Source organism: Leptodactylus fuscus, chromosome 1 (genome assembly GCF_031893055.1).
Source record: "Leptodactylus fuscus isolate aLepFus1 chromosome 1, aLepFus1.hap2, whole genome shotgun sequence".
In the NCBI taxonomy this organism is placed as follows: Eukaryota; Metazoa; Chordata; class Amphibia; order Anura; family Leptodactylidae; genus Leptodactylus; species Leptodactylus fuscus.
In genome coordinates, this window is record NC_134265.1 from 291,532,137 (window position 1) to 291,676,315 (window position 144,179).

General features: G+C 43.1%; 1 protein-coding gene and 1 non-coding gene across 2 annotated transcripts; one reads left to right on the forward strand and one right to left on the reverse strand.

Annotated features, from left to right (window-relative positions):
- The first annotated feature begins 48,649 nt into the window (after positions 1–48,649).
- TMA16 (translation machinery associated 16 homolog) lies at positions 48,650–104,921 on the forward strand. The gene is made up of 7 exons (XM_075265766.1): positions 48,650–48,748; positions 74,876–74,982; positions 78,877–78,914; positions 83,751–83,835; positions 85,446–85,594; positions 95,702–95,744; positions 102,515–104,921. Exons 1-7 carry the CDS (start codon positions 48,746–48,748, stop codon positions 102,690–102,692), a joined length of 603 nt encoding a protein of 200 aa, XP_075121867.1. The 5' UTR covers positions 48,650–48,745; the 3' UTR covers positions 102,693–104,921.
- A 12,929-nt stretch (positions 104,922–117,850) lies between these two features.
- Positions 117,851–117,932, reverse strand: TRNAS-CGA (transfer RNA serine (anticodon CGA)). Its single transcript has one exon. It is a non-coding gene; the product is annotated as a tRNA-Ser (tRNA).
- Positions 117,933–144,179: the final 26,247 nt, after the last annotated feature.

Sequence of the window (144,179 nt, forward strand, 5' to 3'; positions counted from 1 at the left end):
TCTACTAAAACTAGTTAACAATAATTTATTTTTCACAAGGAATATCATTTGTGTTTTACAGTGACATGGTACATGGTAATATAATAATATAAATCTTGAGTATCCTTGACCCTTGTCTTACTAATTGAATGGGTTAGTAGAAATCAAGTTAATCAAATGACGTTTTCGATAATAAATCTTGATGTTTAATGGCAGGTGGTGGTTTGGGTCAAGGAAGGCATTTATCAAGCTTGCCCGTGGAGTGTATTGAGGAGTATTGCACACGTGCATACCAATTTAGTACAGCTTTCCAGAGAGTATTTGCTATGCCAGTGCATGATATTTTATGTGCGCAAATAAATGTCAGATTTCATAATGTATTGTGGCATTACCACCATAGTTCTGTACGACAGCTTAATGTGTTAAGCACTATATGACAAAAAAAAACATTGTTAGTAGGTCAAAACATACAGCAGCTATTACAGAGGTTGTTCTTCAATGCTCTGCACTAATTATGTTACACTATAATTAAGCCTGTTTAGTAGCTTTCTAGTAAAATAATTAAAGAGAACTGGAGTCAATAGAGCTAATGTAACTGGTTAGTGCTTAAAGAGGACCCATCATGTTCTCATGCACATGAGGCTTTATATACCGCTAGAAAGCCGACAGTGCGCTGAATTCAGCACACTGTCAGCTTTCCATTATGTGCCAATGGGCTGGCGATATTGGTGCCATTAGTTCTGGCACCGCTCTCTCCCCACTGTCAGAAGGGCATTCCTGACAGTCTAGCTGGGCTATGAATAATGTCCCCCTTGACATTACTTGTCCATAGACTTTGACTGGCAGGGGCGTTCCTAAGAGCTCACTGTCATCGCTGGGAGGTAGGGAACGCCTCCTTTGACAGTACAGGGCCATGGACGAGTATTGTCGGGGGAACGGGGGGGGGTCCTCACAGCCCAGCTAGACTGTCAGGAACATCCTTCTGACAGTGGGAAGAGATTAGTGGCAAAACTAATGGCACCGATATCTCCAGCCCAGGGGCAAATTATGGGAAAGCCAACAATGTGCTGAATTCAGCGCACTGTAGTCTTTCTAGCGGTATTTAAAACGACATGTACAGGACATAAAAGGTTCTTTTTCAGTTCCATGAATATTGATTTGGATTATATCTATTAATTCATGTCCATGTGTTAAGTGAAATATTATCCAGGTCTGTAAGGCTAAGGCCCCATGTGGCATCCCGCAGCAAAAATCACGGCAGCAACGCATCGCTGTTATTTCTGCAGTACTTTGCCCAGAAAATTTGCAGATGTGACCTTTCTGTTTCAATTATACCTATAGGGAAACTGCCAGTGTTTTGTAGTGATAAGATAAAACAATCCTTTATTAGTCCCACCATGGGGAAATTCAGTGTGATACAGCATCATGGATAGTACAGGAGTAAATAACAAGAGAGAAACACATACAAGCTCATAGCACATGGAGAGATAATAGGAGTTATAGCAACTAAAAAAGAAAGAAAAAGCTACAGGATCATTTAGTTCTCTGTGTGAAGTGATGTTGATAATACAGCCCAACCTCGGTTGGACACGAGGAAGGGGGCACAGCATGTAGGCATAACAGGCAGAATCAGCTTTTTTTTGCAGAGGTGAGGGACATATGCAGCTATTACAATAACATGTGGGAATTCCTTTGGTAGGTAGTAAGATCTCCTGCTCACAGCTGATAGTTCGATATCTTGCATCAGCACTATTGTTCCTTAACCACAAAAATGTCCCCCCCAAAAATGCACCATCTTTCATTGCAAGCCCTCCTCCTTTCTTCTTACCGCTGTCACGTGTTCCATATGCCCAAAGAAGTCTGAAGCCATCCAGGGAGACAGAGTGCTGATTATTCTCCATACTATCTGCTTCTCCTGCCATGCTTCCGTAACTCATGGGAGGATGATGGTAACAAAGGCTGTAATAGAACCTCCATGTATCTACAGCCAGCCGACCGCAGGCATCTTCCAAGTATAAACAATGACAACAAAAACATTTCCTTGAAAGAAGGAGTCTGCAATTTCATGAAAGTTTCTCCTCCTTGCTTTGTCTGCCGTTCATTGTCCATGCTTCCCTTAGCTCGTGGGGGGATGGTAACAAGGGGATAACAAAGCCACCACATGTACACAGGAAATTCCATTCATCCAACTGCAGGCATCTTCCAAGCATAAACAATAGACACAAAGAAAATAGTCTGAAGGTTTTTTCCATTCCAAATAGTTAGCTATTCATAGTGTAAGGGTAATTGAGTAGAGGATTCTTAAAGAAACAGACAGAAAGAGTGAAAAAGGAAAGATAAGAATACAGCTTGGAGTCTCTGTATCAGGCTGTCACTCATGTGACGCCATCTTAGAAAAAAAATTGACATGCTGCGATTTTGTGTCCTCTGTGTGTATTTTACTGCAAAGTGGGGATGAGATTAGTTACAATCCCATCTACTTTGCTTTGTCTGTAAAACGCCACATTTTTTTTCCACAGCGTTTCTACCACGGGCAAACTGCAGCGTTTACACATCATGGGCCCTGGCCTAAGAAGGGATTCATGTCATTAGAATCTTTAACAACCTTTCCATATCTTTTTGCTCTCTGTGTGAGGAGTGCTGGAGAATGGGGGTGAAGTTTATTTAGAGACAGTGATTTTTTTTTAATAGATATAGCTCTGTGCGTATTTCTAAAATAAGAACAGTGCTACTTCCAGCCCCATCCATCGCAGTACCCTCCAGTTCCTGGTGGCGGACGAGACAACTGTTTGGTGAATGACCCAGGCATTGAACTCCTACTGATTAGAGATGAGCGAACAGTGTTCTATCGAACTCATGTTCGATCGGATATTAGGCTGTTCGGCATGTTCGAATCGAATCGAACACCGCGTGGTAAAGTGCGCCATTACTCGATTCCCCTCCCACCTTCCCTGGCGCCTTTTTTGCTCCAATAACAGCGCAGGGTAGGTGGGACAGGAACTACGACACCGGTGACGTTGAAAAAAGTAGGCAAAACCCATTGGCTGCCGAAAACATGTGACCTCTAATTTAAAAGAACAGCGCCGCCCAGGTTCGCGTCATTCTGAGCTTGCAATTCACCGGGGACGGAGGTTTCCGTCCAGTTAGCTAGGGGTTAGATTCTGGGTAGGCAGGGACAGGCTAGGATAGGAAGGAGAAGACAACCACAACAGCTCTTGTAAGAGCTAAATTCCAGGGAGAAGCTTGTCAGTGTAACATGGCACTGACGGGCTCAATTGCCGCAACCCAGCTTTCCCAGGATCCTGAATGGAATACACTGTCAGTGTATTCCCGTATACCCGATATATACCCCCGATACTCGTTCCAACGGTGTGCCCCCCCACCTTCACCCCAGAAATACCCTGCAAGTCCCCTAGCAATAGGATTGGGGCTATATACACCCACTATTTTTGCTACTGCCATATGGTGCCATTGTCTGACTGGGAATTCCAAGAATATATTGGGCTTACACATAACTTCAATTCCAGGGAGAAGCTTGTCAGTGTAACGTGGCACTGACGGGCTCAATCGCCGCAACCCAGCTTTCCCAGGATCCTGAATGAAACACACTGACAGTGTATTCCCGTATACCCCATATATACACCCCAAATCCCCGTTCCAACGGTGTGCCCCCCCACCTTCACCTCAGAAATACCCTGCAAGTCCCCTAGCAATAGAATTGGGGCTATATACACCCACAATTTTTGCTACTGGTATATAGTGCCATTGTCTGACTGGGAATTCAAAGAATATATTGGGGTGACGTGCACCCACAATTTTTGCTACTGCTATACAGTGCCATTGTCTCACTGGGAATTCAAAGAATATATTGGGGTTATGTGCACCCACAATTTTTACTACTGGTATACAGTGCCATTGTCTGACTGGGAATTCAAAGAATATATGGGGGTTATGTGCACCCACAATTTTTACTACTGGTATATAGTGCCATTGTCTGACTGGGAATTCAAAGAATATATGGGGGTTATGTGCACCCACAATGTTTACTACTGGTATACAGTGCCATTGTCTGACTGGGAATTCAAAGAATATATGGGGGTTATGTGCACCCACAATTTTTACTACTGGTATACAGTGCCATTGTCTCACTGGGAATTCAAAGAATATATTGGGGTTATGTGCACCCACAATTTTTACTACTGGTATACAGTGCCATTGTCTGACTGGGAATTCAAAGAATATATTGGGGTTATGTGCACCCACAATTTTTAATACTGGTATACAGTGCCATTGTCTGACTGGGAATTCAAAGAATATATTGGGGTTACGTGCACCCACAATTTTTACTACTGGTATACAGTGCCATTGTCTGACTGGGAATTCAAAGAATATATGGGGGTTATGTGCACCCACAATTTTTACTACTGGTATACAGTGCCATTGTCTGACCGGGAATTCAAAGAATATATGGGGGTTATGTGCACCCACAATTTTTACTACTGGTATACAGTGCCATTGTCTGACTGGGAATTCAAAGAATATATGGGGGTTACGTGCACCCACAATTTTTACTACTGGTATACAGTGCCATTGTCTGACTGGGAATTCAAAGAATATATTGGGGTTATGTGCACCCACAATTTTTACTACTGGTATACAGTGCCATTGTCTGACTGGGAATTCAAAGAATATATTGGGGTTACGTGCACCCACAATTTTTAATACTGGTATACAGTGCCATTGTCTGACTGGGAATTCAAAGAATATATGGGGGTTATGTGCACCCACAATTTTTACTACTGGTATACAGTGCCATTGTCTCACTGGGAATTCAAAGAATATATTGGGGTTATGTGCACCCACAATTTTTACTACTGGTATACAGTGCAATTGTCTGACTGGGAATTCAAAGAATATATGGGGGTTACGTGCACCCACAATTTTTGCTACTGCTATACAGTTCCATTGTCTCACTGGGAATTCAAAGAATATATGGGGCTTATGTGCACCCACAATTTTTACTACTGGTATACAGTGCCATTGTCTGACTGGGAATTCAAAGAATATATGGGGGTTACGTGCACCCACAATTTTTGCTACTGCTATACAGTTCCATTGTCTCACTGGGAATTCAAAGAATATATGGGGGTTATGTGCACCCACAATTTTTACTACTGGTATACAGTGCCATTGTCTGACTGGGAATTCAAAGAATATATGGGGGTTATGTGCACCCACAATTTTTAATACTGGTATACAGTGCCATTGTCTGACTGGGAATTCAAAGAATATATTGGGGTTATGTGCACCCACAATTTTTACTACTGGTATACAGTGCCATTGTCTCACTGGGAATTCAAAGAATATATTGGGGTTATGTGCACCCACAATTTTTAATACTGGTATACAGTGCCATTGTCTGACTGGGAATTCAAAGAATATATTGGGGTTATGTGCACCCACAATTTTTACTACTGGTATACAGTGCCATTGTCTGACTGGGAATTCAAAGAATATATGGGGGTTATGTGCACCCACAATTTTTACTACTGGTATACAGTGCCATTGTCTGACTGGGAATTCAAAGAATATATGGGGGTTATGTGCACCCACAATTTTTACTACTGGTATACAGTGCCATTGTCTGACTGGGAATTCAAAGAATATATTGGGGTTATGTGCACCCACAATTTTTACTACTGGTATACAGTGCCATTGTCTGACTGGGAATTCAAAGAATATATTGGGGTTACGTGCACCCACAATTTTTAATACTGGTATACAGTGCCATTGTCTGACTGGGAATTCAAAGAATATATGGGGGTTACGTGCACCCACAATTTTTACTACTGGTATACAGTGCCATTGTCTCACTGGGAATTCAAAGAATATATTGGGGTTATGTGCACCCACAATTTTTACTACTGGTATACAGTGCCATTGTCTGACTGGGAATTCAAAGAATATATGGGGGTTACGTGCACCCACAATTTTTGCTACTGCTATACAGTTCCATTGTCTCACTGGGAATTCAAAGAATATATGGGGGTTATGTGCACCCACAATTTTTACTACTGGTATACAGTGCCATTGTCTGACTGGGAATTCAAAGAATATATGGGGGTTACGTGCACCCACAATTTTTGCTACTGCTATACAGTTCCATTGTCTCACTGGGAATTCAAAGAATATATGGGGGTTACGTGCACCCACAATTTTTACTACTGGTATACAGTGCCATTGTCTGACTGGGAATTCAAAGAATATATGGGGGTTATGTGCACCCACAATTTTTAATACTGGTATACAGTGCCATTGTCTGACTGGGAATTCAAAGAATATATTGGGGTTATGTGCACCCACAATTTTTACTACTGGTATACAGTGCCATTGTCTGACTGGGAATTCAAAGAATATATGGGGGTTATGTGCACCCACAATTTTTACTACTGGTATACAGTGCCATTGTCTCACTGGGAATTCAAAGAATATATTGGGGTTATGTGCACCCACAATTTTTACTACTGGTATACAGTGCCATTGTCTGACTGGGAATTCAAAGAATATATTGGGGTTACGTGCACCCACAATTTTTAATACTGGTATACAGTGCCATTGTCTGACTGGGAATTCAAAGAATATATGGGGGTTAGGTGCACCCACAATTTTTACTACTGGTATACAGTGCCATTGTCTCACTGGGAATTCAAAGAATATATTGGGGTTATGTGCACCCACAATTTTTACTACTGGTATACAGTGCCATTGTCTGACTGGGAATTCAAAGAATATATGGGGGTTACGTGCACCCACAATTTTTGCTACTGCTATACAGTTCCATTGTCTCACTGGGAATTCAAAGAATATATGGGGGTTACGTGCACCCACAATTTTTACTACTGGTATACAGTGCCATTGTCTGACTGGGAATTCAAAGAATATATGGGGGTTATGTGCACCCACAATTTTTACTACTGGTATACAGTGCCATTGTCTCACTGGGAATTCAAAGAATATATGGGGGTTATGTGCACCCACAATTTTTACTACTGGTATACAGTGCCATTGTCTGACTGGGAATTCAAAGAATATATTGGGGTTACGTGCACCCACAATTTTTAATACTGGTATACAGTGCCATTGTCTGACTGGGAATTCAAAGAATATATGGGGGTTACGTGCACCCACAATTTTTACTACTGGTATACAGTGCCATTGTCTGACTGGGAATTCAAAGAATATATGGGGGTTACGTGCACCCACAATTTTTGCTACTGCTATACAGTTCCATTGTCTCACTGGGAATTCAAAGAATATATGGGGGTTACGTGCACCCACAATTTTTACTACTGGTATACAGTGCCATTGTCTGACTGGGAATTCAAAGAATATATGGGGGTTATGTGCACCCACAATTTTTAATACTGGTATACAGTGCCATTGTCTGACTGGGAATTCAAAGAATATATTGGGGTTATGTGCACCCACAATTTTTACTACTGGTATACAGTGCCATTGTCTGACTGGGAATTCAAAGAATATATTGGGGTTATGTGCACCCACAATTTTTAATACTGGTATACAGTGCCATTGTCTGACTGGGAATTCAAAGAATATATTGGGGTTATGTGCACCCACAATTTTTACTACTGGTATACAGTGCCATTGTCTGACTGGGAATTCAAAGAATATATGGGGGTTATGTGCACCCACAATTTTTACTACTGGTATACAGTGCCATTGTCTGACTGGGAATTCAAAGAATATATGGGGGTTATGTGCACCCACAATTTTTACTACTGGTATACAGTGCCATTGTCTGACTGGGAATTCAAAGAATATATGGGGGTTATGTGCACCCACAATTTTTACTACTGGTATACAGTGCCATTGTCTCACTGGGAATTCAAAGAATATATTGGGGTTACGTGCACCCACAATTTTTAATACTGGTATACAGTGCCATTGTCTGACTGGGAATTCAAAGAATATATGGGGGTTATGTGCACCCACAATTTTTACTACTGGTATACAGTGCCATTGTCTCACTGGGAATTCAAAGAATATATTGGGGTTATGTGCACCCACAATTTTTACTACTGGTATACAGTGCCATTGTCTGATTGGGTATTCAAAGAATATATGGGGGTTACGTGCACCCACAATTTTTGCTACTGCTATACAGTTCCATTGTCTCACTGGGAATTCAAAGAATATATGGGGGTTATGTGCACCCAAAATTTTTACTACTGGTATACAGTGCCATTGTCTGACTGGGAATTCAAAGAATATATGGGGGTTACGTGCACCCACAATTTTTGCTACTGCTATACAGTTCCATTGTCTCACTGGGAATTCAAAGAATATATGGGGGTTATGTGCACCCACAATTTTTACTACTGGTATACAGTGCCATTGTCTGACTGGGAATTCAAAGAATATATGGGGGTTATGTGCACCCACAATTTTTAATACTGGTATACAGTGCCATTGTCTCACTGGGAATTCCACAAATAATTTGGGGATTCATTCACCCTACATCTCAGGCTCTTGCCATATTCACCCAGGTTGTCAGTGCTGCACCAGCTCGTTCCCAGACAGCTCGGCCCGAAAAACACGTTACCTATATAGAGGATTTGGACAATGAAGACAACATGTTCTAAATCTAATGTCTGCACCTTCTCCAGAATTAAAATAAAGGCAGCGTTTAACTTTCAAATAGCACTGCACAAAGGAAGAGCTTATCAGCTTGTCTCATGACATGCTACTGAAAAGTTTCATTTGTGTATCTTAATGTAAATATAGTTGTATAAGCTTTTTGGGTTTTAGGCACTGCCAAGTTATTTATTACCACCCGCTCCCTTATAATGATGATGACGCCAAAGTCACTGTGGGTGTTCAGAGCTCACAGCTTTGGGTGACATTTGTCTTGCTCTCTGTCGGTACCAGCTGTCTTTTTGGATACCGTAAAGTTATGTTGACTTTATTAACAGCTATAGAAGCTTTAGCCAGGTTGTGAGTGACGGTGTGTAACCCTAACAACACTAAGTGGGATACACATTAATAGTCAGTCTATGTACGCTAAACGTATCACTGAAGTAATTTTTTTTCCCTCTCCCCTAATATAAGAAAGGAACAGACATTAGACCTAGACCGGGGTTCGAGGCTTGAAAAAATCCAGTATTATTTGTTCTTCATGATGTGAAATATGTGTTGAAAAGCAACCCAAGATGAAGTCAGCCATGTGTGCCAGTGTGTTACTTGGCATGCCTTTGCTGGCCCCAACTGTAAGGGTCACTCTCCATTTCCTCCATTTTCCACTCCCCTTCAAACCATTTGTGGTGAAGCAATGGGATGCACTGAAGTGCACCCTCTAGCCTCGTGTGGGATAGGGACATCAGATGCCACTCCAACCCCCTCGTCTTCCTCCGCCAGCCAACGGTGCGAAGATGAGAGGAGTGTGCTCTGAATGTTTTCTGCCTAGCAGAGGCTAGTTCTCACTTACGAAAATGGCCCCACTTTGACCTGTATATCAGGCACAATGGTGTAGGTTTCAAAGAAACATGGCACCAACAAGTTGGAAAACGTGGGCCATGCGTGGACCGTGTTTGAGTCTGGCAAGCTCCAGATCTGCTACCAGGTTCCAGCCATTATCACAGGCGCAAAAATGCCAGGCCCCAGGTGTAGCAGGGAAAAAAAAATGCCATCTCAGCCAGGATGGCATCCCTGACCTCGGAGGCACTGTGCTGTCTGTCCCCCAAGCTGATCAGTTTCAGCACGGCCTGCTGACATCTCCCCATGCCAGTGTTACAGTGTTTTCCGCTAGTAGCTGGGGTGGAGGTTGCAGCTTCGTAGGGTTTCAGTCTACTCCTGCCATGAATTTTGGCCTGGGAGAGGAGATAGGCCACCCCAGTTTGCACCCGGGGAACAGACTCCACCACATTCACCCTGCCTGTCATTAAAGATAAGCACTGCAGCATCCCTGACCACAGGCGCTTGTCCATGTGTCGGTGGTCAAGTGGACCTTGCAGCAAAGCGCAGAGCTCTGGGCCCGACTGATGTTATGGGACACATGCAGGCGCAAGGCAGAGACAGCACACCAAGAGAAGTAGTAACGGCTAGGCCCAGCATAGGGAGGTGCCCCAGCTGCCATCTGCTGACGGAAGGCCTGGGTCTCCAGAAGCATAAACAAACACCAACATCTCCAGGGCCAGCAGTTCATCGATGAGGCTGTTACAGGCTTGGGCATGAGGGTGGGTTGTATTGTACTTCTGCCTGCAATGAAAAGCTTGGGAAATGTGGAGTGGCTGGGAAGAGGCGCATGATGGTGCAGGCCAAAAGGGCGCATGAGGGTGAACTCCCCAATGTGTCAGAGATAGGTGTGTAGGTGTCCTTGCATCATATACTTGCACCATATTTGGCTTTGGAAGTTAATTTTGTGCCAAAAAGTGGTTAAGACAGCGATCCCTCAGCTACTCCCGTTACACTGTCTATTGAAGTTACCATCTGTGGAAGTGGACCACCATTTCTAAGATCCCAAAGGAAGCAGGCAAGAGATGTGCAGTTCAGAAAAAAAGATGAGAAAATAAGTTTAGGCTGTAGAGCACAGAGGGATCGGAGAGGACAGAGCTGGTGTCGGCCAGGTATTCCCACAACATGCGCCTATACTTGTCCCTCCTGGTGACACTAGGCCCCTGAGTGGCAGTAATTTGTCCAGGGGGGCCATTAACGTGTTCCAGACCTAGGAATAAGTCTTCCAACAGGGTAGAGTTTTGCATGCCTTTGCTTCTACCCACTGTTTTTGCTGCTTAGCTTCCCTCCACATCTACTCTGCTTTCACCCCTAAACATCACCCCAGTTTATGCCTTTGCTTCTACCCAGGTTTTTTGTTGATTTAGCTTCCCTCTACATCTACACTGCTTTAGCCCCTAGACATCACCCCTGTCCATGTGGGGTCGGTGGCCTCGTCATCCACCAACTCCTCTTCCAATTGCGCACTGCCCCCTTACTGCAAACCGCACATGACCACAGCTTGCCTTGATGGCAACTGTGTCTCATGATCCCCACTTAGGTCCAGACAAGTCGGTGGCGGGTCCAAAACCCCAAAATTGGAAGGAAATGGCAGATGCTGCAGTATTTCTAACACCTGTTCCTGGTGCTCGGGCCTGGTCTGTGTTGTACCCTGCACCCTGCTTAACGCATCTGCCATATCCGAAGTTGTGCTGAGCGCATGCTAATGTTTCGTGTCCAGTGCAATGGATGGGATGGGATTTCCCATAAGTCTGCCACCCATGGCCACTCATGGTTGAGCAACTGAGGGAGTTGACTTTGATGAACCCGAGGGTTTTGGAGTTGGAACTACATCAAAGGTCTGTGCTGCTCACACACTCTGCTCAACACATGATATGTTTAGTGCCAGCAGTGTGGAGACGTCGCACAACAGCCGTTGTTCCAGCAGGTACAGGCGTTGTAGGAGTGCATAGAGGCTAGCAGCGGCAACTATACACTTTAAAAACTATCCGCACAAGCGCCACACTTTCACCAGTAGCTCAGGAACATTGGGGTACCTTTTTCAAAAGATTAGCAGCAATGAGTTAAAAACGTGGCCCAGGCATGGAATATGTTGCAGGCTGCCAAGCTACAGAGCCAATCCCAGGTTACGGCCATTATCACACATGACAACATGCCTGGGCCCAGGTGCAGTGGCAAAAACCACATTGCCGTCTCATCGAGGATGGCATGACTCACTTTGTAGGCAGTGTGCTGTCTGGCCCCCAAGCTGATGAGCTTCAGCACGGCCCGCTGACGTCTCCCCACACCAGTGTTGCAGCGTTTCCAGCTCGTAGCTGGGGTCAATTTAACAGCGGAGGAGGGTGGTGTTTCAGCCCTCCTCCCAGGAATGTTGTGTGGGGAGACAAGTCAGGCCACCACATTTTGCGACCCGGTCCACGCCTCAACTACATTCAACCACTGTGCCCAAATTGAAAGGTAGCGTCCCTGTCCGCATGCACTTGTCCATTCGTAACTGGTCACATGGAACTTTAGGGCTAAGCGCTGAATTTAGGGACCGCCTCATGTTTGGGGGAAAGTGCTGGTGTGGACGGCACAGTGCGGTGGCGCAGTAGACACTCTGCCCAAAAAGGGCAGAGTGTCCCCCAGCCGGGATTCCAACATCTCCTGGGCCAGATTTCTTGAGATGAGGCCATTGAAGCCTTGGGCATGTGGGTGGGTTGCGCTGTACTTTAGCATGAAATGAAAGGCTTGGGAGATGGGGAGTTGCTGGGAAGAGGCGCATGATGGCGCGGGCAAAAGGAGAAATGGCAGGAAAAGGTGAGGATAAGGGTGAACTCCCCAAAGTGTCAGAGGCAGATGTGGAGGTGTCCTGGCTCCTGGTCTGGACTGCAGCGCCAGCCCTGTCAACAGTGGAAGAGGCAGTGGCCGCCAGGCCAAACGACGATTATCCTGCGCTTGCTCTCACCCACTGAGCCCAGGGCTTGCCTTCCAAATGATGGCACCCGCAAGAGGTGGTGAGATTCCTCTCCGCAGATCTCCAAACCATCTTGGACTTGCAAATTGCACTAAATTTGTCATGTAACTGACATGTATATGATGAGTCTATCCATTGTCTGTTCATTTTGGTGAAAGTCAGCCTGTCAGCTGACAGACAGCTGTGCTTGTCAGTGATGATGTCACCGGCTGCTTGTACCCCCAGTTTTTGCTGCTTAGCTTGCCTCCACATCCACACTGCTTTTGCCCCTACACATCACCCCTATCCATGCCTGTGCCTCTAGCCATAAGTCTGCCACCCATGGAAACTCATGGTGCAGAAAGTGAGGGAGCTGATTCTGAGGAACCCTTGGGTTTTGTAGCTGGTACTCCATCAAAGGTCTCTGCTGCTCACACACCCTGCTGAACATACGGTATCTAGGGTTAGAGCGTGTGGTGACCTCGCACAACAGTAGGTGCTTCAGGCAGATGTAGGCCTTGCTGGAGTGTATTGCGGCTAGCTCCAGGTACTGTAGACTTGGGAAAGTGGGTGTCCAAGTGCCGCACTTTCACCCTTAGCTCAGCTAATTTGGGGTATGTTTTTAAAAATCATTGCACCACTACATTGAACATGTGGGCCAGGCATGGAACGTGTTGGAGGCTGGCAAGCTCCAGAGCCCTCCAACAAGCTAAAAAACCTGGCCCCAGGGGCAGCGGGGATAAACAAATTGCCATCTCATCCAGGATGGCATCCCTGACCTCAGAGGCAGTGTGCTGTCCGTCTCCCAAGCTGATGAGCTTCAGCCCAGCCTGCTGACGTCTCCCCACACCAGTGTTGCAGCGTTTTCAGCTCGTAGCTGGGGTCAATCTAACAGCGGAGGAGGAGGAGGGTGGTGTTTCAGCCCTCCTCCCAGGAATGTTTTGTGGGGAAACAAGTCAGGAAAATTCTTGAAACGGGAGAGTTTTGCATCTTTGCCCTTGCTGCCTATGGACATCCCTTTGTCTCTAGCCACCATTTTCCCTGCTTTGCTTGCCTCCACATCCACACTGCTTTTGCCCCTAGACATCACCCCAGTCCATGCCTTAGCTTGTACCCCCAGTTTTTCCTGCTTAGCTTGCCTCCACATCCACACTGCTTTTGCCCCTAGACATCACCCCAGTCCATGCCTTAGCTTGTACCCCCAGTTTTTCCTGCTTAGCTTGCCTCCACATCCACACTGCTTTTGCCCCTAGACATCATCCCTATCCATGCCTCTTCCCCTAGCCATAACTCTGCCACCCCTGGAAACTCATGGTGCAGAAACTTTGGTTGCTGACTTTGAGGAACCCTTGGGTTTTGTAGATGGAACTCCATCAAAGGTCTGTGCAGCTCACACACCCTGCTCAAGATATGGTATTGTAGGGTTTCAGCGTGTGTGAATGACGGACAACAGCCTGTGTTTGGACAGATGTAGGCCTTGCTAGAGTGTTTTTAGGCTAGCAGCGACTCCTGTGCACTTGCAAAAGTGGGCGCACAAGCGCCGCATTTTCAACAGTAGCTTCGGTACATTTGGGTATGTTTTTAAAAAACTTTGCACCACTAGGTTAGACGTGGGCCAAACATGGAACGTGTTGGAGGCTGGCAAGCTCCAGAGCCGCTACCAGGTTCCAGCCATTATCACAGGCGTAAAAATGCCAGGCCCCAGGTGTAGCAGGGAAAAAAAAATGCCATCTCAGCCAGGATGGCATCCCTGACCTCGGAGGCACTGTGCTGTCTGTCCCCCAAGCTGATGAGCTTCAGCACCGCCTGCTGACGTCTCCCCACACCAGTGTTTTAGCGTTTGCCGCTAGTAGCTGTGGTGGAGGTTGCAGCGTCGTAGGGTTTCAGTCTACTCCTGCCATGAATTTTGGCCTGGGAGAGGAGATAGGCCACCCCAGTTTGCACCCGGGGAACAGACTCCACCACATTCACCCTGCCTGTCATTAAAGATAAGCACTGCAGCATCCCTGACCACAGGCGCTTGTCCAAGTGTCGGTGGTCAAGTGGACCTTGCAGCAAAGCGCGGAACTAAGGGCCCACCTGATGTTGAGTGACACGTGCTGGTGCAAGGCGGGGACGCCACACCGGGAGAAGTTGAGACGGCTAGGGACGGCATAGTGAGGTGCCACAGTTGCCATCAGGTCCGGGAAGGCGGGAGTTTCAACAAGCCGGAACGCCAACCTCTCCTGGGCCAGCAGTTTAGCGATGTTGGCGTTCTAGGCTTGTGTGGGTGGGTGGTTAGCGGTGTATTTCTGCCGGCGCTCCAATGTCTGAGAGATGGTGGGTTGTTGTAAAGAAGCGCCTGATGGTGCCTTTGATGGTGCAGGAGAAGGAGATAAGACAGAAACAGGGGAGGATGAGGGAGAAGTCAACAAAGTGGCGGAGGCAGATGAAGTGATGTCCTGGCTCGTCCTCTGGAGTGCATCGCCAGCACTGTGAGCAGAGGCAGTGGCATGAACGGCGGGCGACGTTTGTCCTGCCGTTGCTGCCTGCCACTGATTCCATTGCTTGGATTCCAAATGACGGTGCATTGAAGTGGTGGACAGGTTGCTCTTCTCAGGGCCCCTACTCGATTTCGAGAGGCAAATTGTGTAGACGACACTATATCTGTCCTCGGCGCATTCCTTGAAAAAACTCTACACCTTCAAGAAACGTGCCCTCGATGGGGGAGTTTTTCTGGGCTGGGTACAAAAGGGAACATCTTCGGACATTCCGGGTCTGGCCTGGCTTCAGCAAAGCAGCTGACCTCTGCCTCTGGACATGTCTCTGCCTCTAGCTACCCTTTTTGGTGCTGCACCTGCCTCAACATCCACACTACTTTCCCAGCTTGACATCTGCCTTGTCCAGGTGGGGTCGGTGTCCTCGTCGTCCACCACCTCCTCTTCCAACTCCTGTCTCGCCTCCTCCTCCTGCACAATGCGCATGTCAACTGGCTGCCCTGACAGCAACTGCGTCTCATCGTCGTCGATGAGGGTGGGTTGCTGGTCATCCGCCACCAAATCGACCGGAGATGGAATGGAGGAGACTCTAGTGTTTGAGCATCTGGACACAGATACTCGTCTGTTAGGTCCGTGGAATCGCGAAATGGAGGTGCAGGTTGCGGTACAGTCAAAGGAAGGGAGAACAGCTCTGGGGATCAGGGACAGTTGGGGTTATTGTTCTGGGAAGATTGGGAATTTTGGGTGGAAGGAGGACAAGACTGTTGGGTAAGAGGAGGTAGAGGCTGACTGGCTGGTGGACAATGTGCTTTAAGCGTTATCCGACAGCCATTGCAAGACCTGTTCCTGGTTCTCGGGCCTACTAATCTTTGTACCATTCAGCCTAGTTAATGTGGAACTTTTGTGCAAAGCGCAGAACTTAGGGCCCGCCTGATGTTAAGGGACACACGCTGGTACAAGGCTCAACTCACCCTAAGTGCCAAAAACACTGCTGGTGCAAGGCTCTACTCATGCCAAGGGCCTCAATCTCTGCTGGTAGCTCAGCTTAAGGTCATGTAACTTTGTTTGGAAGGGCTCATGTTAAGGGCTAGAAAAGTGAATTTTGGAAGGTCTTACCACATCACACACACACACACACACACTCAAAATGACAGTTAAGGGTGAGGGCTTTTGGAATTCCCATTGCCTATTCCATTTGTGGTTGTCATGGGGAACGTGATTTAAAGGGGTGGTTGTTACTGTTTGTTGAGCTTAAATTGGGGTTTGTGTCCATCCATTTGGGGAGTAAAGAAGGTTTCCAGGTATTTTCCCACTTTGATAGAGGTTTTTTTGAATGTGGAAAGTGTGTAGTTGTTAGGCAGTGATGTTGGGGTAATAGAGGGTCTTTGGTGTGTTAGATGCCCCCAGACATGCTTCCCCTGCTGTCCCAGTGTCATTCCAGAGGTGTTGGCATCATTTCCTGGGGTGTCATAGTGGACTTGGTGACCCTCCAGACACGGATTTGGGTTTCCCCCTTAACGAGTATCTGTTCCCCATAGACTATAATGGGGTTCGAAACCCGTTCGAACACACGAACATTGAGCGGCTGTTCGAATCGAATTTCGAACCTCGAACATTTTAGTGTTCGCTCATCTCTACTACTGATCAGATAATCATGCTCTATCCTGTGAATATGTCATCAGTAAGCTAGAAAACTTTAAATGGATCAAGAAATGTGATGTTTTATCTTAAGGCTCTGGATATTTTTACACTAATTTGAAATGATACTTCTGTTCACCAATGCATGCAGTATGAATTGCATAAGAATGATAATGCACATGGAAAGCACATGAGAAGGTGATCTGTGTAAGCTGACTAATTGTATTTATATATATATATATATATATATATATATATATATATATATATATATATTTATTTTTTAGACAGGTATTATGCATTTAGAAAACCTATATTTGTAAGTATAAACAAGTCCAGGGGTCAATTCAAAATGCAGGAACTCTTATGAATCATTATAGAAAAGATTCAAATATCAACCTCAGACAGAGAGGATAGACATTTATCATTTACAAGCTATACAGATACAAGCCACAATACTTGTTTATTGTGAAAACTTATATATGGTGTCTACATTCACCTAGGACCTTATAACCCAAGTAAAAACCTGAGAGTGTGAAGATAAATGGTTGCCTAAAGACATTAGAGAGAAGATCTACAAATTGTTTCTAGTATGTAGAAGCTATGGGAAACATTTGCCATATACAAGCCCGAAAGCAATAAGGAGAGCTAGTGGGGTATATATAGTGGATTTAGTGTGAGATGAAATTGGTAAAGTAACATTTTGAAGTGTTAAGTTTATTGACATACCACCACCTTTCATGTCCTCAAGCAAATGTGGTTTTATATACTACTAGAAAGCCAACAGTGCCGGCTTTTACATTTTGTGCCCCATGGCAACAGATATCGTGCCGTTACCAATCTCTGCCTACTGTCAGAAGGGCGTTCCTGACAGTCTAGCAGGTCTGTGAGGAACGCCCCTCCTGACAGTACTCTCTCTGTACTGTCAGAGGGGTCGTTCCTTACCACTCAGCCATGACTGATCGCCTTTCTGACAAGTTGAATGAGTAAAGTTAGCAGAGGACGTTCTTAGCGTCATGGCTGAGCATTAAGGAACGCCCCCTCTGACAGTACAGAACTACAGACAGTACTGTCAGTAGGGATGTTCCTCACAGCCTAGCTAGACTGTCAGGAATGCCCTTCTGACAGTGGGCAGACATCAGTAGGGTTATAATGGCACCGATGTCTCCAGCCCCTGGGCACATAATGGGAAAGCTGACAATGCGCTGAATTCAGAGCACTTTCGACTTGCTAAAAGGTCCTCTTTAAAGGCTAAACCAGGTATAATAAAATATTAGGTAGACAAAGAGTGAAGAGTTAGATGTCAAACTCAATTTAAATTCCTCACTACAACAAAAAGTGGTGCATAATGGGAATATCAGGACATGGAGTGGGCAGTAATGGGCTGTCATTTTTTATTATGTTTAATAATCTGAGATGAATTTATCTAGATCCTAGAGAATGTGGGCACTTGATAACTAATAATGGTGCAGAAAAAGATGGAAAAGTGCTGCTGTATTGTAGAAACCTTCAGTAAGATTGAATACTACAGATGAGCACAAAAGATATTCTCTATTCATTAAACAGATACAGTCCTATGAAAAAGTTTGGGCACCCCTATTAATCTTAATCATTTTTAGTTCTAAATATTTTGGTGTTTGCAGCAGCCATTTCAGTTTGATATATCTAATAACTGATGGACACAGTAATATTTCAGGATTGAAATGAGGTTTATTGTACTAACAGAAAATGTGCAATATGCATTAAACCAAAATTTGACCGGTGCAAAAGTATGGGCACCTCAACAGAAAAGTGACATTAATATTTAGTAGATCCTCCTTTTGCAAAGATAACAGCCTCTAGTCGCTTCCTGTAGCTTTTAATCAGTTCCTGGATCCTGAATAAAGGTATTTTGGACAAACAATTCAAGTTCAGTTAAGTTAGATGGTCGCCGAGCATGGACAGCCCGCTTCAAATCATCCCACAGATGTTCAATGATATTCAGGTCTGGGGGCTGGAATGGCCATTCCAGAACATTGTCATTGTTCCTCTGCATGAATGCCTGAGGATTTGGAGCGGTGTTTTGGATCATTGTCTTGCTGAAATATCCATCCCCGGTGTAACTTCAACTTTGTCACTGATTCTTGAACATTATTCTCAAGAATCTGCTGATACTGAGTGGAATCCATGCGACCCTCAACTTTAACAAGATTCCCGGTGCCGGCATTGGCCACACAGCCCCAAAGCATGATGGAACCTCCACCAAATTTTACAGTGGGTAGCAAGTGTTTTTCTTGGAATGCTGTTTCTTTTTGGACGCCATGCATAACGCCTTTTTTATAACCAAACAACTCAATCTTTGTTTCCAAAATGAAGTTGGCTTCTCCAAATGTGCTTTTGCATACCTCAGGCAACTCTATTTGTGGCGTACGTGCAGAAACGGCTTCTTTCTCATCACTCTCCCATACAGCTTCTCCTTGTGCAAAGTGCGCTGTATTGCTGACTGATGCACAGTGACACCATCTGCAGCAAGATGATGCTGCAGCTCTTTGGAGGTGGTCTGTGGATTGTCCTTGACTGTTCTCACCATTCTTCTTCTCTGCCTTTCTGATATTTTTCTTGGCCTGCCACTTCTGGGCTTAACAAGAACTGTCCCTGTGGTCTTCCATTTCCTTACTATGTTCCTCAGTGGAAACTGACAGGTTAAATCTCTGAGACAACGTTTTGTATCCTTCCCCTGAACAACTATGTTGAACAATCTTTGTTTTCAGATCATTTGAGAGCGGGCTGTCCATGTTCGGCGACCATCAAACTTAACTGAACTTGAATTGTTTTGTAGAAAGAAATGGTCCAAAATACCTTCATCCAGGATCCAGGAACTGATTAAAAGCTACAGGAAGCAACTAGAGGCTGTTATCTTTGCAAAAGGAGGATGTACTAAATATTAATGTCACTTTTCTGTTGAGGTGCCCATATTTTTGCACTGGTCAAATTTTGGTTTAATGCATATTGCGCATTTTCTGTTAGTACAATAAACCTCATTTCAATCCTGAAATAATACTGTGTCCATCAGTTATTAGATATATCAAACTGAAATGGCTGTTGCAAACACCAAAATATTTAGAACTAAAAATGATTAAGATTAATAGGGGTGCCCAAACTTTTTCATAGGACTGTATTTACAGCTTTTAGCAAAGTACTATATACAGAATATGACAAACAATTCAAGCAATTAAATGATGTATAATTGGAAATATGTCATTATCACTTTATTTGCTTCCTGCATTGGCTGCCTGTAAAATGGAGAATATTTTTAAAAATTTTCTTTATGACCTTCAAATCTATAAACTACTTAAAGGGATTCTATCATTAGAATCCTTTTTTTCAGGCCTGCCACGTCGGAATAGCCTTAAGAAAGGCTATTCCTGCCCTACCTTTAGATGTCTTCTCCGCGCCGATGTTCCAGTGATACAGTTTTCACGGTTTTCACTGTATGAAAGTGAGTCTCCAGACAGCACTGGGGGAGGTCCCCCTGCACTCAAACAGCACTGGGGTATCCCCTTGCTGCCTACGGATTCTCCAGCGACGCCTTCCATCCTCTTCTCGCGACCGCCTCTTCTCCACATCTTCAACCGAAAGCGCCAACTGCGAATGGGCGACAGCCATTTTCCTGTGGCCTCTTACGTGATGGTTTGTTCGGCCACAGGAAAATGGCCGCGGCACATGCGCAGTTGGTGTCTTTAGTTGAAGACGCAGAGACGATAAATGGCAATTGATAACCAGTAAGGAAGTACTTTCAATAGAGATTGTGTTGGTCACACACTTGTACAAAAAGGTAGGTATTTGTCTCATTTAGAAAAAATAATTTCAACCGAAGCCACCTCAACTAGGTTTAGATTAGATGATAGGGATAGCCATATGATCAAGATTAAACACTCCATCACTCTCCTTCTTGGTCAAGTAGCTCTTATATACTTATAAACACAAATCATATAGGAAACATGTTACTGAATAATGCTGTGGTAACCGTGCTGGATAAGTGTGCTTTAAATTTTTAATAAATCACCACCAAAGCATCACCCTACCCCCTCACTATCAAATTGTAATGTTTTATGGTGGGAATCACACATATAGAATACATTAAAGGGGCTCCATCATTGGGAAATGTCATTTTTAGATAAGCATAGCCTTTACAAAGGCTATTTCACACCTACCTTTAGTATGTAAATTGCCTCAGTAGATTTTGAATAAGTCCGTTTTTATTCATATGCTAATGAGCTTAGACCGTGCACCGGAAGTGTCTGTGTGCACTGTCTGCTCTGTGTATGCACATCAGAGATCAGATATCAGCACAGCAGCCTCTGCTGAGCATACACAGAGCAGACAGTACACACAGACACTTCCGCTGCACGGTCTAAGCTCATTAGTATATGCATAAAAACTGACTTATTCAAACACTACTGAGGCAATTTACATACTAAAGGTAGGTGTGAAATAGCCTTTGTAAAAGCTATGCAAGGATGTTCTTATCTAAAAATGATATTTCCCAATGATAGAGCCACTTTAACTCACCTTTTCTGAATCTCGCAAACACATGGAGGTTAGAATTAAGAATCTCATATTTTGCTAATTTGATCAAAGTACAGATTTCAAATGTGTTTATTGGTCCAGGCAGTTCTCTTCTTTGTCTTCTTGTAATTCCTCAGTAGTTACTTCTTGGCAGCGCTTTTACTATTAAAGGGGCTCTATGTGGAGGATGTCAGCTTGTGTAGCCTCCCTTTTGTTGAGACATGTGCCCACAATCACCATTTTAGATTTCAGACCTGTGCTGGCCATGTAGCGTTTTACAACTCACAACCCCCGTCAGCCCTCAGGGGGCGTGACCTCTCTCCAGTTTCTTATCCAATAGACATGCATCAGGACTATTGTTACAACTTCTCCACCAATCATGTTATGCTAATTATCCTAGCCAAACCTGTTCCTGTGTATGCAATGTGTTATATACTGCTTCATTGTCATCATTAAAGTAGTACAACTATATACACCACAGCTGAGTGTATTGTGTGTATTCCTAGCATATGCTAACATGTCTTTAACATTTGGACTTCAATATGGTGATACTTAGAGTGGATTGCGCTCATACTCTATCATTGGGAAGAGTCATTTTAAACTAAGAACATACTTGCATAGCCTTTAGAAAGGCTATTCCACGTATACCTTTTATATGTAAATCGCATCAGTAGTTTTTGAATGAACCAGTTTTTATTTATATGCTAATTAGCTTCCACCGTGCACTCCGAAAGTCTCATCGAGCACTTTCTCTCTCTGTTATGTGTACAGCACAAGCTGCTGCTGCTGCTGCAGATGATGATGACTCATCTCCCTGCTCTCACACACAGTACACATCAGAGATGGTTCTCGCTGAGAACTTCCTGTGCTCACTGGAAGCTAATTAGCATATGAATAAAAACAGGCTCATTCAAAAACTACTGAGGTGATTTACATAAAAAGGGTATGTGTGAAATAGCCTTTCTAAAGGCTATGCAAGTACAGTATGTGCTTAATTAAAAATGACTTTTCTCAATGATAGAGCCCCTTTAAGACCAGATTCTCACAGTCCCCAATAAACAGTTGATGTTTGACAAGTGAAGCATTTATGTGGTCTTTAATCTGAGGTGCTGATAATTTGTGAAGCGGATAAGTCTAATGTGCTTATCCTCTGCAGCACGGGTAACTCTGGGTCTCTTATCTGGGGTTATTCACTTCTCTTGAGAACCAGTTTCATCAAAGCATTTGAAGATTTTCATGACTGCACTTGAGGATACTTTGAAAGTTCTTGAAATGTTCCTGACTGACTAACCTTCTTGCCTTAAAGAAATGATGGATGGTCATTATTCTTAACTGAGTTGTTCTTGCCATAATCTGGATTGGTACTTCAATAGTGCTAAACGAAGAATGGAAATGTGTACTAATCCTATGTCTGCACAACATAACTGATGGTCTTAACCTCTTCTCAGCACAGGCATTTTTTAATTTGTGTTTTTGACTCCCTGCCTTCCAAATCCCATGACTTTTTTATTTTTCCACACATTCCATTTTTTTTTTTTGTAGAGTTGCCATATTCTGATTCTCATAACTTTTTTATATTTCCTTTTTGGCGGGGCAAGCAAAAAAAAAAAAAAAAAAAAGCGATTCAGTTTGTAGATCAGGCGTTTTTGGACACAAGGATACCTAATATGTATGTGCTTCACAGTATTATTATTATATATTCATGTGTTCTAAGGAATGGGGGTGTTCCCTCCTCTCCTGTGTTCATTACAAATAACCTGTACTATGGGAGTTAGCTGAATACCCCTGTAATAGAACCTAGGGGATATAAGTACTGAAATCTTCCCTGGAAATCCCTTTAGGCCAGGGCCCCACGGGCCGTAAATGCCATGGGAAAAATCAGGGTGTTTTACAGTAACTTCAAAGTGGATGGGATTCTTGCGAATCCCATGCCCACTTTGCGGTAAAAACCACAGCGCATCACGTCAATTATATCTATGGAAATGCTGCTTCCCCGTAGATATAATTGTAACAGAAAGTTCAGAGGAAAACTCAGCGAACTTTCTGTTTACAGCACTGAGGGAAGAACCGCAATGTGCTCCTGCCGCAATTTTTCCCACAGTGCTTTATAGCTAGGGGTCGTCCCGTGGGGCCTTAGCCTTTAACAGTTTGTCCATTTCTTTTTATTGGCAACCTGTGCTTAGCATAGATCATCGATCAGTTGTTTGTATGGTTTTCCATGCTTGTGTACCATCTTCACTGCTACATTCCACCCCATCTGTTCCATATCGGCTATGTGGTGTTATTATAGCATTGTCCCATTCATTTCTATGGAATGAGGCAGGAATCACATTGTACAGCTGCTATAAAATAAATGTGTCTGTGGTAAACAGTGAAGAGGTCAAATCGATCATGCTGATCAGTGGGGGTCCTAGGTGTTAGAGCAGACCTGGGCAAAGCCCGGCCCCCGGGCCATATCCGGCCCTCTGGCTGATTCAGTCCGGCCCGCACAGCTTTGACTAGGAAGGCGTGTCTAGGGGGCGTGTCTAGGGGGCGTGTCTTAGTGCCGGCAGAAGATGGAGACATGTGAGTGTGTCATAAGGTACTGAGAGATGTAAGGTGAGATATAGGGTGGAGAGTGTGTGTGTCTGTCTGTCTATATGTGTCTGTCTGTATGTGTGTGTCTGTATGTGTGTGTCTGTATGTGTGTGTCTGTATGTATGTGTCTGTCTGTATGTGTCTGTCTGTATGTGTGTGTGTCTATATATATCTGTCTGTCTGTATGTGTGTGTGTGTCTATATGTGTCTGTCTGTCTGTATGTGTGTGTGTGTCTATATGTGTCTGTCTGCCTATATATGTGTCTGCATGTGTGTGTCTGTAGGTGTCTGTCTATATGTGTCTGTCTGTATGTGTGTCTGTATGTATGTGTGTGTCTGTATGCATGTGTGTGTCTATATGTGTCTGTCTGTATGTCTGTATGTGTGTGTGTCTATATGTGTCTGTCTGTCTATATGTGTGTCTGTATGTGTGTCTATATGTGTGTGTCTGTATGTGTGTCTGTATGTGTGTGTGTCTGTATGTGTGCCTTTATGTGTGTGTGTCTGTATGTATGTGTGTGTCTATATGTGTCTGTCTGTCTATATGTGTCTGTCTATATGTGTGTGTGTGTGTGTCTATATGTGTCTGTCTGTCTATATGTATATGTCTGTCTGTGTGTCTCAGTAACCTAGGGGCAGAGATGGAAGGGGAATGTTATACTAGGGCAGAGATGGCAGATGGAGGGGGGGACATGAAACTGGGGGAGATATGGAGGGGGGACATGAAATGGGGCAAATAAAGGGGGATATGAAACTGAGGGAGAAATGGAGGGGGGGGCATGAAACTGGGGGTAGATGAAGAGGGCACTTAGACTGGGGGGACATTAAACCGTGGAGGAAGCTATAGGGGGACCTGTCTGCCTCTAGTTGCCCCTAGTTTAATGTCACCCTCCAGCTACCCCTATGGTTTAATGTCTGCTTCCCGATTTTAATGTCCCCCTCTAGTTGCCCCCAGTTTCATGTCCTGCTCCAGCTGTCAATTTATTGCCCCCCTCCAACTACCCCCACTGTTTAATTTCCCCCTCCAGCTGCTCCAGTTTCATATCCCCTCTAGTTTCCACCAGTTTATACTGGGGCACCAGGAGAGGGACTTAATACTGTGGGGCAGTTGGAAGGGAACATTATATTGTGGGGGCATATAGTGTACGGGTGACTGTAGGAGGATTATACTGTGTGGGGGCACATGGAAAGATGATTGGGAATGGGCGGAGTCAATGTAGAAGTGGGTGGAGCTAAATTTGTCGTGGTGCGGCACTCTAGCATAGTTTCAATTTCTTATGCGGCCCCATGGGAAAATTAATTGCCCACCCCTGTGTTAGAGGATAGGCTATCAATAAAAAAAAAAACTGGACAACCCCTTTAACACTTTTTGTTTACTAATAAATCCTATATGTGTTCCTCCATAGTTTTTGTCTTCAATATGTATCTAGAAATGTAAAAAATAAAAAATAGAATTAAAAAAAACAAGAAAGGTGTATCCAAACTTTCCACTGGTACTAGAAGCCATTAAGGCACATGTTGACATGGCAAAGTTATAATGGCTGAAAGCACTAAAAATTGTTTAGCTACTATACTGACAGAAGCTATAATCTGGTTTGACATTAATGGCAGAAAAAAAGGAAAGTTTATTTGTTACTTATTTTCTCAAAGATGTGAACTTTATAGCAAGTTTTTCCTCTGCTTATTTACTTTTTGATGTGCAAACATTTCATCAAATGGCTACATATTTATCTTACTCTTCATCTATCTTACTCTTTATCTAGATACTGAAAACACAATTGTTTTTCTGTATGTAGTTTATGTCTCTCCTGATTTCCTTTAACTTTTCTCTTCCAGGCTACAATAGATCAGACACTGCTGTGAGTTCAGTGTACATCCAGGACAACCACTGGCAGAATGTAGGTAATGCCTCAGTTGCTTTTTAGTTAGCAAATATGAAACAGTGTTATATAAAACAGTCGGAAAGTGAGATTAGTAGACATTTCTTTGACTGAGTTTTCCACCATGTAATGAAGATCCCATGCATTCACTAGCTGTGTAAAATTTTAGGACAACTCATTTAAACTGTTCATACTTTGGTGCATAATCCCAGTATCCTTAAAAAGAGCTACTCCTCTGTCCTTCAGATAAACAATTCAGATGTGAGGAGTCTTCAAGCACTATTTCCCATATTTGGAACTTGTGCCCCAAGATAACCCTCTTCTGGGACCCAATGTTCATAGAGAGTAAATAGTTAGCTGTTTCTAACATTGATGGTCTATTCTTAGGATAGGCCATCAATATTAGATCTGCAGGGGTTTCCAGGTGTTAGTACCGAGACAGCGTTGGCTCGCGATAATGTTGATGTATTGGCTTCTGACTTGTCATATGAAGTGGAGCGGTGAGTATAGGTACTGCCACGCTGCCCCATAGATTTTAATTTAAACAGTAATCCGAGCGACCAGTGATCTGCGGAGGTCCCAAGTGTTGGAAATCCGCAGATATAATATTGATGACCTATCTTAAGTGTAGGCCATCAATGTTAGAAACCGAATAACCCATTTAAGTGTATCTGTAATGTCTCACTCTCTCTTTAGCCAAACAACATCCTTCTATGGCATCCCTTGGGACACCAAGCGATGTCTAATTATGTGATTAATATAGACTGAAAAACTTAAGTGGAAAGAACAGGACACGCCATCCCTTACACAATGGAGAGATAAAGTAAATGAGTACCACGATGTGGAGCATTATGGTTGGGAAACTAGAACCATGAAGAATTTTCTGGGTAGATAGTGGCTATGGATCTCTCTTTTAACACTTCATAGGTTGCCCCAGCTTGCCCCTCAGTCCCTTGAATCCTGCTAACCCTCCTTCAGCTCACTGATGTAATATTATCAGTATCCTAGAATGCAGCAGTGCTGACTCCCCTGACTTGATGGAAGATGCAGCAATACCATTGACGATGTGGATTGTCCGTTTTTGACATAAGTACATTAGGTAGTTTGACTTCCCTTATATTGATTTCTCTATCTTATACTTTATTCTATTCTTTGGTTATATTTTGACATCCTGCTGCACCAATATAAATCCTTGAGATGGCACTACAAGACTTTCTGTGTCAATGTGGATGTCTTGTTGTTTTTTTTGTTGTAATACTGCTCAACAATGAGACTGCAGCAAGAAGGAAAAAACCTGGAATTCTGAAAATCACAGGATCAATATATTTGTAACAATTCTAGTTATCAGATCTGGAGTCCAAATGGTGACGCAAATGGTACAGTACTTAAATAGTAACAAATACAGGAATAGTACCTCAGTACTACTAGTAAAAGAAACCATGGTCAGACGTTTGCAAAGTTCGGTACACAGAAGCAGTAGATCAACCGTAGCCAGATGTTTGCAGAGGTTGGTGCACAGGTACCTATATACCTTTTAGTGTGTTTTGAGTGATTTTTGGGTGTCACTGGGGGTCCCTAGTGTCTTCTACTTTCGTTTACATCCTTCTGTTTCCTGCTATGTAACTTCCTAACCCCTCTCACCTCTCTCCTCCCTCCTTCCTCCCTCCCATACACCCCCTCCCTGTCTAGCTATCCTTCCTATCCTAGCTATCCTATATGTCCTAGCCTACCTACTCAGCCCAACCGCTGACTCATATTACATACTTACCCTCCATGGCTTCTTCCTGTGAGATGGTCTCTTCTCCTCCTGTACTGTGTGCATGCTCCTTTTCCACCGACTAGTCGCCTTTACTGCACATGCGTAGACACGCAGTAGAGGTGATTTACCAGCAGCAGTGCATGCACACTGCTATGAGAAGAGTAGAAGAGCGTGCACCCTGCCAGTACAAATACAGGAACCATCTCACTGGAAGAAGCCATGGAAGGGTAAGTATGAGTGAAGTGGATGTGGGGATTAGTAGTGATGATCCATTTCCGGAAATGGGAAACGGATCTTCACCAGGTTATCAGAAAATGTCCTTGAGGCGGTCACATGAACGCCCCAGGGATATGGGTTACTATACATTGTTTATTAATAATGTTATTTAGAAAGTAGGAGGGAGGAAGGTGTTTAGATTAGTGTAGGGATTTCAAAACATCCCGGACAACCCCTTTAATGATACGTAAACAATAAAAAAGAGAGAAATTTTCAAAGCATCTAGTTTTTTAACTAAAAATGATACATTTCCCAAATTAAATAATTCAGTATATTCTTTAACTGGAGACTGGAAGAAAGGTTAAATAGGTTCACCTTTGCTAAAATAAGTTAAAGGGATTCTACCACTAAATCGCTTTTTTTTGTGCGTTAGACGTAGGAATAGCCTTTAGAAAGGCTATTCGTCTCTTACCTTTAGACGTGGTCTCCGCAGCGCCATTCCTTAGAAATACCAGTTTTAACTGGTATGCACATGAGTTCTCTCGCAGCAATGGGGGCGGGCCACAGTGCTGAAACGGGCGGGCGGGCCCCACTGCTGCCAGAGACCTGTGCAGTACGCTCCTGTAGTTCTCTGTAGAACTACAGGAGCATACTGCGTACTGAGCGGAAGAAGATGCGGTTGCTGTTAAAGATAAAGGCGTCGCTGGAGAGAGGTCTCTGGCCGTTTGAGCGCAGGGGGCCCGCCCCATTGCTGCGAGAGAACTAATTTGCATACCAGTTAAAACCGGTATTTCTAAGGAAAGGCACCGCAGAGACCACGTCTAAAGGTATGAGACGAATAGCCTTTCTTAAGGCTACTTCTACGTGGTAATTATAAAAAATGTTTGTTTTGTGGTAGAATCCCTTTAAAGTTACCGTATTTTGCGGACTATAAGGCGCACCGGACTATAAGGCGCATTACCCATGAGCGCCTTATAGTCCTGCCTAGGTCCATATATAAGGCGCACCGGACTACAAGGCGCAGCGCTGTCCGGTGCGCCTTATATGATTGAAAGCGGCGGCCGGCAAACTTTGCCGGCGGCCGCTTAACCCCCCGCGTGCCAGCCGCTTCTATTCATTTCAATGGTACGCTTCCATTGAAATGAATGGAAGCGCTCGGCACACGAGGAGTTAAAGAACTTCCTTCTTGATCACGTCGGAATAATCTCCTTACCTTTTTACCATAGCCAGCGCCGCCTTCTTCCGCAGCTCCGTCTCTGTCTTCTTTGGGCCTCATGGATGACGCATGCGCAGTCGGCTCTAACAGGCTCTCGCAGCCAGAGCCGACTGCGCATGCGTCATCCATGAGGCCCAAAGAAGACGACAAGGAAGGCGCGAACACAGCTCAGGGAGAAGGCGGCGCTGGCTATGGGAAAGGTAAGAGACGAATAGTCTTTTAAAGCTATTCCGACGTGGTTAGGGGGAAGAGGTTCTTTTAATGGTAGAATCTAGAGTTGAGCGAGTACTGTTCGGATCGGCTGATCCGAACAGTACTCGCTCATCTCTAGTAGAATCTCTTTAAGCAGCGGCCGCCGGCAAAGTCTGCATGCCGCTTCCATACATTACAATGAGAGCGCGCTATTGAAATAGTTAGAGATGAATGAATACTATTTGAATAGCGCGCTCCCATTGCAATGTATGGAAGCGGCATGCAGACTTTGCCGGCGGCCGCCGCTTGACTCCTCGCGTGCCGCCGCTTAACTCCTCGCGTGCCGCCGCTTCAAGCCTTATATAAGGCGCACCGGACTATAAGGCGCACTTTCGATTTCTGAGGAAATCAAAGTATTTTATGTGCGCCTTATAGTCCGGAAAATACGGTAGGTTACCAAGGTGTCATGCAGAATGCTATACTCTATCCTAGATGGTTATTACTTGCAAGGTCTGGTGACAATAAAGAATTCTGTATAATTTGTGTAATATACAAGGATTAGAGATGAGCAAACACTAAAATGTTCGAGGTTCGAAATTCGATTCGAACAGCCGCTCACTGTTCGAGTGTTCGAATGGGTTTCGAACCCCATTATAGTCTATGGGGAACATAAACTCGTTAAGGGGGAAACCCAAATTCGTGTCTGGAGGGTCACCAAGTCCACTATGACACCCCAGGAAATGATACCAACACCCTGGAATGACACTGGGACAGCAGGGGAAGCATGTCTGGGGGCATAAAAGTCACTTTATTTCATGGAAATCCCTGTCAGTTTGCGATTTTCGCAAGCTAACTTTTCCCCATAGAAATGCATTGGCCAGTGCTGATTGGCCAGAGTACGGAACTCGACCAATCAGCGCTGGCTCTGCTGGAGGAAGCGGAGTCTAAGATCGCTCCACACCAGTCTCCATTCAGGTCCGACCTTAGACTCCGCCTCCTCCGGCAGAGCCAGCGCTGATTGGCCGAAGGCTGGCCAATGCATTCCTATGCGAATGCAGAGACTTAGCAGTGCTGAGTCAGTTTTGCTCAACTACACATCTGATGCACACTCGGCACTGCTACATCAGATGTAGCAATCTGATGTAGCAGAGCCGAGGGTGCACTAGAACCCCTGTGCAAACTCAGTTCACGCTAATAGAATGCATTGGCCAGCGCTGATTGGCCAATGCATTCTATTAGCCCGATGAAGTAGAGCTGAATGTGTGTGCTAATCACACACATTCAGCACTGCTTCATCACGCCAATACAATGCATTAGCCAGTGCTGATTGGCCAGAGTACGGAATTCGGCCAATCAGCGCTGGCTCTGCTGGAGGAGGCGGAGTCTAAGGTCGGACCTGAATGGAGACTAGTGTGGAGCGATCTTAGACTCCGCCTCCTCCAGCAGAGCCAGCGCTGATTGGCCGAATTCCGTACTCTGGCCAATCAGCGCTGGCCAATGCATTCTATTAGCCCGATGAAGTAGAGCTGAATGTGTGTGCTTAGCACACACATTCAGCTCTACTTCATCGGGCTAATAGAATGCATTGGCCAATCAGCGCTGGCCAATGCATTCTATTAGCTTGATGAAGCAGAGTGTGCACAAGGGTTCAAGCGCACCCTCGGCTCTGATGTAGCAGAGCCGAGGGTGCACAAGGGTTCAAGTGCACCCTCGGCTCTCCTACATCAGAGCCGAGGGTGCGCTTGAACCCTTGTGCAGCCTCGGCTCTGCTACATCAGAGCCAAGGGTGCGCTTGAACCCTTGTGCACACTCTGCTTCATCAAGCTAATAGAATGCATTGGCCAGCGCTGATTGGCCAGAGTACGGAATTCGGCCAATCAGCGCTGGCCAATGCATCCCTATGGGAAAAAGTTTATCTCACAAAAATCATAATTACACACCCGATAGAGCCCCAAAAAGTTATTTTTAATAACATTCCCCCCTAAATAAAGGTTATCCCTAGCTATCCCTGCCTGTACAGCTATCCCTGTCTCATAGTCACAAAGTTCACATTCTCATATGACCCGGATTTGAAATCCACTATTTGTCTAAAATGGAGGTCACCTGATTTCGGCAGCCAATGACTTTTTCCAATTTTTTTCAATGCCCCCGGTGTCGTAGTTCCTGTCCCACCTCCCCTGCGCTGTTAATGGTGCAAAAAAGGCGCCAGGGAAGGTGGGAGGGGAATCGAATTTTGGCGCACTTTACCACGCGGTGTTCGATTCGATTCGAACATGGCGAACACCCTGATATCCGATCGAACATGTGTTCGATAGAACACTGTTCGCTCATCTCTAACAAGGATGTATAAGGTCATTTCATGCTATCCACTGCTCAATATCTCTAGTTTCCACACAAAATAATGTATTTCCTAGAGCAGCAAAGAACAAAAAGATTAAACTGCCAAAAACCACAAGCCTTCCGAAGAAAAAAAAAAATCACTCTTTCACCTTTACACATTCTTATTTAATGATCTCCAATGACATCTAGACGTTGCTACAGTATCTCAGACATTTGGCTGCAAATGACCGTCGTCAGAGTTGTTGAACAGCAGGAAGAGGAGAGCTGCAAGATAAACTTAGAAAAGAAAGTGAGACAGATTAGTGAGAAGTCGAAATACAATGTCACTGGCAAATTGAAATGTTCACGCTTCCTGCTAGAAACCTTATGTTTCTACAATATTTTTCTTCTTTTACAAAAATGAGTCAGTGACAGAAACAGAGAATTTTATACATACCTCCTTAGAAGCCCTACAACTCAGTGAATAGACTCTTATACACATAAAAGCCATAACTTAAGGTTGTCTGGGATTTTTTTTTTTCTATCATTAGGATAGGCCAGATACTATACAGTGTACAGAGTTGGAAGCAGACAGCCTTGTACATTATATAGTGACTGAGCTGTGCTATTACTGCTCAGTTTCCTTACACTTCAATGGAAGCAGACCTGCAATAATGCCACATGTCCACTATACAGAGCCATCTGCTTCTCGCTCTGTACATTATATAGTACTGGACCCTGCAGTAGCCCTGAAGAGCTGATCGAGCCATGTTTTTCATGGTTAACACACAGACCCTTTCATTTTCATAGCCCCATACATATGAATCTGTATTTTCAAGGTCCCATGTACAGTGTTGGCCAAAAGTATTGGCACCCCTGCAGTTCTGTCAGATAATACTCCGTTTCTTCCAAGCACAAACTCTTTAGTATTAATATCTTCATTTATTTTGCTTGCAATGAAAAAACACAAAAGAGAATGAAAAAAAAAGTCAAATCATTGATCATTTTACACAAAACTCTAAAAATGGGCCGGACAAAAGTATTGCCACCCTCAGCCTAATACTTGGTAGCACAACCTTTAGACAAAATAACTGTGAACAACCGCTTCCGATAACCATCAATGAGTTTCTTACAAAGCTCTGCTGGAATTTTAGACCATTCTTCTTTGGCAAACTGCTCCAGGTCCCTGAGATGTGAAGGGGGCCTTCTCCAAACTGCCATTTTGAGATCTCCCCCACAGGTGTTCTATGGGATTCAGGTCTGGACTCATTGTTGGCCACTTTAGAAGTCTCCAGTGCTTTCTCTCAAACCATTTTCTAGTGCTTTTTGAAGTGTGTTTTGGATCATTGTCCTGCTGGAAGACCCATGACCTCTGAGGGAGACCCAGTCCAGTGCCAGAGGCAGCAAAGCAACCCCAAAACATCAGGGAACCTCCGCCATGTTTGACTGTAGGGACCATGTTCTTTTCTTTGAAGGCCTTTTTTTTTCCTGTAAACTCTATGTTGATGCCTTTTCACAAAAAGCTCTACTTTTGTCTCATCTGACCAGAGAACATTCTTCCAAAACGTTTTTGGCTTTCTCAGGTAAGTTTTGGCAAGCTCCAGCCTGCCTTTTTTATGTCTCTGTGTAAGAAGTGGGGTCTTCCTGAGTATTCTACCATACAGTCCCTTCTCATTCAGACGCCGACGGATAGTACAGGGTGACACTGTTGTACCCTTGGACTGCAGGGCAGCTTGAACTTGTTTGGATGTTAGTCGAGGTTCTTTATCCACCATCCGCACAATCTTGCGTTGAAATCTCTCATCAATTTTTCTTTTCCGTCCACATCTAGGGAGGTTAGCCACAGTGCCATGAGCTTTAAACTTCTTGATGACACTGCGCACGGTAGACACAGGAACATTCAGGTCTTTGGAGATGGACTTGTAGCCTTGAGATTGCTCATGCTTCCTCACAATTTTGCTTCTCAAGTCTTCCAACAATTCTTTGGTCTTCTTTCTTTTCTCCATGCTCAATGTGGTACACACAAGGACACAGGACCGAGGTTGAGTCAACTTTAATCCATTTCAACTGGCTGCAAGTGTGATTTAGTTATTGCCACCACCTGTTAAGTGCCTCAGGTAAGTAACAGGTGCTGTTAATTACACAAATTAGATAAGTATCACATGATTTTTTTAAACAGTGCAAATACTTTTGTCCACCCCCTTTTTTATGTTTGCTGTGGAATTATATCCAATTTGGCTTTTTGACCATTCTTTTTGTGGTTTTCCATTGAAGACAAATTAAATGAGGACAATAATACCAAAGAATTTGTGATTGCAATCATTTTCTGGAAGAGAATGAGTATTATCTGACAGAATTGCAGGGGTGCCAATACTTTTACCCAACACTGTATGATTCCTTTAGCATAACACAGGACAGGTCCTATTCCTGCCTGTTTTGTGGCCTGTACTCACTGACCCACATGAATGGGGCTCTGGAGACATGGGAAACACATGGATTTAATTTATGTGCCATCTGTGCCATTTAAATCACGGAGACATGTACATGATTGTGTGCCTGTTGCATTAGGCTAAGTTCACACAGGGGGCGGGGGGGGCGGATTTTGGTACCGAGAGCTAAGCGGCGTCAAAACCCACCTGCCACGACTATCGCGGTTGTGCGTCGCCACGCCCCCCCCCCCCGAGTCGGCTCAAATGAATGAGCCGAATCCTGAGGTTTCTGCTGCCAGGAATCCACCTGAAGGAAGGGCAGCTCGCTTCTTTTTTCCAAAAAAGCAGCCTGGCAGTCTCCATAGACAACCATTGTGAGGGGGTTGATTATGACGTGGATTACCTCAGGTCAAAAAGTACAGTCCCGCATTTCGGGTGCTGTCCTGCAGTTCTTGCTGGTAGGCAGTGATTTCAACTCTATCTGTCTCCTAGGAATAAAATAGTGGAGCACACAGCTTACAACTCCACGCTCTATTATTCTGCCTTCAGCTAATGTTGTCTGCGGAAGGAAGCGCAATGAGTGCCGAGCCACAGACATTATTACAGCCAGAGTCTACAGGTCTGAGGGAACACGATTATGTAAATATGCTTTGGAGGTTTTTTGTGTGGTGGTTGAGGGGTAGGGGGCCTTATCAGAGGGTTAGTTATGGGGAAATTAAATTATGTGGTGGGCGCACTTATGAAACGTTGAACAGGGATCCCCGATGTATTAAAAAGGCCTTGTTCCAGCTCCACACATTGTCTAGTTTCGGAGCAGAAGACTAAGGCTTAGTTCACACGCAATTATACGTGTGCATATTCCGTTGCGGCTGCCGTGACGGGATGTCAGCGCAGTGCACAGCATCCCATTGCGGCTTTCTGCTCCGGATTAGGCCCAAATGAATGGGCCTAGTCCGGAGGGTGCTGTCACGAGGTGGACGCCGCAGCTGAATCCGCCTGAAGAAAGAGCAGCTTGTTTATTTTTTTCCGCTAGCAGCAACATGCATACATGAATGTGAAGGCAAAGTAAAGCACCATCACAAGCAGTTTTTGTCATCAGTAACAATAAAGCAGGTCCAGCCATCCAATTTTTTTCTTTTCATCCTACATCATAACCTTCCTGGTGCAAAATAAATAGCTTGTATTCTTTAACCATTATCTTAAAATGGATAAAATTTGTACGAATTTATGAAGATTTTTTTTACTAGTTTTTTACATAGTTTTGTTTATTTGCTCATTTGTTTGGAATTTTGCATGTCAATCTCTTCATTTAAAAAAATTGTGTAACTCTTAATAAATGTGAGTTTCATAAGTTGTTGAAATATCTAGGTTATCCGTTCTACATGAATTATAGAAAATCACATGTTTGGTTAAGATAATAAATATGCCTATAGCATGTTTAATTTGCCATATTGTAAGTATTTAATCCAATTTGATGTAGCTTAAATAAATATTTGCAGCATACAGTACAGACCATAAGTTTGGACACACCTTCTCATTCAAAGAGTTTTCTGTATTGTCATGACTATGAAAATTGTAGATTCACACTGAAGGCATCAAAACTATGAATTAACACATGTGGAATTATATACAGTTAGGGCCAGAAATATTTGGACAGTGACACAATTTTCGCTAGTTGGGCTCTGCATGCCACCACATTGGTTTTGAAATGAAACCTCTACAACGGAATTCAAGTGCAGATTGTAACGTTTAATTTGAAGGGTTGAACAAAAATATCTGATAGAAAATGTAGGAATTGTACACATTTCTTTACAAACACTCCACATTTTAGGAGCTCAAAAGTAATTGGACAAACAAACATAACCCAAACAAAATATTTTTTTTTCAATATTTTGTTGCGAATCCTTTGGAGGCAATCACTGCCTTAAGTCTGGAACCCATGAACATCACCAAACGCTGGGTTTCCTCCTTCTTAATGCTTTGCCAGGCCTTTACAGCCGCAGCCTTCAGGTCTTGCTTGTTTGTGGGTCTTTCCGCCTTAAGTCTGGATTTGAGCAAGTGAAATGCATGCTCAATTGGGTTAAGATCTGGTGATTGACTTGGCCATTGCAGAATGTTCCACTTTTTTGCACTCATGAACTCCTGGGTAGCTTTGGCTGTATGCTTGGGGTCATTGTCCATCTGTACTATGAAGCGCCGTCCGATCAACTTGGCAGCATTTGGCTGAATCTGGGCTGAAAGTATATCCCGGTACACTTCAGAATTCATCCGGCTACTCTTGTCTGCTGTTATGTCATCAATAAACACAAGTGACCCAGTGCCATTGAAAGCCATGCATGCCCATGCCATCACGTTGCCTCCACCATGTTTTACAGAGGATGTGGTGTGCCTTGGATCATGTGCCGTTCCCTTTCTTCTCCAAACTTTTTTCTTCCCATCATTCTGGTACAGGTTGATCCTTGTCTCATCTGTCCATAGAATACTTTTCCAGAACTGAGCTGGCTTCTTGAGGTGTTTTTCAGCAAATTTAACTCTGGCCTGTCTATTTTTGGAATTGATGAATGGTTTGCATTTAGATGTGAACCCTTTGTATTTACTTTCATGGAGTCTTCTCTTTACTGTTGACTTAGAGACAGATACACCTACTTCACTGAGAGTGTTCTGGACTTCAGTTGATGTTGTGAATGGGTTCTTCTTGACCAAAGAAAGTATGCGGCGATCATCCACCACTGTTGTCATCCGTGGATGCCCAGGTGCCCAGCTCACCAGTCAATTCCTTTTTTCTTAGAATGTACCCGACTGTTGATTTTGCTACTCCAAGCATGTCTGCTATCTCTCTGATGGATTTTTTCTTTTTTTTCAGCCTCAGGATGTTCTGCTTCACCTCAATTGAGAGTTCCTTTGACCGCATGTTGTCTGGTCACAGCAACAGCTTCCAAATGCAAAACCACACACCTGGAATCAACCCCAGACCTTTTAACTACTTCATTGATTACAGGTTTACGAGGGAGACGCCTTCAGAGTTAATTGCAGCCCTTAGAGTCCATTGTCCAATTACTTTTGGTCCCTTGAAAAAGAGGAGGCTATGCATTGCAGAGCTATGATTATGATTACAGATCATCCACCACTGTTGTCATCCGTGGATGCCCAGGCCTTTTTGAGTTCCCAAGCTCACCAGTCAATTCCTTTTTTCTTAGAATGTACCCGACTGTTGATTTTGCTACTCCAAGCATGTCTGCTATCTCTCTGATGGATTTTTTCTTTTTTTTCAGCCTCAGGATGTTCTGCTTCACCTCAATTGAGAGTTCCTTTGACCGCATGTTGTCTGGTCACAGCAACAGCTTCCAAATGCAAAACCACACACCTGGAATCAACCCCAGACCTTTTAACTACTTCATTGATTACAGGTTTACGAGGGAAACGCCTTCAGAGTTAATTGCAGCCCTTAGAGTCCATTGTCCAATTACTTTTGGTCCCTTGAAAAAGAGGAGACTATGCATTACAGAGCTATGATTCCTAAACCCTTTCTCCGATTTGGATGTGGAAACTCTCATATTGCAGCTGGGAGTGTGCACTTTCAGCCCATATTATATATATAATTGTATTTCTGAACATGTTTTAGTAAACAGCTAAAATAACAAAACTTGTGTCACTGTCCAAATATTTCTGGCCCTAACTGTACTTAACAAAAAAGTGTGAAACAACTGAAAATGTCTTATATTCTAGGTTTTTCAAAGTAGCCACCTTCTGCTTTGATTACTGCTTTGCACACTGTTGGCATTCTTTTGATTAGCTTCAAGAGGTAGTCACCGGAAATGGTCTTCCAACAGTCTTGAAGGAGTTCCCAGAGATGCTTAGCACTTGTTGGCCTTCACTCTGCGGTCCAGCTCACCCCAAACCATCTCGATTGGGTTCAGGTCTGGTGACTGTGGAGGCCAGGTCATCTGGCATAGCACCCCATCACTCTCCTTCTTGGTCAAATAGCCCTTACACAGCCTGGAGGTGTGTTTGGGGTCATTGTCCTGTTGAAAAATAAACGATGGTTCAACTAAACGCAAACCGGATGGAATAGCATGCCACTGCAAGATGCTGTGGTAGCCATGCTGGTTCAGTATGCCTTCAATTTTGAATAAATCCCTAACAGTGTCACCAGAAAAGCACCACCACACCATCACACCTCCTCCTCCATGCTTCACGGTGGGAACCAGGCATGTAGAGTCCATCCATTCACCTTTTCTGAGTCGCACAAAGACACGGTGGTTGAAACCAAAGATCTGAAATTTGGACTCATCAGACCAAAGCACAGATCCTCACTGGTCTAATGTCCATTCCTTGTGTTCTTTAGCCCAAACAAGTCTCTTCTGCTTGTTGCCTGTCCTTAGCAGTGGTTTTCTAGCAGCTATTTCACCATGAAGGCCTGCTGCACAAAGTCTCCTCTTAACAGTTGTTGTAGAGATGTGTCTGCTTCTAGAACCCTGTGTGGCATTGACCTGCTCTCTACTCTGAGCTGCTGTTAACCTGCGATTTCTGCGGCTGGTGATTTGGATGAACTTATCCTCCGCAGCAGAGGTGACTCTTGCTCTTCTTTTCCTGGAGTGGTCCTCATATGAGCCAGTTTCTTTGTAGCGCTTGATGGTTTTTGCAACTGCACTAGGGGACACTTTCAAAGTTTTCTCAATTTTTCGGAGTGACTGACCTTCATTTCTTAAAGTAATGATGACCACTCGTTTTTCTTTACTTAGCTGCTTTTTTCTTGCCATAATACAAATTCTAACAGTCTATTCAGTAGGACTATCAGCTGTGTATCCACCTGACTTCTGTGCAACACAACTAATGGTCCCAATCACATTTATAAGGCAAGAAATCCCACTTATTAAACCTGACAGGGCACACCTGTGAAGTGAAGACCATTTCCGGTGACTACCTCTTGAAGCTCATCAAGAGAATGAAAAAAATGCAAAAATAGTTCGGCTCACCATATAAAAGTTCTTTTTCTTCAGATATAGTCCTGGAAGCACGGCACACGGGAGGACCCAACCCGTTTGGATACAAGTACGAGAACAATAAAATGTAGCCAGCTGATCCAGATGTATGAAAAGTCCGCGATAAATAAAATATAACTTTTATTTTAAATAAAATAAAACAAGTTACATAGTAACTTTGGTGTCATATCTCTGTACAAAAAAGCTACGCGTTTCGGGACGCTAGTCCCTTCCTCATGGCTCAAACATGTAACACCAAACTGATCTTTTAAACCCATTACATCGAGATAACTCCACATCCCGCCCAATCTATTAACCCTTACATTGTAAGCACACAAAAACATTAGAATCAACAATGCATATATAACAACTCCGTATATATAACTCAATGTGTGTACAGTAAATATCCATTACAGGGCGATACATAACCATTAACAATAATATATATACCAATATAATTACCGCGGACCATATGTATGAAACTCTCAATTTGAATGTAAACCTGTCTGCTGGCCCTACTGCTCATGCACCAATCTTAAATACTAAACTGCAAGACAAATCCTACAAACTAAAGAAAAAAAGCAAAAGAAAAAGATTAGAGACCGTCCTACTCACCCTCCCCGAAGAAATATACTGTTGAACCTGTATATAATCCTCGCACTCTCATGTTGTTTCCCTATAGTGCGACCGACTTCCTGATACACCTGGTAACCATGGTATCCTATTTCTCCGGTCACATGACCTCCCTGGTCACGTAGCCCAGGGGGGCTTGGTTATACCTTGGCTGTGCATTATCCTCCGATCATGTGACGTTTCCTAGTGTATGGTGTTACATGTTTGAGCCATGAGGAAGGGACTAGCGTCCCGAAACGCGTAGCTTTTTTGTACAGAGATATGACACCAAAGTTACTATGTAACTTGTTTTATTTTATTTAAAATAAAAGTTATATTTTATTTATCGCGGACTTTTCATACATCTGGATCAGCTGGCTACATTTTATTGTTCTCGTACTCATCAAGAGAATGCCAAGAGTGTGCAAAGCAGGAATCAAAGCAAAAGGTGGCTACTTTGAAGAACCTAAAATATAAGACGTATTTGCAGTTGTTTCACACTTTTTTGTTAAGTATATAATTCCACATGTGTTAATTCATAGTTTTGATGCCTTCAGTGTGAATCTACAATTTTCATAGTTATGAAAATACAGAAAACTCTTTGAATGAGAAGGTCCAAAGTACTTTTGGTCTGTACTGTATGTATACTAATGACAAACCTTATTCAGCAGCATTCTGAACACATCCATCAATCACTACTACATCCATCAGTGATTTACAGTATTCACCTAATACTTTAAGAGCAGATATTTCTGTTTTTTATTTATTTATTTATTTATTTGGGGGGGGGGGGTTGGTTTTCATGTAGGATGACTAAGCATAGAAAGACCCAGTCGTGATAATTGAACGTGAATTACCACTGGTTGGCGGCCTGCATGTATACTTGCTGTAATGTAACTTGCCAGTGCAGATGACCCCTGGAAATTAGGCAGGTTAAGCTTCCAAATATCTTGAGCAGGTTATTTGTTATTGGTATGCCATTTATCATTTACACATTCTCAAGGTCTTCATAATTTTACAAAACTAGAACTACAGAGGTCATCAACCAGGAAAATGAATTATTAATGTGTTCATGAGAATATGTCTTTGAAATGTAAAGTAACTGATGTAACGTTGTATATTAATACTTATCCTACATAAAAACACCTCCGGCATATTTGTACACAAGAGCAAAACTCTGGTGTTTTGCTAATGAGGGAAAGGTATAAAAATGTGAGCTAATGGAAAAGTAGATCACTGCCCCACATTTACTAATAGTAAGACAATGCAAAATGAAAACGTAACTAAACTTTCAGATTTGATTTTTTTGGCAGTATTTGTGTCAATAAATTGTGCATTATACCTTATTAACAAATTTTGCCTTTTTGTGAAATCCTGGATTTTTTTTCACTTTCCCTTGCTTCTGTACTGAGAACTGTTTCTGCCTCTCACTGAATGTTACTGTGTACTGGAGTACGGGTGTAACGTCTTTGCCTGAATGTGTCTCTGTGCCACCCTCCGCTTGCACACTGCGGCGTAGGAGGCGTGTTCAGTTTGATATGTTGCTTAGTGTTTTTCGTTGTACTGTGTGAACACTGCTCTATCTCAGTAATTGAATTTCCACCACACCTATCTCCTGCACCTTGTTTTCCTCTGTTCATCAAATGGTTAATTCTAGTCTTGCCTGTGTGACTGACAGCCTGTCTTCCAATCAAGTCTAGGGCTGGTCCTGGGCTTTGTATATACAGGCCATCAACCCACACAGATTCGCTGGCTATCGAGACTCTGTGCTTAGTCCTTGTCCCTGCTAGCTCTTCTGTCTACTACTATTGTATTACTACCTCTGACCTCTGGCTTTCCTTATTGACTATTCTCTTGGATTTTGATTCTGTATTAAGTTGCTCGACTGTTACTGGACCCTTGGCTAGCTGACCTCCCTTTTGTGTTGTCTTGTTTGCGTTCTGTGATGTCGCCTATACAGGAAGGGCTTTGTCGATCAGTTTCCAGCAGCAGTGGGTTCAGCTTAGGGCTCACTGTCTTGTTGTGCCCCTCTCTTCAGGGTTTTCCAGCAGCTCCTCTAGCAATTCCCTTACAACTAGGATGCGTAAGGCTGGTCTTACACGACCGTAATGTAAGTCCGCAAATTAAGGGTTTCCAATTGCGGACCATTTGCTGACACATTATATTCAATGTGGCCTCTTACACCACCGGATATATTTAGCAATGTCAGTGAAATTTTCCTTTATCCACTTCAATACTCAGCCTGGATCGCTTCTCCGGGTCTTCTGTGCAGCCCTGTGAAGAGAGGACTGCCTGATCTCACAAGAACTGCCGAGATCACACAGCAGAAGCAGCTCGGACACTGTCCACTGCTAATTGGACAGTGTTATGCTTGGTTCATACATCAGTATGCCATCCGTCCGTTTGAATTCAGTTTGAAATTAAAAACGGACTGATGCACATACTGATTGTATACTGACGCCTTTTTCTACTGATAGCAAAAGAGGACAGATAAGGGGATTAAAAGTAGAAACTGTAAACAGAGTAGAGATAAGGACATATAATAAATGTCCTTATCTCATATAATAAATGTCCTTATCGCTACTCAGTTTACAATTTTCTACTTTTAATCCCCTTATCTGTCCTCTAGGACAGTTTGCTATCAGCATAAAAAGGTGTCAGTATACAATCAGTATGTGCATCAGTCCGTTTTAAAGTCTCAAACTGAATTCAAACGGACTGATGGCATACTGATGTGTGAACATACCCTTAGACTGATGTAGCTGCTTTCTTCATTGTCAGAAACACCCTTCTAACTGTGAAACCCTTAATTAATATACAGGGCACCAGAATTAATGGGGCTCAGAGCTCCAAAACAAGGGGGGCTACATACATAATTCAAAGTGCACCAGAGTCTGTGCAGCTGCATCTATACCATGGGGCAGAAAGCTGCACAGGCTTGGAGTGGTGAAAGGTCCTCTTTAACCTTACCCACAAGTAATCAATTGAGTTGAGGTCTGGGGAATATGGGGACCAATCCAACATCTCTTTCATTGTCATTGAGCCATTTCATGTTAATGTACATTGACTTGTCCAGTAGATAGACAAGTCAATGTACAGTAGTATCTATCTACTCGTGAACTTGCCTCGTCGTCCTCACAGCAGCGCAGCACACAGTGATTTACCGCAGCCTGCCACTCTTCTGCTTCGTCCCCGTTTTACCGTATATTCAGATGAGTATACGGTAAAACATGGATGAAGCAAAAGAGTGGCAAGCTGTGGTAAATCCATAGGAATGAATGGACATAGCCGACACGCAGGGGGTTAAGTGGCCGGCCACTTCCATTCATTCCTATGGGTGCTAAGCTTTTCCTACGATTGGCCAGTAGCCAAGCATTGTGGGAAATAACCTCCGATCTCGATCCCACCTGAAAAGATCAGGATTGGAATTCCGATCGCAATCGTGAAATTTACTCGATCGCGGATCGAAATCCGAACATTTCCGATCCTGATCGCTCAACCCTACTCTTTATCTTTCCAGGACCATTTACACCTATCACAGCCCAGTCATTTGTCTTCCGTCTCTACACTGCAAATCACCATTTCAAATCTTCTACTTTTCATTCTTTTTTTCCAAACATGAGCCAATACTTCTTATGATGATATTGAAGCTTGGGTTTTCTGCACCTTTTTTGAGCCTCCCATTCCAGACTTCGGTAACACACATGTAATGTAATTTGTAGTGTACAAGAAGAAAAAGGTTTTTCCACCACGAGGAGTAAAACAGTAACAAGGCCAGGGGCGTAACTACCGTAGAGGCAGCGGAGGCGGCTGCCACATGCATATTCTCCTGTTCATGCATATTCTCCCTTCCTGAAGAATGTTTTTATGAAAATGTCGCAACAAAGAAAAGTTTTTTTAAAGAAAAATTCATCGAATTGGTGAGTGCCCCTTTATTTTCTTATTGATTGAAGACTATTGGGGATAAGACTGTGTGCAGGGGCCACTAAGGGACATAATACTGTGTGCAGGGGCCACTAATGGACATAATACTGTGTGCAGGGGACAATAATGGACATAATACTGTGTGCAGGGCTTACTAAGGGACATAATAGAGTGCAGAGGAATGCGTAGGAGGGGGTTGGTCTAAGTCTTTGGCGTCGGTTGGGGGGGGCATGTCAAAAGTTCGCCATGGGGCCTCGCCATTCCTAGTTACGCCACTGAACAACGCAGTTACATGACAAGAATCTGCATAACTAATCATATGCTAAATAGCTGCAAATCAAATTTATGTATGAGATAGCCAAGATGATCTTATCTTACTAATATTATAAGTGTGAAAGTTTGTGTGTTTGGATGTTTGTTAGTCAATCACACAAAAATGGCTGAACGGATTTGAATGAAATTCGGCACACAGATGGTTTGTAACCTCGATTAAAACATAGGCTACTTTTTATCCCGGTAAATGACATGGCTTCACGACTTATGAATTTATGTTCACATACTATATTACACTGCTGTTATCTCAGCCAGGGCTGTTATTTTTCTGTGTGAACACACACTAACCATCAGTGCTTTTTGTTCATGCATTTGCATATTATCTGATCTGCTCCAGTGCTGACACACTGACATGGGCAAACACCTTTAATTCAATTTTCAACATGCCTGGAAAAAGAAAATCTAATTTGTCGCAAACAACGAGAGCTATGAAGGTAGCCAGAAGTCACAGAGTTCTCCTCAGGCGGAGCTGAGGAGGATCATCAACTGCAACAACACACTCATTATATGGCATCCCAGCGAGCTGCTGAGATACCGGAACAATCACAGGTACGGTGTGAGGAACAAGGTTAGCAGCAGGACAGCTTGAGAGCTGCCGAAATGCCGGAGCAGGCAAACAATTGACGGCAGCAATTTGCTGAATATAGGTGGATCATCGACGCCAACAACCCGCAGACGAAGTCGCGGGCTGAGACTAGTTGTCTATAAAATAATGGTAGTCTCACGTTTGAAGTTGTAGTGGATGGTGAGATTTGGAGCCTGAAAGTTAGAACTTCAAGATATTGTCACCCTTTTGCTTGTCAGGGTACATTGTGTAGACCTTTCTACCACACAAGGTGAGCAGCCAACTGCACAGGTTACTGAAGAGTTCACCTTGTGTATAACATGGGGAATGGAATCGGCACAGTGTTGTGAGTGACCCTCAGTATTCAGGGCTGTGTGTATGTAGTCATCACTGTACATAGCTGTGTATATATAGTCCTCACTGTGTAGGGTTGTGTAGTTATCACTGTACATGCAGCTGTGCTAAGTTTACATACCCTGGCAGATTTGTTGGCCTTTTTAGGCCATTACGATATAAAAAGAGAAAAAACAGAAGTTTGACAATAAATGGCTTCGTCCAACCACTAACCATGAGTGGAGAAAAAGTTTGTGTTATCATTCATATTCACTGAAAAAGGGCCAACCCCCCCCCCCCCCTCAAAACAAAACAAAACAAAACAAAAACCTGCAGCGGTATGTAAACTTTTTAGCACAACTGTAGCTGTGTGTATGTGTATACATAGACCTCACTGTGCAGGGCTTTATGTATGTAGTCAAGACTGTACATAGGTGTGTATATACAGTCCTATGAAAAAGTTTGGGCACCCCTATTAATCTTAATCATTTTTAGTTCTAAATATTTTGGTATTTGCAACAGCCATTTCAGTTTGATATATCTAATAACTGATGGACACAGTAATATTTCAGGATTGAAATGAGGTTTATTGTACTAACAGAAAATGTGCAATATGCATTAAACCAAAATTTGACCGGTGCAAAAGTATGGGCACCTCAACAGAAAAGTGACATTAATATTTAGTAGATCCTCCTTTTGCAAAGATAACAGCCTCTAGTCGCTTCCTGTAGCTTTTAATCAGTTCCTGGATCCTGGATAAAGGTATATTGGACAAACAATTCAAGTTCAGTTAAGTTTGATGGTCGCCGAGCATGGACAGCCCACTTCAAATCATCCCACAGATGTTCAATGATATTCAGGTCTGGGGACTGGGATGGCCATTCCAGAACATTGTAATTGTTCCTCTGCATGAATGCCTGAGGATTTGGAGCTGTGTTTTGGATCATTGTCTTGCTGAAATATCCATCCCCGGCGTAACTTCAACTTCGTCACTGATTCTTGAACATTATTCTCAAGAATCTGCTGATACTGAGTGGAATCCATGCGACCCTCAACTTTAACAAGATTCCCGGTGCCGGCATTGGCCACACAGCCCCAAAGCATAATGGAACCTCCACCAAATTTTACAGTGGGTAGCAAGTGTTTTTCTTGGAATGCTGTTTCTTTTTGGACGCCATGCATAACGCCTTTTTTTTATAACCAAACAACTCAATCTTTGCTTCCAAAATGAAGTTGGCTTCTCCAAATGTGCTTTTTCATACCTCAGGCAACTCTATTTGTGGCGTACGTGCAGAAACGGCTTCTTTCTCATCACTCTCCCATACAGCTTCTCCTTGTGCAAAGTGCGCTGTATTGCTGACTGATGCACAGTGACACCATCTGCAGCAAGATGATGCTGCAGCTCTTTGGAGGTGGTCTGTGGATTGTCCTTGACTGTTCTCACCATTCTTCTTCTCTGCCTTTCTGATATTTTTCTTGGCCTGCCACTTCTGGGCTTAACAAGAACTGTCCCTGTGGTCTTCCATTTCCTTACTATGTTCCTCACAGTGGAAACTGACAGGTTAAATCTCTGAGACAACGTTTTGTATCCTTCCCCTGAACAACTATGTTGAACAATCTTTGTTTTCAGATCATTTGAGAGCGGGCTGTCCATGTTCGGCGACCATCAAACTTAACTGAACTTGAATTGTTTTGTAGAAAGAAATGGTCCAAAATACCTTCATCCAGGATCCAGGAACTGATTAAAAGCTACAGGAAGCAACTAGAGGCTGTTATCTTTGCAAAAGGAGGATGTACTAAATATTAATGTCACTTTTCTGTTGAGGTGCCCATATTTTTGCACTGTTCAAATTTTGGTTTAATGCATATTGCGCATTTTCTGTTAGTACAATAAACCTCATTTCAATCCTGAAATATTACTGTGTCCATCAGTTATTAGATATATCAAACTGAAATGGCTGTTGCAAACACCAAAATATTTAGAACTAAAAATGATTAAGATTAATAGGGGTGCCCAAACTTTTTCATAGGACTGTATAGTCATAACTCTACATAGCTGTGTATATATAGTCTTCTCTGTGCAGGGCTGTTTATATGCAGTCCTCACTGTGTATATACAGTCCTCACTGTGCATGGCTGTTTATATGTAGTCATCACTGTGTATATATAGTCCTCACTGTGCAGGGCTGTTTATATGTAGTCATCACTGTGTATATACAGTCCTCACTGTGCATGGCTGTTTATATGCAGTCATCACTGTGTATATACAGTCCTCACTGTGCAGGGCTGTTTATATGTAGTCCTCACTGTGTATATACAGTCCTCACTGTGCAGGGCTGTTTATATGTAGTCATCACTGTGTATATACAATCACCGGCCACTTTATTAGGTACACCTGTCCAACTGCTCGTTAACACTTAATTTCTAATCAGCCAATCACATGGCGGCAACTCAGTGCATTTAGGCATGTAGACATGGTCAAGACAATCTCCTGCAGTTCAAACCGAGCATCAGTATGGGGAAGAAAGGTGATTTGAGTGCCTTTGAACGTGGCATGGTTGTTGGTGCCAGAAGGGCTGGTCTGAGTATTTCAGAAACTGCTGATCTACTGGGATTTTCACGCACAACCATCTCTAGGGTTTACAGAGAATGGTCTGAAAAAGAAAAAACATCCAGTGAGCTGCAGTTCTGTGGGCGGAAATGCGTTGTTGATGCCAGAGGTCAGAGGAGAATGGCCAGACTGGTTCGAGCTGATAGAAAGGCAACAGTGACTCAAATAGCCACCCGTTACAACCAAGGTAGCCAGAAGAGCATCTCTGAACGCACAGTACGTCGAACTTTGAGGCAGATGGGCTACAGCAGCAGAAGACCACACCGGGTGCCACTCCTTTCAGCTAAGAACAGGAAACTGAGGCTACAATTTGCACAAGCTCATCGAAATTGGACAATTGAAGATTGGAAAAACGTTGCCTGGTCTGATGAGTCTCGATTTCTGCTGCGACATTCGGATGGTAGGGTCAGAATTTGGCGTCAACAACATGAAAGCATGGATCCATCCTGCCTTGTATCAACGGTTCAGGCTGGTGGTGGTGATGTCATGGTGTGGGGAATATTTTCTTGGCACTCTTTGGGCCCCTTGGTACCAATTGAGCATCGTTGCAACGCCAAAGCCTACCTGAGTATTGTTGCTGACCATGTCCATCCCTTTATGACCACAATGTACCCAACATCTGATGGCTACTTTCAGCAGGATAATGCAATGCCATGTCATAAAGCTGGAATCATCTCAGACTGGTTTCTTGAACATGACAATGAGTTCACTGTACTCCAATGGCCTCCACAGTCACCAGATCTCAATCCAATAGAGCATCTTTGGGATGTGGTGGAACGGGAGATTCGCATCATGGATGTGCAGCCGACAAATCTGCGGCAACTGTGTGATGCCATCATGTCAATATGGACCAAAATCTCTGAGGAATGCTTCCAGCACCTTGTTGAATCTATGCCATGAAGAACTGAGGCAGTTCTGAAGGCAAAAGGGGTCCAACCCGTTAGGAAGCGTTCACACTACCGTCGGTGTCCGACATGTAGTGTCCGCTCCTAGTGTCCGCTCAAAATCTGTCACGGACACTAGGAGCGGACACTAGCTGTGTCCGTGACACCTGTCATTCACTTGAATGGGCATCGGGTGCGTTCTTTTGCACTCCGTGCCCGTCCTTCCCTGTCCGCAAGAGAAGATGTCCGACTTCTCAAGCGGACAGAGGTGCAGGGTTCCTCTGTCCGCTTGAGAAGTCGGACATCTTCTCTTGCGGACAGGGAAGGACGGGCACGGAGTGCAAAAGAACGCACCCGATGCCCATTCAAGTGAATGACAGGTGTCACGGACACAGCTAGTGTCCGCTCCTAGTGTCCGTGACAGATTTTGAGCGGACACTAGGAGCGGACACTACATGTCGGACACCGACGGTAGTGTGAACGCCCCCTTACTAGCATGGTGTACCTAATAAAGTGGCCGGTGAGTGTATAGTCTTCTCTGTGCAGGACTGTTTATATGTAGTCATCACTGTGTATATACAGTCCTCACCGTGCAGGGCTGCATAGTCACCGCTGTATACTGAGCACAAGACCTCGCACGCGCACTCACATCTCACCACTCAAGCTGCTTCTCCCCTCCCACACATGTGACCGAGCACATGGTCGTGACGTCATGAAAGGTCCTTTCGCTCACTCTTACATCTAGCGTGTATTCTGGAGAAGTTCTGTATACAAGAGTCGTGTTATAAGTGGTTGTGACGTCATCATGGTAGGTGAATTATATTCCTGTATCAGGTGCTCTTATAGCAAATGACACGTTTACTTTTGAGCTCTCTGTACACTAGTAAAGTCTAGAGCTATACAGTGTGCATGTGTGCGAGGGCAGGACATGTGCAGTACGTGTGTGCAGTCATACTGTATTATACAGGACAGTTCTCTGGGGGTGAAATACTGATATAGGAGGGATATATTGTACATGTGGTCATAGTGTAGGGTACTGTACAATATATTCCTCTAATATCAGTATTTCACCCCTGAGAAATGTCCTGTATACTACACTATGACCACAGGTACAGTAAATGTCCCGTATACTACACTATGACCACATGTACAGTAAATGTCCTGTATACTACACTATGACCACATGTACAGTAAATGTCCCGTATACTACACTATGACCACATGTACAGTAAATGTCCTGTATACTGCACTATGACCACATGTACAGTAAATGTCCTGTATACTACACTATGACCACATGTACAGTAAATGTCCCGTATACTACACTATGACCACATGTACAGTAAATGTCCCGTATACTACACTATGACCACATGTACAGTAAATGTCCCGTATACTACACTATGACCACATGTACAGTAAATGTCCTGTATACTACACTATGACCACAGGTACAGTAAATGTCCCGTATACTGCACTATGACCACATGTACAGTAAATGTCCTGTATACTGCACTATGACCACATGTACAGTAAATGTCCTGTATACTGCACTATGACCACATGTACAGTAAATGTCCCGTATACTACACTATGACCACATGTACAGTAAATGTCCTGTATACTACACTATGACCAGAGGTACAGTAAATGTCCCGTATACTACACTATGACCACATGTACAGTAAATGTCCTGTATACTACACTATGACCACATGTACAGTAAATGTCCTGTATACTACACTATGACCACATGTACAGTAAATGTCCTGTATACTACATATGACCACATGTACAGTAAATGTCCCGTATACTACACTATGACCACATGTACAGTAAATGTCCTGTATACTGCACTATGACCACATGTACAGTAAATGTCCTGTATACTGCACTATGACCACATGTACAGTAAATGTCCTGTATACTGCACTATGACCACATGTACAGTAAATGTCCCGTATACTACACTATGACCACATGTACAGTAAATGTCCTGTATACTACACTATGACCACAGGTACAGTAAATGTCCCGTATACTACACTATGACCACATGTACAGTAAATGTCCTGTATACTACACTATGACCACATGTACAGTAAATGTCCCGTATACTACACTATGACCACATGTACAGTAAATGTCCTGTATACTACACTATGACCACAGGTACAGTAAATGTCCTGTATACTACACTATGACCACAGGTACAGTAAATGTGCTGTATACTACACTATGACCACATGTACATTTCTCAGGGTGAGTTACTGATATTGAAGGGATTTACTGTACTTGTGGTCATAGTGTAGTATACAGGACATTTACTGTACATGTGGTCATAGTGTAGTATACAGGACATTTACTGTACACGTGGTCATAGTGTAGTATACAGGACATTTACTGTACCTGTAGTCATAGTGTAGTATACAGTACATTTACTGTACATGTGGTCATAATGTAATATACAGGACATTTACTGTACATGTGGTCATAGTGTAGTATACAGGACATTTACTGTACCTGTGGTCATAGTGTAGTATACAGGACATTTACTGTACATGTGGTCATAGTGTAGTATACTGGACATTTACTGTACATGTGGTCATAGTGTAGTATACAGGACATTTACTGTACATGTGGTCATAGTGTAGTATACAGTACATTTACTGTACATGTGGTCATAATGTAATATACAGGACATTTACTGTACATGTGGTCATAGTGTAATATACAGGACATTTACTGTACATGTGGTCATAGTGCAGTATACAGGACATTTACTGTACATGTGGTCATAGTGTAGTATACAGGACATTTACTGTACATGTGGTCATAGTGTAGTATACTGGACATTTACTGTACATGTGGTCATAGTGTAGTATACGGGACATTTACTGTACATATGGTCATAGTGTAGTATACGGGACATTTACTGTACCTGTAGTCATAGTGTAATATACAGGACATTTACTGTACCTGTGGTCATAGTGTAGTATACAGGACATTTACTGTACCTGTGGTCATAGTGTAGTATACAGGACATTTACTGTACATGTGGTCATAGTGTAGTATACAGGACATTTACTGTACATGTGGTCATAGTGTAGTATACAGGACATTTACTGTACATGTGGTCATAGTGTAGTATACAGGACATTTACTCTACATGTGGTCATAGTGTAGTATACAGGACATTTACTGTACATGTGGTCATAGTGTAGTATACAGGACATTTACTGTACCTGTGGTCATAGTGCAGTATACAGGACATTTACTGTACATGTGGTCATAGTGTAGTATACAGGACATTTACTGTACATGTGGTCATAGTGTAGTATACAGGACATTTACTGTACCTGTGGTCATAGTGCAGTATACAGGACATTTACTATACCTGTGGTCATAGTTTAGTATACAGTACATTTACTGTACCTGTGGTCATAGTGTAGTATACAGTACATTTACTGTACATGAGGTCATAGTGCAGTATACAGTACATTTACTGTACATGTGGTCATATTGTATTCTACAGTACATTTACTGTACATGTGGTCATAGTGCAGTATACAGTACATTTCTTGGGATGAGTTATGCTGGGTTCACACCAGCGTTCGGGTCTCTGCTTTCAGTGCCTGCAGAAGACGGAAACCTGTCATGCCGAGTCCAGCCGTGAGCGCCGGTGAGCGTTTTGTGCTCTCCATGGCGAAATTGTTTTTTTTTTTTAAACCGGACACAAAGTCCTGCATGTCCGACTCTGTGTCCGGTTAAAAAAATGGTTTCGCCGCGGAGAGCATAAAACGCTCACCGACGGCCGGACACTTTTCAAACCCATTCAAATGAATGGGTTTGAAACATGGCTGCAAGTTTCTGTCTCCTGCCCAGTTTCGGGCAGGAAACGGAAACCTGAAAACGGAGACCCCGGGCGCAGATGTGAACGAGCCCTTACTGATATTGGAGGAATATACTGTACATGTCGTCATAGTGTAAGATACAGGACATTTTTCAGGGTGAGTTACTGATATTGGAGGGATGTAATGTACATGTGGTCATAGTGTATTATACAACACATTTTTCAGGGTGCGTTACTAATATTGGACGGATATATTGTACGTGTGGTCATAGTGTATTATACAGGACATTTCTCAGGTTGTGAGTTGCTGATATTGGAGGGATATACTGTGCGTGTGGTCATAGGGTATTATACAGGACATTTCTCAGAGGATGAATTACTGATATTGGAGGGATATACTGTACCTGTGGTCATAGTGTATTATACAGGACATTTCTCAGGTTGGGAGTTGCTGATATTAGAGGGATATATTGTACATGTGATCATAGTGTATTATACAGGACATTTCTCAGAGGCAGGATTACTATAAAACTATCATATTTGCTTTGAAGGAGTTATGCGGGCAATTGTTTTTTGTACAGTATATTCACTGCCCAATATCAGTAATTCCACAAGCATACACAACTTTTGTACAAGCAGGAAAAAAATTACAAAAGAAGAAAAAATTCAAATCACCCCCTTCTCTAAAATCTATTTAATAGTACATAAATAAAGTAAAACGTATATACTGCACATACCATTAACAGCATAGCGAGAACAAAAATAAAACCGGCGATTTGATTTTCATCTGTTTTGCCTCTCAAAAATATTTGAATTAAAAGCGATCAAAGCAATAGACGTTCCTTACAGAGGCCCTTTCATGGTTTGGGTACAGGCAGTTCTATATACTGCTGGAAAGCCGACAGTGCGCTGAATTCAGTGCACTGTCGGCTTTTCCGATCTGTGTCCTGGGTAAAGAGCTATCGTTCCCACTACCGTAGCTCTTTACAGTCAGAAGGGCGTTCCTGACAGTCTGTCAGGTACGTCCTTCTTCAAAGCAGCGCCTATCGAGCTGTACAGTGTGATCGGGGAGGAACAGGAACGCCCTTCTGACTGTGAAGAGCTACGGTACCACTAGCTCTTTACCCGGGACACAGATCGGGAATGCCGACAGTGCACTGAATTCAGCACACTGTCGGATTTCCAGCAGTATATAGAACTGCCTGTGCCCCAAACCGTGAAAGGTCCTCTTTAAATGGTATAACTAAAGAGTACATTTGGTCCCGCAAAATATAAAGCGAAAGCTGGAACAAATGGTGAGGCTTGCTTTTTTTTTCTCTAATTCTACTTCATTCTGAAAGTATACTGGGTGGAAAATGGGTAGGAAACGTTCGGCACTCCAGCTGTTGTCAAACTACAACTCCCAGCCTGCACACTTGTTCTGCTGCTCTTGGAACTCCCAGGGAAGTGAATGGAGCATCTTGAGAGTTGTAGTTTCATAGTGGCAGGAGTGCCGAAGGTTGCTGACCCTTGGTGTGGAATATAAGATAATCCTTTAATAGTCCCACCATGGGGAAATTCAGTGTGTTACAGCAGTATAGATAATACAGTAATATATTACAAGAAAGAACACATACAAGCTCAGAATAGCAGATATAATAGATACTAGGATTCATAGCAACTAAGAAGAAAAAGAAAGACTTCAGGATCATTTAGTTCTCTGTGGAGTGATCTTCGCTTAACCTGATGTACATAAAGCCTGACCGTGGTTGGAGGGAAGGATCTCCGATAGCGCTCCTTCTCACACTTGGGGTGAAGCAGTCGGTCACTGACAGGACTTCCCAGTGCTGTCACAGTCTCATACATGGGATGGGAGTTCTCCAGCATGGACCTCACCATGGACAGTATCCTTCTGTCACCCACCACCTGTACTGGGTCCAATGGGGCCTTTACAAGAACAATTTGATTTTCAAAAACCAAACTCATACTGCTATGTGGGGAAAAAAAAGTTATGGCTCTTGGAATTAAAAAGCACATATATGAATAATAGCTGTTTTGGGAAGGGGTTGCATTATTATGACCACCTCCTATTTTCGACATGTGCAGCGTGTTGCTGATGAAGGAAGTGTCATGTGCTGGCTTGGAAGGTTTATAAATTTGGACCTAAAGTGGCAATATTTCTGAAACAATGCAGTTTGTGAACTGTTTGTATACTGCTGTGGTGATAGTGTATTGTGAGTGGACAGATGACACCTTTGTGAACAGCCATGTCGGCTGCAAAGGTGTGCAAGAGCCGACCTACACTCTACACTGGAGCAGCTGACGAGGCAGTGAACCAAGGACCTACCAGATGTGTGTCTAATAGTTCAGTGAATCCTATTGAGTATGGGGCTCCAAAGTAGATGGATGGTCACTGCACCTATACTAACAAAGATGCTTTGGGAAAAAAGAGGCTTCAGTTTGGTTGGCAGTATTGGAATGGTACTACTGATGATTGACATGTTGTAAGCGTTGAACAGATGGACATTGAAGTGCCAGGCAAGAAACATCAGAGAACAGTACCATGCAACCAGTGTTAGGGAGCGTTCACACTACCGTTGGTGTCCAACAGCTAGTGCCCGATGCTAATGTCCGCGCAAAATCTTGCGCGGACATTAGCATCGGACATTAGCTGTGTCTGTTACATTTTGCATTGATTTAAATGGACATTGGGTGCGTTCTTTTACAGTCCGTGTCTGTCCTTAACTGTCCGTTCACAAAGATGTCCGATTTTTCAAGCGGACAGCAAAAACCTACACATATATGTAATTACTAGAGATGAGCGAGTACTGTTCGGATCAGCCGATCCGAACAGCACGCTCCATAGAAATGAATGGATGCACCTGGTACTTCCCCTTTGACGGCGGCCGGCCGCTTAACCCCCCGCGTGCCGGCTACGTCCATTCATTTCTATGCGAGCGTGCTGTTCGGATCGGCTGATCTGAACAGTACTCGCTCATCTCTAGTAATTACATTTGTGTTGTCATTTGTTCTTTTTTGGTGGGTTAGACCTCCTTCAGTTTTTATTAACAGGGTTAGCTCCAGCTTCCTATTAAAGGTACACTTATCTCTGGCTTTACAAACCCAGATAACAGAAGCCCTACTCAAGAAACCTATCTAACCCTTATGAGGGCTGAAAGCAGAAAGTGAGATACAGAGACACTGAGAGAAGACAGTATAGAAGTCTAGGATCAGGGACTGAGTCGTTCTGACCTATTTAACAGGCCTGTAAACTAGGGAACCAGTTGTAAACACCGAGGAGAAATTTTTAGTGGTATCTGAAAAACGGAGCAAGATAGGTATTGGGTAAAATTCTGCTAGCTTAAAGGAGCTCTCTCATTGGGAAACATCATTTTTAGCTAAGCACATCCTTGCATAGCCTTTAGAAAGGCTATTTCACACATACCTGTTGCATGTAAATTGCCTCAGTAGATTTGGAATAAGTGCGTTTTTATTGATATGCTAATTAGCTTCTCAGTGCACCCGGTAGTGTCTCTGTGCACCCTCTCTGCTATTTTTTATGTGTATGTACAGCAGAGGCTGCTGTGCTGATGACTCCTCTCTGCTGTACATACACATAGAGCAGACTGTGATCACAGACACTTCCGGGTGCACGGAGAAGGCTAATTAGCATATGAATAAAAACAGACTTATTCAAAATCTACTGAGGCAATTTAAGATAGAAGTCTGCATATGATCCTTGAGATGGGAATATGCCTTTAAATCGACTTACAAAATGAATGGCACGTGAACAGAAAATTGACAAAACGTGGATTGTTTTTCCACAATATAAAAATAGACACAGACATGTGGATAAGGCCTGTAAGATGTCATTGCCATAATCTGGAATACTGGATGTACAGTATATGATTTAATGGTCTATAGCGAATGACATTTGTGGCCCTTGGCAAAGGTGAAACCACCCCGACCACTCAGCTGAATGTAAATAGTACTGCTACAATTGACCGGAACATCATGCCTGTTTTTGACCATTTGAGTAGTCTAAGAATCCTTGTGGTGCTGAAAACATATATTTAATATTCGTTGCATCTTGAGACAGTCATTTATATAAGACATGCATTAACTGTTGTGCAAGCTAATCACTAATTCTATGGTTTCTATAGAATTACCGCCTGGTGGTTTCCTTCAAGAGGCTTCAGTTGTCACAAGTAATTTCAATCTGTGTAGTCAATTCAGCATTCCTTAAAGGAGGAATAAAGCAATTGTAGGACACAGTCACATTCTTATCATCCTCTAGGCGCTCTTCTGCTTCCTGCACTTCTCTTTTCATTATAATACCACCTAAACTGTATTTGATGTTTTACTTTCAAAATTTCAGTTTCTCATGTATTATTTTAGTAACTTTGTGATATGTTATTAAAGAAATATGTTTTCTTCTCCACTTTTCAAGCAGTTACTTGCTCCATATTAGACATGAGGGGGAATAGAAAGATGCTCAAATAATTGCTACTGTTACACTTTGCTATTCCTTGTTTGTTTGTTTTTTTAACACTGCTAGGTTGTAGATAAGAGGTTGCTAGCACAAAAAAAAAATCAGGCAATAACTCAATTAACTAGTCCGCAATAGAATCCTACTCAAATCCTCCCTGCTCCATACAGTTGTATTTGGGAAGCTGTATATGGATATAATATAAACAAGCAGCCAGACTGAACAGAAGAAACAGGAGGCAACTTAATAAATGTTAAAGAAAAGCGATCTCCTTAAAGCCATAACTTTTTCATTTTAATGTTGACCTAGCTTCAGTACGCCGCCCCCACCCCGCAGTGAGGCAGAGCAAACACAAAGCAACCTCTTAGATGCTACCGTAGATATTGATGGTGGCGAACTCTGTTTTCACCACTTGCAGCCATTGGAGCAGTATGTCAGCTATATTTGTTACAGATGTCATCTTCCCACAATGACACCAGCACTGCTCCTGAGCTGGCACCATCTACAAGATGCACTATTATGTTGTGAATAGGTTCCTGCCATTGGCGTAATAGTACATCTGGGCTGAAACAAGTTAAAGGGGCTCTATCAGCAAAATCATGCTGATAGAGCCCCACATATGCGTGAATAGCCTTTAAAAAGGCTATTCAGGCACCGTAAATGTTAAATTAAACTACCCCCCAGTTTTAAAATAATAACCTAAAAAAGAATGTGCTCTACTTACGGATCGTGCACGCTGGGCGGGCATTCAGGGTGTGTCTTCTTCTTCATCCACGCCTCTTCTTCCTCCGATGTCATCCGGTCCCGTCCTCCTCCGGCGCTCGCGAATGGACTTTGATAAAAAAAAAAAAAAAATGACCTGGGCGCATGCGCAGTAGCATGCGGCTTCTACTACGGTTACTGCGCATGCACCCAGGTCATTTTTTTTTTTAATCAAAGTCCATTCGCGAGTGCCGGAGGAGGACGGGACCGGAGGACATCGGATTTTGAAGATGGTGCAACTCCCGAACCAGGACACATCCCTTAGCATCAAATAATAGGGGCATTGGGTTTCTTATATATTTTTATTTAGACAAATGCTTTTCACTAGCAAAGGTATTTGGCTTTATACAATAGATAAATTCTTTTATAAACTCTCTCTCACTGATTCATTGATTATTTGTACAGTTATAACATTGAGCTCGGCGCTTAACAATGATGGCTCCAATTCTGGCATCTGTTGTACAATGTAAGATCCATTTGCAGTTTGTTCACAACACGTTGGCCTTGTGATAAATTCCTGAGCTGTTAATGAGTTTATTCCTGTTTGACCATAAATCACACTGACAATGTGACTTTATTTATGTGTCTGGTCACAAATGGGAATTGAACAGAAAGCCATTCTGTGTATTTTAAGGAAACCATAGACTGGTAAATAACCAACACAGGTAAGGAGGAGATCGTATTGCCGCCTTCAGCTTTTTTCACGTTCTAGTCATAGACACACTTAATGAAATCCTGAAGAAAATGATGGGTTATGTAGATAACCTGTTTTCCCTAAGTCCCAACAGCGGCACAATATGGGGTATTTTCTGCCCCTGTTTGCTGGTAGGACAGGCGGAATTTTTAATTAGCCAGATTTAACACCTGGCTGGACCCTATAAGAGGGCACCACACCCCTCCCCCTGCGTGTTAATATTAAGTAACCTATAATAGGCTCTATACAATATAATATGTTTACAGTAAAGATATTGGTATTTCCCACATACATACAATCTTTACAAGTGCATACAAGCAACTTATACACATTTAGTCTGTTTTCCTCTACCAAATTATAGGGAGGGAGACTTGTGCCGCTGTTGGGACTTAGGGAAAACAGGTTATCTACATAACCCATCATTCCCCTGCGTCCCACCAGCGGCACAATATGGGGAGATAGCAAGCATAGTCCCCTTATTAGGGTGGGCGCTCTACAGAACTCAACACTGTACGGCCGAAAGCCGAAGCTTCCGCAGACTGGCTAGCCAGTCTATAATGTTTTACAAATGTGGAGTCTGAGCTCCACGCCGCCGCCGCACAGATCTGGTCAAGCGGCAAGGCGCACTTTTCTGCCCACGAGGTAGAGACTGCCCTCGTGGAGTGCGCTGTCAAGAAGGCCGGAGGAGATAAGTCCTGTATCTCAAATGAAATTTTAATGGCCTCCTTCACCCACCTAGAAATGGTGGGTTTCGAGGCCGCCAGGCCCTTTAACTTCCCGAAAAAGTTTACAAAGAGGTTCTCCGATCTTCTAAAAGAGCGCGTGTGCTCTAGATAAATTCTTAAACCCCTTGATAAATCGAGTGAATGAAGTTTTACCTCCTCCGGAGTGGAGGGTGATGGATAGAATACTGGAAGTGTGACCAGCTGGCACCTGTTGGTCACAGAGGGAACCTTGGGGGTGAATCCCGGTAGATATCTTAACTGGACTCTGTCCTCGTAGAAGCTGATATACGGTTCTTCACAGGAGAACGCCTGTAATTCTCCTACCCTCTTGGCTGATGTTATTGCCAAGAGGAATGCTACCTTGTAGGAGAGGAACTTCAGCTCTGCAGACTCCAGAGGTTCAAAGGGCTTACCACATAGCGCCGATAGGACCGTGCTGAGATCCCACTTGTGGACGGGAGCAGATACTGCTGGTCTCAACCTCCCCTCCCCTTTAAGGAAGGAACTTACTAGGGGGTCTTGAGATAACCGCCTCCCCAGACAGGCGGACAGGGCGGCCATATGCACCTTCAAGGTGGCAACCGAGAGGCCCCTGTCAAGGCCGTCCTGAAGAAAGTCCAGGATCACACCTACCGGAGGATCCACGGAGTCCACTTCGTGCTCCTGGCACCAAGTTTTAAAGATGTTACCAATCCTTTGGTAACTTCTATTTGTAGCTTCTGAGCGGGCACAGGAAATCGTCTTTAGGACGGCCTTTGAAAGTCCTCTATTCCTTAATAGGGACTGGTTAACTTCCAGGCTGTCAAGTTGAATCTCCTCAGATCCTGGCAGAGCAGCTCTCCTTGAGTTACCAGGTCTGGGAGGGGGGGAAGCCTCCAATAGATGCCTTGACTCATCCTCATGAGCTGGGCAAACCAAGTCCTTTTTGGCCAGAACGGGATTATGGCGATGCCCGAGACTTGGCCCTGTCTTATCTTCATCAATACCCTGGGTATGATGGGAACCGGAGGGAAGATGTAAAACAGCCTGAACCTCCATGGGATGGACAGGGCATCCACTGCCAAGGGGTTGTCCTCCTGATACAGGGAACAGAAGGTCTGCACCTTGGCGTTGAGTCGGGTTGCCATAAGATCGACCTCTGGGAGACCCCATCTTTGGACGATCTGCTGGAATATTCCTGGATGAAGCGACCATTCTCCGGATACGGAAATACCCCGACTCAACTGATCCGCTACTATGTTCAGGGAGCCTCTGATGTGAACAGCGGATAGATGGGACAGGTTCTTTTCTGCCCATGAGAAGATTAGGTTCGTGGTTCTTTGAAGGGCCCGGGATCTGGTACCGCCTTGTTTGTTTATATAGATGACCGTTGTCATATTGTCCGACCGGACTTTGACCGCCTTCCCTTTGAGGAGGGGGGCGAAGTGACACAAGGCAAGGTACACTGCCTGAAGTTCCTTCAGGTTGGATGACCCCTGTTCCGGATGTGCCCAAACGCCGTGTATAGTTTTGTCGTCCAAGTGGGCTCCCAATCCCTGATGGGATGCATCCGTTGTCAGCAGGACCCACTCTGGAGGGACCGTAGACCTTCCGTCTTTCAGGTGTATCCACCATCTGAGGGAAAGACGGGTAGCGGGAGAAAGGCAGATCTTCTTTTGCAGTCCCCGTGGCGACCTGTTCCAGGCGCTCAGCACTTCCCTCTGAAGGGGACACAAATGCCATAAGGCCCAAGGAACCGCCCTGGCTGAAGAAGACATCAGGCCTAGAACTCTCATGGCGGTCCGGATGGTTATTCGCCGAGTTCTGAACAGAAATCGGGCAGCTGCCTCTATCTTGAGTTTCCTTGGGCCGGAAAGGTAGATCTGCATCTTCTGGGAATCCAGAATAAATCCGAGAAACTTCCTCCGGGTGGACGGCGCTGTCTCGGATTTCTCCCAGTTGATCACCCACCCTAGTTTCTGGAGGAAGGATACAGCGATCTGAAGATGTTGGCGGAGTAGAGAAGTAGACTGAGCTTTTATGAGCCAGTCGTCTAAATACGGAACCACGAAGAGCCCTTCTAATCTTAGAGTGGCGGCGATGGGGGCGACCGTCTTGGTAAAGACGTACGGGGCTGACGATATGCCAAAGGGGAGGGCGGTAAACTGAAAATGCTCTCTGCGACCGGCTATTTGAACAGCTATTCTTAGATATTTCCTGTGTGGGCAAAAAATAGGGACATGCAGGTAGGCGTCCCTGAGATCTAGGGTCACCATTACTTCGTCCTGCTGGAGGAAGGATGTTACAGACTCTACTGTTTCCATACGGAATGGTTTTTCCTTTAGAAACCGATTGAGATATCTTAAATCTACTATCATCCTCCAGTCCCCAGATGGTTTGGGGACGAGGAACACTGGAGAGTAGATACCGAGCCCTTCCTCCAGAGGGGGGACCCTCTCCAGGGCCCCTTTTGTCCTGTATTCCAAGACGGCTGCCTCTAAGATGGACTGCTGGACAGCAGGCAGGATACGAGTGCTGGTGAAATGATCGCGGGGAGGCTGCTTGAATTCCAAGGCGTAGCCCTGGGCCACCACCCGCAAAACCCAAGGATCTTTGATGATCTGATCCCACACACAGGCAAAGTGGGCCAGACGCCCACCTACTGCAAGATTGGCCGCAGAGAGCTGCGCACCCTCAAAAGGTAGGTTTACCTTTTGAATCATCCCTGGCGCGTCCCCTGCCCATACCTCTAGGTCGTATTCTGGACCTCCTTTGAGGTTGTGCCCTAGATTGAGCTCCCCGCCCCCTACCTGGGGGAGGCCTTCTGCTTCTGGAGGCCTGCGGCAAGGTTCTGCCTTTGTCTTCGGCCAGACCCTCCATTAGATCATCGAGGCTGCGCCCGAACACCTTACCCGGCTGGAAGGGTAGACCGCACAGGGAGTATTTGGATGGTAAGTCCGCCCTCCAGGGACGGAGCCACAGTGGCCTTCTCGCGGCTGTGGTCTGAGCCATGGTCTTTGCTGACAGACGTAACTGTTGTCTGGATGACTCTCCCAGGTAATCTGCTGCTAGCTGAATAGAGGACATAGACGATAAGATCTCGTCTCTATCGACGCCGGTATCTATGTCCCGCTCCAGTTGCGTCAGCCGGGCATGTAGGAAGTCCGCCACTTTGGTGGAGGCAATGGCCACAGAGGTCTGAGCTGAAGCAAATGAATATGCTTTTTTAAGTGTGGAGTCAATTCTCCTATCCAAGAGGTCCTGTAAGTTAGAGCCGTCTTCAAGAGGCACAATGGTACGCTTGGACATCCTGGCTACCGCCAGGTCTACTTTTGGGGGTGGCCCCCAGCAAGCCAGCTGGACAGGATCCACCAGATACAAATTCTTAAATACCCTGGAGGCCACATGAGTCTTCTCAGGAAATTTCCACTCCTGCTCCATAATGGCCATTAATGCCGCATCTACCTGAAAGGCCCTCTGCCCTTCAGCGGTAGAAGCGGAGGCTTCCCCCATGTCATCCAGGCCCCTTGACCGGATGGCCTTCAGCAAATTGGTTGTTTTGTCCCATGGGAATATGGGTTTGCTGGCCACGCTCGACTGCACCATGGATGGGCAGGAGTCATCCTCCATCTGCAGTCTTTCCAGGGAGGGGGGAGAAGCAGAGCGCCCTTCTGTCCGTTGCTTCTTGGAGAGCTGGGTGATGGACATGCGGATGTCCTTTAGTGACTCCTCCTACAAAAAAGGGAGGAGGAGCTTACCAGAAGTGGGGAAACCATCTTTCCTCTTGTTCTCTGCACCGTACTCACCATATACTCCTTCATCCATATTACCATGTCCCTGGGGGAGGGCTCATCAGCAGGAGGCCCTCTGCAGGACCGACAACGTGACCAATCGTATCCTGGAACATAGAGGTTAATTAGCAACCTCCTACTGCAGAGAGCCCCTACCCCAGACTACACTTACCATCAGGTAAGGGAATATCGCAATCCCGGCAGGAAAAATGCTTTCTCTTAGCCGAGGATTTCCTCCTCTCCTGGTCCCCAGGAGGAGTGGTGGAAGAGGACATGGTAGCGGAAAATAGCGACCGCTATGTTCACCTAAATAGATTTACTGTATGAGAGGAGTAACACACATGAAACACAATAATGGTTTCTTACCGGGCGTTGGAGGAACGGCTTAGACCAAGATGTCCAAATACAAAGCTCAGCTGCAACCTGCAAACTGCACAAGCCCCACTAGTGGGAAACTAGGAAGGCAAGGACTGAGTGTCCTGCCTTCCTTTTTAAGCTGGCCGCCGAAAAAGGGGGTGGGTCCGCCCGAAACCCCGCCCCCTTCCCGCTTCCCACCCCCCTAAGACCCTGAACAAAGAATTGTTTACCTAGAGGGGGGGGGGAATGAGGCAGGGGACTGCCTTACCCTGCCCCTAAACCTAGCTCCTTCTCCGGAGCTACTGTTTGAAAAATTCCGGTCGCCGCAAGCTTTCCTCCCCGTCCAGGAACGAGGGAGCCGGCCGAAGGTTCCGGCCCCTACCCGCTCGCAGAAGCCGAAGCTTCTGCATGAAGCGCCGACTCTGCAGGTAAGTGTCAGCGGACGGGGAGAAGGGGAAGGGAAAGACCCTGCTGACCCCCTGCCTTCTCTTTCCAGGTCAGGAGCCCCAGCGAGGGACAGGACTCAGGATCAGGTAAGTGATCCAAGGAGCCCTATAGGAGGACAGCAAGTCCTCCCCACCTGTCCACACACAGGACAGGAAAAAACACGCATGGGGAGGGGTGTGGTGCCCTCTTATAGGGTCCAGCCAGGTGTTAAATCTGGCTAATTAAAAATTCCGCCTGTCCTACCAGCACACAGGGGCAGAAAATACCCCATATTGTGCCGCTGGTGGGACGCAGGGGAATACATGTTAATCTCTTGCTTGTCTGCTCCATCTTCAGAGTTTTGGGTTCTTTTTTCTCTGGTACAGACTAGAATTTTCAGGATAAGGGTTCAATAGCAATATCATGAGTCTGTTTCAATTCTCAGGTTTGCAGCTTTCATACCCAACAAAAGTGGAGTAAATTAATTCTGTGTCGCATTGTTTTTGCTCCCCACTTTCCAAAGGACATTACTTTTTTATTTTTCCATTAATAATGGGAAAAATTCAGATTAGGGTGGCATTAGAATAAATCTGAATTTGCACTATTAACTTAAAGAGAACCTTTAAGTTCCAGCAGCTCTTTATACTGCGTTCCTGACAGTCTGTCAGATATGTCCTTCTTCAAAGCAGCGCCTATCGCACTGAGCTGTGTGAGCAGGGAGGAACGCCCCCCTCCCCTCCTGATAATACTCGTCTGTGGACAAGCACTGTGAGCAGAGGGAGGGGACGTTCCTCCCCTCTCACACTGTACAGCGTGATAGGCGCTGCTTTGAAGAAGGACGTACCTGACAGAGTGTCAGGAACTCCCTTCTGACTGTAAAGAGCTACGGTACCGGTCCGAAAGCTCTTTACCCGGGGCACAGATCGGGAAAGCCGAAAGTGCGCTGAATTCAGCGCACTGTCAGCTTTCCAGCAGTATATAGAACTGCCTGTTCCCCAAACCATGAAAGGTCCTCTTTAAGGGCTTAATTTTTACAGTTTTAACCACCTCCACCTGATGGGCTTCGTTTTTACAGCATTCACTTTGCAGCCAGAATGACATGTCATCTGTATTCCATGTTTTGGTACGATTTAAAGGATACCAAAGTTTTTATGGGTTTAATTTACATTTTATGCATTTAACAAAAATCCAAAACTGCAAAAAAATTTTTTTTATAAAAGTTGCAATATTCTGTATAGGGCGTTTTTTTTTGTTTTGTTTTGTTTTTTTGGTTTTTTTTTGTGGGACCAGGTTTACTTTTTAGTTTATACCATTTTGATGAATCGCTATTGCTTTGATCACTTTTTGTTAAAATTTTTATCAGAGGCGAAACGGAGGTTTGAAAAGGTTTCCGCCATGTAAACTAGCCCTTAGCCTTTCCCTGCCAGGTGGCTTGAACCTGTGATCACCTGATTGCTTGTACCCTCAGCTGTATTGCAGTCTATGGGGTAATCACTATATGACTATTGAGTTCCCTAGCAGCTACCCAGATGCAGCAGCTGTTGCATTTGGGGGCTTAGGGCTTTAAAATGTTATGCTTAGGGTATTAAAGAGGACCTTTCACCACTCCAAGCCTGTGCAGCTTTCTGTACCATGTTATAGATGCAGCTGCACAGACTCTGGTGCACTTTGAATTATCTCCCTAGCCCCCCTCGTTTTGGAGCTCTGAGCCCTGTTAATTCTGGCGCCTTGTATGTTAATTAGCCGTTCAGTGTCAGAAGGGCGTTTCTGACTATAAAGACAAGAGCTACGTCAGTCTGACACTGTCCAATTAGCATTGGACAGTGTCGGAGCTGCTTCTGCTGTGTGCTCTCGTGAGTTCTCCTGAGATCAGGCAGTCCTCTCTACACAGGGCTGTACAGAAGACCCGGAGAAGCGATCCAGGCCGTGTATTGAAGTGGATGAAGGGGAACTTCACTGACATTGCTACAGGTAAGTAAAGAAACCCCTAAGCAATGAGCATAAGTGCCCTGTACACCCTGTGGACCTAGGTCTAGCCCCTATACAACGAGCATTAACCCCTATAGCCCCCTAGGCAATGCTAGGAAACGCCCTTCTGACACTGAACGGCTAATTAACATACAGCGCGCCAGAATTAACGGGGCTCAGAGCTCCAAAACGAGGGGGGCTAGGGAGATAATTCAAAGTGCACCAGAGTCTGTGCAGCTTTCTGCCCCATGTTATAGGCGCTGCTGCACAGACCCCATGTTGGAGTAGTGAAAGGTCCTCTTTAAAGAGGACCTTTCACCACTTTTGGGCACAGGCAGTTCTATATACTGCCAGAAAGCTGACAGTGCGCTGAATTCAGCGCACTGTCGGCTTTCCCGATCTGTTCCCGGTGTGAAGAGCTTACGGTCCGGTACCGTAGCTCTTCTATGGTCAGAAGGGCGTTTCTGACCATTAGCCAAGAACGTCCTTCTGCCTCGCGGCGCCTATCGCGCTGTACTGTGGAGCGGGGAGGAACGCCCCCTCCCTCTGCTCACACAGCTTGTCCGTAGACTAGCATTATCAGGAGAGGGAGGGGGAGTTCCTCCCTGCTCCACAGCACAGCGCGATAGGCGCCGCGAGGCAGAAGGACGTTCCTGGCTAATGGTCAGAAACGCCCTTCTGACTGTAAAGCGCTACGGTACCGGGACCGATAGCGCTTTACACCGGGCACGGATCGGGAAACCCAACAGTGCGCTGAATTCAGCGCACTGTCAGCTTTCTGGCAGTATATAACACTGCCTGTGCCCAGATATGGTGAAAGGTCCTCTTTAAGTGACAGCACGCATAACTTCAGTTCCTTTATCTTGATTCTGCAAATGTCATGTGAATCGAACTATTAAATCATTAAGAGGTTGTACAAAATTAAAATACTTATTTCTTTTTCCCAGGAAGTAACCTCATATCCATTGGTCACATGGCAATGTTACAGTCTAGTCCTGTTAAAATGAATGGGACTGAGCTGCAGCATTGCCATGTCAGCAACAGGCGTTATGTCACTTCCTCCAAAGACAAAATCAGCAGCAGTTTCTAATTCTGCACAACCCCGTTAATGGGATTTGGGTATGGTGTCCTGTGTAAGGGCCAGCAAAGGCATGAAAAACTATTTTCATAGTGTGTGCATAACGGCCTGACACTGTGCGTAAGAGCAGGAACATTCAAAACTAGCTCATACTAGGGCTGGTCGATTAAGCAAATGATTTTGATTAATTTGCACTTAGATTTTGACAATTTTGGGGGTTTTTTTTAGCCCAATCGCCAACTTGGCTCTTGTGTTTTCTGCCTCACCCCCTCTGGTGGGTCTTTCAGTATGACATTCGCTCACTAGCAGAACAAGCACTGTATTTGCCGGTACAAAAAAAATCTTATAAAATGGTGATCAAAACACCAGACTTTCCCCCAAAATTGTATGAGTTAAAACTACAACTTGTGCCACAGAAAGAAACCTAAGGGCTAGTTCACACAGAGTTTTTTGGCAGTGGATTTTGAAGCGGAATCCGCCTCAAAATCCGCTGCCGAAAAGGGCTCCCATTGACTTCAATGGGTGCTGCTCGCTTCTTTTTACCGCTAGCTAGTAGCGGAAAAAAGAAGCAACATGCCCCTTCTTCCTGCGGATTCTGCGGCTGAATCAGCCACAGCATCTGCAGCGCGAGACTCCCTCCAGAATAGGCCCATTCATTGGGGCCTAATCCGGAGCGAAATTCTGTGACGGAATGTTCACACGTCGAATTCATGTAACTCCGTGTGAACTAGCCCTTACACAACCCCGTACTTGGCTAAAAACATAAAGTTACAGGTATCGGAATTTGGTGGCTAAAATATATATTTTCTTGCATTTTTCAATAAATAAGAAAATTGAGATTCAAACTGGAAATCATCAAAAAAAAAAAAAAAAAAGGGACAGAAAGGTGTTGCCTCCAGGATTTCTCTCCACGTATTTCATGCAGAAAAAGGGAACGCAATGGCCCGAACCCAGTTGTGAATCAGGCCTAAAGGGCACTAAACCTGAAAAATTTTCAAAAGTTTTCCTATGAAGTGTTTACCGAGCACTTCCCATTTTCAACAGCAATTTTGCTATTGATGTTCCTGAACTTTCACATCTCTTACCAATGTTCTAGAAGAAGTATTTTCAATGCAAAAATAAAACCAAATAGTGTTTTCTATAAAACAGCACATTATTGTGTCCACAATTCACATTGTGGCACATTGAAAGCCAAATGGATGTTTTCCTACTGTTCTTTCTACAAGTCATTTGAGTTTAATAGAACCTTGTTTGTCCATAAACTTTTAGTTCGGCTTACTTTTTTATATTGGTTGCATTTAGGGGGTTTGTGTGCTTTCTTTTGTATGGCGTCCATTTACTTGACTTTCAGCAGGCCACGATAAATAAACCTGCCAATTGTAGGCAAATTATGGGCATTTAAGAGCAATTGTGACTCATTAAAGTCCTGTTGTGTCTGTCCATTAATCTGCTTGCTTGAACTTTAAACAAGGTTTTCCTTTTGTGCTAATATGTATTTGTGTGAAGTCGAAATGTTTTCTGCTTACTGCTTGAGAATAAAGGTGATTTCTCCCAAAGGGTAAAGAAGTTGAGAGCTTTATTTATCTTTTTTCATTTTTAACCAATAATGAACTTAGATTATTAGTATCAGTATTAATATTATTATTGTTATTATTATTATTATTATTATTATTATCATCATCTGCCTCTGGCCTGTATTAAAGACCATTATTGTACTAATTACCAGTTTTCCCATGCTACCTGGGTCATGGACCAGTAGGGTTGCATTCACACATCGAAGGTGTGGTGCTGCTGCCATAACAGTAAATATAAGTTGTTTTACAATAATGGGAGTGGAGAATAAAATAAAATGTGGCCTATAGAATATACTGTGATTAGTGAATCACTTCATGACCAGTCACATCGGGTTTTTTGGTCTATGTGGTCCTACTGAGGTTACTGAGAGATTAATTTATCTTACAATATGCAAACGAGTAATCTGAAGCACTGCTGGTGGTTTAAGGGCTAGTTCACACGTAGTTATTTGGTCCAGATTTTGACGCGGGAAACCACGCCTGAATCCGGACCAAAATGCGCCTGCTGCGGCTAGTCGCGACTGTTGCGGATTCTGACAGTCATGGCTTTCCGCTTTGGACTAGGCCCAAATGAATGGGCCTATCCCAGAGGGATTGTCATTACGCGGACGCCGCTGCGGTTTCCGACGTGAAATCTGCGTCAACATAGGGAAGGTCGCTTCTTTTTCAAGGAAATGACCAGCTCCCATTGAATTCAATGGGAGTCGGGGTTTTTTTAACCCAGATTTTGACGCGGATTCCGCGTCAAAATCTGGACCAAATAACTACGTGTGAACTAGCCCTAATGCTCCATACAATGGGTTGTCCCATTTCATTCACCCACAGTCTACATAATAGTCTGGTGTGTAAGACCATCTAAAAATAGTTTTATATGAGGTATCCTGAAGATGGACACACCTGGGCAATCCGAGAGTAATATTGTAGGCTGACAAAGATCTCTAATTCATACTTCGATCCATTATATATTAAGATATAACATTTATTATATTCCCTGAAATGGTTCAATTACATTTCTATAGTGTCTGGTATAAGCTCCTTATACTTATTGTGATTGTAGTAGTCCGCCTCCCTGCACATATGACAAGCTGGGCGAGTGTGCAGTACTCCTCAGAATTTACACCCGCTGACACCATAAGCTAAAAACTACCGCCGAAGACGCCACAATAGCGGCAAAACAAGTCGTCTTATTTTATGTTTTGGTAACTGTTGAGCTTTGGAAATTGGGTGTGGACCAGAAAAGTAGTTCACTAGCTATTTGGGATAGCAATAGTTACATAAATACTCTGGGGTTTCTTTAGGTCATGCAAGTTGAAGTATTTAGATAAGATAAGATAAGATAATCCTTTAATAGTCCCACCTTGGGGAAATTTCAGCGTGTTACAGCAGCATAGTAATACAGATACAGGATAATACAGAGTAATATGTTACAGACGTAGACACAGATAAGCTGAGAAGAGAAGATATACTAGGAGTCCATGGCAGCTAAGGAAAAACAGAAGAGAAAGAGGAAGACCTCATGGTCATCCTCATAATCATTAGTTCTCTGTGCGGAGAGCTCTTCGTTTGGTCTGATGTAGATTATACAGCCTGGTCGCGGTTGGAAGGAAGGACCTGCGATAGCGCTCCTTCTCACACTTGGGGTGAAGCAGACGGTCGCTTACAGTGCTGCCAAGTCCCATCAGGGTCCCATACATGGGGTGGGATTTGTTCTCCCGCATGGAGGTCACCACAGACAGTATCCTTCTGTCACCCACCACCTGTACTGGGTCCAAGGGGCTCCCCAGGACAGAGCTGGCCCTCCTGATCAGCCTGTCAAGTCTATTTCTGTCCCTGGTTGATATACTGCTTCCCCAGCAGGCCACACCGAAAAAGATGGCTGAGGCAACCACAGAGTTGAAGAAGGCCCTAAGAAGTGTCCCCTGGACTCCGAAGGCCCTCAGCCTCCTGAGCAGGTAGAGTCTGCTGTGGCCCTTTCTGTGCAGCGCCTCCAGGTGATCAGCCCAGTCTAGTTTATTATTGAGGAGCACGCCCAGGTACTTATAGGTCCTGACTATCTCAATACATGTTCCTTGGATCTCCACCGGGGTCGGAGCACCTCTCCGTTTACTAAAGTCCACCACCATCTCCTTGGTCTTCCCAGCATTAATCCTGAGCTGGTTCTGCTGGCACCATTCAACAAAATCCCGGTTTAAGTCTCTGTATTCCCTATCATCGCCATCAGTGATAAGGCCTACTATAGCAGAGTCATCGGACTACTTCTGTAAGTAACAGCTGGATGAGTTGTGCCTGAAGTCAGCAGTGTACAGTGTGAAGAGGAATGGGGCAAGAACTGTACCTTGAGGTGCCCCCGTACTACAGATCACAGTGTCAGACACACAGTCCTGGGCTCTCACATACTGAGGGCGGTTTGTCAGGTAGTCTAGTATCCAGTTGGACAGGTGATGGTCCACACCACCAAGGTTCAGCTTCTCCCTCAGTAGCCCTGGCTGAATGGTGTTGAACGCACTGGAGAAATCAAAGAACATTATTCTCACAGTGTTCCCGGGTTTCTCCAGGTGAGAGAGAGCTCTGTGAAGAAGGTGGATGATGGCGTCATCTACCCCAATGCCTGGCCGGTAGGCAAACTGGAGGGGGTCCAGAGCGGAGCTCACTAGGGGGCGTAGGTGTGTCAGGACCATTCTCTCTAGGACCTTCATTAGGTGTGATGCCAGTGCTACAGGTCGGTAGTCATTGTAGCCCATCGGGTTGGGTTTCTTTGGGACTGGTACCACGCAAGATGTTTTCCACAGTTGAGGTACCACCCCCAGCTTCAGGCTCATATTGTACATGTGCGTTATAATACCACACAGCTGGTCACTGCACATTTTAAGAACTCTTGCGCTTATACCATCAGGTCCCCCTGCTTTGTTCGCTCTAATGTTCTTCATTTCCTTACACACTTGAGACTCCTGCAGGATCAGATAGTCAGATTGCAGTTGACCGCAGTTCCGTGGGGGGGGGGGGGGGGGGGTTGGGTCTTGGTGTGTGAGGGGAGGGCGGTTGGCTGACATGCTGGTGGAGGGAGCATTTGCTTGGAGTCGAATCTATTGAAGAATAGATTAAGCTCGTTAAGCCACTTCCTGTCCCCTACTGTTCGGTGCCTTGTCTTTTCCTTGTGTCCTGAAATTGCCTTAAGGCTGTCCCACACCTCAGAGATTCTACCCTCCCCCATCTGTAGCTCCATCTTCCGTCTGTAGTTGGCTTTCCCTTCCCTGATCAATTGTCTCAGCTGTTTCTGAACCGCCCCCAGGCCATCTTTGTCCCCAGACCTAAAAATTCTCTTTTTTTGCTTGAGGAGAGTTTTAATCTCAGAGTTAATCCATGGTTTGTTATTGGAGAAACACCTCACCTTCCTAGTTGGTACCGTGCTGTCCACACAGAAATTAATGTAGTCCGTTATGCAATGTGTGAGTCCCTCAATGTCCTCTGGAAATGAGTCTTGAAACACTTCCCATAAAGTTATATCAAAGCAGTCCCTTAGAGACTCGACACTTCCCTCTGACCAAATCTTCACGGTACGGGTAACCGCCGGTTCTCTGCGCACCAGTGGAATGTATGTGGGTCGCAGATGTACCAGGTTGTGATCTGATCTGCCTAGGGGTGGTAGGGCAGATGAGTTATATGCATCCCTTACATTGGCAAAGAGCAAGTCCAGCGTCTTGTTGTCTCTTGTATGGCAGGTTACATACTGTGTGAAGCCTGGTAGAGTGGATGCTGAGACATGGTTGAAGTCTCCAGACACTAGGAGCAGGGCATGGGGGTGAGATGATTGCAGCTCACTCACAACAGCATGGAGGACTTCACAGGCAGCGTCAGCTTTAGCAGAGGGGGGGACATAGGCAGCTAGTACAATAACATGTGATAGTTCCCTTGGCAGGTAAAAAGGTCTCATGCCCACGGCTAGCAGTTCAATATCCTTTCCACACAATTGTTTCTTAACCACAATATGTCCTGGATTACACCATCTCTCATTGACAAATATTGCAATTCCTCCGCCTATTCGCTTACCGCTCTCCAGTGTTCTGTCCGCCCGAAGAAGTTTGAAGCCCTCCACGGAGGCAAGTATGTCCGGAGTGATTTCAGTAAGCCAAGTCTCTGTAAACAGCATCATACTGCACTCACGAAACTCCTGTTGATGTCTGGTCAGTGCTGTCAGTTCATCCATCTTATTCACAATTGATCTCACATTCCCCATAATGATGGACGGGATCACATGCTTTTTGCGTTTTCTTCCTTCGCGTCTCAGTATGCCGGCTCGTTTTCCGCGTTTTCTGAGTTTTCTAAGTCTCCTTATTAGTTCGTGGGGGATGGTAAGAGCATGCTTGTCCAGCTTGTCCTGCAGCATGCTTCTAAGGTGTAATAGTGTCTCCTTAGTGTAAACCAGTCTTCCTTGTCTGTGTGGAGGCATGCTTCAGACAAAAAGGCTCAAAAAGGATTTCTTTATAAGAGTTTCTGCATCAAATTCCAGCCCATGGTAAGTTCTTATACTAATACTCCTTATAGTAATAGAAAAAAGTGAAGAAAAAAGGACGGGATAGAGAAAGATCAGTTTAGTTTCAGCAGCTGTAAACACATGCAGCCACACTCTAGGCAGGCGCATTAGTAGTAGAGCTTAAGGTTTTTCAGACAAGGAAACTTTGAATAGCCCTGTTGGTAAATCTGCAAGTCTATGAACAGAGTGTGTTACGCTAGATCCACACTAACTTTTGGGGAATCCATCTCCCATTTCGTTTGAAGTCGGTGGAGAGAAAAGTCACGCAAACAAGACTTTTTTTCTCTTTGCCGATTTCAGTATAAAATTGATGGGTTACCACTTTTTAAGCAGATAGAGTTTCTGTTTTCGATTCCCCAAGTGGACCTGAAGAACAGAAGCCCAAAAGCTAGTGTGAACCTAGGGTTATTGTATTGGACACTCCTGGATTGAGGTGCTTATGAAGGACAACCGTAATAATTTCCTCATAGAGAAGACACCCACAGCGCTCTCCGATATGCTTAAATAGTTGCACGCTGTGTACCAGCCAAGAGTGCAGTAACACTGTGGTTCTCTGGTGTGGGGCCTTTGTGTTTTGTATGTCATACAGTGTTACCGCCCATTTGTCTAGTAGGCCATAAGTAGATCTACGTCAATACTTCAAAGACCTATCTTTAGAATGACCGAAGAGATTTGGATAATCAAAACCTCAAAACGCTCAGGATGACGTCACCTTTTAGATGATGGATGGCATTGGCCTTTCTAACTTGGTGATGGGTTCTGTTTTTGAGAACATGAAGTGGATCCCCTGCTACAACATAAATGGATACAGGTTATAGGAGCTATGCAGTAATAAGCCATAGCCTTGTAAGTCTGGAGTAGCATTAGGGTTTTTCGTAGTTGTTTAGAAACCTGACCAAGGGTTCAGGAAATGTGGTAAAATAACGTATTCCGATAACTCCAACCATTCCCATCCTCCATGCGACCGCCTCGGTAGCGGACCGCACCAGACTACCTTTGCTCCAATATTTCACTGGGAATTGATACTTTTTAAAAATCATTTTATCACTTTTTACTCATTTGTCAAGTTGTTTCATGAACCCAGAAAACTGCTGTATTTTATTGAGAATCTTAAGAGTATCAAGTACATGGCCGTGTTTGATATAGCCGTGTAACAAAATGTTCTTCTTTTAGTGTCCTACAGACCTTATTGCGATAATTTGTGGTCATAGAAACATTTTCCAACAGCTGGCCTGAAGTTTTCATGTAGTGCAGATAAAGGGTATCCATTAGAAGCCATCAGTATGTGTTGCCATGGGAATGTATCTAAGCTCTAAATTTAGCAGCCAACAAGTAAGATAAATCAAAGAAACCCATATTTTTTACTTACACATTACACACGCGAGCATTTTTGCTGCCTGAAGGGCTCACTTCCAATTTAAAACCGCAGGATCGCCGGACCTTTTCCTGTAGGTCAGAAGAATTGAAATAATAGACTTCATGACAAATGAGCAATGTGGTGTCATAGCTCTGTCCTTGTCCCTTACAGAAGAGGTAATGCTAGCAATTACTACATTTACACAAAAAATACTAATTCATTTCCAGAAGCCGCTGAAAATATTAATTAGTGGCCACTTGTGAAGTCTGCAGCCACCCACAGAATTGACATCATTGCTTTCTTTGTTCTTATTAATTTGTTCTAAAACATAAAAGGAGTGTTTTTAAAGTAGACGTCAAAGAGTTGAGCTGGAAAACTTATCAAAAAGATATCAGGTCAATGGGGGCCTTGAATGTGAGCTGAGCAGGCAGTACCCCAGCATGGCCACTACACAATGCATGGAGTAATTGGTAGGGGTGTCTGTTGACCTATTTTAGACTCCCCCTTTAAAGGGATCCTATCATTCACACACTATTTTTTCTAGGTACCACATCGGAATAGCCTTAAGAAAGGCCATTTGTTCGCTTACAATCCCGGTTCATGTCGGTATGCAAATTGGCTCTCTTGCAGCACTGGGGGCGGGCCCCAGAGACCAGACAGCACTGGGGGCGTCCCCAATGCTGCAAGAGAACTCTCTCCAGCGCCGTCTCCGTCTTCGTCAGCGGCGCTCTCTTCTTCCGGCGGTGGCTTGTAACTTCTAGGCCTCAGGCCTTGGGCAGAGCAGACTGTGCATGCCCATAGGCCACGAGAAAATGACCGCTTGCACAGTATTGTAAGCCACCGCCGGAAGAAGAGGCTGAAGATGACGCTGCTAAAGAAGATGGAGGCAGCGCTGGAGAGAGTTCTCTCGCAAATGTAAAGCACCATGGAATTAATGGTGCTATATAAATAAATAATAATAATAATTGGGGGCCGCCCTCAGTGCTGCAAGAGAGCTAATTTGCATACCGATAAGAACCGGGATCGTAGGCGAACGGCGGCACGGAGAAGACAACAAAAGGTAGGAGATAAATAGCCTTTTTTAAGGCTATTCTAACGTGGTACCTAGAAAAAATAGTGTGTGAATGATAGGATCCCTTTAAGATAACATATTTTTGGCCGAGACCAACATAATGAAAGGTGGATTTGTTATAAAATTCTATTTGAGTTCCCACATAGAAAATCGACCACTTTATTTTATATTTATTTGCCAGTCTGTTTTTCATTCTTATAAATGACTCGTCTGCCGTAATTTGTAATTTTTAGTGGAAAACTTTTAATAGTGTGTTGTTTTTTTTTATCCATTTTTTTTTTTTTTTTTTGTACATTGCAGCCTAAAGCACCACCGAATAAAAATAAGCAAGAAAAGGTCATCCATCCTTACAGTAGAAAAGCTGCTCAGTTGGCGAGAGAAGGCCACAAGCAGGACCGAAAGGAGAAGTAAGTAATATGTATTACTGATATACTAAAGGCCTGTTCAGACATCAGAAAATGAAGAAGAATATTGGGCAGGTATCCGCTTCATTTTTCACTGATGCAGAGCATTGGCATTATGTCACGGCTTTCAGCGTGGGAGTCTCAAACCTCGGACTGTGGAAACAATGGGAGGCCGTGTGAATGTGACCTTATTCTATAATTGTGTAACAGAGTCCTTTTCATCCCCAGGCTTGCCCAGGTTCTGTTCAGCACATTTATTGTCGTTTCTGATTACTATGTGTGTTCTCGAGATGATGGGTGTTAAATAGAGATGAGCGAGTACTATTTGAAACGGCTGTTTTGAATAGCACGCACCCATAGGAATGAATGGAAGCAGCTGGCACGCAGACTTTGCCGGCGGCCGGCCGCTTAAACCCCTGCGTACAGGCTGCGTCCATTCATTCCTATGGGTGCGTGCTATTCGAAACGGGAGTTTTGAAAAGTACTCGCTCATCTCTAGTGTTAAAAAGTGTTCATTGTGGGGCCACACAGTGGCTCAGTGGTTAGCACTGCAGCCTTGCAGTGCTGGGGTCCTGGTGTTCAAATCCCGCAAGGGCAAAAAAACATCTGCAAGGAGTTTGTATCTTTTCCCCATGTTTGCATGGATTTCCATCCCATATTCCATAAAAGACCTACTGATAGTGAAAAAAATGTACATTGTGAGCTCTTTGTGGGGCTCATAATCTACATTAAAAAAAACAAGTGTTCATTGAGATCAATCTGTTATCAGCTTTTGATGGTGTATATTTTTGTTCCCATGTTATACACTACTATGGCTAGCTCAATAACCTTTCGCACTTAGTCCCAGTTCACACCTGCGTTCGAATCATTCCATTCCCTTTTCTGCATGAAAAATGCACTTTTCTCTCTTCTTATTTTTCGTGCGGAAACCACACATACCCCATTATAGATTCCTAAGGTAACCACTTTTTTTATCCGGATTTGATTTCCGTTCTGGGGGGAAGGGGTCCCCAAGTGGACTCCCCAAACTGAAACCCATGCGCAGCTGTGATCCGGGCCTTAGACTATAACAGCCAGGGCTGTGGAATCAGTCTAGACCAATTTTGCTGGAGTTGGAAAAAACTTAGACTCTGCTTCAAAATTAAATGATTGTTTTCAATTATATTATAGAATTATTAATATTATATGTGCAGTTTGTTACAGATTCACGTTCATAGGAATTAACTAGCTTTTTATAAATGAGATGATCTTTGCTGCTTCTGACAATAGTGAAGTAGTCTGTCCAGGAGTTGGAGTAAGTGTTGTGGCCTACTACCTTCACAGCCCTGGTAAGAGATGTGTTGGTGATGCAAACAAACCAGAATCTATTTTTCATAATGTAAAGTATAATTTGTTGCTTTCAAGAGGTCATATTGCTCAGAGGTCAGGGGTGATATTCCCATGGTATAAGTATGTCATGCCCGATTATCTTAAGTGACGTCCCGTGAACATATATAACAATTGAGTGGATGATATAGGTGCCATAACCGAGGAGTAATGGCACGACATTTTGCAGTATGTTCTAACAGTAACTGTTAGTGAAGCACATAGGCTATAATATATATCGTCTGCAGAAAGTGTATTGAACCGCATGTTTTACTATTTTAGATGGGTTATAAGTTTGATGACCTACTGCATGTCCCCAGTGTCAGGCCTCACATGCTTGACTGATCCTATTAATGCTGAACTGTCTACCCTTACAGATTTATTGGAAGGAGATCCTTGATTTAATAGATAATGTCTTTGAGATGTGGTTGAATAGAACCCAGTTACTTTCTTTGCTGGGCTATGTTTCAGAGATTCTTTAGACCGAAAACTATAAGTTATCTATCCCAGCCCCAAAAGTAGATGGCCTTTCATTAGCGGTTCACGGAATAGCTAGCTAGATTTAGCTTGCACTTAAAGTGTATCTAACCTTTCGAGACACATTTATTTTTATTTTTTTTTGCAGTATTTGTTCCATTAATACATATTGTAATACACTTTATTAAAGGGCCTCTATCATTGGGAAAAGTCATTTTTAGCTAAGCACATCCTTGCATAGCCTTTAGAAAGGCTGTTCCACACCTACCTTTTGTATGTAAATTGCCTCAGCAGATTTGGAATAAGTCCGTTTTTATCCATATGCTACTGAGCTTAGACCGTGCACTGGAAGTGTCTGTGTGCACTGTCTGCTCTATGTGCAGAGAGGAGTCATCAACACAGCAGCCTCTGCTGTACATACACACAGAACAGACAGTGCACACAGATATTTCCAGTGCACGGTCTAAGCTCAGTAGCATATGGATAAAAACGGGCTCATTCAAACACTACTGAGGCAATTTACATACAAAAGGTAGGTGTGGAATAGCCTTTCTAAAGACCATGCAAGAACGTGCTTATGTAAAAATGACTTTTCCCAATGATAGAGCCCCTTTAACCGATTTTGGCTGCTTTCAGTGAAAAATGCTCTGAAAATGTATGTTCATTTGGTATTCTTCTCCATGTTTCTCTACGGCTCAGCAGACATTATCCTTACTTCTGATAGTGAGTATGGGAGAGTAAGCGTAAAATAGAAGAGAAGCTGAGACTGGGGGGTGGGGCACTTTATACACATATATCTATGTTTGTAGAAATTGTATCTTAAACTATTTACAATTTGGATGGATATTTGGGCTGCGTTATTCCTCCCTAATGGGTACCATGTTCCATTAAAGAGACGTTGGCTCTTTGAGGCCATCGTGAGCTGTTTGGGGACTTCTTAAACTGTGCATGTCTTGCTAAGGGAGCGTTCACACTACCGTTGGTGTCCGCTGCTAATGTCCGTGCAAAATCTTGTGCAGACATTAGCATCGGACACTACCGGTAGCTGTGTCCGTGACATTTTGCATTGACTTAAATGGATATCGGGTGTGTTCTTTTACTGTCCGTGTCTGTCCTTAACTGTCCGTTCCCAAAGATGTCCGACTTTTCAAGCGGACAGAAAAAACCTACATGTCGGGTTTTTGCTGTCCGCTTGAAAAGTCGGACATCTTTGGGAACGGGCCGTTAAGGACAGGCACGGAGTGTAAAAGAACGCACCCAATGTCCATTTAAATCAATGCAAAATGTTACGGACACAGCTAGTGTCCGATGCTAATGTCCGCACAAGATTTTGCACGGACATTAGCAGCAGGCACTAGCTGTCGGACACCGACGGTAGTGTGAACACCCCCGAAGAATTCTGTCCTCGGTGGAAAAGGAGTACTTACTCTAGGGCTATCCTTTGAAAGGTATCTCCCTAGAGATTAATGCCTGGTTTTCCTAAAACCTAGTAGCATAGTCTTTGAAAAATCCTAGACAAAATACCTCTATCCAAAAGAGGGATCCATCCAGAGACAGCTGTTTCAAGGTCATTGCCTCTCATAAGTGTGATGTTGGTTGAGAGGTCCTACAACGTGAAGAGCACTGGACTTATTATTATTATTATTTATTATTATTATTATTATTATTATGTATAGGGCTGTGGAGTCAGTAGGCCAAACCACCAACTTCAAAACAACTGTACTTTTTTCACAGCCCAAACAATGCATGCAATGAAAGATACAGCATAGTGGCTCAGTGGTTAGCATCCGACCTAGGACATCATCTGCCAGGAGTCTGCATGGGTTTCCTCCCACACTCCAAGGACATATTGATGTTGACAGCAGCTGACAATGTCTGTAAAGTTCTGTGGAATATGTTGGCGCTAAACCAGTATGATGAATAAATAATAAAATATTGCTAATTGTATAATATAGTTTTAAAAATTTGTGTTCTGATTGCTTTCCATAATTTATAACAGTAGAACATTAATGTAATTGAACATTCGTGAACTTTTATTTTCTCTTTTTTTTTAAGGATGAAAAATGAAAAAGCCTTGAAATTAGGCATTCTGCGTAAGTAAAATATAGTGTATCTTCATGGTATGTGTTGTGATGTAATTTATGCAAGTACAAGTTCAGGTTCCACTATGACCCCAAAATAACAGTGACATACACCCTAGAGAGCTGTTAGACATTTATCTTACACTTCTACCTTGACATCACATGCAAGAGATAGAGATGAATAAGCCGCTGCCAGACCAGAGCTCTGACACTGCACAAACATTTCAGGAATTGAACATATAATTTATAAAAATTGTTAGATTTCTATGATTGATAGAAGGGTCATCATAACCTGTACACTGGATGATCTGTCTAAGTTCTAGTGGTATTTTAAGACCCTAAGCTTACTTACTGTACATTCAGCTGTACCAAAGAGCAGTTGCTGACAAAGTTTCTCCTTGTTATCAATACAAGAGCAGCAATTACAGAAAAGATAGGAAAATTATTAGTAGAACACGTCATTTATGACCAAGGTTCTGTGACCTTTTAGTATGACCTGTTTGTGTATTAATACAGATTTTGTGTATATATATATCTGTTACCTATGTAGCCTTATTTTTGGAAAGATTACACATTATAAAGTAGCAATTAAAATATGGCGTATCGCGTACAACAGTGTGAGTTTTGCTAGGGGGACCAAATCCTCTAGGGAGGTATGTGACAGGAAATATCGCCGCGCCCATGTAGATGCTTTTATACTCAACAATGGAGCCTAAGGAATCTGCGGGCCAAGGTCCCTGGAGCCTCCAACATAGACTCCTCAATCTCCACCCATCTCCATTTAGCCACTCCACTCCAGCTAACCCTAAGTTGCTCAAGGGTCACCGCCGCATAATACTTTTTAACATCGGGAACTCCAGCGCCTCCAGAGGACCAGGGCCTAGACATCACCTGAAATCGGATCCTGGATTACTTACCCTCCCAAATAAACTGTGATAGTATGCGTTGAAATTTGGAGAAATAGGAGTCGGGTATAGGGATAGTCACAGTGCGGAACAAATATAAAATCAAAGGCAGTGCCATCATTTTAACGATAGCGATCCTGCTCGCCCAGGACAACATCGGTTTAACAAAGCTAGTCAGCAGGGAGGATACCTTAGATACAAGCCTGATATAATTCATCGAGAACAAACTAGAACTAGGGGCCGTCAGGGTAATGCCCAAATATGTAATGCAGTCATCATTCCATTGATAGGGGATAGTCAGAGATCTTCCTGCAGAGATGGGGGAATGATGATAGGTAGAATTTGCCGTCCGGGGCCTGCCTACCCAAGATGAACCCCACCTGGTCAGGTTTGATCAGCTGAGGGAGAAGATCTGGAGTTCTGCTAGAATTTTAGCGTATAGTTTGACATCCACGTTTAAAAGTGAAATAGGTCTAAAGTTAGCTGGGGTAGTGGGGGATTTGCCTGGTTTCGGGAGAGTAACAATAGTTGCGGAGAGCATCTCCTCCGGAAACTGCTCGTCCTCCGCTGCTCTCCGAAACACCACCACAAGATGGGGCGTCAAGATATCAGAGAATTTCTTACAATAAATTCCCCAGAAACCATCAGGGCTGGGAGATTTCAATGGTTTCAATGATGATATGGCCTCCTGTACCTCCAGCTGAAGTGATAGGCACAGCCAAAGATTGGGAGAGGTGAGGGAGAGCCACAGAGTGCAAAAATTCATCAATCTCCAGTCTAGTGGGTTGATGTGTACTTGGGTCGCTCTTAAGATTATACAGGGAGGTATAGTAAGATCAGAACTGTTCAACTGAGATGCGGGTCAATAATTTTGTCTCTGCGATCATTCATCAAATAAGCTGACTTAGGCTGAGCCTGCTTAATCTCTCTAGCCAGAAGAGCACTAGCTTTGTTGTTATGTACGTAAGCCTGACATTGAAATTTCTTAAAAGCCAAGTCTTGTTTATAGGCTAACAGACTCTGTAACTGCAATTGGCACTTCCTGATCTCCGTGGAAATAACAGGGGTAGGATTGGATTTATTGGATGCTGACAGGGAGGCTAAGGAGCGGAGTAGAGCATCCACTTTGCTAGATCGTTCCTTCTTGGCCCTAGCGCAGGCTTGGATAAGCACTCCTCGCATGTATGCCTTATGGGCATTCCAGAGGACGTGCGGATCAGTAGTGGAAGGAGCATTAAGAGAAAAATATTCAACCAGGGCTTCCCTAATGCGGTTACTGTAAGAGGGGTGGTCTAAGATATACTCATTTAGATGCCATCAGGAGGGCAGCGCCATATTAAATTTCTCCCGGAGAGTCAGAGACACTGGCGCATGGTCCGACCAGGTAATTAATCCAATGGCGGAGGATTCCGTCTGCATAAGACCAAGTTTGTCTTTCAGGAAAAAATCAATCCTGGAGGATGAGGCCGGGTTCACACGGAGTATTCTGGCTCGTTATTTGGTACGTAGACGCCGCGGGAGGATTTGCGGGCCGTATACGCTCCCATTGTTTTCAATGGGAGCTGGTACCATACACGCGGCGCTATTTTGCAGCCGTGATTTTGCGGCGGCCGCAAAAAAGCGCTGTGTGTACGGTACCGGCTCCCATTGAAAACAATGGGAGCGTATACGGCCCGCAAACCCTCCTGCGGCGTCTACGTACCAAATGACGAGCCAGAATACTCCGTGTGAACCCGGCCTGAGGGGGAGAAGAAGGTGTAATCCCTCTCACTGCCATGTTGACATCTCCACACATCATACAGCCCCTTATCTAGCAAAGAAGGTGCCAGGGTGGGGGAACGCCTGCACGGGTTGGACGTGTCTAGAGAGACATCCACCAAACAATTGAAGTCCCCTCCTATAATTAACATCCCAGTAGTAAAGGAATGAATCTTGGCAAGTACAGACTTCCAAAACAATACCTGAGAGTGATTGGGGAGGTACACTGTAACCAGAGTATATTTAACGTTGTTAACCAAGCAGTTAATACTGAGATACCGGCCTTTAGGGTCGCTCAGAACAGACTCCAGCATGAAAGCAACCTAGTCTGTAACTGCTATAAGCACTCCTTTGCGCTTAGCAGTGCAGGAGGCTTGAAATATATGGGGAAAAGAGGGGTTAGAAAATTTGGGGCTTCGGTCTCTATGGAAGTGGGTTTCTTGGAGCATGAGGACATCGCAGCGGAGGCGGCGAGCCTCTCTCCAGACCAAGCTCCTTTTGTATGGACTGTTTAAACCCCTAACATTCATAGAAGAAATGTGGAGCACCATTTTTTAAATTTAGGAGAAATAAAACTGTGTAAAGTAGCAGGTACAAACAGACCATATGAGCTCCGAAGTCATGCGGGAACATAGAATCATGTCGAGCATTAAGCCAAATAACATGTAAGAACAAACAGTACAAATAATGCAAACCAAACATGTTGGTAAGCCACACACCCCTTCCTCTGCTGATTAGGCCTAGACCAGTTCTCTGCCTCATTGAAATTAATGGGAGGTGAATTCGGTGGTTGAATCTGCCTCCAAAATTGTGGCGGATTCCTATGTGTGAATGTACCCTAAGACGACAAACTTGTTGTCAATCAGAGCTTTAACTGTAGGACTTTATCATACAAGAAGCTGGCAAAGATTAGTAATACACTAGTAAACGTAATACAATAATAGACAGTGCATACTTATCTGTCCGTTTGGCCAGGAATCCTGCAGAGAATCTCTGTTCAGGTCATTGGTCTTCCTGACATTTGTCCTGAACGCAGTGTGTCAGCCAATCAGTGGCTGAGCAGTGAAGCCATTTTTCAGCATTCAGTCACTGATTGGCTGATATGCTTGTGCACAGACAAACAAGTAAACAAAGACTAAGAAGCCAAACGGAGACATCTGCTTGGTCGCCCCAAGAGGTTAAAAAAAAAAAAAAAAAAAAAAAAAAATTAATTGAAACCCCTTCAACTGATCATTCATGTGCATCCAGTGATACATATATAATGTTTACATTTGCTTTTTGGGTCTTTTTTTTTTTTTTTGTTCTCCATTTTCCTGATCTTGTAATCAGAAAATGGGTTAAAAATGTTTATTTATTTAGTTATTTTAAACAAATTGATTAATTATTTTGATTATTTTTTTTATGTTTTAAAGGGGCTCTATCACTGGGAAAAGTCATTTTTAACTAATCACATGCTTACACAGGCTTTAGACAGTCTATTCCACACCTACCTTTAGTATGTAGATTGCCTCAGTGGTTTCTGAATAAGTCTGTTTTTATTCATATGCTAATGAGCTTCCAGCCAGCACAGGAAGTTCCCAGCAGCCTCCTCTCTGCTATTATCTTCTATGTGTGTGAAGCAAACAGGAAGCTGAGTCATCATCATCATCATCAGTCTCCCATAGAAAACAATAGGAGAGGTGTGCACCATCTATCGTGCAACAGTCTAATTAGCATACGAATAAAAACTGACTTATTCAGAAACCACTGAGGCAATCTACATACTAAAGGTAAGTGTGGAATAGACTTTCTAAAGGCTATGCAAAGATGTGATTAGTTAAAAATGACTTTTCCTAGTGATAGAGCCCCTTTAAATTTGTTTGCATCTGTTCCATCTTCCGTTCTCTTTGACCAAAAAAAACCCAAAAAAACATTCCAGTATTTTCCTTGTGGAAAAAAAATAGAAACATGATTCAATGGGTTTTTTAAAAAAACAAAACAGTCAATGAGTTTAAAAATTTAAGATTTTTATTTGTCCGGTCTGGTAGTGGATCAGAAAAACTGGAAAAACAATTCAAGTGTGAACATAATCTTAATTTCATTATGTTCAATTTTATATTTTGGGTGGAACTTTTCTAAGGCGAACGCCTGCTTTTAAGTATGCTCTTGCATAGTTACTTAATGTAATTGGTTTTATTTCATATAGGTGAAAAACTCGAGTGGTTTCAAAGTCATCTTGATCCTAACAAAACAGAGTACAATAAAAAGGAAGTATGCGAGCTAATTGAAAGGTATGAAATATATGTTATTACATATGCAATGTGAGTGACATGAAATATAGGCTGGTCTGCTTACCTCAAAAATGGAGTTTACATGGAGGGAAAATATCAAGCCAGATACTTTATAAATCAAATGTTTAAAGAAAGTCTGGGTAGAATTTTATTTAAAAGAGTTGTCCAGACTTCAGCCCCTAGACGTCGCTAATCTGCTATTTACATCACTTTATCTGATGCCCTGTACTATAGTCACATTAATTCTAATGATGGAATCCCTATAAGCTTTATTTGTCCTATAATAAACAAACAAACATGGTAACGATAGTTGAGAGATGCGAAGCCATTAAAAATATATTGCTTTGTAAAGCACTGCATATCAAAGTGCTAAATTTGGCCTGAGCATTGGGGCATCAACAACGCTTGGTCCTGAAACAGTTAACTTCTTTTTTTTTTTAATTGGGCCAGGGAGGTGAAATAAACCCCCCAAAAAACATACTCACCTGTCTCTAGTACTCCGGTGCCTTACAGTGTGGTCTGATCCTGCAGCTCCCCCCGAAGATGTGACCAGGTCCGCTCCTTAGTCACATCACAATATTACTGAGGCCAATCAGTAATCTCAGTGGAAGGAACCAGGGACCCAGTGCCTACCCTGAACTGACCTAACAGATCAGCAGAGGGTAGAGAGGGAAAGGGCTGTTACACAGCTGTCTCATTGATGCTGGAAAGCGCTTTAGCAGAGCTTTGACCCCCATCCTCAGACCCTGATACTTGTTTCGCTCCCTGTGGCAATTAGTTTTTAACTGAAGAATCTCTGCAAATTGAAAAAAAAAAAAAAAGTCTTTACGTTGTATGCTACCTTAAAGAGGACCTTTCATATCCTCGGGGCACATGCGGTGTAATACACCGCTAGAAAGCCAATTCAGCACACTATCTGCTTTCCCGTTCTGTGCCCACGCTGAAGAGCTATCAGTGCTGTTACCATAGCTCTTCACTGTCAGAAGGGCCATGACGCTGAGTGGTGAGGAACGCCTCCCCTAATCCTGATAGTACTCGTCCATAGACGAGTACTGGGGAGGTGTTCCTCACCGTTCAGCGTCATGACTGGGCGGTAAGGAATGCCCCCTCTCGCAGTACAGTGCTATAGACTCTACTGTGAGGAGGGGTGTTCCTGATTGACTGTCAGAAACGCCCTTCTGAGACTAAAGAGCTATGGTACCGGCACCAATAGCTCTTCAGTGAGGGTCAGAATGGAAACGCCAATTTGTATTACACCGTATGTGCCCCGAGGACATGAAAGGTCCTCTTTAAAGTGAATGTCTGTCTGAAGATGTCACAGCAGGCGAGCGCTTTCGCAAAGGAAGACAGCCGTGGGACAGGTGAACGTTTGTTTTTTTTGTTGTTTTTTTTTCACCTCCCCTGGCCTTATTAACAATTAAAATTTTATCCTGGGCAACCTCTTTAGTGCAGAAGCCAAACAGTATATATGATCCTTGTGAAGCTTTTTCTAAATAAGCTGTACCAAACAATAAAATGCAGTAGAATACTTTTTGCTGATAAAACTATTAGTACCGTTTAGATGAATGATATTATGGTCATCATCTTGGTAATTTTCCCTGCATTTTCAGCTATTTACATCGGTTCGATACTGAGCTGGAACAAATTGAATTGCATAACAGCATCAAAGGTAGACAAGCGAGACAGCATGGCTCCCGAGAGACTGTCATTAAACAGACCATAGAGCGCGAAAGAAGATTGTACGATGGATATGGGATGGGTAATATTTTCTTTCATTCTTTTGATTTATTTCTTTTTTTTTTTCCTTCCTTGGTAAAGCCATTATTTCCTATTACAGTATTGTGTTGTTTATGGTTTATGCTTGAACACATGCAGTTTCTAAATGGTTTCAGTTCTCATCCTACCAAACCATCAAAAACTACAGTACATAAAGCTATAAGCTGCATTTGGGAATTCACAGTCCAATTTTTTATTGCTTATTTCAAAATATACGAGACTTTATGTTTGGGCTTTTTTGTAAGCAAAGGGTAAATTTGGTAGTTACTTATATGGTTTATTAGCTGCTTAATGACCAACAATATTGTTTATGACTAGTTATTCATGTATATCAGTCCTGTCACAGAGTTTATAACTGCTTGATGGAGCATTGCCTTCAGGATTACACAATGCTTTATATGTAATAGCAGCTAAAAAAAATTAAGATTAAGGAGCATTATATTGGGTGGAGGCATTATACTGTGCCCCCACACATTTTACTGGTCCTGAGTGTCCCTCACACATTATAATGCTCTTCAGTCACCTTTACCTCTAATACTTTACAATGGCAGCATGAGGGTATTCATCCTTGCTGCCCTGTGCAAGCAGTAGGAAAGATTACTGATCCCTGCTGCTGCTATGGTAATGTAACGCCTGCCTCTTCTGTCTTCTTGTAGTGACGCCCTCTGGTTCCGTGTCTTCTTCCGTCTTCTTGTCTTCAAATCCCGCGCCTGCGTAGTAGCGCTTCCCTCTGGAGCGCTACTGCGCATGCTCACTTGCAAACTGCCATTAAGTAAAATGGCGAGTGAGCCTGCGCAGTAGCGCTCCGAAGGGAAGTGCTACTATGCAGGCGCGGGATTTGAAGAGAAGAAGCCGGAAGAAGACACCGAACTAGAGGGCGTCACTACAAGAAGACAGAAGAGGCAGGCGTGCCCGAAGCTGACGTCACATCGTGCATCCCCGCCCATGGTGCACGTTCGGTAAGATTTACATATATGTTTTAATGCTTTTATTTAAAAACGGGACGGGGGTTTAATATAACATTTACGGTGCCTGAATAGCCTTTTTAAAGGCTATTCACGCATATGTGGGGCTCTATTAGCATAATTTTGCTGATAGAGCCCCTTTAAAATGACTTGCCGAGTGTGCACATCCAAAACAAGGGAGAAATGGCTACTATTGTTGCCTACTGTATGGTTAAGAACTACCTGTTTGAAATGTGTGAGCAATATGTCCTTTTCTGTATGTGCACTTGCAGGTTGTTTTCACGTTGTTTTGCATGCTAGAGTACCCCCCTGAATCACATGGATTTACCTGTCAGCATCTTCATCCTGCAGGGGTTGGCCACTTTCAGACCAATATTGACAAACAAATGTACAATAAAAAGATATACAATTTTCCAATATACTTTCTGTATCAATTCCTCACGGTTTTCTAGATCTCTTCTTGTTGTCATTCATTCTGTTACTTCTAGAGGATAAAACTCTGACCATGGTCATGTGATTTACGGTCCATGGTCATGTGATGAGTACACAGGTGCCGCTCGTTGTAGTCACAGCACAGTAATCAGACATCTGCCTGGTAATCAGCTGTGCACCTGTGTGTCATCACATGACCATGGACCGTAAATCACATGACCATGGTCAGACTTTTATCCACTAGAAGTAACAGAATGAATGACAGCAAGCAGAGATCTAGAAAACCGTGAGGAATTGATACAGAAAGTATATTGGAAAATTGTATATCTTTCTATTGTACATTTGTATGTCAATATTGGTCTGAAAGTGGCCAACCACTTTAACCCTGGCTGTATGTCCCATGGAATAGAAAGCTGAGCTACATGACTGCTGTCCATGACCACATATTCTTCCCTCCTTTGGCGGAAATTCAATCTGACCATGCATATTAGAAACCTGCCAGCCACGTGTTTGCCCACACAACAGCCTTCGAGCCTTCCTTATATATACCCAGCTTGGCTGAGTGTGCTTGTGGTTTCAACCTGTTGAGCAGGGTAAGCAGTTACCCATCATAAAGCCAAACTGGCATTTATCCAACAGTTTCTTGTTTTTTGCCTTCCTCTGCTTCAGTATTTTTCTTACTTGCTTTCTTACTTTTCACTCATACATTTAATTTTAACCTGTAATGTGTTTTGGTTCAAAATATAACTTAGATATGATAGCTATTAAGGAAAATCATCTTATTAATAGACAAAGATCAAAGATTTTCTTTAGCAAATGTAGAAGCTTTAGCAGATTGCGGGAAATGTTTTATAAGGTCTTGTAATGTCAAATGTAAGTAATTGAGGAAAAGAAGCTTTAACCTTCCCTGACCAATATATTCGTATACTCTTGACTTTTCTTATGAACTTCTTAATACTTATTTTATCTTCTTGGTGTAAGTTAGTATTAAAATAAATAAAATAGATAGATCATTTTCTTGTGCACGCAATGGCAAATACCGCTGTTATGTGCAGGTATCCCTTCCACATCGGGGGGATGAGGGGGTTACAGATGCAGCACCCAAAATCCATCCAGGGATCTGTCTGATTGCCAGCACTGGGAAGGAAGGAATTTTTTTTCCCACTTAATAGTAAATTAGGTCACTGCCATTAACAGAGTGGTTTTTTGGTCTTCTTCTGGATCCACATGGGGTTTATAAGTATTAAACCGTGGGCCTACAGTAGGTGTTTTTCATCCCACTATGTATAATATATAGATACACAAGGTTTTTCAGTATGAATCTGTTGATGGAGCAAAATCAACATTGCATACTGTATTATGAAGGGGTCCTCCTCTAGAAACATTGGTATATAAGGCAATATATTTCCCCCTAGAACACACTATACAAAATGCCTATGGGTTTGTAATATAATCTCAAATGGGTTTAGTGTTTCATTGTAAATGCTGTTTAGTGCATACAGCACAACCATGGGCAGTATTGTAGCTTAGTGTATTTGTTACAGAAGATAGTCTGTTTCTAAAAGGTTGCTTTCTTATTTAGTGGAAACAAGTGACGCACTTAGAAAGCACATAGTCCAACTCTTCCTGTACACTATGCAGTACTGGATATGAGTCAACACTGCAGCTTGTGCCAACATGGTGAAACAGCACATCCTGCTGTCTTTGGGAGGTTTCTGCATATGTGCCAACCTCTCAGTTTAGAAGAAGGTATTCTCGTTCAGGTAGCTCAGTGCACAGCAGATATCAGGGAGAAGAGGCCAGAACTGAGCCCGTGTGAAATGCCAATGTCTAGTTTGGAGTAACTTGTCAATCATGGCTCCCTGTCCACTTTGGGACTCTTTCAGCCTCTCTAGTACCACCAGAGACTGCTGAAGGTCTGTGACTGAGCCTCAGCAGTCTCTGGTGGTACTTGGTAGACCCAAAAAGGAAGTGGAGCCCAGGGATGAGGAGTAACACTGTTATGTGTGCTCATCTTCCCTGGGCCTTCACCATTTATACTCTGAGGGTCTGAAGAGACCCGAGTGGTTAGTAGTAGTTCATGGATGGCAAACCCCCAAACTTCAGGTTCAGACAAACCTCAAAAAATTGGAGTTTGACCAAGCCTAAATTTGTTAAAAAATTTGTAACTAGAATGGCTGTCCCTTCTATGAGTGGGAGGGGAGGCCATCACATAACGGTTAATGTACGCTGTAGAGATGAGTGAGTAGTATTCGATCGAATACCTCCCCTGCATAGATATTGGTGTAAAAAAGCGCCAGGGAAGGTGGGAGGGGAATTGAATATTTACTGCGTTTACCGTGTGGTATTCGACCAATTACACTAATAACTATGCAGGGGAGGTATTCGATCGAATACTACTCGCTCATCTCTAGTAGGCTCCAAACGAAATCTTATTTTTTCTAACATTTATAACTAATGACTACTTATACGTTTTTTTCTCACTAGTTGGTACTTTACTTGATGAGGTTGAGAACCTCTGCCATAGTGGTCTTGAACTAACGTACCGCAGCATATTGTGAAGTCTATTCACTTTTATTACACGCTGCCTCTGCCAAGTAGTGTCTGTCTCTGGACATAGCTCTTGGATTTCCTTTGTGTAAAACAGCAAAGTCCGAGCGGTTTTAGCACTTGCTCAGCTCACACCGCGGCATCCTTTTTTCTCTTACAAGGTTAATGTCACAAACCTGTACATTGTAATACTTATAAATAATAGTAAAAAAGTTAAATAAATCCCAAATTCTTTAAACCAATAACTTTGAGCTTATTGTACATAATAGAGCTTTTTATGTGTTAATCTCTTCCAAGGTTTTTCTTTCCTGCTAATAACCGTCCTGCAGTTTCTGCCATAAATATCACTGAACTAGGGACCTTATTATTTTATAGATAAATCCATATCTTTTTACTCTATAAAGTACAAAACACATTCTGTTCTCCTTTAATGGAATGTCACCCAGTGTGTGAGAAGTAAAAAAAATGACTCACAAAGTATGTTATCCAATCCTGACCTTTCATGAAGTCTTGTTAATTCAGTCATCCATCTGCTTTCTGCTAAAAAAGCCAATATTACCCAGAAGAGAATCTTTTAATGTAAGCGCTCTTCTACAAAATCTCTCTTCAGGGATGCTCTGCTTCTAAGCCGTGCTTTTGTTTCATAGCTTAACTCACTAACACTGTACAATTAGTAGGCCATTTAAAACCCCAGAAAAATGTTAATCGTGGATTTTTTTTTACATTTTTTTTCTTTTTTTAAGTCATGAAAAATAGAATTATTTCAAATAATACGAACATGGATTTGAGTTCTTTCTCCTTGGTTACTTAGCAATGCGATTATGATTTATTGTATGTCCTGAATACTACTCGTCTATAATTGATTCTAAGCGTTTAACAAAAGAGCGTGATCAAAACCATCGCATTGACAAGCGAAATCACGCTACGATTGTTCATGTTTTGTCCAACGAGCCATAAAAGATCTCTGCTTATCTGTGAGCTACACTTGTTCTAAATGTGTTATTTTCAATGCCTCTAGGTTTAGAAACAATCCCTGTGTGCTATTCTGTGTTTTTCTGATGGCGCTCTTCTTCTGTACTCGGCTATCAAACCGTTCACAATCTTTTTAGTCCCAGCACTTTTCATACTTGTGTGCCATATTTTGCTTTTTTTCTTATATTTTCTGCTTTGGGCCATATTTTGCTTTGTCTTATTAGTTTAAAGTCATGGGGGCTGAGATATGCCAGTTTTTTTATGCCAGTCTTGATAATTCCTACCCTGATGTAGTTAAAGCCTACTTTTTGACATGGTGCGGGCCTTGCCATAGATTGGGCAGATACTTTAGATACTTGGGCATGATGATAAATTTGATGGAGTTCATGGCCCTGCTCCCACCAGACCCACTTTGCATTTAAGTTAAGAAAACTGACATGCAAGGCACAAAGTTTAAAAAGTTGCCATTTTTTGTGCAAAAATTCTGTGACGGACATCAATGTCACTTGTCAGCTTTGCTGTGTAGACTGAAGCATGGTCAGCAGAGGGGGGGGGGGTTAAGACATATGACTGCCCTATTGTATTGCTGATTGCCTTGATAAGGAAGATTAGAAACACTATATTATTGACACATGTAAGACTCTATATGTGTCTTTCCTATCATCCACTGGTCTCTGGGGAAAGATCTGTACTCCATCACTGCCCATATACTTTGTTTAACTTCTGACATATATTCAACTTGTTGCAAAGACTTTCCTGCTCTTTCTATACCAGACCTGGGCAATGTATGACCCGAGGTCACATCCGGCCCTCTGACTGGTTCTGTACAGCCCGCATAGCTTGTGGGATAAAAGTAGATGCTAAATTGGAAGTTCATTCAAGGGCCTGTGATGACGTCATCACAGGTCCTTAAGCTCACCAGAATAGGCTAAGACTCGTTAGTGGGTGGAGCCACACAGGTCAGCGTATTTTCCGTTTCACAGAAACAGCAAGCTGCCAGCAATGGAGGCTGCTGGAAGATAAAGAGGAGAGAAGAGACAGCTTGTGTGAGCAAGAGGGGGGAACTAGGGGCAGATGTAGGGGGCAGTTAAACTGAAGGCAGATGGAGGGGGACATTAAACTAGGGGGCAGATGGAGGATGACATTAAACTGGGGTCAACTGGAGGAAGATATTAAACCATGGGGGGTAGTTGGACATGTTTGCCTCTAGTTGCCCCCAGTTTAATGTCCCCCTCCAGCTGCCCCAGTTTAATGTCCCCTTCTAGTTTCTGCTAGTTTAAACCTGGGCACGAGAAGAGAGAACTTAATACTGTGGGACATTTGGAGGGGAACATTATAATGTGGGGACATATAATGTATGGGTGACTGTAGGAGGATTACACTTTGTGGGGGAACATGCAAAAATTATTGAGAATGGGCGGAGTCAGCGTAGAGGTGGGTGGGGCTAAATTTGCCACGGCACACATATCCCTCTAGAACCGTTTCAATTTCTCATGTGGCCCTTGGGAAAGTTTAATTGCCCACCCCTGGTCTATACTGAGCTGCAATAGCTTAACCTGTTCACAGGTATGGAGTTGTTTCAGGAAGAAAGTAGCCATGCTTTCTTAATACTGAACAACTTTTTCACCATCCACACTTTCTGAACTTTTGTCAACAGCGTGGTACCATCATCAATGGATAGCTTTCACTGTATGAATGTACATACATAGATAGCTGTCAATCACTAGATAGGACCATCCATTTCACAACTAAGCTAAGAAAGATCAGAGCTTTAACCTGATCCTATCATTTAAACATATTTTTTTCTGGTTGACACGTAGGAATAGCCTTAAGAAAGGCTATTCGTCTCCTACCTTTAGATGTCTTCTCCAGGCCGCCGTTCGCTTGCAATCCCGGTTTTCACCGGTATGCAAATGAGTTCTCTCGCAGCATTGAGGGTGGGCCCCAGCGCTCAAACAGCACTGGGGGCGTCCTCAATGCTGCGAGAGAATTCTCCAGTGATACCTCCATCTTCTTCAGGAACGACCTCTCTGTGCATCTTCTTCCGGAGCTGGGTTTCAATCTTCTAGGCCTCGGGCAGAGCCGACTGCGCATGCCCACAGCCACAAGAAAATGGCCGCTTACACAGCTTACTATGTAAAACTTTGCCTGCAGTACTTTTCTCTACGCATGATATGTGTGGAAACCACGCAGAGACCTTTATAATCACCAAGCAGACTCCCTAAACGGAATCTCAAATGCAGATGTAAGCCCGGGTTCAGGCTCCATATCTCAACATCCACTACTGCTTTGAACATGAGATTTTATGTCATTTTATAGACAACCATCTTCTTCAGTATTGTAAGTGGACATTTCCTTGTGGCCGGCAGGCATGTGCAGTCAGCTTTGCCCTAGGCCTAGAAGTTTGAAGCCAACCCCCGGATGAATACGTGTCAAGACCCCGTTCCTGAAGAAGATGGAGGCGGCGCTGGAGAGTTCTCTCGCGGAATTAGGGACGCCTCCAGTGCTTTTTGAGCGCTGGGGTCCGCCCCCAGTGCTGCGAGATAACTCTTTTTCATACCGGTGAAAACCGGAATTTCAAGCAAACGGCGGCCCGGAGAAGACATCTAAAGTAGGAAACAAATAGCCTTTCTTAAGGCTATTCCTACGTGTCAACCAGTAAAAAATGTGTTTAAATGATAGGATCCCTTTAAGTTGACAATTTGAAATCTCTTTCTAAACAATATATCTGTCTCCTTCTGCCGCACACAGATAGAATTGCATTTTCATGTCACAGGTAATTGCTCATTCTATTGGCTTAATCCCTTAAGAGAATTTCCAGGTCAAAGGTATAATAGTGCTCCATTCAACAACAATCTCCACATAAAATGGAAACGGTTCATTTGTGTTAAAGTAGTTATCTCACAAATTAGAAAAAGAATTCTGTGACTGCCAAGCGCAGCGTCTCCCAGGAGTGCAAGACAGTTATTCCACATCCCCCCTTCAAGTATAGGAAATACTTTCAGCTATGGAAAAATAGGCGAGCAAAGATATTGATTTTGCCTTATTTTTAATACTAAAGATCTGATATCAATAACTTTTTTGACGGTATATTTTGATGCATGTTTATTTTAATGTTTGTTTTAAAGTAACAAAGTGTGCTCCAATGATATCTATGTTTCGTGAATAGAATCAGAGAATGAGGGTCTGTCCTTTTTTGTGTTGCCCAAACAGCTGAAGGTTTTACACTGTAAGAAATTAGATTAATACGCTGACCCAGGAGATTGGGATACGGCAGATTTGTGCTGCTGTGTTTTCTAACAAAGGATTTCCTAGACTGATGCCTTTAATAAAAGTCACTCAGATGTGTGAATAGAAGGTTGGGAAGGATTTCTGGCCCCTACTATACAAACAACAATGAACACAAATTGTGAGTGTAAGCAGAGCTTTCTATAACCATTAGACCGTGTATGGAGCCATCTTCTTCCAGGTGCTTAGACTGCAGATCTGACAAATGTGATCACCGCCGGAGTAACAGGAATAGCAGGTATAGTGACCACTGCATCTTAGGTGTTTGTGAGTGTAAATGACAATGCCATGCCCCGCAAACTCTCTGCAGTGTGATCACTGGGTGCCAATGGGCTACTATGGCAGCTGGGGGCCTAAGAGTGGTCCCTATGGCAGCCATCGTAAGCTTTCTATTAGAAACTACCAGAGGCAAGTTCTCATAGAACATACACGTGAGTAACAGCCACATTACACTGCCGTACACATGTATTGTAATGTATTGGACAGGCGATCGAGTCCCCAATGGTAACTCACTCTAGGGGGACTTAGGGAAAAGCGTAAAAATAATAGTTCCGTGCTGGATCTAGACAGCGTGTGAAGCTGGAAGCAGAAGACTTTGTACTTTGTGTAGTGGCATTTCAGCTCCCAACGCCAATCTGGTATTGATGATCTATTCTAAGGATAGTTTGTCAATATGTTTTTTTTTTGTTTGTTTGTTTGTTTTTTTTATATTGGTTATGGTCTGGCTGTTAGATAGAATAAACTTCATCATAGAGAGAAGAAGGTATTCATTTTACTTAGACTTTCCTCTCTAAAAACTAAAGGAGGGATTACGCCATGACAAGTTCTAATTCTTGGTGGGGGATTGACTGTTTAGATCCACACCAATCTGCAGAATGGGGGGGTGTTTCCCTCCATTGCGAATTCAGCCTGATCGCACCCATTTAGCCTCATCGCAACCACTCATTTTGGATGACGCTCCCATTCAACTCATTGAAAGTGCTGGAGATAGTTGAGTGCTGTACTTTGGCTATCTCAGGCACTCCCAATGTGGAGAATTGGAGCACATCTAAATTCAGATATGCATGTATAAGCATTGCAGTATTATTGTTATTAGTAGTAGTAGTATAATTATTATTATTATTATATGTTAAAAAAAAAAACGAAAACTTGGTAATCTTCAGTAGTTGATACCTTTTTAATGGCTAACTCATAATGATGACAAATGGCTGACGTTTCGGAACGCTAGGCTCCTTCCTCAAAGCAAATTTAAAAACATTTTTGAAGGATGCATATATATATATGTGTATATATATATATATGTATATATATATATATATATATATATATATATATATATATATACAGAGCAGGCACAAAGGGTGTTAGATTTCAGGAGGGGGGGGGGTGGTTGTTAGTAATTGGTGAGACAATGTAAGCATTTGGTAGAGACAATGTGGTCTTACATTGTCTCACCAATTACTAACAACCAACCCCCCCCCTCCTGAAATCTAACGCCCTTTGTGCCTGCTCTGTGTATATATATATATATATATATATATATATATATATATATATATATATACATCCTTCAAAAATGTTTTTAAATTTGCTTTGAGGAAGGAGCCTAGCGTTCCGAAACGTCAGCCATTTGTCATCATTATGAGTTAGCCATTAAAAAGGTATCAACTACTGAAGATTACCAAGTTTTCGTTTTTTTTTTATATTTCCAACCCACTGGCTAACACGGTACAACAACGAACATTATCCTTTTATTATATGTTAGAAATTCTTGCTGAAACTGGGTGAATTGTATGTCTTGGTATTTATGGTGTGAGGAGTAAAATGTTTCCCATTTAATATTCATTGGTCACTAAACTACTCTTTTGTTTTACTATTTTTAGAAATCCCAGATATCGTGAATACAAAACACTTAAAAACATTTAGGTAAGTTTCTATCTTTTTGATAATATACACTGTATATATTCTGGTGAGATAGCATTCAGTAGCTTAGAAGGTATCAATCATATCCTTAAAGAGGACCTTTCACCACTTTGCAACCTGTGCAGCTTTCTGCCCCATGTTATAGATGCAGCTGCATAGACTGTAGTGCACTTTGAATTACCTCCCTAGCCCCCCTCGTTTTGGAGCTGTGAGCCCCGTAAATTTTGGCGCCCTGTATGGTAATTAAGGCTTTAGTGTCAGAAGGGCGTTTCTGACGATAAAAAGAAAAGCTACGTCAGTCTGACACTGTCCAATTAGCAGTGGACAGTGTCGGAGCTGCTTCTCCTGCCTAATCTCGTGAGTTCTCGTGAGATCAGGCAAACGTCTCTTCACAGGGCTGCACAGAAGACCCGGAGAAGCGATCCAGGTTGAGCACTGAAGTGGATGAAGGAGAACTTCAGTGACATCTTCACAGGTAAGTGAAGAAACCCCTAAGCAATGAGCATAACTGCCCTGTACACCCTGTGGTCCTAGGTCTAGCCCCTATACAACGAGCATTAACCCCTATAGCCCCCTGGCAATGAGCATTAACCCCCTATAGCCCCCTGGCAATGAGCATTAACCCCCTATAGCCCCTAGGCAATGAGCATTAACCCCTATAGCCCCCTAGGCAATGAGCATTAACCCCTATAGTCCCCTAGGCAATGAGCATTAACCCCTATAGTCCCCTAGGCAATGAGCATTATCCCCTATAGCCCCCTAGCAATGAGCATTAACCCCTATAGTCCCCTAGGCAATGAGCATTAACCCCTATAGCCCCCTAGGGGTTAATGCTCATTGCCTAGGGGCTATAGGGGTTAATGCTCATTGCCTAGGGGGCTATAGGGGTTAATGCTCGTTGTATAGGGGCTAGACCTAGGACCACAGGGTGTACAGGGCAGTTATGCTCATTGCTTAGGGGTTTCTTCACTTACCTGTGAAGATGTCACTGAAGTTCTCCTTCATCCACTTCAGTGCTCAGCCTGGATCGCTTCTCCGGGTCTTCTGTGCAGCCCTGTGAAGAGACGTTTGCCTGATCTCACGAGAACTCACGAGATTAGGCAGGAGAAGCAGCTCCGACACTGTCCACTGCTAATTGGACAGTGTCAGACTGACGTAGCTTTTCTTTTTATCATCAGAAACGCCCTTCTGACACTAAAGCCTTAATTACCATACAGGGCGCCAAAATTTACGGGGCTCACAGCTCCAAAACGAGGGGGGCTAGGGAGGTAATTCAAAGTGCACTACAGTCTATGCAGCTGCATCTATAACATGGGGCAGAAAGCTGCACAGGTTGCAAAGTGGTGAAAGGTCCTCTTTAAGTATAATGAGTGTAGCTCAGGGTAGAATCTTGGCTTTAAAACCAGACCAAGATCACAGCTCTGGCCTTGATCTATCCTGAGTAGGAGTTACTTAGCCTTTCAAGTCATACTTTTGCTTCTGTGACGGAGCAAAGAAGGTCCATTGGGGCGGCGAGCTAACAGCATGTATGGAAAGATCTGTAATCCTCCTCTTATACGACTTTAGGAGCAACAGGAACATTTAGATATGTTGTGACTCGCCCTTTCCGTAGCGCATACTTTTTTTGTTTGTCACATCTAAGCACTCCTTTGAGCCTAACTAGCCCACTTATGACCTGAAGATCAGAAAATTTGCTTTCATCTGAATCACCGTGTCAACTAAGCCTCAAATATCAGTACAGTTTCTGCATTTTACACTGTTCCTATTCTGTCCAAACCACTTTTTTAGCATAGAATCTTTTGACTGAGGGCCAGCTTGTGATAACTAGACAACTGGATTTGATCTCCAAAATGCAGAGAATCAGCTTTGGAAAAATATAAGCTGTAGACTCTGCATTAAAAATAAGGCTAGGCTTATATCTGTGTTGGAGACTACAGATTCTGCCTAAAATCAGTGGAGAGAAAAGTCCTGCATGGAGACACCTGACGGACCCGATTATAGTCTATGGGGTCCGCGGGTATCCATAGGTAACTGCAGGCAGGCTCTCCATCTTTTGAGTCCCCATGGACTGTATTAATGTGGTTATCCAACCCCATACAGAGCAATGTACTGTTCCTACACTGTTCGGTTGTATACAGAATTGAACTTTTTAAGCAGCCATGCTTTGGTCTTTGTCACTGTTCAGTAATGGCCACCTATATATAGGTATGACTGTAGCAGATTTCCTAACTTTCCTAAATGAAATGCGATAAGCAAGGGGAGCACTTTTGTGCACAAAACAGTATTCTAGTAAGGTAAAAGGGTAAAGTATAACAAAACCTTCATAAGTATTTGTATCATTGTAATCTTAATGCCCTCTTGTCATTTTTAGAGATAATACCGTTAGTGATACAAAAAAAGTGACAGAATTGCATTTTTTCATACAGTCTCCCATAAAAACATTAATATAGGCTAAATTAAATATATGTACTTCAAAATGATGCCATCTAAAAATGCAACTCACTAGGCAGAAAATAAGCCTTCTTTTAGCAAGTTTGATACAAAAATAACAACATTTGAATTTTGAAATGTGGGGTCGCCGGAGCCTTAAAGGGGTTGTCCCATCACAAGGATCCTATCTATACTGCTTGTTAATGTGAATGTAAGACTTTTCCTAAATACATTGCTTCAGCAAAACTGCTTTGTTTGTCCACTATCTTACTTTATTCATTTTTTTGACACATCTCTTGACTTATCTGGTCATAAGTCAAGTGATGTATCTGCTGCTCTGAGGGGGGAGGGAGGAGGGGCTAAGTGCACGGGAGCGAGCCTGGAGGGGGGGTAGTTTACCTTTTGGGGGAAGGGACCGCCAATACAGACCCGGCATCCGCCTCTCTATTACCGGTTTAGACACCAGCACAGATGCCTGCAACATCGCTATGCTCCTGCCCTGCATGAAGCCAGCAGCTGCAGGGGGCAGAGGAGCGGAATAACTGCATCGCCTCTGCCGCTGCTGGCTTCATGCAGGGCAGGAGCATAGCGATGTTGCAGTCATCTGTGCCGGCGTCTACAGTCCCCGGCATCCGCCTCTCTCTATTACAGCGGATGCCGGGTCTGTATTCACATATGCAAAGCCAAGCGGCGAGATGCTGCTGGCCCTGCGTGCACGCTCATAGATGGTGAGACCAGTCTAGCCTTCACAATGTGAATATAGACCCAGCATCCGCTGTAATAGAGAGAGGCGGATGCCGGATCTGTATTCGCATTGTGAAGGCTAGACTGGTCTATGAGCGTGCACGCAGGGCCAGCGGCATGTCGCCGCTGGCTTTGCGTATGTAACCCCACCCACCAATGACGCAACAAAGCCGGAAGAAAGAAGAATTTACAGCAACGAAGACTGATGAGTATGCAATGTGGGAATACCCCTTTAATTCCTATACAGGTGTTCCTATAGGGTTAAAGTAGTACTCTTTCAAAAAGGTTTACTCTCGGGCCTGTTTGGAAGATATACGTTCAATTGTAACAAAGATAATCTTTTTCCTGGTAGCTTTATTTGTGTTATCCACTCTCGTCTGGTCCACAGCTTTATGTGACTCTCCAATTCACCCAGCATCTAATGTCTGGACAGGGAGTTTGTCAATGTGAATAGACAGGTGACTTTCTGTTCAAACTTGAAAATCTGTATCAGTTGCAGAGTCAGAGTGTCAGGCCCTTGACACAGCCAAGGACCAGAAGAGATAGGATACTGCCACTGGTAAAAAGATTGCCTTCCTTTCTAAGGCTACGTTCACATCTGTTTTCAAGTCTTTGTTTATCACTGGATGAAAAAGTCCTGCAAGTCCTACTTTTTTGTCCAGTTGTTTCAGTTTAAAAGCCCGGACACCCAACGCATACCATCATAGTGAGTGGATTCCGTCAGGCTCCGCATGTAGCCACTGTTGTAGTGGTCTGCCTATGCATTGTTCTGGTCCTCTGACAGACCAGAACAACAGATAGGCCCACACTAGTGTGAACCTAACATAGGGCGGGTTCACATCTGTGCCCAGTTTCTGGTTTAGCCAATCTGTCCGGCTTCTGGACAGGAGACGGAAACCCGGCGGTCAGCCCATATGCGTCTTCTGCCTGTTCGCGGGGAAACATTTTTATTTTTTTTTTAACCGGACACAAAGTCCTGCATGTCCGACATCACTGGTCAGAGTATAACATTTTTCGTGCAAGTGCTAATTTAACTAGGCCAGCATAATATACTTCTAGAATCTCCACCTACTTGGACATTTACTTATTATTCAGAAGGTAGAGCGTTAGGCGCTGTTTTACTGTCTATTGTTTGCGTGTCATTTTTCAGTTGTGGTAAGCATACTTGTGAAAGGAACAGCAGGACGTTTGGCCAATAATAGTTATCATTTCTGTTATCTTCCCTGTAAACGGTCTAAATAGAATTGATAGAACAGGCTAACAAAATAATGTGCTTTTACTATGTCTTCCTAAGCAGACGATTAAATGTCCTATCCACACTAGTTGTTATATTTAAGGGATTTTCCAGAACCTAAATATTATTAAATAATAGTTTATATAGCTCCAACATATTCTGCAGCACTTTACAAATCGGACAGTTTGTGCACAGACAAAATAAGATATTAGAGTGTAATAAATCAATTCACACAAAAAGAGAGAGGGCCCTGCATGTAAGAGCTTACATTCTGAGGTAGAAGGAGGTGACACAAGGTACAAGTGCTTATACCGTGCTCCGACAGTCTTTATAAAAAGGTTACTTTATTCACACAAAAAATAAATCCTTATGAGCCAGTATCCAGCCAGTGTTCTTTTATGTGTAGATCCAAAGTGCCTGGGCGTACAGGGTTGCTCTTTATGTCCTGTGGTTTAATATGTGGGGGGCTTGAACAGAGAAGAGTTCATTTTAGGGAATCTCACTGCAGAAGTGATAGATTAGGAAATATGATAGACTTACCTGAAGAGATATGTCTTTATGTTGTGCTTGAGACCACATAAAAGTAGTAGATTAAATAAGTCACTAGCTCTTTAAAAATAATATCCCCAGAAAATGACATATTACTGTATATACTCGAGTATAAGCCATGTTTTTCAGCAGTTTTTGTGCTGAAAAAGTGTGCCTCGGCTTATACTTGAGTCAATACGGTAACTCTTGTAGCTAAGGAAAGCTATGGACCCAACCCACAGCTTGGCCCCGCCCACAGCTTGAACTCACCACGCTTTCTTTTTGGAAAGCGTCAAGGGCAAAATTGGAATTGCTTAGTCACTGACTAGATACTGCAGAGTTTGAGAGCCATATAAGGGTTGTCTCCTGTGCCGATGGAGGGTGCACCTCATTTATGCCGAAAGACCCCCGCGGCAAGATATCTGTGAGAGGCCACTGGAGCAGCGCTGCTGTCAATAGGTGAGTGGTGAGGCAGCGATGTCTCCAGGGCCGCCCCAAGATGTTTCCAAAGCGTCTTCTCTACCTTAGAAACATCTTTTGGCAGCCCTGGAGACAGCACTGCCTCACCACCCTCCTATCAGCAGCAGTTCTGCTCCATCAGCCTTCCACAGTCAGCAGCAGACCTCTGCTCCAGTCCCGGCCCCCTCCCTCAGCTACATCACATGCCGGGTGACGTGGCCACGTAAGCTCAGGCCCGCACCCGGCGTGCGTCGATGACGTCTTACTGCGTCTCAGCGCAGGCAGCGTCATCACACCCCCTACGCTGAGACGCAGCGTACTGCCGGGAGAAGAGGAGGCGGGAGCAGCAGCACGAGGTTGGTAAGTATAAGAACTTTATGTTTGTTTGTTTTATAATAGGCTGCTACCTGCTGGAGTATTCCCAGCAGCTAGCAGCCTATTTACCAACTTCTCCGGGCCTGCTCACTGCTGACCCCCGCTTCACCTTATACTATAGGCCGCGGAGGCCGGCAGTGAGTAGGCTCGAGCCCAGGCCGCGATCCCACTGCCGCTATTGTTATACTCGGGTGGGGTGGTGGTGGGGGGGTCTTTTCAGACCCCCGAGTATAATAATTGGAGCCCCAGGAGTAGGTGAGAGAACATAACAAACAGTTTTACTCACCTCTCCGGGATCCAATGTTAATCCTAGCCGGCTTTGGGCCTATATGGTAATATCCCAGACCACGTGACGTCTGGTACATTATCATACAGGCCCAAAGCCTGCTAGGATTAACATGAGCACAAACAGAATGTCATGCATTTTCCCCCCTCGGCTTATACTCGAGTCAATAAGTTTTCGCTGTTTTTGTGGTAAATTTAGGAGCTTCGGCTTATATTGGGGTGACTTATACTCGAGTATATAAGGTACTATATATTTTTTTTTAAATGTACTAAATCTTGAAACTTGCACACTGGCCTAATAAAAGATTGACTTCGTTCTGCAGGGTTTGTTTTTTCAGCCGTCACCATAATCAGAATAAACACCATAGAAGAGAATGGTATATTTGACTACTGTATATGGTTTTAACAAATAAAAAAAATCTTGGTGTTATATTCCCTTTAGGACAAAATAGAGCATAAGTTTTCTAACTCTTTTTAATTCTATTACACAAGAAATAGAGCTGCAGTAATGGATTTTCCAGCTTTGCCCTTCTGCTGCGTATGATTTGTAAAGCATTGTTCTAGTTCAGCCTACTGTACGGTCTGCAGCAATGAAGGTATATTTGATTGATGAACCATTTTCCAGCATTCCTCAGGGTAAATCTGTGCAGTTGTGATAAAGTAACACATTTTTTATTTTTTTTTAAATTTTCCCCTCTCTCTCTCTGTTCATTTTCAGAGAATGGGATTTGGATCTGAAGAAGCTGCCAAACATTAAAATGCGCAAATTTTCAGTCAGTGACTCACTGCTTAAATGTAAGAAAGACGTTTCAGCAGAAGATGCTGAAGATGACGAGAAAATGATGGAACACAGAGATGGGTCTTCTCCTGAGTCTGAAGACAATGAAAGCCAGTGACGTTTGTCAAGAGACTGTTAATTTTACCCCTGAAATCCAAAAGGAAGATAATAGTCAAGAAAGTAATTCCTTGTAAACTAAGAGACAGCAATGAAGAAACTTGTTTGCGATTTAGAACAGCTTACGTAACCGTGACTCCTAACAGAAGGAAATGCAAAAGTGAAATCTTTGCAAGTTTCATGTTAATAATTCACATTGGTGGGAGCTTTTCACGCAAGAGCTATGAAGAAAAAATATTTGATATTTGAATATGCGGAGGAATACAGCTCTATGTGTCTCAAGTGAGATTATTAAGTGAAGTGAGAAGATTTCAATAAGAATTAGCTGCACTTGATGTGCCGCAATTAATTGCTGTCTTGAGCTGGGGACTTTGCTGGAATTTTAAAAGGATTTGTGTGTAGTATTTGTTTTCTCCGACAGGCATATATTTTCTTTAAAGGTAAATGGTACCTATTTGGGTTAACCCCTATCTTCACATTTGCCTTGACGGTTGTCTTATCTCTTGAGTAACTCAGGTTCCATGCTTTCAATAAATCTTAATATTAGGACTTGCCTTTTTTTTTTTCACCCATGAATTGTTTGGAAATGTGAATCTAAAGAAAATCTGTCCGCTCTCCTATTGTGTGTTTCAAACCCCCCCCCCCCCCCTCCTCTCCTATTTTCTGTCTATATTAAATAATAATCCTGAAATCTGCAAACCTACCACTTTTATCCTGTTAAAATATGCTGTTCATTTCCTCCAAGTATTTATGCCGTTAAGCCAAATTCACACTTATCTGTATTGGTTTTGTGTTTTAGTAAATACAGATTATGGAGTTAATGTAATTAGAAGATGTGTTTACTCCAATATTTTATATGGAGCCACGGGAAAAACCGTATGGAAACGCCTTGCAGATTTTCTGCTTCAATTATACCTATAGGGAAACCACCATTTTTTCAGTAGGTATAAGTGACATGCTGTGATTTAAAAAACCACAGTGGTTTTGGAGATCTTAGAATTTCTGCTGCAATGTGTGAATAGGATTCTCTAGACAGTCACTGTGACAGGTTGCGCCATGTGGGGCCCTGGCCTTACGTAGTTTTTTTTCTCATGATACAAAACACAAGGGCATCACTAAACCATCCCTTTAAGTGTAAGTTCGGAGGTCGCCTTGGGTTCCGGACCAAAAAAGGGGCAGCCGTGACTGAATGCCAGTGCACTGGCGTCCAGTCACGCACTCCGCTCCAGATCAGGCCCAATGAATGGGCCTAGTTGGGAGTGTCTTCAGGCTGACTTGTAAGTCTCCGTACGCCTATGTAGGCACACACTCTCCCTAATGTGTATGATTATCCCCTGACCCTGCTCTATAGTCACTCTGCCAAATTAGTATCCCTGCGCTATGCTGATGAGGTCCAAAAGACCAAAACAGCGCTGTCCATAGCTGGGAGTCTGTTCCTTTTGGAATAGAAATACTAATTTGGCAATAAACCCCGCATCATATCAGTAGGCTTATTAACTGAGTTATGTATGATGTTAAGGGGGCTGCCCCTAGGGGGCAGCATACAGAGGCACTGTTCTCCTAATTACATCCTGGAGAATAGAATTGCCATATTATATGCAGTTATAAGACTAAGTAGTAACCCCGATGAGCGGTGGCTGTAGTTGCATCTGAACCCAGGAGCCTTAAGAGGCCCATGAGGTTCCAGAATTTGCATTGAGGCCCAACCTCAGATGAATGGATAGTAGGTATGTTCTTCGTCATTCTTCAGAAATTTGTACGTGTAGGACCTCCCTTATAACACATTGTACATATACCCTTGTATCAGTAAGTATGACCTTATTCTCTTCATGATAAATATGGCAAGTTTACAGTTTTTCTTTAAGAAAACCGGTTCAGTACTAGTAACAAGACAAATTATCATAGAAATATTAACCTCAGCTTAATTTGTACTGGCATGTGTGAAGGATTTGTTGGCACAGCCTTGCCAAGATGAAAATGTATGGTAATATTTGCCAAGCATGAGGATAAAATCCGAAATTTAAGGCTTTGTAAAACCAATGTACGGCTTGACTTGTTCTGACAATTTGATCCCTTGATCCCACACATCTATTACTGTGTAGTGTCTGTTCTTTAAGATTTTTTTATGTTATTAAGTATTTATGTGGAAAGGTTCTGGCAGTCCTAAAAGGAAAATTTCAGCAAAGTTTATAACAACATGAATTATACATGAAAGAACGTGGTTAATACGAAAGAGCCTGTGCTTAAGAAAGAAGCCGTTCCAATAAAGTTTTCAAGTTGTTATTCTGTTAGTAAGTTTTGAATTAATGGGATTTTCCAAGATTTAATATTAGTGACCTCAGATCTTCAGAAGGACATCCATTTGAGACTGCCGAAGGGCTCAGCATCCCTGCCAATCAGCTGTTTGAAGCGACTGTGCCTTCTTTATTGTTTAGAGTGCTTAGCACAACATGTCATACACACAGCAATGGCTGTATTGGGTACTGCAGTGATGTCCCATTCAAGTAAATAGGAAATCACTGTAATCCCCAGCGCAGCATATTCTAAATGTACAGCGTATTCAGTAGTGTATACATGGAAGTGTTATTACCAGAATGCCATAGCTTCTTTAAATGGTGAGAATCCAACTGATCTAATATTAAAGTTATCCTGCTTCCAAAAATTATATGCAAATACATCCACAGCAGTGCTAAATACTCGCTGTTCCCTTGTGCAGTCTTTGCTTGTATTTATTTTACTTGCTGCTCCTTGTATCACTGCAATGAATCTGTGGACAAACTACATTTCCAATGAGTCATCTGCCTGCTCTCGCTCTGTGTTCCCCTCCCTTTTCCACACTCCCCTGCAATGAAATCACAGATAATAAATCACTTGCATATCCAAGATCACGTGCCGCTGTGATGTTCTGTTAGCAAGCTCACTACCCCCTCCACCCTGTGAGTAGTAAACACCGTGTGTGTGTGTGTGTGTGTGTGTGTGTGTGTGTGTGTATGCGTGCAGGCAGATGACTCATGAGAAATGTAGTTTGTCCACATATTCACTGCAATCAAACAATTTCTGTAACTGTCAATGAGACTTCTGCACCTCTCAGCAGGTAATTTGGCGCACTCCTCATCAGCAAACTGCTCCAGATGTCTCAGGTTTGAAGGGTTCCTTTTCTAGACGACATGTTTCAGCTCCTTCTAAAGATGCTCAATAGGATTTAAGTCAGGGCTCATAGAAGGCCATTTCAGAATACTCCAATGTTTTCCTCTTAGCCATTCTTGGGTGTATTTAGCTGTTTGTTTTGGGTTATTATCCTGTTGCAAGACCCATGACCTGCGACTGAGACCAAGCTTTCTGACACTGGGCAGCACATTTCTCTCTAGACTCCCTTGATAGTCTTGAGATTTCATTGTACCCTGCACAGATTCAAGACACCCTGTGCCAGATGCAGCAAAGCAGCCCCAGAACATAACAGAGCCTCCTCCATGTTTCACAGTAGGGACAGTGTTCTTTTCAAGATACGATTTATGTATCCGTCTGTGAATATAGAGCTGATGTGCCTTGCCAAACAGTGTGATTTATGTCACATCTGTCCATAGGACATTTTCCCAGAAGCTTTGTGGTTTGTGAACATGTAGTTTGTCAAATTCAAGTTTCTGGCTTTTTTATGATTTGTTTTCAACAATGGTGTCCTCCTTGGTCGTCTCCCATGAAGTCCACTTTGGCTCAAACAACAACGGATGATGCGATCTGACACTGATGTTCCTTGAGCTTGAAGTTTAATCTCTGTAGAAGTTTTTCTGGGCGCTTTTATGACCATTTGTATTATCCGTCTCTTTGATTTGTTATCAATTTTTCTTCTGCGGCCACATCCAGGGAGGATGGCTACAGTCCCATGGCTCTTAAATTTCTGAATAATAGTACGTATAGTCACAGGAACATCAAGCTACTTGGAAATGGTTTTATAACCTTTAACATGCTTGTCTATATTTTTCCTTCTATGCTCCTGAGACAACTCTTTCCTTCACTTCCTCTGGTCCATGTTGAGTGAGGTACACACCATGTGACCAAACAGCACAGTGAGTATCTGTATCCCTATATACAGGCCACCAAACAGCACAGTGAGTATCTGTATCCATATATACAGACCCACTGACTGATTACAAGATTGTAGACACCTGTGATGGTAATTATTGGACACTCCTTCATTTAACATGTCCCTATGGTCACATTATTTTCAGGGAACAATCATTTCTGTCCAGGCCTGTTTCATGAGTTTTATTTTCAAAAAAAATTCTGTGTGAGCATGGTTGAAAAGCAATGTCCGACTTTCATTTGTTCATTTTCATAGAATTTTTTTTATTTATCATTACCTTTGTCAGATTCAAATTATTTCTGTGACCATTGTGGGGGGGGGGGTTTCTTTCATTAAACAAGGGGTAACAACAATTTTGTCCACGTGTGTATAAGCACAAAAAGCACAATTCCAATTTATATAATAATAGTTGTTCCCCCTAATAGAAAACCCATTTTAATACTTCAATTCTTTTTTTTCCCTAATAAGATGTTACTTGTTTGTTGGCATATTCTTATGTTACGTAAATCACATTCATCTTCCACAAACATCGCTTTTATTACTTATTACCCAGCAGCATGTCTGAGAGAAAGATAGCTTTGTGGAAATAGCTATGGTACGCACAGTAAGGGGTCAGGAGGGTCTGACAACAGCAGATCCTGCCAAATGATGATTTGCTTTTGTCTCAGTATGTCATGAAGGCAGTCTGAAGAATCTGCTTTTGTTTAATACCTTTTGATATCGGATAAACATTAGTACCCCCTTATCACAGAGCGACCTCTCAAGAGGAAAAGTCTTCTTGCCGCATATGGTAACGCTAGTAATGGCTCTCTGACATTACCTGCCCTTACTATAGGAACATCCTGGTAACTGGCATGACCTCTAGGAATTGGGAGGCTACTGGAATCTGAAGAGCTGGGCAACATCCCATCCTTTTAGTAAAAATGTATTGGGTATCATATGAAGAAAACATATCACTTGTTACTATCATCTCCACTTTATTATTAGAAAAACGGTAAGGTAGCCCTGATATAGTATGCACTAGCCATATCCACTATGCAGTAAATGGTGGGACACAACGGTACTTTCCCTTTCAAGCAATAGCAAGTACAACTGCAGCTCCCGTTGCACATTGTGGATACGACCAGGACACGCAATGTACCACACAGAGGAAGTTGGCACTGATTCTGGTGCAAAATCTGCGTGGGAATCCGCTCTGGCAAAAAAAACTCCCATTGAAATCAAGGAGGCTTTTTTCCCATTGATTTCAATGGGTTCCGCGTGGAAAACGGAACCCATTGAAGTCAATGGGCGTCTTCTTTTTCAGCGCTGATTCTGATGCGTATTCCGTGCCAACTTCCTCCGTGTGAATGGACCCTAAGAGAACCTATAAAACACGTATAATCTTTGTTGTGTTCAGTATTGTGTTTCCTCCACGATACATTTTATGGCACTTTTATTCATTTCATGAAATGTGATGTGAAACGAGCTTTATTTCAACAATTATTCTTCCATATTTTTATGTCTCAGGGCACCTGCTTTCCAATGCATACTGCCGCAGTGTTATTATTCTATAAATTCACAATATCCTCGCTATTTCAGCCCAGTATTCCAGCATAAATCCACATCAAATAAATCTTCCATTTAATTTCTTCAAATGTAATGTAATGTATGTCAGCTGTGCCTAAAAAATAATAGTTTTAACACCACCCATGGTTTATTTCTTATTAAAGTCCTTCTAATGAAAACCTTGAAAACAGGCAACAAACTATTTATTATATGTAATAAAGAATCTAGAAAAGCCCCTGGAGTGTCATTGCCCTTTTTATTGTTGTATGTGAAGAACATGTCAGAGTCAAAATCCATTTACAAACATGAGATGTCGAATCTTACAAGAAGAACTTGTGTATTATAAAAAATACTGTGATGTTTAATGCGCTTTGTACTTTTGTGTTTATTACGTTTTATAAATTCTTAAAATATTGATTCTTAGCGTAGCCCTGACCGGATGGCATCATTAAGGCGCTGAATTGATCTTAGTGTGTTAAGAATGCAGATATTGTAGACTTTTTATGTATGTCATCTGAGACAAACCCAGTTCATCATTTGAAGTAGTTATAATTCATCAAGTCTCATTTTCCAATCAATAATATAATAAATCACTTGTCTTGTGTACACCCAGGAAAAGAAGCTACATAGAAAATCAATGAGCGTCCCAAACTCAGGCTCAAGTATCGTCTCCTTCATATTTGTTGCTATTCCAAGGTGAATGTTCAGGCACAGAACAGATGATAGGCTGGTCAAACAACCATTTATATGGAGGGTAAAATCTGCATTTGTTAACTGTAGTGAGTATGATGATACAGTAAATAGACCATAATATAGCAGCAGGTTAGAAAGACTCCAGGATTTAACCCCTTCACACCCCATCCAAACGCCATAACATTTAAATTTTTCTGTTCTCAGAACCATGTGAGATCTTAAAGGGGCTCTATCAGCAAAATCATGCTGATAGAGCCCCACATATGCGTGAATAGCCTTTAAAAATGCCATTCAGGCATTGCTATTGTTATATTAAACTACCCCCCGGTTTTAAAATAATACCCTAAAAATTAATATGATAATCATACCGTATTGTGCACGCTGGGTGGGCATGGACGGTCCGACGTCCTCTTTAGCCACGCCTACATCTTCTTCTTGCAGTGATGTCCTCAGGTCCCGTCTTCCTCGTCTTCTTCTTCCGGCGTCATTGCTTGTAATCCCGCGTCGGCGCAGTAGCAGGGGAACTGAGCATACTGAGCATGCCCACACATACTTTGTCACACAATTAAGCACCTGTCCAATATGGTCTAGAAATTCTGGATCATATATTACCTACGTCTGGTCCAGAGACCTATACTCCCTCTGCATAGTAATCTGTAATGGTAGGAGTCCCATCTGGTATATGGGGCAGTAGACCCGCATGGAGTCTGGGTCTCTGAACCAGAATCTGTACAGGAAAGGTAGGCAGATACAGTCCAGATTTGACAGCTAGATGGGAGGACTGTGCATGACAGCGTCAATGTGTGTGTAAGTAGGTGATCTGCTGTCACAACACTGTTCAGGGTTTTCACATCCACCTATCACACATATATCCAGAAAGCCAGAGGAGTTTTGTGACAACACATTACACACGTGCTCTGTTACTCACACAGTCCTTCTATTCAGCTGTCACACAGATGTTCAGCTAAGTCTTCCATCCATCTGTCACATAGACATTCAGAAAACCTGATGTACTGTAACAGATCTCCGTGATTAGTTGAATATTTGTGTGGAGCTGGGTCGCACAAATGTGTGTGACATTAAGTGGTTGACAAACTATCACACATTTTAGCTGTACAACTGTGACAACTGGATAGGCGGACTGTGCTTGTCTGTGTGTGAGTGGATGAAATGCTGTCACAGAGTTTTGGAGCTTGTGGATGTTCCTCATGTCCCTGTCACACATGTCCAGGAAAGCTGAACGGCTAAGTGACAACAAGTCACACACTTAACCTCTGTCACACACTCATGTCTCATGTCCATCTGTCACATGGAGGTATAATTTTGAAGCTCCTGGGCCACAGTGCAAAATCTGTGAAGTGGCCCCTATTACCATTACCCCTATTACCAAGTCTATTACGGTCTTTGTATACAGTCCTATGAAAAAGTTTGGGCACCCCTATTAATCTTAATCATTTTTAGTTCTAAATATTTTGGTATTTGCAATAGCCATTTCAGTTTGATATATCTAATAACTGATGGACACAGTAATATTTCAGGATTGAAATGAGGTTTATTGTACTAACAGAAAATGTGCAATATGCATTAAACCAAAATTTGACCGGTGCAAAAGTATGGGCACCTCAACAGAAAAGTGACATTAATATTTAGTAGATCCTCCTTTTGCAAAGATAACAGCCTCTAGTCGCTTCCTGTAGCTTTTAATCAGTTCCTGGATCCTGGATAAAGGTATTTTGGACAAACAATTCAAGTTCAGTTAAGTTAGATGGTCGCCGAGCATGGACAGCCCGCTTCAAATCATCCCACAGATGTTCAATGATATTCAGGTCTGGGGACTGGGATGGCCATTCCAGAACATTGTAATTGTTCCTCTGCATGAATGCCTGAGGATTTGGAGCGGTGTTTTGGATCATTGTCTTGCTGAAATATCCATCCCCGGCGTAACTTCAACTTCGTCACTGATTCTTGAACATTATTCTCAAGAATCTGCTGATACTGAGTGGAATCCATGCGACCCTCAACTTTAACAAGATTCCCGATGCCGGCATTGGCCACACAGCCCCAAAGCATGATGGAACCTCCACCAAATTTTACAGTGGGTAGCATGTGTTTTTCTTGGAATGCTGTTTCTTTTTGGACGCCATGCATAACGCCTTTTTTTTTTTATAACCAAACAACTCAATTTTTGTTTCCAAAATGAAGCTGCCTTGTCCAAATGTGCTTTTTCATACCTCAGGCAACTCTATTTGTGGCGTACGTGCAGAAACGGCTTCTTTCTCATCACTCTCCCATACAGCTTCTATTTGTGCAAAGTGCGCTGTATAGTTGACCGATGCACAGTGACACCATCTGCAGCAAGATGATGCTGCAGCTCTTTGGAGGTGGTCTGTGGATTGTCCTTGACTGTTCTCACCATTCTTCTTCTCTGCCTTTCTGATATTTTTCTTGGCCTGCCACTTCTGGGCTTAACAAGAACTGTCCCTGTGGTCTTCCATTTCCTTACTATGTTCCTCACAGTGGAAACTGACAGGTTAAATCTCTGAGACAACGTTTTGTATCCTTACCCTGAACAACTATGTTGAACAATCTTTGTTTTCAGATCATTTGAGAGCGGGCTGTCCATGCTCGGCGACCATCTAACGTAACTGAACTTGAATTGTTTTGTAGAAAGAAATGGTCCAAAATACCTTTATCCAGGATCCAGGAACTGATTAAAAGCTACAGGAAGCGACTAGAGGCTGTTATCTTTGCAAAAGGAGGATGTACTAAATATTAATGTCACTTTTCTGTTGAGGTGCCCATATTTTTGCACCGGTCAAATTTTGGTTTAATGCATATTGCGCATTTTCTGTTAGTACAATAAACCTCTTTTCAATCCTGAAATAATACTGTGTCCATCAGTTATTAGATATATCAAACTGAAATGGCTGTTGCAAACACCAAAATATTTAGAACTAAAAATGATTAAGATTAATAGGGGTGCCCAAACTTTTTCATAGGACTGTATTTAGTACATCCTCCTTTTGCAAAGATAACAGCCTCTAGTTGCTTCCTGTAGCTTTTAATCAGTTCCTGGATCCTGGATGAAGGTATTTTGGACCATTTCTTTCTACAAAACAATTCAAGTTCAGTTAAGTTTGACGGTCGCCGAACATGGACAGCCCGCTCTCAAATGATCTGAAAACAAAGCTTGTTCAACATAGTTGTTCAGGGTAAGGATACAAAACGTTGTCTCAGAGATTTAACCTGTCAGTTTCCACTGTGAGGAACATAGTAAGGAAATGGAAGACCACAGGGACAGTTCTTGTTAAGCCCAGAAGTGGCAGGCCAAGAAAAATATCAGAAAGGCAGAGAAGAAGAATGGTGAGAACAGTCAAGGACAATCCACAGACCACCTCCAAAGAGCTGCAGCATCATCTTGCTGCAGATGGTGTCACTGTGCATCGGTAACTATACAGCGCACTTTGCACAAATAGAAGCTGTATGGGAGAGTGATGAGAAAGAAGCCGTTTCTGCACGTACGCCACAAATAGAGTTGCCTGAGGTATGAAAAAGCACATTTGGACAAGGCAGCTTCATTTTGGAAACAAAAATTGAGTTGTTTGGTTATAAAAAAAGGCGTTATGCATGGCGTCCAAAAAGAAACAGCATTCCAAGAAAAACACATGCTACCCACTGTAAAATTTGGTGGAGGTTCCATCATGCTTTGGGGCTGTGTGGCCAATGCCGGCATCGGGAATCTTGTTAAAGTTGAGGGTTGCATGGATTCCACTCAGTATCAGCAGATTCTTGAGAATAATGTTCAAGAATCAGTGACGAAGTTGAAGTTACGCCGGGGATGGATATTTCAGCAAGACAATGATCCAAAACACCGCTCCAAATCCTCAGGCATTCATGCAGAGGAACAATTACAATGTTCTGGAATGGCCATCCCAGTCCCCAGACCTGAATATCATTGAACATCTGTGGGATGATTTGAAGCGGGCTGTCCATGCTCGGCGACCATCTAACTTAACTGAACGAGTGATTATGAAGATAATCTTGTTTCCCTTAGTCCTAACAGCGGCACAATGTGGGGTATTTCTGCCCCTGTGTGCTGGTAGGACAGGCGGATATTTAATTAGCCAATCAAATGCGTGGCAGGCCCTATAAGAGGGCACAAGAACCTCCCCTCTGCGTGTAAATACAAAAGTACCTCCATTACATTTATATACAGTTTTATACATAAGATATGATTCCCAGGGTGGGAAATCTTGTGCCGCTGTTAGGACTAAGGGAAACAAGATTATCTTCATAATCACTCGTTCCCTGTCGTCCTCAACAGCGGCACAATGTGGGGATATAGCAAGCAGGTCCCAAGATGGGTGGGACAAACCCATGACCGAACTTAAACTGGTCTGGGCAAAGGCAGTGGAATCTGCCACTTGGTCCTTCAGGCGGTAATGCCGAATGAAGGTGGATTCAGATGCCCAAGAGGCAGCTGCATATATTTGGTCCACAGACAAAGCACTTCTTTCTGCCCGTGAAGTGGACACTGCCCTGGTTGAATGGGCATGAAGGAAAGATGGAGCCGACAGCCCTTGGGCGGTATAGGCGACTCTAATAGTCTCGGTAACCCACCGGGATATTGTAGCTTTGGCGGCTTTGGCGCCCTTGTTTTTCCCCGTGTAGCTGACCAACAGGTTTTCAGTCCACCTAAAGGGGCGAGTGCGCTGCAAGTAGATCTGCAGGCATCTAACCACATCCAGCTTGTGCCATCTTTCTTCTTCAGCAGAAGAAGGGAACGGAAAAAATACTGGAAGGGAAATCAGTTGGTTCCTGTTTACAGCAGATGGCACCTTGGGACGAAACCCAGGGAGGAACCTAAGCTGTACATGGTCAGAGAAAAAGGTGGTATATGGCTCCTCAGCGGACAAAGCTTGTAGTTCACTAACGCGTTTGGCAGGTGTGACTGCCAATAGCAGCGCCATTTTGCCGGTTAGCGACTTGAGGGAGACCTCTTCCAGAGGTTCAAATGGCTGGCCACATAGGGCGTTCAGGACCGGAATAAGGTCCCATTGGTGGACAGGGGTGTTTACCACCGGTCTCAGCCTAGTTGCCCCTTTAATAAAGGTGCTCACTAAAGGATCCTGAGACAAACGCCTCCCCAGATAGGCGGACAGGGCCGCTACGTGTACCTTGAGTGTGGCCGCAGCAAGACCTCTGTCTAGTCCGTCTTGAAGGAAGTCCAGGATCGCCTCCGTAGGGGGATCGGTGGAGTCCACTTGATGCTGCAGACACCAGGCATTAAAGATGTTACCTATTCGACGGTAGTTCCTGTTAGTCGAATCTGCTCTGGCGCTGGATAGGGTCTTCAAGACGGCTTGTGACAGTCCTCTATTTCTCAATAGGGACTGGTCAACCTCCAGGCTGTCAGGTTGAGTCTCCTCAGATCCTGGCATCTCAGCTCTCCTTGGGTTACCAGGTCTGGGAGTGGGGGAAGCCTCCAATATATGCCCTGACTCATTTGTATGAGCTGAGCAAACCAAGCCCTTTTTGGCCAGAACGGGATTATGGCTATTCCCGAGGCTTGGTCCTGTCTTATTTTTATCAATACCTTCGGTATGATTGGAATTGGAGGGAATATGTAAAACAGCCTGAACCTCCATGGGATGGACAGGGCATCCACCGCCAAGGGATTGTCCTCCTGGTACAGAGAGCAGAAGGTCCCCACCTTGGCGTTGAGTCGGGTAGCCATAAGATCGACCTCCGGGAGACCCCATCTCTGGACGATCTGTTGAAATACGTCTGGATTGAGAGACCATTCTCCTGATACGGTAATACCCTGACTCAGCTGATCCGCTACTATGTTCAGGGAGCCCTTTATGTGAACAGCGGATAACTGGACCAGATTCTTCTCCGCCTAGGCAAATATGAGATTCGTCTCTCTCAGCAAGGTTGGTGACCTGGTGCCCCCTTGTTTGTTTATATAGACTACCACCGTCATATTGTCTGACCGGTTTTTGACAGACTTGCCTTTCAATTCTGGGGCAAAGTGTACTAGGGCCAGGTACACTGCTCTGAGTTCCTTGAGATTGGATGACCCCAGCTCCGGACATCTCCATCGTCCTTGTACAGTTTTGTCTTGACAATGGGCTCCCCATCCCCACTGGGATGCATCTGTTGTCAACAGGGTCCACACTGTCGGGACCGTGGACCTTCCGTCTTTCAGGTGTATCCACCATCTGAGGGAAAGACGGGTAGCGGGAGAAAGGCAGATCTTCTTGTGCAATCCCCGTGGAGACCTGTTCCAGGTTCTCAACACTTCCATCTGCAGGGGACGCAAATGCCATAAAGTCCAAGGCACCGCCCTGGCCGAGGATGACATCAGGCCCAGGACTCTCATGGTGGTCCGGATGGTTACCTGCCGAGTGCGCAATAGGAATCGTGCACTGGCTTGGATTCTTTCCTTCCTTGGACTGGAGAGGAAGATCTGCATCGCTTCTGAATCCACAATAAATCCGAGGAATTTTCTTCAGGTGGATGGAACGATTTCGGACTTCTCCCAATTGATAATCCTAACTCCTGTAGGAAGTTGATGGCAAGGTTGAGCTGCTGGAGGAGGGCAGCAGGAGACTGAGCTTTCAGTAGCCAGTCGTCTAGATAAGGGACGAAGGGATGAAAAGACCCTGAAGTCTGAGGGCCGCGGACCGGAGAAATCACCTTGGTGAATACCAGTGGGGCGGATGTGATGCCGAATGGCAGAGCTGTGAATTGATAGTGCTCCCTGTGGCCGGCCATAGCGACGGCAATCCTGAGGAACTTCCTGTGGAAATGAGCAATGGGGACATGTAGATAGGCGTCCTTCAAATCGAGGGTAACCATCACCTCTCCTGGCTGAAGAAACACAGCCACGGAATCCACGGTTTCCATTCGAAATGACCTCTTCCTGATAAACCGATTGAGGTACCTCAGATCTATTATCATCCTCCAGCCCCCGGTGAACTTGGGGACCAGAAAGACGGGGGAGTAGACTCCCAGACCGAGGTCTGAGGCTGGTACCTTCTCCAGGGCGCCCTTGGTAACATATTCGGCAACCAAGGCTTCTAGACTGGCCTGCTGAGAAGGTGGAAGAGTTTGGGTGGAAACGAACCGATCTGGAGGTGGAAGATGAAAGTCGATGTGATACCCGTGTTGTATGATCTTCAACACCCATGGGTCTTGGATATGGGTGAACCATGCTCTGGAAAAGGAGGAAAGACGTCCTCCCAGGAAGGGGGGCCACAGGGAGCTGCCCCACGTCAAAACTCAGGCTTCCTCTTGGTGTCCTCCTTGGAAGCGCCACGACCAGCTCCCCTAGGGCGATATCTAAAACGCCGTTGTTGGGAAGGGCGTCTATAATTAGAGGAAGAACCTCTGCCTCTAGAGGGAGCACGTCTGCCCCTGGATGCTTGAGGTAGGGACCTTCCCCTACCTTCAGCTAATCCCTCCATAATGGCGTCTAAGCTTTGGCCAGACACCCTTCCCGGCTCAAAGGGGAGAGCACAGAGTGCTGCTTTAGACGCAAAATCTGCCCGCCAAGGCTTTAGCCAAAGGGGTCTACGGGCCGCAGTAGACAACGTCATAGATTTGGCGGAGATTTTTAATTGATGGCAGGAGGATTCCGCCAAATAATCTGCAGCCCTATGAACTCTTTTCATAGAGGCCAGAATCTCATCTCTGTCTACGCCCAAATCTATATCCCGCTCCAAGGCGGATAAGCGGTTGCGCAAAAAGTCACCAACCATAGAGGAGGCTATGGCCACAGAGGCTTGCGCGGAGGAAGCTGAGTAGACCTTCTTCAGAACGGAGTCCACCCTACGATCCAGAGGGTCCTGAAGATTTGAACCATCTTCCAAGGGCACCAGGGTTCTGCGGGACAGCTTTGCTACGGCCAAATCCACCTTCGGGGGAGGCCCCCAGGAATCCCACTGGGTAGTGTTAATAGGAAACAACTCTTGAAGATCCTGGAAAGCGAATGTCCTTTCTCTGGCTGTTTCCACTGCTGCGCCATAAGGTCGGTCAGCGTGGCGTCCGCATGGAAGGCAATATGTCCCCCAGAGGCAGACGTGGAGGCTTCCCCGTCAACATCTCGGCCCACTGTAGACCGGATGGACTTCAGCAGCCTGCCCGTTTGTTCATAATGGAACGCAGTTCTGCTGGAATAACTGAGTCGTCCTCGGAGGAATCATCCTCTGCCACCCGCAGGTGTTACAAGGGGGGGGGAGAGACGAGGAACGGAGCTCAGAGCATGGTCTCCTGGTGAGCTGAGACAAGGTGCAATGGATCCCTTTGAGGGAATCATCCTGCAAAACAAAAAGGAGAGTACAAGCAAGGGAAAAAACTATTTACCCAAGCGATGCCCAAACTCACCATCTCCTTGACCCATGCCATCATATCTCTGGGAGAGGGCTCCACAGGTGGAGGACCTCTGCACCCGCGACAACGGGCCCACTCATAGCCTGAAAATAGGCAAGTTATAGGACCAGTAGTACCCCGCAGGGCACAACCTTTCAAGCCGCTACCTACCATCAGGGAGCGGTGTGTCGCAATCGAAGCAGGAAAGATGTTTCCTCTTGGAAGAGGTTTTCCTCCTACCATCCCCAGGAGGGGTAGTAGAGGATGACATATCCTACAGAGAGAGATAATAGACCATGCTAACTGTCACCATGACATCATACCAGCTTTTAAAAAAAGGGTAAATCTTACCAGGTCCTGTAGACCGGACAGAGAGGTGACTTGGCGCCCAACGTGTGACCCGAACCCACGACCTTGAGATTAAGAGTCTCATGCTCTACCGACTGAGCTAGCCGGGCTGGCGCTGTGAACAGGATCTGAACCTGTGCGGGGAGACCCCATTGGATTTCGAGTCCAAAACCTTAACCACTCAGCCATCACAGCCGGTTCCCAATAAAGTTTGCAAACTGGAAAAGAGTTCAAGATCAATGAACACCACAATCGCACGCCTTCAGCAGATACTGCAGGAAGGTCTCTGACACCAGGCCAGCCAGCCTCTTAATTCTGGCCGGCTGGAAGTGGGCGGAGCCACAATCAAAGCAGGTGAGGCAACCTGCCCAGACAACTAACCCTGTAATCAGGGGTCTGCAAAGATATACATTCCCCCCCACCAAGAGGCCCTTAACACGGGCACTTACCCCCACATCTCTCAGTCTTTTCCGGCCTTTAATAAGGCCTGAATCTTCCCTGAGTGAGCGGCCGCCAGCGCCAGGCCGTTGCCATGGCGCTATGATACTTCCGGCAAAACCGGAAGTGCGCGCTTACAGCGGCCGGCGGGGAACAGGATACACAACAGTGTGCTTCCACCCGCCGGCAGTCCGCGCGGCCACCAGAGGCGGCATGCGGAGTCCCCGGACTCTCACCAAAATGTCAGGTAAGTCACAAGGAGCAGGGGAAGCGGAGGAGAGGGGGGGCAGGGGGGATAGAGGGGGGTAGCCACACATGGCTAACAAGCACCTTCTCCCCGCAGGGCACAGAAGGTGACAAGAAGAAAACAACCGCTCAGGAGGTGAGTGATCCTGCTGAGCTTCTCAAAGAGGACACAAGTCCTCCCACCTGTCCTCTGTCCACACAGGACAGAAAAAAACACGCAGAGGGGAGGTTCTTGTGCCCTCTTATAGGGCCTGCCACGCATTTGATTGGCTAATTAAATATCCGCCTGTCCTACCAGCACACAGGGGCAGAAATACCCCACATTGTGCCGCTGTTGAGGACGACAGGGAACTTGAATTGTTTGTCCAAAATACCTTCATCCAGGATCCAGGAACTGATTAAAAGCTACAGGAAGCGACTAGAGGCTGTTATCTTTGCAAAAGGAGGATGTACTAAATATTAATGTCACTTTTCTGTTGAGGTGCCTATACTTTTGCACCGGTCAACTTTTGGTTTAATGCATATTGCGCATTTTCTGTTAGTACAATAAACCTCATTTCAATCCTGAAATATTACTGTGTCCATCAGTTATTAGATATATCAAACTGAAATGGCTGTTGCAAATACCAAAATATTTAGAACTAAAAATGATTAAGATTAATAGGGGTGCCCAAACTTTTTCATAGGACTGTATATTGCAGAGAGGCATTTTGGCTTCCTCAGGTTCCAGGGCCCAGTAGCGATTTGTGCCTCTGCACCCCCCTATAGCTACAACACTGTTCATAAAAGCTGAATATTTTGTGACATATGAATGACAGAAATGTGAGTGTTACTGATATGTGTGCATGACTTTGGTGATCCTGTTGTCACACTTATTAACAAAACCTGTAATAAAATGTAATATTACATTGTATACGTGTTTCTATTGTGCGCAGGGTTACTACCGTTCACGCTCCAGTCAATGGTTGTTGAGAGTTAAACCAGTTTGCGCTTCCTACAAGATAAGAGCATTTATGCAGAAAGTACATTTAGCCATATTTCCTATGTCATAAAATGTATTCATGCGTAGATATTTATTATTAATGTAATTGGTTAATATGTACAACCAAGGCCCAAGTGGCATTGTGTGATTTGTTAGCATCATAAGCTTCATACCATATGCAAGCGTGTTACCTTCTCCCCGGCTTTCTGTACAAACATTAATTTGGTCACGCAGGATGACAAAGAGGCTACATAAGTCTATTCAGCAAGTGAGATGATGCTCTAATAGAACCAATAATACAATTATTTGTAAATACAAATGCCAAACAGACACAAGAAACATGACATATTCTACCAAATATCACATCCTGTTATAGTAATATTGCAGAGAAATATATTTTTATCATCAAGAGGCTAAAGTTGATCATATATATATATATATATATATATATATATATATATATACACACACAGTGGCGTGACTAGGAATGGCGGGGCCCCGTGGCGTACTTTTGACATGCCCCCCCCCCCGACCGACACCGAAGACCTCGACCGACCCCTGCACACAGTATTATCCCCCATAGTGGCCCCTGCACACAGTATTATCCCCCGTAGTGGCTCCTGCACACAGTATTATCCCCCATAGTTGCCCCTGCACACAGTATTATGTCCCTTAGTGGCCCCTGCACACAGTATTATCCCCCATAGTGGCCCCTGCACACAGTATTATGTCCCTTAGTGGCCCCTGCACACAGTATTATCCCCCATAGTGGCCCCTGCACACAGTATTATGTCCCACTGTGGACACCCATAAACAATTATTATTTTTAGACCCCAGAGTATAATAATCGGAGACCCGGGGGGAATAAAAACATAAAAAACTACTGTTTCTTACCTGTCCCCCGACTCCTACGCTGTTGGCCTCCACTGCTGTCCTTGCTCAATGACGTCAGACGTCACATGACCCGGGACGCAGGCCGGGTTCATGTGACGTCAGAGATGTCAGAAAGGAGGCCTGGCAGGATCGTGGAGAGGTAAGTAACAGTGTTTTTTATGTTTCTTACCTCTCCCGGTCTGCCAATCATTATATTTGGGGGTCCGAAAAGACCCCCGAGTATAATGATAGCAGCGGTCGTGGTTGTCACCGGGCCCCTAATGTCCCGGGCCCTGTGGCAGCTGTCTCTGCTGCCACGGCGGTAGTTACGCCACTATATATATATATATAGAGAGAGAGAGAGAGAGAGAGAGAGAGAGAGATAACTATGCATATATATATATATATATATATATATATATATATATATATATATATTGTAGCTAGTCACTCACTCTTACTCTCTCAATCTGTCATGCAAGCTGTCTTACTATCCAGCTGTCAAACAGATTTTCTACAAATCTGAACAGCTATGTGAGAGCTTGTCACCCACAAAATCAACAAACTCATTTCTCTCATCCAGCTGCCATACAGATGTTCTGAACTAAACAGCAGTGTAACAGTACATCCCTCACTCACACACTGTCACACGTAATGTATATCAATACAAAATATACACAAGGTCGCTCGTAGAAGATTAACACCTAACACATTAGTATGTTTTTACAGATTACCCTACTCAGGATGGAGCTCCATCTAGTGCCACTGCTTCCATGCAAATAATTTTATCTACTCACATGACATGCAAAAGCAAAATAGAGAGCATAAATATGCCAATAAATTAAGAACCCCAAAACACACTGCTATCATTATACTCCTTTCAGACCCCAGAGTATAATGATCAGCAGGCCAGGGGAGGTGTGGGAACATAAAAATCACTGTTACTTACCACTTCTGGGCTCTGGCAGTCTTCGGGCCTATTTGATGATGCCGGAATCAGCCCGAGAGTGCGGCGGAGCCCGGGAGAGGTAAGTAACAGTGTTTTATATGTGTGTCTCCTCCCCTGGGTCTCCGATCTGAAAAGACCCGAGAGTATAATAATTGTTTATGGTTGGTCCACTATGGGGCATAATATTGTGTGCAGGGGCCACTATGGTGCATAATACTGTGTGTGCAGGGGACACTATAGGACATAATACTATGTGTGTAGGCTACACTATGGGACATAATACTGTGTGTGCAGGGGATACTATGGGACATGATACTGTGTGTGCAGGGGATACTGTGGGACATAATACTGTGTGTGTAGGCTACACTATGGGACATAATACTGTGTGTGGAGGGGATACTATGGGACATGATACTGTGTGTGCAGGGGATACTGTGGGACATAATACTGTGTGTGTAGGCTACACTATGGGACATCAAATCAAAATCAAATCAAAAAAGCTTTATTGGCACGTCCGAATAGATATTTGGCATTGCCAAAGCTAGTAAAGTGGTGGTGGAGGGGGAGTTGGACTCGGGTGGGTGAGTGGTGGGGGTGGGGTGGGTGGTTTGGGGTATAACAGTCCATGAAGTCTCATCTTCCTCTTCGTTGGTGACCGTTATATGGGGAGGTGGGGCAGGGCAGTTGGTTTGGGGTATAACAGTCCATGGAGTCTCATCTTCCTCTTCGTTGGTGACTGCTATATGGGGAGGTGGGGTGGGGTGGGGCGGGTGTTTTGGGATAAATATAACAGTCCGTGGAGTCTCATCTTCCTCTTATTTGGTGACAGCTGGACTGCTCCACAGTGGCCTCTTCTTCTCCCAGTAGGATGTAGAGTTTCCTCTTCTCGTCTGCAGATATGAAGTCTGGGATGTGGGCAGAGAGTCTTTGGTAGTAGACGGCCCTCACAGCTGAGTATTTGGTGCAGTGTAGCAGGAAGTGGGTCTCGTCTTCTAGGGCCCCCTGGTCACAGTGCTGGCACAGTCTGTTCTCCCGTGGCTTGTACGTCTGCCTGTATCGCCCCGTCTCTATCTCTAGGTTGTGGGCGCTCAGTCTGTACCGGCTCAGGGTCTGTCTGTGTTTGGGGTGGCGTATTCTCTCCAGGTAGGTGGCCATGGTGTAGTCCCTTTGTAGGGATTGGTACACGGTGAGTTTCTTGGAGTTATTTAGTTTCTCCATTCTTCAATGTACCACTCTCTGTTTGCCTCTGTGGTCGCCTTTATTTCGGCCTTGGTTATCGTCTGTTGGTGTTTTTGGTTTGGTGGTTGGCTGTTGTTTGGTTGGTGAGTGTCTGGTTTGCTCAGGTGGCTTAGCCATGCTTGGTGGTGGTAGGAGTCGGGCTTTCTCCCCTGGATGTGTGCCTGGAAAGCTAGCGCCCTCTTCTGTATGGTGAGCCATAGGGGGAGTCTGCCTAGCTCTGCCCTGCAGGCCATGTTGGTGGTGTTGCGATGGACATGGAGCAGGTATTTGCAGAATTCCAGGTGGAAGTTCTCTGTTGGGCTGGAATCCCACTTTGACTGGTCTGGGTAGGTGGCTGGGTCCCAAACCTCACTGCCATAGAGAAGGATCGGGGAGATGACAGCGTCAAATATCTTCAGCCAGACCCTCACCGGTGGTTTGAGGTGGTACAGTTGTCTTCTGATGGCGTAGAAGGTTCTGCAGGCTTTTGCTTTCAGGGTTTCTATTGCTGCTTTGAAGCTTCCTGATTGGCTGAGCTCCAGCCCCAGGTTGGTGTAGCTGTTGGTTTTCTCCAGTGTGGAGCCGTTCAGTGTGAATTGTGGGGTGGTGGAGGCTTTATTGTGGCCCTTCTTCTGAAATACCATGACTTTGGTCTTCTTCTGGTTGATGGGTAGGGCCCATGTGGTGCTGAATTTTTCCAGCACTGACAGGCTTTCTTGGAGGTCTTTCTCGGTGGGGCCCGGTGGGGGACATAATACTGTGTGTGCAGGGGCTACTATCTGACATAATAGTGTGTGCAGAGGCCAGAGTGGGGCATAATACTGTATGTGCAGGGGCCACTATGGGGCATAATAGTGTGTGTGCAGGGGCCCCAGTGGAACATTATACTTTGTGGAGGGGCCACTATGGGACATTATACTGTCTGGAGGCCACTTTGGAACATTATAGTGTGTGTAAATGGGTTGTTATACTGTGTGGATATCGGGAAAGGGGGGGGGGCAAGTCAACTGGGCGTATAAGACGACCCCGACTTTTCCGGTTAAAATATCGACTTTGTGATATACTTGCCGTATAAGAAAATAATCATTGGTCTCAGTTTGGTGCCATCAGCCGTACATGCTAATACCATTATAAAACTGGACTTCTCATGCCCTGTTTTAATTAAAAATGTTTCATGCACTTTGTGCACAGCTTTGGCATCCATGGATTGAAAGAGACACCCACAACATGCTGTGTTTTTCATTCTGATGTTAGGAGGCACTCAGGGCCTAAACTAATGTGATGGATGCCAGAAGAAATACTATAGAAAGAAATAGGATCAACTCAATCAACAATTTCATACAGTCCTATGAAAAAGTTTGGGCACCCCTATTAATCTTAATCATTTTTAGTTCTAAATATTTTGGTGTTTTCCACAGCCATTTCAGTTTGATATATCTAATAACTGATGGACACAGTAATATTTCAGGATTGAAATGAGGTTTATTGTACTAACAGAAAATGTGCAATATGCATTAAACCAAAATTTGACCGGGCACCTCAACAGAAAAGTGACATTAATATTTAGTAGATCCTCCTTTCGCAAAGATAACAACCTCTAGTCGCTTCCTGTAGCTTTTAATCAGTTCCTGGGTCCTGGATGAAGGGATTTTGGACCATTCCTCTTTACAGAACAATTCAAGTTCAGTTAAGTTTGATGGTCGCCGAGCATGGAGAGCCCGCTTCAAATCATCCCACAGATGTTCAATGATATTCAGGTCTGGGGACTGGGATGGCCATTCCAGAACATTGTAATTGTTCCTCTGCATGAATGCCTGAGTCGATTTGGAGCAGTGTTTTGGATCATTGTCTTGCTGAAATATCCATCCCCGGCGTAACTTCAACTTCGTCACTGATTCTTGAACATTATTCTCAAGAATCTGCTGATACTGAGTGGAATCCATGCGACCCTCAACTTTAGCAAGATTCCCGATGCCGGCATTGGCCACACAGCCCCAAAGCATGATGGAACCTCCACCAAATTTTACAGTGGGTAGCAAGTGTTTTTCTTGGAATGCTGTGGACGCCATGCATAACGCCTTTTTGTATGACCAAACAACTCAATCTTTGTTTTATCAGTCCACAGGACCTTCTTCCAAAATGAAGATGGCTTGTCCAAATGTGCTTTTGCATACCTCAGGCGACTCTGTTTGTGGCGTACGTGCAGAAACGGCTTCTTTCTCATCACTCTCCCATACAGCTTCTCCTTGTGCAAAGTGCGCTGTATTGTTGACCGATGCACAGTGACACCATCTGCAGCAAGATGATGCTGCAGCTCTTTGGAGGTGGTCTGTGGATTGTCCTTGACTGTTCTCACCATTCTTCTTCTCTGCCTTTCTGATATTTTTCTTGGCCTGCCACTTCTGGGCTTAACAAGAACTGTCCCTGTGGTCTTCCAATTCCTTACTATGTTCCTCACAGTCGAAACTGACAGGTTAAATCTCTGAGACAACGTTTTGTATCCTTCCCCTGAACAACTATGTTGAACAATCTTTGTTTTCAGATCATTTGAGAGCGGGCTGTCCATGCTCGGCGACCATCAAACTTAACTGAACTTGAATTGTTCTGTAAAGAGGAATGGTCCAAAATCCCTTCATCCAGGATCCAGGAACTGATTAAAAGCTACAGGAAGGGGCCACACGGTGGCTCAGTGGTTAGCACTGCAGCCCTGCAGCACTGGAGTCCTGGTGTTCAAATCCCGCCAAGGGCCAAAAACCATCTGCAAGGAGTTTGTATGTTCTCCCCGTGTCTGCATGGATTTCCATCCCATATTTCAAAAAAAAAACAAAAAACATACTGATAGGGAAAAATGTACATTGTGAGCTCTATGTGGGGCTCACAATCTACATTTAAAAAAAAAAAAAAAAATAAAAGCTACAGGAAGCGACTAGAGGCTGTTATCTTTGCAAAAGGAGGATCTACTAAATATTAATGTCACTTTTCTGTTGAGGTGCCCATACTTTTGCACCGGTCAAATTTTGGTTTAATGCATATTACACATTTTCTGTTAGTACAATAAACCTCATTTCAATCCTGAAATATTACTGTGTCCATCAGTTATTAGATATATCAAACTGAAATGGCTGTGGCAAACACCAAAATATTTAGAACTAAAACTGATTAAGATTAATAGGGGTGCCCAAACTTTTTCATAGGACTGTATCTCGCTCCTGCAGTGAAAGTATGCAGGAAGAGAAGAAGGGGCGGGCCAGACGGGTGAAAGATGCGTGTTTTTCTCGGAAAACTTGAAACCACGCCTCCTTCACCCATCTGGCCTGCCACTACTTCCCTCCTGTGGCGCTTTATTGCAGGAGTGAGATCTGAGAGGCAGTGAAGGAGGGGCGGGCCAGACGGGTGAAGGAGGCGTGGTTTTCTCAGCAAACTTAACACGATGCCTCCTTCACGATGAGCTTGTGCAAATTGTAGCCTCAGTTTCCTGTTCTTAGCTGAAAGGAGTGGCACCCGGTGTGGTCTTCTGCTGCTGTAGCCCATCTGCCTCAAAGTTCGACGTATTGTGCGTTCAGAGATGCTCTTCTGGCTACCTTGGTTGTAACGGGTGGCTATTTGAGTCACTGTTGCCTTTCTATCAGCTCGAACCAGTCTGGCCATTCTCCTCTGACCTCTGGCATCAACAACGCATTTCCGCCCACAGAACTGCCGCTCACTGGATGTTTTTTCTTTTTCGGACCATTCTCTGTAAACCCTAGAGATGGTTGTGCGTGAAAATCCCAGTAGATCAGCAGTTTCTGAAATACTCAGACCAGCCCTTCTGGCACCAACAACCATACCACGTTCAAAGGCACTCAAATCACCTTTCTTCCCCATACTGATGCTCGGTTTGAACTGCAGGAGATTGTCTTGACCATGTCTACATGCCTAAATGCACTGAGTTGCCGCCATGTGATTGGCTGATTAGAAATTAAGTGTTAACGAGCAGTTGGACAGGTGTACCTAATAAAGTGGCCGGTGAGTGTATATATATATATATATATATATATATATATATATATACACATTCCTGCTTAGTCTGCTATGGGCTGCACAGAAAGTGATTTTAAACCACATTATGTATTTAACTTTAAGAAACATCTCAAGAAAATCTCAAGGAATCATCTCCTGAATTGGCGGCATACTTGTAATAGAGGTAGACAACAGAGTTGCTATGGGGACTAGTGTAAGGGGTGCAGATGAGATCTGAATGACACATGCACATCCATGGAAAAGTAATCAGCATCAGTTTAAACATAACTACTTACCATGCAAGAACCTCCTGTCGAGAGTATTGACGTTTGTGTGTATTTAGGACCTTAACAGCGCGCAAGGTCCACAACTTGTAGGAACATCAAGACCTCAAACATAAATATTTTTTCCAGTGCTCTTGCCAAAAAATTATAATGGAAGGTGTACGAATTGGGGTATTCACGGAAAGAGAGGCCAAATTCTTGAAACCTACTTCCTCTGTGACACCTATATTCCATGGACTACCCAAAGTCCACAAAGGGGTGGTCCCCCCTCCACTGAGACCCATAGTGTCCGGTATCGGCTCATTGAATGAAAAGATCTGTCAATGGATTGGTAAAATTTTACAACCATTAGTTACCCGGGTTCCAGGGTATGTTAAGGACACGAAAGAACTCCTCAAAGTGTTCGATAGGTTTCAGTGGAGGGGGGACTATAGTTGGCTCTCTTGTCACGTTGTGTCATTATACTCCTCTATCCCTCATTTTGTTGCCCTAGAGGCAGTTTCTGATAATTTATGTAGATACTCTACCTTATCTGTAGACACCTGTGAATATGTATTAACAGTGATCAGTTACCTGCTAGATCATAATTGTTTTTTTATTTACCGTATATACTCGAGTATAAGCCGACCCGAGTATAAGTCGACCCCCCTAGTTTTACCACAAAAAACTGGGAAAACTTATTGACTCGAGTATAAGCCTAGGGGGTAAATGCAGCAGCTACTGGAAAATTTCAAAAATTAAAATGGTCGGAGTATTTGGGTGCAGTAGATGCTGGGTGCTGGGGAAGGGGAGGGGGTGTTTTGGTTGTCTGTCTGCTCCTTCCCTGGGCTTGAGGATTGTTTTTTCTTCCCCCACTTGGAATTCAGTCTGGCTGAATATAGTGTATCTGCAGTGCTCCTATTAACCCTTTCCCGACGGAACAGGAGCACTGCAGATACCCTATATTCAGTAGACCGGGCACTATCAGACACAGGGATACCTAATGTGTCTGAAAGTGATTTAGAACTTTTATTTTTTTTAAACCTTTTTTTTTTTTTTTGCACTATTTTATGGGAGATTTTATACATTGATATTGCGGCTGATCATAGACACCCCCCCCCCACCCTAAAAAATAAACAAATAAATTTTTTTTTTTTTTTTTGCTGACTCGAGTATAAGCCGAGGGGGTTTTTTTCAGCACAAAAACTGTGCTGAAAAATTCAGCTTATACTTGAGTATATACGGTAATCAGGAATTTTACCTCCAGACAGTAGGAGTGCCGATGGGGACGTCTTCCCCCTCATTAGCTAACTTAGTAATGTTGTGGTTGAAGATAGATATATCCATTGTAATGATAACCCCTTCAAAGAACAAATCATCTGGTATGGGCGATTTATAGATGATGTTTTAATAGTCTGGTCAGGTTCAAAGGAAGCAAGTGCAAATTTTGTTGATTTTATATTAATAACAACCCTTTTAACTTGAAATTCACTCATCACTTTCAAAATTATGACATCAATTTTTTAGATGTCACGTTATCACTTATCAGGCAACACAGAGACAAAAGAAGTGGTTGCTTGTGCAAATCGCAAGAAGCAGGCCGGTAATAGCTTGTTGCATGCTGGCAGTCTGCATCCACAGCATACAAAAAAAGCACTTCCCATAGGGGAATTGATTCGTTTAAAAAGAACATGCACTAGTGAAGACACTTTCAGACAACAATCACAGGAGGTCAGGCAAAGGTTAAAGAAGGGAGAATATCCAAAATGGTCAATTGATAGGGCATTTAATATTACCTCAAAAATTGATAGACAAACCTTACTCTATACCCCAAATAAAAAAGTTCAATCACAAAACAAGGAGAACACCACCATTTATTTCCCTACAAATTATAGTGTGGACTACAATGATGTCATCAATATCATAAAGAATAATTTACCAATTTTAAGACAAGATGATGTTCTGTACAATCTTCTTTCTGAAGATTGCAAGTTCATTTCCAAAAGAGGTAGAATGGTTGGGAATTACCTTTCCCCAAGTTTATATGTGGACAGATCGTTGGATAAATCGAGTACTTGGTTACACTTGCGGGGCTTTTACTGATGCGGGATGCCCAGATGCCAAGTCTGTAAGTATGTGGACAAAAGCAACTCAACACTGTCAGAAATATAACATAAAAGAGTTCATGAATCGCATGTCTGACGATGTTGTGTACATGGTCAGCTGCAGTTCCTGTAACATGGATTATGTGGGTAGTACAATAAGACCGGTCAAACAAAGAATTTCAGAACACACTCAAAACATTAACAATAGGAGCCAATTGAAAATTACAGGAGTATCCAGACATTTTCTAAGTATACATCAAGGGGATATTACATCATTTTCATATAATGCAATTGACAGAATTCCCAAATTAATCGGGGGGTTATCGAACTCACAAACTTAGGGAGCCTTCACACGATGTAACGCTGCGCTAATTCTGATCGTAAAAAGACGTTCAGAATGAGCGCGTAAAAAGCAGCTCCCATTGACTTGAATGGGAGCCGGCATACGTGCGCTCTCCATTGAAATCAATGGGAGGCTTTTTTCCCTATGCTTTCAATGTATTACGCACGTAAAAAAGGAAAAAAGGGAATAAGGAATAAGGGAAAAAAGCCTCCCATTGATTTCAATGGAGAGCACACGTATGCCGGCTTCCATTCAAGTCAATGGGAGCTGCTTTTTACGCGCTCATTCTGAACGTCTTTTTACGATCAGAATGAGTACAGCGTTACATTGTGTGAAGGCTCCCTAATTGTGAGGGAAGCCTCGTGGATCATGAAATTAAACACCAGATGCCCACGAGGTATGAATCTAAGGAATGACTTAGCATACATTTACTAATAAAAACATTTTGTGTCATTTAGTAACTTCCCTACTCCGATTGAGAATTGGTTCTCACGCTCTTGTTTGTCTATGTTCTTGAAGGGATACTTTTCATTGGTGAGTTGAATGTGAAAATTTGAGTGTGAAAATTTATTTTGTCCATTCAGTGTTCTAGTGCTAAGCATGTGCTCAACACACTTACCACAGCGGTAGCCATCTTTGTTGTGGGAAAGTTTACACCTTATAACATTAGGAGTGATAATGACAACCATGTTTATTGTGGGCAAAATTTTGATCCGATTTCCATCTTTGGGTGCTTTTATTTATTTGTGCTTCTTCAGATGGAGGTGAGATTCAAACATAAGTTGTTGCATTATTGGATACAGCCTATGTCGGTAGATACTTATGTATATACTGATGTGGGTCTATGGTGTTTATTGTACCCCTAATGAAGATTGGACATCAAATGGTTAATCTCCTTCTAGGTGTTTGTAATTATTACATATATACTAACTCCATGAGAATGGAATGGAGAATATTTCTGATTGTATTAACATTGGAATTATACATCATATATTATCGGACTTTAATGTCTTGTACAACATTTGTTTTTAATGATTTTTCATTTGTGTGTTATTTGTGTGTTGGTGTAGGACGTGTGGCTGTGTGTATACACTGGTCACGCTTTCCACATCGGTTGTTAATAAGTTTGGTTGATTGTCTCTATATATTGGGCTTTTACATAATTTCACATCAGGCTACGACTAAGGAAGTACGGACATTCCGAAACGCGTCAGCTAGTTCCTAGATGTTGTTCACATTATAGAGGCCATGTTTGCTACCAAGCAACCTCGTATTTTTTATGATATGTTTCAAGTTTATTAAAAGTTAAGTTTTATGAAGAAGTGGATCGCTAGATTTTTACAGTTTATTACCACCAGACCTCAAATAGCCTGTGAAAGGATCTCTGCTGTTTTTCTGTATACAGACACTGTACAGCACCTCTTCTCTTATTGTGTATATGGAAACTAAACATTACCACTGCCCTTGTCCTGTGTGTTGACATTATAGTATGATGTCTCTAGTCCCATATATGAGCACTACATAAGACCTCTTCTCTTGTCCTATATATGGACACTGCAGAAAACGTCTCCTTTTGTTCTATATGTGGATACTGCTCAGTATATAGGCGGTAATACTTTGGAAATAGACTACTAGATGTCTCAAGTAGGGCTCACATTCCAAATTCCCTATCAGTCTTTTGCATGTGGATGGAAATCCAAACACAAGAAAGAACATGCAAGTTCCATGCAGATGTTACATCCTACTGCTGCACCATACCACTTCACTATCCTGAATAAAGATACTGAAGGTACTTCTTTTATCCTTGTATACTACATAGTGCCACTTCTCCGGTCGTATATACCACTATTTCACTTCGGTCAGATAGCAGAATAACTAGATGTACCACTACTCAAGAATGTCATCCCATCTTTCTTCCTGTGTCGTGCCAACTGGATCATCTCCAGCTGCTCCCTGCTCCAGCGTGTCAGGACTGTCCTACTGTTCTGGGACTGGTGCCTGACATCTGGACTACTAAACTGTATGCAGAGGTAAGCACACAAACATACTAAGGAGTATCAAAGCTTTATAAGGAAGGCATCATATTGAGAGACTGTGTAGTAAGCGTCATCACTTACTGTGTAAATATGGCTGCCATTATTTTTCGGTGCACATTTTGATTACTAAATCTTCCTTGCTGTGGCAGAGCAAAACAACAGGGGTGGAGGAAAACTCAAATTATGTTTGTAATTTTTTTAATTATTAATAGAGATGAGCGAGTACTGTTCGGATCAGCCGATCCGAACAGCACGCTCCATAGAAATGAATGGATGCACCTGGTACTTCCGCTTTGACGGCGGCCGGCCGCTTAACTCCCTGCGTGCCGGCTACATCCATTCATTTCTATGCGAGCGTGCTGTTCGGATCGGCTGATCCGAACAGTACTCACTCATCTCTATTAACTATTATTTGTCTCTTCTCTGTAAAGGATAGAAACATAGGTATTTTGAGTATATACATTTTTCATCCTTCTCCGCAATCTCTTTGATTATTTGCCACTTTTCTTAAATTTTTGTGCCAAGTCTCTCGGTTTCAGACTTTGCTAACTGTGCTTATTGAATGTATTCTATTCACGTCTTTTTAGAATTGAGTTTTTCTCCCTTTATTTGTTGCCGCTTTTCATGTAGCTACATGCTAGCATATGTATTTGTCACAATACTTTAGAATTTATAAAATAATGTACCATTTGATTTGTGCTTTTAATTTTGAGTCTTTGCAGTTGCTGTGGCGATTAAAAGAATCCATGGGGAAGTGGCGGAAGCCTGGAGCCAATCTCTGCCATCAAAGAAGGTAAGTGCTTTATAAACGCTACAGTAATGGCAACGCATGGAGAACATTCTGTCATGTTTTCATGAGTGTCCTGAACAGTAAGTAACCAATGTGCTATATATTATTTACTCATGCTCATGTCTTTCCAAGGCCACACTGTTCACATTAACACATATTTCAGATTTGTTCTGCACAAGCTCATGTAAATATTTTGTGCTTTGTGCCTCAGTATATTTTTCATCATACATAAAATACATTTCTATAGTCTTCTTGTACATCATATTCTATAAATTATCAGAATTACTATTGAAAATTAAAGCTTTCACTATAATATACCTGACAATGAATATTGTATTCATGTAATGGGAAAATTCTGAGCACTCAAATATTGATGGGCAAGTGGGAACTATTACCTGTGGAGGAAATATTTCTTTACTGAGGGCACTGTTACTTTGTGGGGGTTATATTCTGTGGGCTTTAGGTTGTTGAATGGGAGCAACAGTAGTCTAAGGGTAAGTTCACACGGAGTAAAATGGAGTGTATTTTGGAGTGTAATTTTAAACATGTAAAAAAATTTACGCACGTATTTTGGAGCGTTTTTTACACATGGCATTTATGGAGCGTTTTTTGGAGCGTTTACGCGTGTAGAAAAACACGCTTCCGTAAACGCTCCGTAAACGCCACGTGTAAAAAACGCTCCAAAATACGCACATAAATTTTTTACACGTGTAAAATTTACACTCCAAAATACACTCCATTTTACTCCATGTGAACTTACCCTAAAGAGGCAAAAAATGGCAAATGCACAGAGGATTCAGTGCAACCCTAGAGCCCTTTTTCCATGTATTGCTCATTTGGTGTACTATTGTTCAGGTCCTTATAAACGCCCATTTTCCATTTATTGCCCCTTTCGGTTAAGTTCACACAGAGTTTTTTGGTCAGAATTTTGATGCCGCATCCATATCCATTGATTTCAATGGGAGCCGGTCAGTTCTTTTTTCCGAAAGCCGGTTTGATTCGGCTCCCAGAAAAAGAAGCGAGATGCTCATTCTTTCAGGCGAGATCGCCTCGTGACATCCGCCTAAAGACACTCTCTCCCGACTAGACCCATTCATTTGGGCCTAATCCGAAGCAGAGTGCGCAACAGTCGCAGCGACTCGTATTTTGGACCGGAACCTGAGGCAGCCTCCGCCTCAGGTTCTGGTCCAGAAAACCCCGTGTGAACTTACCCCAAGTGTTCTGTGACATAGGTATCTAAAGTTCAGTAAATAGCAGGTGGGTACCAAGGAGGCATTAAATATCACAGGGGAAGTTCACATAGCAGAATTTTTTGAAGCAGACACTGCTGCTAAACATCTGCCTCTTATTCATTCTAATGGGAGGCGAAGGCATTTTTATTCTGCTAAATGAAAAAATCAGCTGGCAGAAAAAGAAAGTGTACCCCCCTCCTATTGAAAAGAACGGGAGTAGAAAATTTTACAATATTCAGACTATAGGACAAGTAGTCCGATTGAACATAAGGATCAGGAGAACAGCTTAATAAGGAAGCAGTAGGAAACAGATTTCCTTAATAAGATGTTTTGCAAAGTTTCTTATATTTAGATGCAATATTTGTTTATAAAAAGTTGTTTAGAACTGGAGGTATGTTTGAAGTGTTTTTAATGTCTTCTGTGTATTCAATAAAGATGTTCCTTTTTTCAGAATCTTTGGCATTGGTTGTTACATTCTTATATGCTTGCATTCTTCCTTTGGAGTAGCTAGAAAATGTTACTGTAGATACAGTGTCTCTTGGGCATAACAGAGAGAAAGTTTGATGGTAAATTGTGTAAATGTTTTGAACTTTTATTATACAAATTTGGTCAGTAATTTTATTATATTAAATTTGGTCAGAAACAGATGCAACTAATCTGAATGAAATTTATTACAATTTTGAGAGAATAGAATGATGAGCAATTACAGATGTGACCTTCCTCACTTTCCTCTTGACTCAACATATGATGAGATGTGTAGTGTGAAATGACTAACATGATTTTTCTGTCATGAGATGCTATCTGTCTATGTGTGGCCTTAATGGTTGTTCTGTGCGTTTCGACTTGTCTGGTGCTTTTCTAGCATGTTGCAATATTGTATTACATTGTTTTTTTTAAGAAACTCAGTCCTTAACAAAATTTGAGCAAAGATATAGAGGGATCTATCTGTATACTGTGTGTACTATGTTGTGTGTTTTGTTTTGTATTAATGTGACTAAATATGTGACTTTAATATGATTAAAAATGTAATCCCCCTCCTACTTACAGATGTAGCAGAGATAACCTGAACTTCTGCAATTGGTTAAACTGCTGCAGCGTGATATCTTGTCACAGAAGACAACAATAAACAATGAAATTTAATTAAAAAATGTTTATTCCAATGACTTTTGACTGCAACATTTTAACCAATAGCATCAGGTTACCTCTGGTACATCTGTATATCTATGTGAAACAAATGCTATAGTTTTGAGTTATACAAGACATTTTGTAGAGCAGTTTCAAAGAAACCCTGTGTAATGTTCTTATTGACTTATTGGCAGTGATCAGCACTTGTCTGTATGATACATAGTCATTGAGGATAATGTTCTAACACTTCTCTTCATGATATGTGATGTAGCTTTAATCCTGCAGCATTCATCTCCATGATATTGTGTAACCTCCTGTACAGTACAATTGAATCATCCTCCAGGCTTGGGGATCTGTCTGCTGCTCATTTCAATAATTGTATTACAGTAAATGTGTGGGCTGGTGCTCTGTAACAAATGTCTTGGCGAGAATGAATTGTATTTGCATTTTGGGTTGTTAGTCATAGAAATACATTGGATAATCACTTATTTTTTATATACGAGGTAGCTTGTGTTGTATGTATAAAAACATGAAATTTATCAGAATTTTCAATGCTTGTACATTATTCATTCCCGAAATAAACAATTACTAATTATAATATCCCACATACACTGCGGCTGGATGATTAGGAGGAATTTCCAACTTGTTATTATATGTTAGTCAAACCTATGTTTGTTGTTGGTCTGGTATACAAGTGGATCCCCATATACAGTGCCTCAGTCTTCCTCCTATCAAGTTATCGGTCCTTTTTCTGCTAATCTGGCTCTTTTCCTGCCTCCGCCTTCCTCCTAAAGTGACATTCCCTCTAAAAAAAATCTCTGCTTAAAGGGGTTTCCAGGCTAAAAATATTTATGACTTATTCTAAATATAAGTCTGTCACTTTTCACCCCCAGCAATTAGCTGCTCTGAGCCAAATCCAGTTATAGCAACTTAACTCCTATTCAAGTGACTGAAAGCCGATATGCAATACCCTGGTCTGGCCACTACAAACAGAGAGCAGTACTGCCTGCTTCCTGATCAATTCTCTGTGTATCAGCTGCAGAGAACAAACAATCAATATGGGTGCTTGGGTGTTGAAACCCCACCAGTCTGATAATGATGAATAAGTCCTCAATATTTTTGCCCAGAAAATCCCTTTATGCCTAAAATTTACACGTCATATTACAGCTTGAAATCAATATCTATGAAGAGGGGGAGGAAAATTTGAGCAGAAACTGAATAAAAGACAACAAAAGAAACTTCTATCTCACCCCAAGTGCTTCTTTTACATTAATACAGGTTAATACTTCTCTATAATGTTATATATAATCCTGCTGCTGTTTCTCAGTTAAACAGATTCTACTTAACATTCTGTGTGCAGTGTATGGGAGACTTCATTGAGCTAGTCTCCATCTATCAGCTGAGGGAAGACTGAAAATAAGAAACAGGCTGCAGAGCGCGAAAGTGCTAAAAATGCAGTATATATATAATTTATTGGCTAGAAATTGCATTATTCATCTCGTACATGAATTGTAATATTGACTTATGCAAAGTTTGTTGAAAAGTTACGTACACTTTAGCATAAGGATTTAATTTAAAGTTAGGAATGTGTATAGATTCATTTAGATTATACATCAGTCTGCTTCATACAGATCTATGGCATTTGTTTGTGGTTAAAAAATTTCTGACATGAAGCAAATATTTTATAAGATGGCTGGATTGTTATGGAAACCTATGTATATGTCAGTGAGGCTACGAATAATGGACCTGTAAGCTCCTTTGGCTAATACAGATCATTTGGGGTGATATAGCGGTAGGCCCTTGATGTAGAATTCATAGGTGCTAAAATCACTTTTATGAATATGTCAGTGGGTTGTTATGGAGACCTGGTGTAAAACAAAAGTGGAGCGTGACATCAGCAAGAGGCTGGAAGAGGCCTGAAGAGGATACTGGGAACTGCCGGACACTGCAAGGATACCCTGGACAGGTGAGACAAGGTGAGTATAACTGTTTGTTATTTGTACTCATCTCTTCGATCCAAAGGGCTGAACCTCACGAGTATTTGTTGAAACAAATCTTGTGAGGCTTCTCCTCCTCTAGATCAAAAGAGGAAGAAGGTAGTCTTGTGTTTGAGACACTTTCCAGTCATAAGTCCCATTTTATTATTGCAAAATGAATTGCCAAGTGGTTACAGTTTATGCAATGGATACATTATTAGGTTCCTTTACACTGGCTGATACCTGATTGATGATATAACAATACTGTTCAGCCCCATACAATTTGCATGTCTCAAAACTTTGCTAGATGTACTGCTGATGATAACCTTTTGACCCACTTAAAATGTTTTCTCATATAGCAACATGACAGATGAAAGCAACAGACGTGTATAATGGTAGTGTAAACTTACAATATTGTTTTTTTTATTTGTTTTTTTAATATTCCTCACTTCTAAGCAAATGTTGAAATTCCATTCAATTAATTAATTCAAAGATAATATTATTAAAGGATTTTTCCAGGCAAGAGTCTTTTTTTTTTTTTCATACTGATGATTACCAACCCTCAGTATTAAATTGGAGCGATCTGACATCTGGACCCCACACAGTTCATCTATTTCTGGCACCTGAAACTATACAGAGAGTTGAAAGTAGATAACTCCATTCACTGTATAGCAGCCATACCAGAGTACTGCTATACAGTGAACTAACCCTTACTGATCTGATACTGATAACATTCTCAGGATGGTTCATCAATATCAAAATTTTCCCCCAATCCAGAAAACCCCTTTAACAGTACATAATAGACTATAGAGAAAATATCTTCTTAGTAATACTTAAGTTGGCTGAAGAAATGATGAACTATGCACATTATTTAATTAAGCTAAAATGATATAGCTGTACAAAGTGTAAGAGATGATAAAACTCTGTGCCTGCTTTACTTAAAACTGCTTTATAATCTATTAAAAATATATTTCACCTCTGCAGGATTAAAGTTTATCAATGTTTTTACTGCAGTTCGACATCATTATTTTTACATCCCTTTGATATATTTCCTTTAATGTGTACATAATGGGGCATTGCTTTATTAAATCTCTTGGCTATAGTTATGAAGCAAAAAGAGCTGTACAGCATGATGCTTTTTACGTTTCACACTTTTCCCATAATATACTATTTCTGTGAATGTATCAATTATTTCCCATGTGTTTTCTATTCTCTAGTGGGTAGAAGAACACTTTCTTAGAGAGCGGTAATGTAGTAATGAGTTCAATGTTTCAATAGAAATGTAGTCTAGTCTTTCTACTGCACGTCCAATAGAAGTGCCGACATATTAAAGCTAAAGGAAGCTTAATTTAGAATATTTGTTAGGAAATATTAAGATTATACATACATATTAAAAATAGATAAAACAACCAGTGAAATATGCATATAAAGAGCATACCCCTATAAGCTTACCACATTCATAAATAACAATCCTTATAATAGCAACCTACCATAACTATGTCATAGTAATAGTCAGCATAAGGGTCCTTATGCTGTCTTTTACATGTTTTATGTATGGTATTATGTGGATTCTTATTTAAGATCTTTTATAGTAGCAGCTACCATTAACCCTCACTCTGTTTTAGTAAAATATATAGTAAACTAGCAGGAGGACCCGGCTTCGCACGAGTATATTTCATTTTTTTGTTTGTGTAGTGACCCCATAAGAAATGCCCATTTTTGCACTGATCTATTTTGTATGTTGTTGGTGTGTGTGTCCATAAGCGTCATGTGATCAGTTTGGATATGAGAGAAAAACCTGTGTTTAGTTGTTATGGATACCTGGAGAAAAGCTGTGTGAATGTGAACTTGTGCAACAGTGTCATCTACATTGGCCTGCCCCTTTAAAGCTGACATACAGCAGTAAAGAAAAATGGCTGGGTTTTTATAGGAAACCTGGAGTAAAGCTTTTATGTGTGATGGTGTGTTTTGAGCTGTGTATCTACTCCTCTGATGTGTGATACTGTGTGCTGAGCTGTGTACCTAATCCTCTGATATGTGTTGGTGTATGCTGAGCCATGAATATAACCCTCTGATGTGTGATACTGTGTTCTGAGCTGGGTATCTAATCTTCTGATGTGTTTTGGTGTGTGCTGGGCTGTTTATCTAATCCTATGACGTGTTGGTATGTGCTGAACTGTGTATCTAATCCTCTTGTGTGTGATACTGTGTGCTGAGCTGTGTATCTAATCCTCTGATGAGTGTATCTTAGTTTGGATATCAGTGTTGATTTGTGCATCTGAAGTGACTGTGTGTTTGGTAGTTGAAATATGAGTTAAAGACTTGCAGGTTTGTATTGTCTAATGCAAGTCATTTTTTGGGAATGCTGTATCTCATGAACAGTACATCTGATAGAGTTGAGTCTAAAACCTTTTTGGACACCTGATGTATCTGTGTGCCAAATTTGGTGAAGATTGGTCCAGTCGTTTGGTCACACATAGAGGGCAGACAGACAAAAACTAATTTTTAAATATATGAGAAATATAGAAGTTCTGCTTATCAGTGAAGCATCTGCATCACCAGTCTGCCCCCCCCCCCCCACCAGTCTAACCTTTTTAAGGTCATCTAATGCTAAGTTGTCACTTGCATCAGTCTTTCTGTTCTTCTGGTCCATTGCAACTACTCAAAAATGGTCCATCAAATGACAGATGGCAACAGATGGCAATTCAATGAGGGACTCATTGAATATAATGGAGTCCCTTGGGTGTCTGTTATTTTTTTTTTTTTTTTAACAGGCATTGCCAAATATTAAAGTCAGCCTTGCAGGACTTTTTTGTCTAGGATTCTTTATCGGAGACTCTGATGCACAGACAATTTATTTTAACGTCGAAATCAATGATGATGGCTACAAATGGAAATTTTTGTAGTGCGTTATCTGCGTATAAAAGCTTGTGAATAATTTCATGCAAAGATACTACAATAGTGCGAACTGATTCAACTGTATAAATGCTTTATGTAAGATCAAGTCATCTGCATGAGACCCACGGTAATTGAGATTTCAATCCAGGTAAATACAAGATCACTAAGTATTATTACAGTACTATGTAATAAAAAGGCTTGCTGGGTCTGCAAATAACTAAATTTCCATGTATTAGAAAGGAAGAACATTCTGTTGCCTAAAGTATTTTTTGTATAACCTAAAAAAAAAAAACATTTAAGAGCAAAGACCCTTTTTTTTTAACCTTTTTAATACCTCATTTTGTTCCTTTTTTCAAATTCAGCTTTTGACTCATTACCTATGATTTTGTATTCTATTGTAAAAAAAACATTTATTGTATTGAATAGCTTTTAGGCACCGTGTTTGGAAAGTGCCATGTTTTTCTTTTATTTCACAGAGAATGACAGTGTTCTACATTTGAAGAGATGAACAAAGTTGCTTAAAAGTACTTATAACTACAAATCTAGTTTTAACTAAGTGTACTTTTATCTTCAAAGTTATATTTGTTGGATTATAATTTTAAATTCACAAATTTAGAGGTAACAGTAAAACAAAGCTTGAAATATGACACAATCCCAGTATTTTATGTTCTGTTTCCAAAAAAGTACTTCAAAATGAGTTTAGTACTTTACTACTGCTACATGTTAAGAATTGTAAAAACATGGAACATGGAATATTATGGTGTATGAGGGAACACACCACTAACATTTTTTTCAAGCAGAATTTAAAGGGGTTGTCAGGGATTAAAACTAATCCCTACACTAATCTAAACACCCTACCCCTGCCTACTTTCTAAATTACGTTTTATCAAAAAAATATATTTACCCATATCCCGGGGCGGTTATGTGACCCCCCCCCCTTCCCCCAGGGACATTTTTGGTTATCGGTGACATACCGTTTCCCCATTTCCGAAAATAGAATGTCACTACTACTCATTTCCACCATCCATCCCATCATACTTACTTCTTTTCCTTCCAGACATTGTCCTGCAGGACAGCTCCTCCCTCTTTTCTGATTGCTAATGCATGCAATAGTCCCAGGGCTGCTCTGTGCCCTGCAGTTGATAGTCTACCTCAACAGTACAGATGGATCTTCAGTTGTAGAGCTCAGAGAAGCTCTGGTACTATCGCGCGCATCGGCAGGATCAGAAAAGAGGGAGGGGCCATCACGCAGGAGGATTGGATACCATAATTGATAGAGGTCAGCCACTGAGGTCATACTTTGTGGCATAATCAACTTTTTCATAGGATCATATTTGTTTAGCCTCCTAGTGAAAAAAATATAAATTATAACTTGATCAAGAACGAGGATTGACCAGTTGGGCTCTCACTGATGTCTTATCCTGAGTCTTCTTCATTAGGGATCACAAGAATGCTGTAAAACCCAGACAGGAAAGAGAAGGTTTTCCATGATTTTCATCAGAAATTATTTCCAGCCTTCCTCCTCATCAGCATATAACCAATTTCTTTGATTCTCTTTCCTTATGAAAGAGGCCTTGTGAAGGCAAGGAGAACAACAGCAAGAAAAATGAAGCCACCATTAAGGGCCTCAATATGGTAAGTCACCAGCCCAAGTAGTCCACATTGAATTAATTTGCAGTTCTCTACTCAGTGATACACAGAGACCCCCATAATATACCACTCACAATAATCCCTGCATTAGATATTGAGAACAGTTTTGATACTTTGCTTTGGCCATTCCATTTTGCATTCCATTCTCTCATCCAGGCGTCTGCTCTTTAACTTCACTATGTAAAGCCAATTGCTTATTTAAACCTCTCCACTACATGTCTGTCCTACATCCATATAGCCAAAGGAGCAAGGCAGGGCTGTCCCTAATTCTGGATTTATTTGTCATGGTAGTGGAACTCTTGGCAGCTATAAGAACCCATTGCAGTATTCATGGATATACCTATTCTAATGAAACTTAAGTCCATTTGCTGTTGACTTGATTCTCATCATTCAACCCCACATTACCTTGCCCAATTGCATGAATTTGTTGCAGACGTTTGAAAATATATGAGGTTTTCAGATGCAGATACAATATAGAAAATTCAGAGAAATTTCGGTATTTCTGAATACCCCTCAGTTGGAACAAGACTATTTCCGTGTCCAATTTCCTCTTCCAATTCCAGTTTGATAAATGTACCCTTAACTTATATTGGTATGAATGGCATCCCTTTTACTGATATACAAAAAGCATAATACCAGAGTCAGTACCCAGCACCAGAGATTGTGGACACCATCATTATCCTGGATAGGATGAATACACTCTATAAAAATGGTTACAATTTATTTTCAGATTCCTACACATACATTTTCCCAGTACAATAAGAGAGGATACACCCTGCTTTTCATTTAAGGGGGGGGGGGGGCAATGACCACAACACAGTTATCTACAAGCTCAGCTAGTGTAAGTGTAGTTTACTAGTCTACCATGGCTTGCTGGCAAAGGTTCTTTGGGTACCCCAAGCACATAGCCTTTAAGTGTAAGCTCACTGCTGCTATTAGGTGAAGGGCTTTACCCTGGAAATGAGAGAAAATGATCTCAAATCACCTCTCAGTCTGTTTCTCAATAAACTTGCATAGCCATGATCTAGGACTGCCACAAAGATGCAGACAAAGATGACTTTCTGTATTTCTGGTTTTGGGCTACTGGCAAGTATAGTCTCTTTACTGAAATACTTTGGCTTGTCTGTGCAGGTCCTTTGGGATACCCCAAGCACTCGGCCTTTGGACATAAGCTCATTGCTGCCATTGGGTGTAGGCCTGTGTCCTTGGGAACAAGAACAAACAATATGTCAATGTGTTGCTCAACAATCTTGTATAGATTTGGTCTAGGACTGCTGCCTAGCCACTCTGCACCCAATTAAGAAGCAAAGATCCATCAGAAGACTACCCACCACAGAGGAAGGCTTCATTGGGATGTTGCATTGCTCAGCCTCTTAGAGTACCTTTTCAGATTTACCAGAAGATCATGGCTCCATGCTAGCAGAAGAAGCCCAGCTAGATCCTAGGAACAACAAACAAGGGGCCAGCCATTATCCATCCTTCCTGGGGGCTTGGATGAGACTGATTTTTGTCTCCAAGCTCAAGGAAATTGACAGGAGAGGCCCAGACTTGACCCCAGAGGTGTTCAACAATAAGATAGTCCTGAACTAGAGTTTTCCAAAGTAAAGACTCTCAGCATCCTTTCATTCATCACTGGAATGTTCCACATCATCTTTGCCTCCATAACTTCTAGTGATAATGGCGTGCAGTAGCTGGTACAGACAATTTCCTTGCTAAAGTTATGCCTTAAATGTGGTCTGAGGCACCACAAATTGGGAGACTTTATAGAGTCCCAATTATCATTGGCTACAAAAGGATAACCATAATTACAAGATTCCATACTAAAATTAAGAGGTCATGTTATTGAAAAAGCATGGACCAAACTGAATTTTTAATAACAAATATATAAAAAATTTAACGATTACCAATTAAACTGAGGAAGGTCATCACAATCTCTTATATGTAGACTTGCGATGTCAGCATGGTGGGTATGTTTCATTGGAGCTTGAGTTGGATTGTGAAATATATAACTGATGATATACAAAATGCCCTTTCTCTTACCCTACACTTTCCCTTAGAATGGATTGAAAGAGAATTGCATGCTAAATCTTTCCTGGTAAATTTAGAAACCAATGGTCCCCTGTTTCTTCCCTGACAACGGCACTGTTAGGCTCCACTGTTCTCTGTGAAAGAACGTCACCAGTGAATCTGGGATGTCATAGGACACTTGGAGGAGACCAAGAAAAGTTTGGAATGACATTTTAAGGTAGAATCCAAATGTATAATCTTTCACTTGAAGGTGGAGCACCAAGAGAAGAATGATAAATGTAACCGTGATCCTAAGGTCTTACAAGGATGCCCTCTTTTACCTCTTCTATTTGTTTCTTCACAGAGTCTGGCAGAATCTAGAGTTCAGAGGGATCACCACACCAGGAACCGACAGTCAAGTGGCAGAGTGCACTCTATATATAGATAACGTGACTATTTGCTGTGCTGACCAGTGTTTGATGACTGTATTTATCCAGCAACTCTGTCTGGATGATGTTTCCCTATGTTTAATATGGCGCTCTTTGTTTTACCATACAGTGTTATTTTTATTGTATTTTACTGAAATGTGGGATTCAAATTTTTTAACTACAGTTTCTTTAGGCGTGAAATTTTCAGACCCCACCCCATTTAGCACAAAGCCAACCCTCTCTTCAGTACCCTACCACGCTGTCCCAGAATAGTTGCTCTGCAGTGGTCCTGGCTGTTGGACCCCTGGAGATATAATATTGATGGCCTATTAGGATGGGCCATCAATATTAGAAAGGTGGACAACTTCTTTAATGCTAGGTTCATACAGAAGAAAATAAAGAGTAATTTGTCATAATTTTCCAGCTGCCCACCTCAGTGGAAAGATAAAGTCTAATTTTGGATTTCTGCCATGGCGTTCCTTCGCTGATTACGCCCAGATGAATGAATCCAGTCAGTGCGGTGTCTTGAGTCACTGATTCTGTGGCTCAAGACACCCATGGAGTCAGTAGAAAGATTGATTAGACACTTATTTTTTCTAGTCCTACTCTAGGACTCACCCATGTAATGGCCCCCATTGAGTATGCTGTCTCCCTATATAATGGACTCCATACAGTAATGTCCTCATACAGTATAATACCCCCCATACAGTGGCTCCCATACAGTATAATGTCCACCATACTTTTTTTTTATCAGCCAAGCTGCAGTAACAGCACCTGGCCATTATACAGGGTATGCTATCTGCTTCTGGCTCCATGCACTGTGTAGTACTGGCTCGGGACCAAACAGCCAATCTTTGTGGGGGCCTGCTGCCGGCCCTACACTA

Coding starts and splice junctions, on each gene's coding strand:
- TMA16 (XM_075265766.1), top strand. Junction 74,983..78,876: donor AAGCAGGACCGAAAGGAGAA/GTAAGTAATATG, acceptor TTTTTTTTTAAG/GATGAAAAATGAAAAAGCCT. Junction 78,915..83,750: donor CTTGAAATTAGGCATTCTGC/GTAAGTAAAATA, acceptor TATTTCATATAG/GTGAAAAACTCGAGTGGTTT.